This window comes from Centroberyx affinis, unplaced genomic scaffold, assembly GCF_046629955.1.
Source record: "Centroberyx affinis isolate AG114_WGS23_722 - 3 ecotype Tasmania unplaced genomic scaffold, CSIRO-AGI_Caff_v1 ptg001997l_1, whole genome shotgun sequence".
Classification (NCBI taxonomy): Eukaryota; Metazoa; Chordata; class Actinopteri; order Beryciformes; family Berycidae; genus Centroberyx; species Centroberyx affinis.
The window spans coordinates 1-115,000 of record NW_027280341.1 but is presented as its reverse complement, the minus strand read 5'-3'; the positions used below and the strand labels follow the sequence as shown (position 1 = coordinate 115,000).

Genomic DNA, 115,000 nt, shown 5'->3' with positions numbered 1-115,000 from the left:
AGCCTAATAGAGACTTAGCCTATTTGATATTTGTGTAGTTAACTTCTAAAATATATTATAGGAAAACTATTGTTTTTTGGGGATTTTTTTTTTTTTTTGGAAAGGGAAGAAGTATTTCCACTTTTTCCTGTTTTTTTGTTGTTGTTTTTTTTACTTTCCAAACTTCCACACCTCCGCGCCTCCTCCCGGGGAGAGACAGCCAGCCCTCCCCGCCTCCCCTGCACCATGAAGCGGCCGTGTGAGGAGAGCAGCTCGGAGGAGAGCGACGTGGAGGAAACCATCGATGTGGGCAGTGAGAACATCTATCCAGGGTGAGCTGGGAACCAAATGATCCCGTTAGAGAGAAACTGAGAGTGAAAAAGGGCTGACCTGGGGCCTGAGGCTTATCATTTCATATTTCTAAAACGCTAAATTATCTTCTTATTTTATCAACCAAGGAGTAAAAGTTACCTTCTATCCTTTAAAAACCTAGTCTACCATTATTTGGTTGAATAGTTTAATGTCAGTCATTTAGTCAACCAAGGACCAAAGCTAAACACTATCCTAATTTAAATAAAATACTATAAGAAAGCACAATAGATCCACCTGATATCCATCTACCATTCAATATGAGGCTTCAAAAGTGTTCTCGATCCAAGGGCTAAAGTTCCTGAAAATCCTTTTTAAAAGTAGATATATTTTAAATAAAACACTCAAATAAAGCACTAGGCTATAGATCTATTTACCTGGGGTTCATCATTCCATATTTCTAAAATCTAAACAATCTAGCCTGTGAAAGTGTTTTCATTTGTCAAACAAGGGGTTCGATACCATCCTGCTATTTAAAAAGTAGCCTACTATTATTTAGATAAAACACCATAATTAAACATTATAGATCCATTTACCTGAAGATCAACATTCAATATCTGTAAAATCTTAAGGATCCAGTCTGTAAAAGTGTTACAGACTGGACCATCCTTTAAAAAATCCCCAAATTAGTCCTTAATCATGCTATCAATATTTTGTGATTGAAGGATAGCTTTTTTTTTTTTTTTTTTTGGCAACACAACTCTACAAGGCCAGATGGGTGGAATTTGCCTCACAGGACAAAATGAAGAAAGTTTAGAGAATCACAAGAAAGTATTTGAAAGTCAATTAAGTAGACTTCTGTGGCACTGACAAGTTACCTGTCATGATGTGAAAGGTCCTGATGTGGTTAACCCCGCCCACCTGGTGCTCCAAGTATGGTAAAATAAATGCCAAGAATTACTTCCAAATGCTTTTTGACTCAGGTCTGATGGTAAATGTCTGTAGTAGTGGACTGGCTATAGGCTAGAAGGCTAGAATGGAAAACTTGACAGAAATTATCAGTCGGTTGACAGAAACAACAAATAAAACTAATTCAACTTCCATAGTGTTGATGCATTTAATAGCTATGTAATGGGGATCCACCATCAGACACACTGATATATATCATTACAGTAATCTGATGTTCAGTGCATTCCAGGAGTTATTTAACGATAAAGTGTTGTAATTTACTTTTTTCGGTGAACCCACTTTCCCTCAACCTGCCTCGTCTACTTCTACTGCAGTTAGTGATTTCCTACGTTTCCCAGAATGCCTTTCGACAACCCCCAGAGAAAGGGGGGGTTCTCTGTGCTGCATAGATGTAGTTGGAGAGAGTAGTAGTCACAGTGTAAAGAGTTTTTGTGGAGTGGAGAGAGAACAAGACTGTGGAGTCATTACAAAAAGTCGTTGAAGAGGCCGTTGATGGAAGCTGTGGCTGCATTGCATTCTGGTCTCTCTCTCCTGCTCCTGTGGGTGGAGAAACTGGTCTCTCTCCTCTTCTACGATGGATTTCTCCCTGTATGATTGTTGAACGTCTCTTGGTGCAAAATGGCAGCTCTAGAAAGAAGAAGCCCTCACTCTTTGATTCTGAGGGACTGACACCAAAACCTGATGTTTACCACTGTTGGTTTAGATCGCTTTTTAGAGTGGATTTTTCCTTTAACATCTTTGATTTGATGGACGCTTTTTTCCCCTAACAGTCATACATTTTAAGCACTGTTCATTTTCTGAGGCTGAATATTTTTTTTCAGTAGACAAGCAATTATTTTGGTCCCAAAAAGCACAAATTCAGCATAATTTTGCTAACTCAGGCCATTACTATCTTTGATTGAAAATACTGTATATCATTTCTATCTCTCCCTGCGGCTCTTATTTCTCTTATTTCCTATCCTATTACTTCTCCAGCAGTTTTCTAACATCCATGATAATTCTAGGGTCACAGAAAGATGTTGTTCAATCTATTATCAGGACACTGTGACTATTGGATGCTTGTAATGTTGATAAAATAGTATTATTTTTTAGTATTATAGTATTATATTTCACTGTTGTGTTCATTCTAAATTGCTCTGGATTGCTGTGTCCGACAAATCAAGGCAATTTGGCTATAATGCATGCTTATATGTAACTATTGGAAAAAATATGACATTTCAAACTTCTTTCCTTTTCTGTGTAATGAGTTCATGGTAATTTTTTTTCCCTCTCCAGGCACATGAAGGGATCCTTTATAAGATGTGGATCACCGACCACAACCACTCAAGTTATGGCGAGGAAAAAACGCAGAGGGGTAAATATATTACGTCTAATAGTGTCAGTATTAGTATTGATATCAGTATTTTGTCTTAAGATTTACAGGCCGCCAGTGGCCTCGTTCAGGGAGAATTTAAGGTTTTATTGTCTTCCTTTATTTGTCAGATTATCGAGAAGAGACGCAGAGACAGAATCAACAACAGCCTGTCAGAGTTACGGAGACTCGTCCCCACGGCGTTTGAGAAGCAGGTGAGAATCTGTTCCTTTCTACAGAACGCAATACCAAACATTACAAAACTCCAGACTCAAAAAACATGGGGTTCATCAGGGTTCTTCTAAGATCCAAATGGAACCAATAAGCAACTCAGGGCTCCTCAGCAGAAATAATATCCCTTAAATCAGTATTTCTGAAGTTGAGAACCACATGGCTTTAAAGGTTCCTCAAAGAACCCCCTGATTTTACAGGTCAGGGTTCCTGAACCCTTAACAGAGTTCCACAAGGAACCTTCTGGGGTTCCCCTATGGTTGCAATCAGAAGAGTCCCTGATGGTTTCACAAAGCTGTTTTAATTTTCAGAGACATCCGGTCCAGGTGGATCACTGGTTTCAAATACGACAGATTCCTCTTTTGATATCCGTGGTATTTTGGAACTAATCCTTTAGGTCGGTGGTGTCCAATCAGGTTTCCATTCAAATCAAACACTAAACCAACTGATATCATTCATTAATTCCCATCTCTCTGGTTGAAGGTGTGTTGAGCTCTTGGACCTTCATGGCACATGGTTTGACACCACTGCTATAATGTTTTCTATTGGACTATTGGAGTAGCGCCCCGGCCTGACCTTTGACCTGTTCTATCAGGGTTCAGCTAAACTGGAGAAGGCGGAGATTCTCCAGATGACGGTGGACCATCTGAAGATGCTGCAGGCCACCGGAGGGAAAGGTAAGAACTGGTATCACATCGACTGAATGGAAACCAGACGAGGGTTGGAAATTAAGAGTTTATTTCCAAAGTGCTATATATTCATTTTGGAAAGAAAATCACTATATGAGGTTCATCATTCTTTATTTGTAAAGTATACTGTGGCTGATCTAGTGGGTGAAGGTGTTATTTTACCAGCCAAGGACTTAAGTTACCTAGCATCCTTTAGAAAGTATCATCATTTTGTGCTATTGGTCATTTTGCAAGCGTATGTGACATATTTTTCCAAATGGAGGACATCTGAGTGAGAAAAAAAATCTATAACATATTTAGCCTATTTAGATACCAGATTGGTCCGGCTTTGCCAAATAGAATAATACAGTGAGTGGCAGAAAGGTTAGACAATCAGAGGAAAGTTTTTTATTTTCAACCTGGGACTTACTTTTCTCGTGCTCAAAATTTTGCCACTTACTTCACTATAGAGCTTTAACTGCCTCTGAGTCACAAAGAACGCTGCTTTCCAATTCTCACACACACACACACACACACACACACACACACACACACACACAGAGCTCCAGCAGCCAAACCCAAAAAGTGATTAAAACACACATCAGCCACTGGATAACCAGGCAGGCAACTAGTTAGTTACTCAGATAGTCAGTCAGTCAGCCAGCCAGTCAGTCAGTCAGTCAGTCAGTCAGTCAGCAACTATCCAGGCAGACAAATAGTTAGTCAGCCGGTCAGCCAGTGAGACAATCAGTCAGCCAGTCAGTGTACTGGTCAGCTAGTAAGTCAAACAATCAGTCAGCCAGTCAGTCAGCAACTAACCAGGCAGACAGCTAGTTTGTCAGTCAGTCAGTCAGTGCCAGATTAAAGGAGTGGGGGGGGCAGTAGTCCATGGGAAAGTGCTGCAGGGATAAAAGCACCACTTGACCCTGAGCCGTGCTGTTTGCTTTCATAAAGCCGGTGGGGGGGGTTAGAGGGGGTGAGGGGTGGGGGGGTTAGGGGGGTTCGGGGGGGGGGGCGTTCACAGGCCGGCTCTCTGCAGCGTTTGTTTGGGTTTACCACCGGCAGCGTGTAAAGAGGGCTGCACAGCGGAGACAGAGCAAACATACAATCAGCTCAGCAGATAGCTGGCTCTCCCAGGGTCACAGAGCTGTGGCTGACTGTGTGTGTGTGTGTGAGAGAGAGAGAGAGAGAGAGAGGGAGAGAGAGACAGACAGACAGAGAGAGTTGTAGTGGAGGGTAAATTCATAGTATACTCGCATCACATCATCAAGTAGTATCAAAATGATCTAAGTTATATGACGATATAGAGAAAAACGCCTAAATTAATGTCTTTCTGAAAGTATAATTGAATTGGATGTCATAGTTTACCTCCTTTTTATTGCAACAAATCCTAACATTTTGTGGAATAAGCACAAGTGTTTTGGACACAAATAATGTGACGACTATGTTCTTCCACCATGAAAGGATTATGTGACGAAAGTACAAATTGGACACGGCACATGTTCGTCACATGAAAAGGTCAGTTAATGGTTCAGTTTAGGCAAGTGAAATAACTTTGGTTGAGGTTAAGGTTAAGGTTTTGGCCATGGTTCAATAAGAAAAACCATTTCTGAAAAGTTTGTTCACAGTAGAAAACGTCTTTGCATGAATTGGGAGTTGAACCCGGGTCGTTGAAGGTAAATTCACACCCCCGACCTCCACACCCTTATATTTTATGTCAAACTACTTCTTCTTCTTCTTCTAGTTGTGTCTTCTCCATGTAATCCTTTTGTGGCGGGGAAACATATTTCTTTTCATACACAATGCACATTATTTGCATTTTAAGACATTGTGTTCTTTGTGAAACTTCATGAGATTCACCACTTGGGAGAAAAAGAGAAGGACGGTTTCCCCCTTTTCTCTCTGTCTCTCTGTCTCTGTCACCCATACAGTCCCATCCAAAACATGTATTTTTAAATCTAAACATCATATTTTGTATTTTTCTCAGCCTGTCATTATGTAAGCTATGTTGAGTTTTACATATTTGGCAGGACACCCAGACACTCTCTCTCTGTCTTTAGGTTATTTTGACGCCCATGCGCTGGCCCTGGACTTCCTGTCTCTGGGTTTCAGGGAGTGTGTGACGGAGGTTTCCCGCTACCTGAGCGCCGTGGAGGGCCTGGACTCCGGCGACCCGCTCCGCTCGCGCCTCCTGTCCCACCTCGCCTCCTGCTCCTCGCAGCGCGACGCCGCCGCCCTCACCGTGGCGTCCCATCAGCCCCATCACCACCACCACCACCACCACCACCCCGCCCCGCCCCACCCCTTCCACCCGCACCACTGGGCGGCCGCGGTCGCCACGGCGGCGTTTCGCCCTCTGCCGGCCGCCGCGTTCGGACTGAGCGGGCTTCCTGTTTCCTCTGACGCCACCGGTGGCGGCGGTGGAGGAGGAGGAGGAGGAGGAGGTGGAGCCCCCCAGAGGCTGGCGGAGCTGTCGCAGCGCAGCGTGGCCGCCTCCTTTTCCTCCCACACAGACTCCGCCTCCTCCTCCTCTCCTTCCTCCTCCTCCTCCTCCTCCTCCTCCCTCGTCATGCCCTGCGCCCCGACTCCTCTCTCCGCCTCCCTCCTCTCCCTCTCGGCGTCGGTGCAGTCGTTTCCCATCGCCCTCCACGCCGGTTTCCCCATCCTCCCCCCCTCCTCCTTCACCTCCTCCGCCGCCAGCCCTCCCATCTCTTCCTCCTCCTCTTCCTCCTCCTCCTCTTCCTCCCATACTCCTCAGAGCAGCAGCAGTAAACCCTACAGGCCGTGGGGAACTGAGGTTGGAGCTTTCTGACTGATGGCATTTTACCGACTGTTTTTGTTGGCTGGTGTGATTAACCTCTTAGTTTGTAATCTACTGACTGGTTTTACCGACTATTCCTAACCACCTGGTTTAACAGAATATTTTTATTACCAGTTAACGATTGAAGTGGGAATCTTCTGACCATCGTGTTTTGCTGACTGGTTTTAACGCCTGACCTAAACAACTAGTTCTATTAACTGGTTAACCTTTGAGGTGGGAGTCTTCTGAATGACTGGTTTTTCACTGTTTTCCACCTGCTGATTTAACTGACTTACTGGTTTCACTGACTGGATTGACTGCTCGCTCTGAGGCTTCTGTCGAGGGTTTGCCCAAAGAACGGATGAATGGAGTTTAATTCATTGCATTTCCTCTCTTATTGATATTTACGTATTCCCTTTAACAAAGTCTATCAAGTCAAACTGAAGAGTTTCGTTCCCAAACAAAATTTCATCTGAAATGATTGCTGCCATGAAAGTAAAACCTTCATTAACTATTTTGAAGAACCTTTGCCTGTCGAACATTTTTGAGGATGAAATCATCTCCACTGTTAAACTACTGAGTGATAAAGTTCAAACAGTGTTTTCTAAAGATGGATATCAAGCGTTTTGGAATGAAACCCTTCAATTCCAGTGTTTGTACACTCTAAAAACCAGGGGTTCATCACGTCCTTCTAAGATCCAGAAGGAGCCAACAAACATCTCAAGGTTCCTCAGTAGCAAAAATATCCTGAAGAGTTCCTCGAAGAACCTCCATATTCAGAAGTTCATGAAAGTACAATCAGAGTTCATGAACTCTTTATGATGGGGTTCCTCAAGGAGCCTTCCTGGGGTTCCATTTGTTTTTACATTTTAGGTATTTAGCTGATGCTTTGATTTCTAGATCACCAACATTACAAGCAACCAACTGTAAAGAGGTCAAGTGTCATCATAGCTGACAATCGAAGGGACAAAATATTCCAGTGCCCCAAGAATGATCGTACATGTTAGAGAAATGCTAAATGAATGCTAGTTGGTTCCCCTGTGGTTGCAATCTGAAGAACCCCTGAGGGTTCCTTAAAGCCCTTTTACTTTGTAGAGTGTACTCTGGTACTGCAGATGACAGTGAAGGAAACTTGTACTGGTATCCACTGGTATGGGACTCAAATGGTATGATGGGATTGAATCCTGGGGATTGGATCTCCACAGAACTGCCCAAGAGAAACACCCAAAAGAGTCTTCGTTAAGGGAACCATGAGGCCCTTTGGCATCTCAAGACATTTATTTTTACTTTTGATACATATCATGTTTTAAAATGTTTGGATTAACCCCTCAAACACCAGCACTCACCTTGAAGATACTGATCACGTGACAAATACTGATGAACCAAAGGTTGCTCCTGAGATAATCAATCTGCCGATGGAGAGTGCTGCTGTAACCCATCCACTAACAAGAACGCCTGTAAATATGTAAATGTACTGAGAGGAATTAAGAGGTTGAGAACAAGCCCTGAGACTACAGTTGGTGTCAATTAATCTTAACTTCAAATCCATGTAAAATGTTAGTGGAATTTGCAACTCAATTACAGACGTCTGTATCTGTTGGAAGAGATTTTACCAAGAGTTACGAGAGACACGGCACCTTGTTGGAAACAAAGAGAACGACTGTAGTGGTATCGTCTCTTCCTTCTCGACAAAACAAAGAAAATGGTTTGGTATTCAATGAAATGATCTTTTACAGCAGTGATTCTCAACCTTTGTCATATCAAGGACCCCTAATTTAGTCCACATTAGAGCCACGGACCCCCATTTGATGAGATTCTGTCTCTCGGACCCAAATCTGAGAACAGTTTTATTGTTAGATATGATTTTGTCCAGAATTTCATGACTATCTGTATTGTAGAGAGGGAGATAACAGAGAAACTATGATCAAAATGTCATTCTTCTACATTCTCTCATTGTGTTAACTTCTTGTAAATGAAATAATGTTAAAGTTTAACAATTCATCAATTTGCTGGGGGACCCCCTGGAACCCCCTCAAGGACCCCGTGGTGGTCCCCAGACCTCATGTTGAGAACCACTGTTTCACGGCATAATTTTAACACCCTACTGTAGCAAAATGACATATCGCCTTTGTTTTGTCTGGAAGAAAGAGGTGAAAACGTTATGGTTGTTTGTCTCACTCAAAACAAAATTTTGTGAACTCTGAAACACTGATCGTGATTTATGTGAAGATTACGTTCCTCCACCATGAAAGGATTATGTGATAACAGAAGGAATTGGATATGGCATTTTCACCTGTTCATCATGTGAAAAGCTTAGCTAATGGTTAAGTTTAACCTCAGTCAAGCTTATGGTTAGGTTTAGGTAACTAAGGGTTAGGGTTAGGGTTAAACAACAAACACTTTTGCTGAAAATGAAAACTTCACTCACAGCAGAAATATTCTTCACATGAGTTATGAGCGTTATTGAAGTCTCCTCCACACCCCGACTTTCCACCTCACTGTTTCCATGTCAAACTACGTCCTGTTTCTCACCGTTTCTCCTCATAATCCTTTCCTGGTGGGAAAATGTATTTCTCTCACTTTTCGGAGCACATTATTTCCATTTTAAGACATCGTGATCACTTCACAAAATTTCATGAGACCAGACGGAAACGGTGGCGGGTTTCTCATAACCATTGCGAACCTCGCTCTCTCAGTTTCCATGACATCCCTCTAATACATCACATTGGGAGCTTTTTTTTTTGGTATTTTTCCAATTTTGAGCTGAGAATACACTGATCCAAAATTTGCTTCAGACCCAAAGCATTACAGATTCACAGTTGTATGTCGAGACTATCACAAATTGGGATGATGATAATTAAAACAACAATGGTGATGATAACAAGGGCGGTGATGATAACAGTGATGAAGATGAAAATGACGATGACGATCATAATGTATTTCAGTAACTTACAGACTGACTGAAACTCAAGAATACATTATCATATTAGACCCTTCTCCACTTTTTCCATTACTAGTTAATTCCACTGAATTTACCACCAAAACAAAATCTCTGTGATTCCCTGTGTGCCTTTTTACGAATAAAGATGACTTAACACATCGCTGCTGTCATAGAAAAAACTGAAACTACACTGCTTTTGGTGTTTTTCTTTTTGCAATGCAATTTCAATCATTAACATGGGTGTACATGGATTTATTTGATTGGTGGGTTAATTTACACTCTGGAAAAGATCAAAATTGCCCTCGAGCAAGGCAGTGAACACTGTTGGCTTTCTAGCTGGGAAACTATTCAAGTTACCAGAGGTGGAAAGTAACTAAGTACATTTACTCGAATACTGTACAATTTTGAGGTACTTGTACTTTACTTGAGTGTTACCATTTTATGCTACTTTATACTTCTACTCCACTACAATTCAGAGGGAAATATTGTACTTTTTACTCCACTACCTTTATTTGATAACTTAAGTTACTAGTTACTTTGCAGATTCAGATTATTAATACAAAATATAATCAACTAATAAATTGTGATGTATTATTATAGATTACTGTAAGCTACCCAGCAGTATATAAAGTAGTGGAAATCAGCCCCACCTTTTCCAGCTGCAAAATTAAAGTGATGCTTATACATTAATGCATCAATAATTATAATTCAATAATATAATATATACTGTATTATTCTGAAATGGGCCATTCTGCATAATGAGTACTTTTACTTTTGTTGCTTTAAGTACATTTTGATGCTAATACTTTTGTACTTTTACTTAAGTAACCTTTTGAATGCAGGACTTTTACTTGTAACAGAGTATTTTTATACTGTGGTATTTCTACTTTTACTTAAGTAAAAGATCTGAGTACTTCTTCCACCACTGCAAGTTACAGAACAGAATTTGGAAAAAACAACGTGCTTCACTTGAAATTCTTTAGACTTTTGAGGCCGGCTAATGGTATCTACAAGGAACCAGTAATCAGACTGCATTACCAAGCTGGAATAGTGAGTTACTGAATTGACCAGGACACACACACACACACACACACACACACACACAATGATAATCCACTCCTTCTTGCTCTCTGCCTTCATCTTGCAGTCTGTAGGAGTGATTTACACGCTGAAATCACTGCTGCACCCGTTAAATCCTCCAAGAGAAGAAAACAGCGTCATTTCCAGCTGAATGGGGGATTACAGGGTGACAGGCCTGGGAACGGCTCCTGAGGCCGTAAATCCGCCCCGGTCAGCCCCGGTCAGCCGACACGGTTCTCACGCCGGACCGCCGCTTTGAAGTGACCGGCGTAAATTAGGTGACCGGCGGGGATGTGAGCCGGTCAATAGACACAAACAGAGGGGGAACGACAGAACCGGAAAGAAGTGGAAGACAGACGCCATGAGGAGACGCCACATTAACTCATGTTACACTCAGAGTTATTATCAGAGAGGCTTATTGCTTTTAGAAAACTGTTGTGTTTAAAAAGAAATAACTTGTTTAATAGCTGTTTAATAGCTAGCAGTTAAATAATAATGATGATAAAGTGGTATTCCTCCACCAATAAATACAGTTCTTGAACAGTAGCTAAACAAAGTAGTTGCTAAGCCACACATAGTACCGGTATGAGTCGGGATTTTTTGGTTATTTATCATTCAGTATCTCTAAAATATAGAGGATCTAGCCTGTAAGTGTTAGCATTTTGTTGCCAACCAAGGACTTAAGCTACCTACTATCCTTTAAAAACTACTAGCATTTAATTTTGTGCTACCAATCATTACCAAAGAGTAAATCTCACATTTTTCTTTTTTTTTTTTTTTTAAATAGTGGATACCTAATTTTGGAGCCAACTTCAAAATCTTTGTAGAGATATGAGGAGGATATCTCTAACAACTTTAACGAAGAATGCCCTAAGAATACTTTTAAAAGTGCTTTATTTTTTAATTAAAAACATGCTGTCTACTAGTATTTTTTTAATGCTTTGAAATCAGGCAAGTTGCTCTGGTATGAATGTCATTCTGTTAATAAAACCGATTCTAGGAATATCTGCATTTATCTCACTTTATCTTCCCAACACAACCTCTCCTCCTTTCATCTTTCATAAGAGGTTATGTGTGTTTTTTCTTTCCATTGCAAAAGTACTGTGTTGTACCTGCACTGTATGAGTATAATATTGTGCTGTGTGGTTCCAGCATGGCTACAACACAACTAAACACTGTGACTGAACATTTGCGCGATGGAAAACACATGATGGTTCAAAGCCTTTTGTGAGAATTCTCATCTCATAAATCTCATAAAATCTCAATATTCATAACATTAGAATGTGGATATGTGGATGCAGACTGAAAGAAATGACATAATTTCATTTTAATTGAAATATCATATTTTTCAACAGTAAACAAAACAATTGTGTTATGAATCACTGGAATACAACTTGTGAAAACATGGGAACATGATGGACTGTCACTCAACACAGTGTATGCTAAAGTGTTAGCATGTAGCACCAGAGCCGACGATCTACCGGGGACACGTGGATGATTCTGGTGTCTATGTTCTCATCACTTAACAGGTAAGTTGACCAACGGGATGATCTACCAAAAAACTTCTTCTTTTTGATTTTCAGTGGAAATGAGGAGCTGTTATATGTCCCTGATGCTTCAGACAGGCTGTAGTTCAACAGTCATGATGAAGCCCACTGGACTCAGACCTTAAACCAGAACCAATTTCAACCTGGACTTCATTTTCCCACCATTATCCATCATACTGATCAATTCTGACCAAAATCTCATCAATTGCTTCACTATAAAACTTCTTGTGTCTTTCTTGCCAGGACTCTCCAGTACAGTCCCAAACCCCAAAACCACCCAGAGCCTGTTTCAACACTCTCATTCTGTATAATGAGACATTTATATTCGATTTTCAGCTCATTCATGACTTGGCAACTTTCACTTTTTACTCCACACTACTTTACACAGCAGTGCATGGAGACAGCATCAAAACTGAAAAGAGAAAGGAATGAGTTTAGACCATTTTCTTTTACATCTTTTTACCAACATGTCTCATTATGGAGTAAGCGATCAATCTGATGAAAAATACTTGCTTTGGGTGTTTTTAGGGTTGATTTTTGTCCATTGGTCCTGTAGGACTACATTACAAACATAAATGGATCTACGGTGAAGCAATTGACGAGATCAGAGTTATCAGAATTGTCAGAATTTATGGGAAAAGACGGGAAAAGATGGGGAAACAGGGTCCAGGTTGGAAATGGCCACACTTATGCTCTAAAAACTCTGAGACCAGACAAATTTTTCGGCAACTTAACATGGCAACATGTTGGCCAACAGCAGCTGAGGTGAAACAGAAGGCAGAATGTACAATGGAGTTTATCTGGGCAAAGTAAACTATGTAAACACGGCAAGAGAAGTGAAGCATCTGTTTGGGAAAATGTGTCCCTGTCCTAAGTTGACATCAAGTCGACCATGTTGTTCGGACTTAAAATCTCAATCCAGTAGCCGTCCGGATCCTGTATGAAAGCCAGATCCTTCATTTTACCTGCATGGAGGGGAAAAAGAAGAGATTAGTAGAACACACACACACGCACACACACACACACACACACACTGCCCACCAAAATTTCTAACATGAAGGTGGTGCTGGCCTCTACTTGGCCCTGAGCTCCACCTCATGGTGGAAACGTATATTGGCCAACAGCATGTGTGTGTGTTTTAGAGAGGTTTGTTAAAAAAAAAAAACACAACTTCCATGACTGTAACAGAGGTGTGACCAAGTCAACTCTGCTCAAGTCCCAAGTCAAGTCTTGAGGCACAAGTCTCAAGTCAAGTAAGTAAAGTAGATTACCAAGTCAAGTCAAGTTCATGTCATTAAAGTCAAGTCTCAAGTCTAAATGTAGAACAGCAAGTCACCTCAGAACAAATCAAGAGTCCAGTATCAATTTAATATCTTCAAGAAAACTAAATATCTAGGACTTTTCAATGCAATATGGTTTTAATAGGATAAAAACTTGGTAAGAGCATCATGAGTTTGATTTCTATAATCAGTTTCAACTTCAATAAATTCAATCATTCCATACAAATTCAGAAAACAGAATTTAAATTCAGTCGTCTGCTGGAACAAATCTCATCACTTTCAATCTGAGTCATTTACACAAACACAAGATCTCAAGTCAAGACTTTAGAAACCTTTTCAAATCATCAAAGTCAGAGTCAAGTCCCAAGTCACCAGAACCCAAGTCAAGTCAAGTCTCAAGTCTTCTCTTCATGCATCAAGTCAAGTCTCAAGCAATTAAAACTGTGACTCGAGTCTGAGTCGAGTCCAAGTCCCCACCTCTGCTCTGTAAAGATTAAATATGACAAGGTTCCTACAAATTTCCCATTTCAAAATTCCAGACTTTTTCCAGACCTTAATTTCCTGACTGGATTTGAGGATTTTGTTCAGTGTTCAGTTTGTTGTCTGCTGACTGACAACCAGCTTATATCACTTTACAGATGAAGATTACTTTTCACAACAGAAAATAGCACTATATGTGAAATGACAGTGAGTCATCACATGTACGGGAACGAGCAAAAGATGTTTTGCTCCCACACTCTTCCAGAGTTCTTTTTCAGACAATTCCCACACATTTCAAGACCTGGAAATGATCAAATTGATTTTCCAGAGCAGCAGGAACCCTGAGTCTGTCTTTCTTCTCTCTGATGACATCACATGTCAGAAGACAGCGAGGCACCAACCTTGATCGGGTTTCTTGACAAACGTCACTCCTTGTTCTTCCAATAATTTGCAGGCGGCTTTAACGTCAGGAACAGCAATGCCAATATGACCTGCACCAAGGAGGAGAGAGCAGGCAGTGTTACACCCAGAAAACACACACACACACACACACATACACACACACACACAACATACTGTATGTATTGTAGGTGTCCGGTCCACATGAGCAAACATCACCAAACATCTTCCTGAACAAATCAAGGATAACAGTAGTACATTGTAATTCAATACTATCGTTTATCGTCTTTCAGTGGAATCATGTGGTGATGATGTGGTGACACACAGTTCTGCTCTCTGGACTGATGAGAAACAAGCACATTTCATTAAAAAAATCTGACTAAATGAGTTACGAAAGGAATTCGAAAAATTTAAATGAATGATCTGAATGTGGGTTCTTACCAAATCCTCGTGGTTCGGAGTTCCCGTTGTGGTAAGACAGGCTTTCATCTGAGTCTGATCCCCAGTTACTGAGAGAGAGAGAGAGAGAGAGAGAGAGAGAGAGAGAGAGAGAGAGAGAGAGAGAGAGGGTGGGAGAGAGAGTGAGAGAGAGAGAGGGTGGGAGAGAGGGAGAGAGATGAGAGAGAGAGAGAGGGTGGGAGAGAGGGAGAGAGAGAGAGGGTGGGAGAGAGACAGAGGGGGGAGAGAGAGAAAGAGAGGGGGGGCAGAGAGAGGGAGAGAGAGAGAGGGAGAGGGGGGGGAGACGGGGGGGAGAGAGAGAGCGAGAGGGTGGGAGAGAGGAGAGAGAGAGGGGGAGAGAGAGGGAGAGAGAGAGAGAGAGAGAGGGGGGGGGCAAGAGAGAGGGAGAGAGAGAGAGGGAGAGAGAGAGGGAGAGAGAGAGAAGAGAGAGAGAGAGGGGGGGAGGGAGAGAAACAGAGAGAGGGAGAGAGAGGAAGAGAGAGCGAGAGAGAGAAAAATGTGATATTAGATGATTAATGTAGGATTAGATGTTAATATAAATAAGTGTCAGATACTGTAAATATATAGACTGCATGTTATTCCATTCTACAAATGTGATTATAATACAAAATTTTACTGTGAAAATTACAGTAAAATTATTTAAATCTGAATAACATTTCAAGACCGTAAAATTACACTAACTCATTCATTTACAGTGTAGTTATCCTGTTATGCAGTGTGTGTGTGTGTGTGCGTGTGTGTGTGTGTGTGTGTGTGTGTGTGTGTGTGTGTGTGTGTGTGTGTGTGTGTGTGTGCTGGTGATGCGTACTGTGTGAGCTCGATGGTCGCTCGGCGGGAGAAGGTCCAGGCCGTCCGCTCCCTGATGTCCTCCGGGATCTCCGACTTGTCCTCGTACCCCAGGAAGTAGAGGGTGAAACGCATGGAGGGGAAGTCGATCTTCTGGAGCAACCTGCGAGGGACGGACGCCACAAACGCAAGGGATTATGGGTAGAAGGAGACGGATGCGGGTTCCTCATGCTCGGAAAGCCTAGCAGAACTAAATGAAGTCTGGACTGATGCTCATATTCAGCTGTTTCTTCATGTGTTCTTTAACTGGTATGAAGACCACAGAAGAAGAGACAGACTACAGTTACAGGAACTGGAGTCAGGTTTGTGTTGATTCCCTTGGCAGGATGACAGGTGAAAACTCTGTCCAATAAACAAGCTGCTAGTGAGTCATGTGACTTTTGTTTACAAACCCTCTGGTTCTGTTGTAATTGGGCGGTGAGAAAATAAAAATGGAGCAAATACAAAATTGCAACAAAGTTAAATTCTCAGCTATGGATCAGACCAAAGAAAACCAACTGGAGGTGTCATCTAGTCTTGTCTAGTGTAGTCTTGTCTAGTCTAGTGTAGTCTAGTCTAGTCTAGTTTAGTCTAGTTTAGTCTAGTCTAGTCTAGTTTAATCTAGTCTAGTCTAGTCCAGTCTAGTCTAGTTTAGTCTAGTCTAGTTTATTCTAGTTTTGTTTAGTCTAGTCTAGTTTAATCTAGTCTAGTCTAGTCTTGTCTAGTCTAGTCTAGTCTAGTTTAGTCTAGTCCAGTCTAGTCTAGTCCAGTCTAGTCTTGTCTAATCTAGTCTAGTTCAGTCTAGTCTTGTCTAGTCTAGTCCAGTCTAGTCTAGTCTAGTCCAGTCTAGTTTAATCTAGTCTAGTTTAGTCTAGTCTTGTCTAGTCTAGTCTAGTTTAATCTAGTCTAGTCTAGTCAGTCTAGTCTTGTCTAATCTAGTCTAGTTCAGTCTAGTCTTGTCTAGTCTAGTCCAGTCTAGTCTAGTCCAGTCTAGTTTAATCTAGTCTAGTTAGTCTAGTCCAGTCTAGTTTAGTCTAGTCTAGTCCAGTCTAGTTTAATCTAGTCTAGTTTAGTCTAGTCTTGTCTAGTCTAGTCCAGTCTAGTTTAATCTAGTCTAGTCTAGTCAGTCTAGTCTAGTCTAGTCTAGTCTAGTTTAGTCTAGTCTTGTTTATTTATATCGGCCTTTATCACAGTTAAGTCTCGAAGGGCTTTACATACCATTATATACCATGATACATCATACATATACATACTACATATACAGTATATACACATTATATACAGTATATACTAGGTCATATACAGTACATACTTCATATAGATTGTTTACTACACCATATACAGTACATACTACACATCATGTAAAGCTGTGTATTCCCTGAGCCACACTGCAGGTTTAGAGGTTCAGGTTTACAGCAGGACTCACGTCATTCCCAAGATTCTGGTGTAGAAGTCCAGAGATTTGGCCGGGTTTTTGACTCTCAACATGGTCTGCTGCATCATGTAGTCCTACAGAGAGAGAGAGAGAGGGAGGGAGAGAGAGAGAGAGAGAGAGAGTTCATAAAGAAATTAAAACCAGATATATCTGTAACTGTCTTAATTTTACAACCAATAAACCAATAAAGAAACAAAACCAGCAAATCAGCCTATTTCTGATTGAACACAGTGAAAACAAAAGACCTCTAATAACTGTATTTAGGACATTTAACAAACCTTTAAGGCCATAAATTTAGACCATTTATTTTAACAAATTTTAAGGCTTTTTCCAGACTTTTTAAAGACCTATTGATGCCTTAAAATAAACCCTAAACCTAGGAGTTAAAAAGCTCTGGAAAGAAATTCTAATCCAGCAGAAACGCTTGTCTGAATAGAAGACCACAATTTGGAAATGATCTGGTACATTTTTTTTTCAATAAGACATGAGATTGAAGATGAGATGCTAAATTTCTCCAAATCAGACATGTGGATTTCCCAAAGTCAAGAAGAACTCACACTGATAAAAAAAGAAAGAAATCCAAAAACAGGCCAACGGATGCAAAAAAAAGTACTGACATATATTACATAAAGTGACAAAAAAAAAGGTTTCAGTCTGCAAAAAATAAAGAAGTGCAGAACAGGAAACTTTTCACAGTGGTTTTTTCAAAGTGCAGTTTTTGCTTTTGCTCTTTTTGTTTTCACACTTTTTTTTCCACTTTTGCATCTCATGTAAATAAAAGTCAGAAAGCTCGGAATTTCTAGTTTCCAGCGATACCAAGCATGTTATTGTAGACTGAAGAGAAAATTAACCCCGATCTTTTGATCACAACTTGCTCTTATATTTACGAAGTTTATATTTGTAAGACTTAATTGTTAAAATACTTAGTAATAAGACATAGTTTGGTCAACATACAGTTGGTTTACAGATTCTGAAAGCTGAAGACCCCATGTTTTCAAAACAGTATAACATTCATATCTTCTATTAATAGACCATCTTCTGTCGCGATTTTTCTTAACTGTGGGGGTGGGGTGGACCCGGTACCGGGTCCGTCGGGCTAAACAGGTTAAGTCAGAATTCTGAGAATAAATCAGAATTCGAAAAGATGTTTGTGTCTCAACATCTTTCAGTCTCAAAAAAAAACCCCTAACATTATCATGTGGTATCAGTGCTGAATCAAAAACGGTCTTATACAACCTCTGTCTTTGAATGTGGCAGAGCGGAGGTGCATGTATGTGTAATATTGTTGTATTAATATCAGAATTCTGACTTTAAACTCAGATTTCTGACTTAAAACTCAGAACTCAAATACATTTCTCACATGTGGCCCTAATCCTCTTCCGTACAAGCATTTAAGCGGAAGCCTTTAGATCAAAATGGCTTTAGGAGAATGAGAAACACAGAACATTCAGTCACATGTGTAGAAACCGACTATTAAAGGATCGTTGGCGTGTTAAAAGTACAGCAGCTCCAGGTCTGAGCTGCTCACAGAGCCGGTCTGCAGGCCGCTGCAGGACTCTGCTGCAACTGGTTAGACCGCATTACAACACTGCAGGGTTTGGAGAGGGAGAGGCTGGAGAGCAGAGACACACAGACACACACACAGACAGACAGACAGACAGACACACAGACAGACAGAGAAACCTCCATGAAAACCTGTCAGGGTCCTGGTTTCAGGGTGGGTTACCTTGGTGATGGGGTCTCCCTCCTTGCAGGCCTCGGACACCGCCTGGTCGGTCAGTCCCTTCTCTGCCATGTTCACCGCTCCACCGCTCAGCCTTCAGTCTGAACCACAGCAGAGCACACCGGCTGCTGGAATGAACACACACACACACACACACACACACACACACACACACTCTCCCTCCCCCTTACCTGCTGCTGCCTTCAAGTGCTCCTCGTAAACTCCTACTTATCTGATGTAATCGCTTGTCGATGCATTCAAGGGCTTTTGGTTGGAAATAATAACAACATGGAATGTAATGGAAATGTAATTGATGTCTTGACTATTGGTTTATTTCACACACTCTCTTCATGCTCTAATCCATACTTTTTCACACTTTCATTCATACATTTCTACATAGTAGGCCTCTACTTTAGTGTTGAAATGTCAGCTGAGTATGCTTACATCAGCTTTTACTCTACTCTTATTTATATTCTATTTTTCATTGATGTTTCCTCTTGCTATTTGTTTCTGTAACGACTTTTCCAACAGAGTTCATTAAAGGTTCACCTGATCTTAAAGTATTAGCAATAAGTCGTACGCATCACTTTTACCATCAGTTGCTGACACCTTTTCCATGCTCTCCGTCCCCTAAACCAGTGGTTCTCAATGTGGGGTCCGGGGACCAACGGGGGTCCTTGAGGGGGTTCCAGGGGGTCCCCAGCAAATTGATGAAAAGTTACACTTCAGCATTATTTCATTTACAAGAAGTTAACACAGTTAGAGAATGTAGAAGAATGACTGTTCTGATCATAGTTTCTCTGTTATCTCTCTACCTACAACACAGATAGTCATGGAATTCTGGACAAAATCATATCTGACAATAAAAATATTCTCAGATTTGGGTCCGAGAGACAAAATCTCATCAAATGGGGGTCTGTGGCTCTAATGTGGACTAAATTAGGGGTCCTTGATATGAAAAAGGTTGAGAATCACTGCCCTAAACGTCACATCTCGGAAACTTGGGAAAATTCAAAACATCAGAAAATTCAGACGTTTCGTCGTTTTATTTTACCACTTTTTTTGGTTGGTTATTTGTGCTCATACTCATAATAATACATGTAAATTAGACATTTCTGACAGCACTTGAAGGCAGCGTGACTTCCCGCCCGGGGCTCCTGGTTTTATTGGGAGAGTTTTGCGCTCCTGTCCGGGGCGCGGCCGCAGGGTCTGCTGCTGCTTCAGTCACAAACATCCTAAAAACAAGTCGAGCGCACAGGAGAGACGTGAAAAAGAGGCAAATATGACAGTAAAGTGGAAGTCAAACCGCTCTGAACGAGTCACGCTGCGTTGCCGTCAGCGTCACATCAGCTGATCAATATCAGTTTACGTGGAAATGAGATTGAATTCCTTTCTCTTTAATAATAACAATAACATATGTAATTTAATATCTTAAAAGAAAACTAAATATCTAGGGCTTTTCAATGCAATATGGTTTTAATAGGATAAAAACTTGGTAAGAGCATCATGAGTTTGATTTCTATAATCAGTTTCAACTTCAATAAATTCAATCATTCCATACAAATTCAGAAAACAGAATTTAAATTCAGTCGTCTGCTGGAACAAATCTCATCACTTTCAATCTAAGTCATTTACACAAACACAAGATCTCAAGTCAAGACTTTAGAAACCTTTTCAAGTCATCAGAACCCAAGTCAAGTCAAGTCTCGAGTCTTCTCTTCATGCGCATGTTTAAATAGTCACCAGCATACACGTATAGGACCCCAAAATTGTTTACATTCTATTTTATTGCTTTATGGTTTTCATTTCTCATTTTATATTCTATTTCAGCATCAAGTTTCATCTTCAGCCACTGAGAATTAAACATCTGCGATTTTCGAGCTTGCATGCTTCCCCTGAACGCAAACATTCCTGATGTGCCATAGTGGAGCCTGGGGGGGCGGGGGGGGGTGAGACTGTCTGGGGAGACCTGGATGCTCACGACACCGTTCAGGTAGAAATATGCAGGAGGAGACAGCAGCTGCAGGTCTGGACAAGAGACAAGAAGACAAGAGAGGAGAGAGGGAGGAGGAGGAGCGGAGAGGTTTCACTGTGACACACCCTGAAGACACACTGTTCACACATAATGTGAATAAAGTTTTGTAGAAAAAAAAAAAAAACATACACTTGTGAGTGAAGATTTGTGAACAGCAAGATTTGAGATTTGTTTGCTGTTCACAAATCTTTAATCACAAGTGTATGATTTTATTTTTCTTTACCCCTTAACAAAACTTTATTGTGAATCTCTATTTGGGCAATATTCACTCCAAACTGCTGACAGGTGTGGTGCTGAGTCTGGGTTTTAGGCTTAATAATAATAATAATGATAATAATAAACTATTTATATAGCAGCTTTCCAAAACAAAGTTTACAAAGTGCTTTACAAAATAAAAGAAGCAGTACACACAGAAAGGGTAAAAGGAAATCAGTTAAAAACAAGTTAAAAACAAGGCAAAAGCAGTGGTGGAAGAAGTACTGAGATCTTTTACTTCAGTAAAAGTAGCAATACAACAATGTAAAGATACTCCATTACAAGTAAAAGTCCTGCATTCAAAATCTTACTTAAGTAAAAGTACATAAGTATTGGCAGCAAAATGTACTTAGAGTATCAAAGTAAACGGACTCATTATGCAAACTGTCCCCATTTAGACAGTTATATTTTTCATAAATTATTGGAATATTAATACTGATTTATTGACATACATGTACATGTAAGCAGCATTTTAAAGTTGTCAACGTGAAGCTAATCTTAACAATTTAGCTATACTTTTGGGTAGTCTAATCTATAACAATGCTATTTTATAGTTATTTTATAAAGATGATCAAATGTTTTAAATATAAAATATTGATCTGAAAAGTAACTAGTAACTATAGCTGTGAAATAAATGTAAAAAGTACAATATTTCCCTCTAAAATGTAGTGGAGTATAAGTACAAAGTAGCATAAAATGGAAATACTCAAGTAAAGTACAAGTACCTCAAAACTGTACTTCAGTACAGCACTTGAGTAAATGTACTTAGTTACTTTCCACCACTGGGCAAAAAGAAATAAGAATAGAAACACAGAGGAAAAGTAAAAGAATCACAAGAAGGCTCGTCTGTAAAAATGAGTTTAAAGGAGAGACTTAAAAGATACAGACTAGTCAGATACACACATACCAGTCTGCAAACACACATGTATATATTTTATACACACACACGTTAGGTATGTTTTTGTGTGTTTTACATGGTGAACACATTGTGGAGATTTTTCTACAAATATATGACACAAATTGCATAGCAAATCTATATAGAATATTATAGTATAGTGATACCATTGGAGATGGAAAAAAAGAAAAACAGATAAACATTTAAGTTTTATATGCTGATTTCCTTGTATGTTGAGTCAGATGATGTCAGTATTATCCACCAAGACTCATTTCAACAAGTCAACAAGCTTCTGTAGCACAAAGAGACAAACCAACAAAGAGACAAACCAACAAGAGACAAACCAACAAGAGACAAACCAACAAAGAGACAAACCAACAAGAGACAAACCAACAAAGAGACAAACCAACAAAGAGACAAACCAACAAGAGACAAACCAACAAGAGACAAACCAACAAAGAGACAAACCAACAAGAGACAAACCAACAAAGAGACAAACCAACAAAGAGACAAACCAACAAAGGGACAAACCAACAAAGGGACAAACCAACAAGAGACAAACCAACAAGAGACAAACCAACAGAGACAAACCAACAGAGACAAACCAACAAGAGACAAACCAACAAGAGACAAACCAACAAAGAGACAAACCAACAAAGAGACAAACTAACAAGAGACAAACCAACAAGAGACAAACCAACAGAGACAAACCAACAAGAGACAAACCAACAAGAGACAAACCAACAAAGGGACAAACCAACAAAGAGACAAACCAACAAGAGACAAACCAACAAGAGACAAACCAACAAAGGGACAAACCAACAAAGAGACAAACCAACAAGAGACAAACCAACAAGAGACAAACCAACAAGAGACAAACCAACAAAGGGACAAACCAACAAAGAGACAAACCAACAAGAGACAAACCAACAAGAGACAAACCAACAAAGGGACAAACCAACAAAGAGACAAACCAACAAGAGACAAACCAACAAGAGACAAACCAACAGAGACAAACCAACAAGAGACAAACCAACAAGAGACAAACCAACAAGAGACAAACCAACAAAGGGACAAACCAACAAAGAGACAAACCAACAAAGAGACAAACCAACAAGAGACAAACCAACAAAGAGACAAACCAACAAAGAGACAAACCAACAAAGGGACAAACCAACAAAGGGACAAACCAACAAAGAGACAAACCAACAAAGAGACAAACCAACAAGAGACAAACCAACAAAGAGACAAACCAACAAAGGGACAAACCAACAAAGGGACAAACCACGACAGTTTGTAACACAAACCTTTTATTCTTTACAAAAGAAAAAAATGGATATCACTCGTTAGAAGTGTCACAATTTGGGAGCAAACATTAAAATAAAATAGGAAAAACAACAGCACAAAACTGAATAATAATCTAAATTTTTTGTATGTACAAATGAAGACCAACTGTCAAAAAGCCTCCTCTGGTGACTTCATCACACCGTTAAAATCTGAAAATTAAACTGACGGCTCTCTATCAGTTTAAATGAGGATCAGCAGGGAAATCAGGCCAGGGAATTAAATCTGGATCAGTTTCAACGAGCGGGAACCATTTGAAGGGTTTCATTACAAAATGCTATATACAGTGTCTAGATCAGTGGTTCTCAACGTGGGGTCCGGGGACCACCAGGGGTCCTTGAGGGGCTTCCAGGGGGTCCCCAGCAAATTGATGAATTGTTAAACTTCAGCATTATTTAATTTACAAGAAGTTAACACATTTAGAGAATGTAGAAGAATGACTGTTTTGATCATAGTTTCTCTGTTATCTCTCTACCTACAATACAGTCAGTCATGGGATTCTGGACAAAATCATATCTGACAATAAAAATATTCTCAGATTTGGGTCCGAGAGACAAAATCTCATCAAATGGGGGTCTGTGGCTCTAATGTGGACTAAATTAGGGGTCTTTAATATGAAAAAGGTTGAGAATCACTGGTCTAGATTCCCGCTCTGTCGACAATTTGACTGCAAGGTTTGTTTTAAAAAAATTAAAATCGTTGGTTCATGGAGGACTGAAGAGGAGGAAGAGGGAGGAGCCAGGAGGTGTTCTCATCTCCTGGCTGACTTGAGGTTCTCCAGCAGCAGAACCACCAGGCGGTTCTTGAGCGTCAGCAGCTTGTTGCTGTAGTTCTGCTGCAGGACGGAGGTCAGCGAGCGGCGGAGCCCGGTCAGGCCGGGCGGAGAGCCGCAGGCCGGCACGTTCAGCAGCGTGTGGAACAACTCCTGCCACAGGTCGCTGTGCGGGTTTCTGTTGATCAGGGTTCAGAAAAGACAGGCAGAAGCTCTCGTTAGGTGTTCTGCATGATGTCATTGTCTCAGGCTGGTGGCCCCAAAAGTAGAGCTGCAACGATTAATCGATTAATCGATTAGTTGTCAACTATTAAATTAATCGCCATCTATTTTGATAATCGATTAATCGGTTTGAGTTTTAAATTTTTTAAGAAAAATAAGTCAAAATTCTCTGATTCCAGCTTCTTAAATGTGAATATTTTCTGGTTTCTTTCCTCCTCTATGACAGTAAACTGAATATCTTTGGGTTGTGGACAAAACAAGACATTTGAGGACGTCATCTTGGGCTTTGGGAAACACTGATCCACATTTTTCACCATTTTCTGACATTTTATAGACCAAACAACTAATCGATTAATCGAGAAAATAATCGTCAGATTAATCGACAATGAAAATAATCGTTAGTTGCAGCCTTACCAAAAAAGCAGCAAAACATAACTGTTTGAATTCTGAGGACTTAAATAGCCAGGAATCATGTAACATGCACGATTAATATATAAAAAAAAAAAGAAAAAAAAAAAAGGAAAATTGCAATATGAACTACTTCCAAACTGCAACAGGCTCAAGAAGAACAAAACTGTCCCAACTTTGTCTTTAAACCAAGGTGCGTGAACTGGAAATAACTAGAAAAGGAATAAATTCAACTACTCTTGGAGGCCGATGGATACTCTTCAAGAAAAACTTTTATTAATGCAATAATGCACTGGCTTTTATTGCATTGTTAATAATAATAATAATAATAATAATGATTGCAATAGGCTGAAATTATTTTATAAGAGGGCTGGCTGCTCAAAATGGATTCCTAAACATGATGTTCTGGTGCTGAACCCAATTTCTGGTCTATAAATTAAATTCCACATTGGGAGACAGTTAAAAAAAAACAAAAAAAACAGTAACTCTATTCAGACAGAAAATAAATATGTAAGGAACATCTCAGTTTTCTATTAAAAATGTTTCTTTGCTGAAAAATCTGAAATATTGACCGTAATATTCTGCAAAATAATCACAATATGATTGCAGCACAGTATTTTTAAGATGAGGTTTTCAGAATGAAAAGGAAGTGGAGCTGACTGCAGGTCGCCCAGAACAGGTTTGGCAGTGAATAATTTATTGGCCTAAATAAATAAATATGTAAATGCTCTACCAAAGACAAATATGAATTTTTGAGCTTGCCACAGTCAGATATCTGTGGAGGAATTACCTTCTGAACACAGCGTCTGTCTTCCACACGCCGTCCTCCTTCCTGACCTGCATGTACGTCCCAAACAGCAGGCAGTACACCGTCCCTGCTACTCCGAAGTAATCCGTCTGAAACATCAACCAGGACAGATCCAGTCAGCATGCTGCCACACCCCCATAACACACAGTCATATCTTTTCATTCACTCATTAAAAACATCCGCCTAAAAATGTTTTAAACACATTTAACTCCTGTATTTTCCTACTTTATTCCCTTTTTCACAGTGTTTTCATTCATGTCTGAATGTATTGTTCATCTTACTGGATGTTTTATTGCCTGTAAAGCACTTTGTCTCCATTTTTAAGAGAGCTGTACAAAATAATCTTATTCTTACTAATACTACTGCTACTACTATGACTACTACAACTACTACTGCATCCCCCACCCAACAATGGCATTAATTATTCATGCATTTTTATACATTTTCATGCAATTATTAATATTAAATTTCTACATATCATTAAGGCTGGGTATTGGCAAGGACCTCACGATACGATTGTATCACGATACATTGCGTTACGATACATATTGCGATACATTGCAATACTCTACATAATTTACTGAAAATTTAAAAATAGAGCTGAAAATACAACTTGCTGTGTACCACCTGGGTAGTCTAATATGTACATCACATTATATTGATGACTCAGCGGACAAATTGAGTCAAAACTATTTAATTCAAAGGGATTTGAGGGAAATTTTAAATCTGTTTAAAACATGAATAATATTTTTTAATGTATTGATACGAGGGGCTGGAAAATCGATACAGTATCATGGAAAAAAATATTGCAATACTCAGCTTTTTTGCACAGCCCTACATATCATAATGTAAAAATTATAGCAGTTGAAGTTACAATAAAGACATCTGTACCTGATAGTTCCACGGTCGGCCGCTGAGCATCTCGGTGCACTGGAAGCCGGAGGTCTGACACCTGGCGGTGAAAGCAGTGCCTTCTGGGAAAAGCTCCATGTCGATGCTCTGGCCCAGGTCGATGAGCGCCAGGCCGTGCTGCAGGTTCTCCGGGTCAAAACTCTTGTTCTCCAGGAACCTGAAACGCCACGAACGAGTGAAGCGGTCTTAGTTACTGATGATGAGCTTCATGCTTCCAGTCCTGCTCACTTCTTTTGGTTTGGCGATTATGAAAAAGAGTTGAGGTGTGTTTCAGAAAAATGTGTTTCTTTGCAGCCCACCTTATCTGTAAAAGCTGGGGGAAAGTCAGCTGTGTGTGCTTCATACCAGAGTGTGTTAAGAAGTACGGGTGTGTGGCACTGAACTGCAGTGTGATGGATGTGTGTGTCTTGGAAAAGAGTAAATTCCAGCAAAACTAAGGACAAATATTTATTAGTAGGGTTCAGGGTTGTCTTGAGTGTCTTCTGAAGATGTAAAAATATTGTCACAATCATCATCAGTTCTCTGCTATATGCTGGATATTCATATGCAGAACACATTTCCCCACATTTATTTATAAAATCAGTTGTACGCATTTTCCTTTTCAAAATTTTTCGTTTAATTTCCTTTTCAAAACTTTTTCTAGACCTTAATTTCTAGACTATATCTTAAGATTTTGGTTGGTGTTCCGTATGATGTACACTGATAGTGGCAGGGAAATAAAAAAAGATTTTTCTTCATAACAATATCACAATACATGAAATGACAGCGAGTCTTAACTACGTAATGCGTGTAGTTGTGTGTGTGTTGAGACTGAGCAAAAGTATTTCTTTTCCCCAGACCTTTTTGTGCAACTTAAACTTAGCAAAATTCATTTTTGATACAATTTCAGACCAACTGACCAATGAAACAATTTTGTCTTCTCAGTGACATGAAATGATAAAATTCATGTTATCTGGAGGGATTTTGCCTCCTTACCTGTGACTAGTTCAGGGTGCAGCAGAGAGAGCTTATAACTTCGGTTTTGTGTCCCTTAAATTGGCTTAAAGGTGAGATTTACAGCACTTTGTCTTTCAGAAAGGTAATAAATGTAGTTATTAAGAGATTTTTACCTCTCTCCCAGCAGGAAGTTGTCAGGCTTGATGTCGGCGTGGACGATGTGGATGCTGTGCAGCTGCTCCACCATGTGCAGAATACAGACGGTGAAGTACATGGCGAGCGGCTGGGGCATCACCTTGTCGCTCAGCTTCCTGTACATGTTCACTGCGTTCTGGTGGGCGGAGTCACAGCATGTCAGTCAGATACAGCTGGACTGGCTTTGTAGGAGCTTTAAAAGGCAGCGTGAATCGTATTTTCTGTTTGTACAGCAGTCAAATCTGTTGTTACGGTCAAGATGTGACTATATGTAATGAAAGTCAGTGTGTTATCGATATTTCTAAATACATTCTAGAAACACCCGTCATTGCTGAAGTTAGTGCTGCACAATTAATTGTGTATAATCTTATGAGATGATTTTAGTTTCCACAAATATTAAATAGTCTAGTATATAAATAGCCAAGATGTTGATGGCAAAGGTGCTGTAATATAATTTAGTTCCTCAAATCATCTTGATTAACAATTGTGATCACACATCATGGAATTAGCATTTTAGCCATAATTGTACAGCCTTAACTGAAGGCATGTGGGGTGTATTATGCTTATAAAAAATGAAATTTCTGTTGTTTCAGTGAGCTGCTTCTTGCTTTTATTTGGGACACTATAGCTGGTTTCAAATATGTTTAGTTTAGTGTAATTTAGTTATTTGCACAGTAAGAAGTGAAATGATAAAAAAACAAAACAAAAACAGAAGACAAAAAATGGCCAATTTTTCCAGGCATGATAAAAAAAATAATAAAATAAAACAACCCCCCGAAAAAAATCACCATATTATGATTTACCATGAGATCTGAACTGTGAAGTCATTCTGTAGCAGGTAGCTCTTAATGGTAATTTAATTTTATTGTGATACATTCAGGACTTAACAGACATAACAGTCTGAAGTGATCAGTACCGATGTGAACCTACCAGCAGAGTGCCACAGCTGTGAAGCTCGCCCAGCAACACGCTGCCGTTGTGGAAGAGGTGAGCGGAGTGGATGTTGTTGTAAAGATGGCGGACGGCGGGCTGCAGCCGAGCGTCCAGCTGAGTGTTGATGTAAAACTCCCAGGGATTGGCTGGCTTCTGAACCTACGATGACGAGACGACAGAGAAAACACAGTGACATATAGGAACTCAGAACAGGGGCAGGAAACTAGCTTTTTTTGTCTACAGTGGCAGGTAAATCCCTATAATGCACCTGATATTTCTGCTATTTTACCAGACAACCTGATTTTTAGACTCAGACTATGAACCATTACCTGCCAAAGTGTCTGGTAGAGTAGACTAACACACCAGCCAAACAAAACTTTTGTTTGGTGGCTACTGTTAAACACTAGGGATGCACAGATATGTTTTTTTTTTTTAGTCTGATATCGATATCTATTTTCCCACCCTTATTGGCTGATAATGATATGCATTTTTTGTAAGAATCTTAGTACAAATGCAGGAGCAAAACAGGTTCAGCTTTTCAGACAAGCCTATCTTCAGATAATTGTTTTTTAACCCTCCTATTATGTTAACATTAACAGACATCTTTTATGTTTGTTTGTATGTATGTTCAAATTGACCCGAGCAATTTAAACCTACAAAAAAATGATTGTAATTGAAAGTGCCACCCAAGTTTACACTTCAGAACATCAGCAAGTAACACATAGCAGTTAGTCAATAACGTAAAAAACACCAATTAGTCAGCAAAATATAAGGCTTTTGTGTTTTTGTAAACAACACCGTTGTACACAGAATGTGTACAGGACCTTCAAAATGAGTATCAAGCTGAAAAAATAATGTTAATCTTTTTTTTAGAAACGTTAAATGTTGAATGGGTTCAAATTGACCGCAGACATAATAGGAGGGTTAAACAAAATACCATGTTAGTTTTATTCTGTTACCAATTTGACAGTTGTATTGGTCACAAAAATGCTAATTCCACAATTGGCCACATATCAGCAGTAAAAATAATATTGGACCGATACTGATATTGCTTTTAAAAGCTGATATCAGGCAGATACCAATAGTCTGCTGATATATCGATGCATCCTGATTAAATTCAAAGCTTTAAATCTGAGCCAGCCAATATTCTCGTCTTACCTTTAAAACCACCTTCTCTGAGGTCATGGGGTCAGTGGCCTGGTAGACCGTGGCGAAGGCTCCTTCTCCCAGGATGCAGTCGACTCGTAAAGACGCCTTTCCTGTCAGAAGTCAGGCAGTTTCAACTTAACACACGTCCCAAAAACACCTTACAGTCTTACAGTTCCATGAGTGCAAACATAAGGTGTGGGAGGCCCCAGTGAGAATTGAACCCCAAACCCCTGGCAGTGTTGGTGCCACGCTCAACACACCGAGACACAGGACCCGCACATTCATGTTGAAGCACTTGGTGACAAATCTGTTTGTTTAAAGTGCTTCATGGATGCAATTTCACTTGACACACAGGTCACTGAGCAACACGTTATCACACAAAGAATGACGTTTTGACATCACAGAAAATTTAAGAAAAATCTTGAAAAAAACTTGAATTTGGAATTGACTTTTTCAAAAAAATCACAACAAAATTATGTCTCAGCTCATGAAAGGGGATAGGAAATGAAACAGGACATTTTGCACTTCTGAATTCCATGCTTTTTATAAATTTAAATTCTAGGAAGATTTGGTTGGAGTTAAACATGACGTAATGCGTATAGTGGCTTGGCAACAGTTGAGAGTGAAGACGTTTTTTCACACCATAAATTTCACTATATGAGAAATGGCAGCGGGTCTGAACAACATAAAATGTGTAGCCATATGTGTATTAGGGCTTAACAGAAATATATATATATTTTTAGAAAAGAACAAAGAAATACAGCAAGAGTCAGAAAGAAGACAGAATTTAGAAAAAAGTTCCCTCTAAAGCAGTGATTCTCAACCTTTTTCATGTCAAGGACCCCTAATTTAGTCCACATTAGAGCCACGGACCCCCATTTGGACAGTCCACCATTGAGATTTTGTCTCTCGGACCCAAATCTGAGAATATTTTTATTGTTAGATATGATTTTCTCCATGACTATCTGTATTGTAGGTAGAGAGATAACAGTGAAACTTGCAAATTTCTTGCAAAAAGTTTAACGATTCATCAATTTGCTGGGGACCTTCTGGTGCCGCCTCAAGGACCCCTGGTGGTCCCCGGACCCCACGTTGAGAACCACTGCTCTAAAGGCTGCAACAACAGATGCGAAAAAAAAAAAATCTCTCCTTACCCATGGTGATGGTGGTCTTGGGGGCGATGCTGGGGACTTTACACTGCCAGGTGATGCAGCGTGGGTGAGAGGTGAGAGGGGGGGTCAGTCTAGAAAGCAGACCGGCTATCAGCTCAGCGTCCCAGGGATCTGAGACCAGCTGGGCAGCGGCTGGCCTGGACTCTGCTGGACTCATGGACACGTCTCCGCTCACCTTCATCCCTCTGTCTGGACTCATCGCTTCGTCCACGGCGTCAAACTCCGGCCGCTGCCCCGGGCTCATGGGAACGTCAGAACAGAACGGCGCCTGTTCTGCTCTCATGGAGACTTCCAGGCTCTTGTGGGGAAACGCATCCGCTCTCTCGGCCCGACGCGGACTCATGAAGGCGTCCAGGTCCGGCTCGGCCACGACTTCGGGGCTTCCCATCGCCATCCAGTCCGGTCTGGGAGCGCACTCCGGGCTCATGGGAACGTCAAACAGGGGCTTCGGGGCGGGTTCGTCGAAATCGTTGTGGACGCTAAACGTTTGGCTTTTGGGTTTGACTGAGCTTTCGGGTTTCTGTGGGAGGGGAGAGGCCGGTTTGGGAGGCTGCTCCGGGCTCATGTACACGTCCCAGCTGGGTCCTGTGGCGGTCCTGGGGGCGGAGGGTTCGGTGTAGACCAGCGTCTGGTCTCTGAAGGACAGCGTGGCGGGAGGCGGAGGCTGCACCACGGTGATGGAGGAGGCTACCAGGCTGTGCTGCGCTGTGGCGAGACCTTCACCGACGATGGTGCCTTGCTCAGCGGAGCCCTGGAGTCTCAACCGGCCCAAGACTGTTTCAGAGAGCTTCTCATCAGATGGGCTCTGCTCCATGATCGGGCTGAGGAGTGGGGAGAACAACAAATGAGAGAACAACTCTGATGTCAATCTGATGTCAATAAAGATTGGATTTTATGAGATGTATGTCATTGTATGTCTACACTTTAGGGCTGACCTGAATGTCATTTTACAGGCTTAAATACTTGTGATTTCCGAACAAATCTTCTCATACTTGTTCAAAATAATGATGTTAAACCATTCGAATCCTACATGTAGGTTTGAATGTCAGCCTAACTAACAAATATCCAAATAGTTGGGGCCAGCCCTAACACATTTAGCATAAAAATGGCTGTGATAAGCCTCCTGTGGCTGTATTTATTTAAATCTGCATCAGCATTACTCTGTCCTCTACCTCTCCATCTCTTTACACTGTGGCTGGATTGCTTCCACACTACACAGAATTCCCATCACAATGTGAGCCTGACCACTTCCATCTCTGGTTTTGGACATCCAATTTTTGTACACCAGACCCGTTACTTTATGCATCCTGGCATGTTCAGATAATAAAACTGACACTAGGACAACTATAGCAGTAGCCACAGACTGATTAGCACCACTCTGACTGCAGTAAATAGTAAAACCTGAGAAGTGAGTGGGGACAGATTTGTTACCTGAGTTTTTTGGGTTGTCGTACGATGTAAGGGTTGTCCTCAGCAACACCAAAAGCTGTAGCACAGCCGTTCTCTGGAGACAGAAAAAATAAACAATGAATAAAGACTTTCAATCCAAAATAAGATAAACAATTTGAAAAAACTACTTTTTAAAGGCTAGTTCACAGATTTGAATCTGAATTATCTATGTTTTACAGATATTGAATGATGAACTTATCTGCCTCAATGGATATATAACACTTGCAGGTGGATAGGGAGGAGCTGCAACTGCTTAGGAAATACTTTGATGTAAATTGATTTTCCAGTGCCAGACACAGCACAAGAAAGTCTTAAAAACCTTTCCATATCGGAAAAAATTTGCAGCCTTTTGCGAGTTGTAAATTGCACTTGTGGAGTCCTAAAAAAAATAGAAGCAGAAGGAAGTTGAATGCAGTTGGCTGTGCAGAGCGAGCCAGTAGCTACCTTGGTCCTGGTAGGAGTCGGCGAAGTAAGGAGCTTTGTGTGTGAAGGGAGTGGAGACCATGTGGGCCGACATGGCGAAGTCTGTGGTGCTGTTGGGGCAGGCGGCCAGCGAGTGGAGCGAGTTGTAGCGAGCGCCCCACATGGTGCTTTCATCTGGCATCAGCTCCAGAGGAGTCTCCTGATCAGCAACACACAGAGTCAACACACACACACACACAGCACAATGCAGAGTAACACTGAATAGAGGTGAGAGCAAGTCAACTTTGCTCGAGTCCCAGGTCAGCCTCAAGTCTCAAGTCACATCCCGAGTCTAAATGTAGATTACCAAGTGAAGTCCATGTCATTAATGTCAAGTCTCAAGTCTAAATGTAGAACAGCAAGTCAAGTCGGAACAAATCAAGAGTCCAGTATCAATTTAATATCTTAAAGAAAACTAAATATCTAGGACTTTTCAATGCAATATGGTTTTAATAGGATAAAAACTTGGTAAGAGCATCATGAGTTTGATTTCTATAATCAGTTTCAGCTTCAATAAATTCAATCATTCCATACAAATTCAGAAAACAGAATTTAAATTCAGTCGTCTGCTGGAACAAATCTCATCACTTTCAATCGAAGTCATTTACACAAACACAAGATCTCAAGTCAAGACTTTAGAAACCTTTTCAAGTCATCAAAGTACAAGTCAGAGTCAAGTCCCAAGTCACCAGAACCCAAGTCAAGTCAAGTCTTCATGCATTTGTGACTCGAGTCCCCACCTCTGATACGTAGACAGCCACCAAAAACAGCCACCTACTCTTACAAATAAATGACTGCTAAATTAAAGTAAAGGACATTATTGGTTACTACTATTTATTTACTAGTTATAAATCCTGTTAAGACCCTTTGTATACAAAATCAAATTGGTGGTGATAGCGATCATGATAAAGATGATATAAATGACTTGTCTTAAGCTGCTTGCCTAAAACTCTGCATCGACACCGATTATCAAAATTATAATCGATTGATTTTCTGGCGATCGGCTAATCGATTAATGGTTTCAGCACCACTGTACTTACATTAGGCTTGTCTGCTTTAGACACAGGGATTACAGCCAGAGCCCTGACTGGTTTGGCCATCTCAGCCACAGGGGAAGCAACAGCAGCAGCAGCACTGGACAGACTAAGACAAATACAAAACAACAGGGATATTATTAGTCCAAATGCAATGTGACTTCACTCGATTTCATCATATAGTCATCACAAAGAATATGAAAAATCAACAAACTTCTGTGCATTCCTATCATGGATAATAACAGAACTGTGGCCATCTGGTGGGCATTTTTATCAAAATATTATTTTAAACATGGGTGATTCCAGTGAGATTAGGGGCAGTTAGGGGTTCTACCTATTTAACTGCACAGGACCACACAGAGAAAAGAATCAGATGATGAAATAATATTAAAAATTCATTTTGATAATCACAGAGAAAATCACTGCAACCTATCAAGATCAATGGTTCATAAAATACACCATTTCTCAATTCCTCTTTCGAAACCTTAAATTCCTGGTTGGACTTGATGTGAAGATTTTCGCGGTGTTGAACATGATGTATGATGACAGTGGCACAAATATCATTGACTCTTCGCAACAAATATCACAATATGTGAAACGACAGTGGGTCTTCAACGGCATAAAATGTGTAGTCATAATTGAACTGGGACTAAACAAAAGCTTTTACTTCCCTTCCTATACTTTTCCGGACTTTTGTTCAATTCCAAAACTTTTAAATACTTGGAAATTAGGCAATTAATTTTCCCCAAATTTGCCAGATCTGTGTAGGAACCCTGGAAAAGGAGATCTGGTAATGATTACATCAGAGGAAAACTTGGAGGAAATTGATGTGTTGTAGCAGCAAAGAATAAACTATGAAAAATATGTATAATATAAAAATATCTGAGAATATATGCAGCCTAAAAAAATAGAAATATATATAAGAGATGAGGAAATAGGAGAAAATATGTACATTTACAGCATATATTCAGGAGCTAGAATGGACTGGAATCCATGTTTACCTGCCGTTTTCCTTGTTGTTGTCGTCGTCCTGGAAGATGGTGAATGGGACTGTAGAGGCAGGAGGTTTGGTGAATGAAGAGGCTCCTGCTTCACATGATGGAAAGACACAGAGGAGTGAGATGAACAGGACGGGAAACAGCATTAAGACCAAGACAGTCTATTTATTTAAGAACTGTAGTTTGTCACACATCTTATCACTCATAGAACAACTCAAGTTTAAGGGGTTTTTTTTCTCTCTCTGTTGCACACAGGGCGGTGTTGGTGGGGGAAAATACATGTATATACTGGTGTGCATGTATTTCTATTTTAGAAATGCTTCAATTAAAATATTAGAAAAGGAAACCTGGTGTTCACTCCAATGCTTCAATTGCATTATGAAAAATTAAAAACAATATTAAAACAAACTGATCAATTAGTGATGATTAAGTGAGCAGCAAACCTGCAGTTTTAAAATGGACATTGTTTTCCTACAACAATTTGTAAAAAGTAACTTAACTGATTCAGTCAGCAATAATTAAACATATGTAAACCTTACAAAAAGGTACTAGCTCAAAGCATTACATTTATTTTCAAGGCAAAGCTTAAAGCTTCAAATGACAACAGCTCAGTGTGTCTATAGTACATTTTCGACGACTTTTTCTAGCCTTAGACCCTTTCCACTTTCTACTTAGCGTTACAGAACAGAGAACTCACAAAGCACCTTAATGCAATATTAATTGATCCCAACTTTGCCCAGAAGCATCCGAAAGGGATAACAGCCGTTTACCGTTTCTCGGGCAGCCAGAGTCAAACTCCTTCTCGGCAGCGTGGTGCATCGATGTGTTGTTGAACGGGTCTTCCAGGAGAGTCGGGGCCTGGAACATGTCCATGATCACATCTGGACGGGACAAAGCCAACAGTAGATTACAGCATTAGGTGACAACCTTGGTTCTGGTCCTCAGACCAGGGCCTTCTGGTCCGTACCTCAGTTCAAACTTAAAATCCAGAGGAGACTGTGTATTTGCCGTGATTAACATTGGCTGTGTGTTGTGGAGTTTCTGCCAAGTGTTTCAGAATTATTATAAAGACAATTCAAGTCGCACACTCTTATTTTCTCTTTTAGTTTTGTACTTTATTTATCCCACCAAACGTTTTTGGCTAAATGGCCTTCGTCAGTGACCCTAAAAGAAAAGAGAAGACGGTGCGAATTGAATTTTCTTTATAAGTGCAAGTACTATAAAAGCCTTGTGTCTATTCTGCTGCACCTTGCTGGGTGTGCGTTCTTTCTGCTGAAATTTAAAAGTGTTTCAGAGTGACACATATGTACTGTGGTCCTGACCAAAGTCTGTGGCAAGAAGTTCTGCATTGTTGTGGATGAAACCAATGACAACCGGGATTCCAGAAAAAATAAAACCGAAAAATAAACAAAAAAACATGACCAAGAAAATTTGAGGAAAGAAGTGGATTTTAGAGGGCCCTAGATACAAGATGAATACAATTAACTCCCTGATAGGCTAGAAAACCAGCAGTATTCTGTGTCCCTGACATATCGCCGAATGTCAAGAAGTTGTTGTAAATCTGTGCTCACCCAGTGCCTCACGTGTGTTGACAGTGGGTGACGGCAGCACCCTTGACGGTGTGGCGTAAACCAATCCCAGTGAATTGTTAGGAGTGATGTGAGACAGGTTAGCTGTGCCGCCCTGTGACACTGAGAGAGAGAGAGAGAGAGAGAGAGAGAGAGAGACAGAGAGAGACAGAGAGAGAGAGAGACAGAGAGAGAGAGAGTGTGAAAACATCCACCAGAATGTGTGTCTTTATAGGGCTGTGGTTGTGTAGTGGTTGCTTACCATCTAATTTCTCCTCAGGCTCTGGAGGCTCGCTGTCAGGTACGTCCCTGGAAAAAAGAAAAAGCAAGTAATCCTTATTCAAAAACCATTCCTAATCTATTGGAGGAAGGCGTCCAGACGAAGTACAATGAAAAAACAAAGAGCAGGCAGCGTTTCTCGTAGATGAGATGAAACGTTAAGGAGGTTTTCTCCTAGACCCGTTCCAGGATCAGCTCCAGTAGAAGTTGCAGTTTAAGAATGGCTCTTATTTGAATATTAAGATCATGATATATAATATATAATTTGGACGCAGACTCCAAACTGGCCAGAAGAAGTCCTTTGCTTATTCACAACTTTATCTTCACTGGAAGAAGAGCAGAAGGACAAACATATGCGGCTACATCCATTTTGCTGGATAGTTCAGGCCAACTAAAAATAACTGACTAAATTTATGAAACACACACACAGCATCATGCAATCATGTCACACATCATGTGATAGGTATCCCCATCTTACTTTAAATTTCTTCACCATTTTGGGGCATTTTTTTAACCGTTATTTATCTCAAAGAGGATAATGTTATTATTTAGTGCCACATACATTCAAACACAGCGGGGGTCAAAAAGTTGACTAAAACCTAAATACACCTAATAACGAGGGCGGTCCGTGTGTATGCTCCCCTGGACTGAGTTAAGCTTTCAAGTTGTAGCAACAAGACATCATCCCATTCTTCCGATATGATCTGGGCATGACTGCTGTACAAAATAGGAGGAAACACTGAAAGCATGTGAGCAGATTTAGAGGCGACTCACTGATCTGGGGTGACGTGTTGCCGGGAGCCGGCGGCCGGCCAGTTCAGCAAACTGTCGGGTTGAACACGATCTCCCAGGCAGAGAACATCGTTATTCACACCGGAGACGTAGGCAGGAGTCTGGAGGGTCGAGTACGCCTGCTCAAACGCCACCGGCCGCTGAAGTGGCTGAGGATGAACCAGCGAGGTCGGGACAGAAGACGCTTGGGCGGCGAACACCGAAGCCGCCGCCAACTCGGACGAACAAACGCTCCTGTCCGCCGGGACTGAAGGATGATGGGATATCTGGGAGCTGAGAGTGTGTGCGGAAGCGGCCCTCGCGCGGTTCTCCTGCTCCTGAGGTTCGGGCACGGCGGCGGCCTCTTGGATGAAGGTCGGCTCGGAGTGCAGTCTGAGGCCCAGAGAGCGCCTGCTGCTGGGGCGGCTCGAGGGGCGAGGACGCCCAAAGGACTGCTGGGTAAGACTGGGATTGAGACTGGCTGCCATTTCTGCTCCGGATACCTGAAACATAGAAAGCAGCAGGATCTAGTTCACTGATTCTCAACCTTTTTCATATCAAGGACCCCTAATTTAGTCCACATTAGAGCCACAGACCCCCATCTGATGAGATTTTGTCTCTCGGACCCAAATCTGAGAATATTTTTATTGTCAGATATGATTTTGTCCAGAGTCCCATGACTGTCTGTATTGTAGGTAGAGAGATAACAGAGAAACTATGATCTTCTACATTTCTAATTGTGTTCACTTCTTATAAATGAAATAATGGTGAAGTTCAATTCATCAGTTTGCTGGGGACCCCCTGGAACCCCCTCAAGGACCCCTGGTGGTCCCCGGACCCCACACTGAGAACCAATGATCTAGTTTAACATCACACCTGCTGCTGCTTTCAAAATGTGTCCAACAATAACAAAAACAACAAAATGTACCAGTTTGCACTATGGGATGTCAGTCAAAAGCAATTCCAAACTTCCAACTTGCTGCCATGGTGATTTTGACAAAACGTTTGCGCATTCTATGTACACCAATAGAATAAAAGCAGATCTGTAAACAGCACTGTGTGACTGTTTAATTTCATTTCTATTCAATTTAAAATGTGTAATAGGTTACAGTTTGTATGAATTATTCCCAAGCAGAAAATTTGAATAGCTCATCCCAAAGTTTGATGGTCCATGATTTTCTCCTGGACTTCAAACTGGAGAGGAAAATAATAAAATATAGAATTATAATAATCTAATATGTAATAATATACTGTATATTGCTTATTCACAACTTTATCGCCGCAGTATGAATGCAGCAATGTGTCATTTGGCAGACGCTTTTATTTTGGTGTATTTTTGAGTTGTTGTCGTCTCACCTGCTGTGCGGCAGGGTGGCTGTCTGAACTCCCACAGGCTCCCAGATCCTGATTCAGATCCCGGTTCAGCTCCTCCAGCATCCGCTTCATGCTCAGGATGTCTTCCTGCTGCTCCCTCACCATCTTCTGGTGGGTTTCTGGTTAATGACAGAAACAAAGGGATGTTACAACTAAAAATACCTGACTAAATTCATAAAAAACACACACACACACACACACACGGCATTAAACACGTCATCTGAGTCTAGCTATCCCCGTCTTACTTTAAACAGGGTTCCTACACATTTTCAGTTAAAAAATTCCATACTTTTTCCAGACCTTGATTTGTATTGAAGATTTTGTCTGGTGTTCAATATGATTTACGCAGACAGACATCTTGCCCCTGCTAACTAGGTCATATCACTGTATAGATGGAGATTGTTCTTCACAGAGACAAATATCAGAATATGTGATATGATTGGCAGGGTTCCTACACGGTTTCCATTTTAAAATTCCATATTTTTCCCAGACCCTATGTTCTTGACCGGATTTGATTTTGGTCTGTATTTGATATAATGCATGCTGACAGCGGCTGGGTAATAAGAGCGTCCCTCTATCTGAACATTATTCTTCACATCAACAAAAACTGTGGACTCAAAGTGGCTCTACAACAACATAAAAGCTAGAATTATGTGTGTATCGGACCTGAACCGCAACATTTTCCATACTTTTCCAGACATTTTTTTCAAATTCCCAAACTATTCAAGACCTGGAAATGATCTTTATAAAACCATCGGCTTACCGAATTCTCTGCGCTCCTTCTCCTGCTTGAGCTTGAGGAAGTATCGGGCCGCTCTGACCTCCTCGAAGCACAGTTCAGATCCTTCACACTCGAGGTCTTCCTTGCTGTACATCGATATGGACTGAGCGCCGGCGGCCGGGCCTTGAGCGGAGAGAAACACCCCCGAATTCTCAGAGCGAGAGATTCTGTGGACGAGACGCTTGGGTCAAATAACATAACATAAAACGCCAAATCAAATGGTATTTTTTTTTTATTTTGAGTGGTCATTTTTGCTTTATTTGATAGTTGACAGTAGTGATTGGACGATATATTGAAATTCAGTATATCACAGTACAAAAATGTGACAATACGTGTTGTGGGACAGAGAAATGAATCACGATATTAGCTCCATGTTATTCTGCTGTAGTAATCTCAAATGAGATGCTTGACCATCAGAGTTTCACAAGCTCTCCATCTAAATTATATTATTGTCACTTTGTAATGACATTTTTAAATTGTTGTTTCTAGCAGCCAATGCCATCGCTAGTACAGTTTGTGGCTCAGAAATAAACACAATTCTGCAGTCAGACTTTTATTTATTACATCATATCGTGGTTGTATTGAATCGTGAACCACATATCGTGTATCCAATCATATCGTGAGATCCGCACCAAATCAAATGCCATTTGAAGAAAACGAATGGAAACAACAAAAAGTAACTTACATACTGATGGTTTTATGTGCAGGAAGTTGGGACAGACAGTCCATGGATCCCTGTAACAGAGAGAAATGGGGATTTGTGGGCTTGGACAGCAGTTGTGGAGTCATTACATGATTACTATGGATATCTCTCTCTCTCTCTCTAACACACACACACACACACACACTAGGCACCTTGATTGGAGCGTCAGGCTCTCTGTGCGACGACATCTGATTGACCAAATGGGAGTTCTGAAGAGGGTTGCGACTACCTGCTTTGGAAGACAAAAGTTTACCGTTAGCAGTGGACATGAGATAGAGAACAAATCGAAATTTTGTAACTGGAAAAAACAAATGTGACAGAATTCTTTGCCTCTGACCTGATACTGCCGTCTGACTTCTGGAGGTTCTCGTTTGAAACTGCCTGCAAGTCAGAATTTAGTTTAGTACAATGAAAAGTATTGTGTTTGTCTTGGTGATGAATGGCAAGTAAGAGAGTTGAATGTACCTGAAATGTCAGCTTGATTACTATTAGTTTAATAGAGTTAAGTCCAGCTGCTGACAGATGAATCTTTAAAAGTCCATTTAGGAACGTAGAAGCTCGGGTTAGACCGATTTTGGCATTTCATTAAATATCGGCCAATCAGTGACGTCCACTGCTGATATGATGGAGATTCCTCCCTGACATCAGCTACAGAAAAACATTCTGTAAAACCTGACCTTTTTTTTTTGCTCATTTGATTAATTTAATTAATTGCATGATAATGTAGAATATTTACCTCAATATATCATTCTCAAATCAATTTTGATTGCAAGGCAAGGCAAGTTTATTTATATAGCACATTTCAGCATCGAGACAAAGTGAAAAAGATAAAATTTATATAAAAGAACAAGCAAAATGCATTGCATTAAAAGAATCAAATCAAGTAAAATAGAAAGATATTTTTACCCCCTAAAGGAAACACAGAATCAAGCGGCGTTACTTCTTGGTATTGAGTAGTCACTCTCACACTGGTGACACTGTCAACCAGTATACAATTAAGTGTGCATAGAAGTATAATGGCTGTAGAAAAATGAGACCATCGCACTGAAATTTTGTTTATTCTATGTGTTTACTGTGTGGATTAACCCTAGTTGAAACACAGCCATAAATTCAGGTTGATGTCTGTGCATTTTTTAAATATTATCATGGGTTTTGAATGGGTGTCACGGGTCATGGGATTTGCTCTACTGACGAAGAACCAAGGAAATCAGCCAAACTGGAGTCACAAGGTGTATTTTCTCCTCTACAGCAGCTCCATGTTATTTATACAGCGAAGGGAGTCACCTGTATTCTTGCAGCACGGTGTCAGTCGGCTGGGCTTGGTTCTCCACGGCTCTCTGGTACACGGCGTCAGCCTGGTCGTTCATCCCCCGCTGTTCAAACTGCTGGGCCCAGGCCACATAGAGCGCTGCGGTCCTGGTGCCGATGCCCTTACCGTGGATGTAACTGTACAGAGCGATGGGCTCGGCGTAATAACTTGCCTGCAGCAAAGAGGTAAAATTAATTAACATCCTTGTGAGATTCTGTCAGGCTGAATAACATGAATTGATTCAGAGGTTAAAGGCGGTTATGTGATCAAAACCATGATGAACAGTGTTTCTTGTATTCAAAATTGCCATCATTGCTTGAGAAAAAGTGAAATTAACAGTATAATTTAGTCTAATTTCCATAAGACAAGTTTAGACACACCACATTTTTCTTTATTTTTACCATTTTCCACATTTTAGAATAATAGTAAAGACATCAAAACTATGAAATAACACAAATGGAATTATGCAGCGACCAAAATAGTGTTAAACAAATCAAAACGATCTTATATTTTAGATTCTTTAAAGTAGCCGCCCTTTGCCTCAATGGAAAGGCAAAGGCTTTGGAAAGAACTTCATAGATTAGGCATCAGCTGAGGAGCAGACACTAAAATTACCCACAAGCACCGCTGCTGTATAACCATTTACCAAGCAAATCAGTTTGGGAAACATTTGAAGCAGACTTACACATTTGATGCAGTAGTTCACATATCTGATGTCGTTTGCGTATTGCTCGACTTGCAGAAATCTCTGTACAAGTCGGTCCAACACCACCGACATCCCGCTGGCATCGTCCGCAGGTAGTTTTTTCTCCAGGTGCTCAACAAACCTAGGACAATGTAAAGTGTCTGTTAGCTGGTTATTTAGTACTCTCAGTTGTCAGTCATGTGTACGCTCTGTTATTCAGGTCAAATTAGTTATAGTTCTTTTCGCAAAACAAGTCAAGCTCACAGAGATTGACAGAGCAACAACTGACAAACGAATGGAAACAAGGCAAAAACATCATGACAACATGAAACTTGAATCATCCTTGTGGGGAAATTGGGTAAAAGTAGGTAAGAAACACTCCAAATTTAGGCCCATATGCCATGTACCTGATCACTATAAACAGGATAGTAAGGTCTGTTTTCATTACACACACACACACACACACACACACTCAGACCAGAGGGCATCCACTTCTTAACTAACAAACTTGACCTCTCTTACAGTCAAATTTGATTACTAGCCAGGATATCTGCAGGTTTCAGATTCAGAAAACCAAATTCAAGACTTTTAAGAATGTTGTAATGCTACCTGGAATTGAATTTAAGACTAAAGACAATAAATAAAGCTGGCAGAACCACACTTTTACAACTGAACACAGCTAATGAAAGGTGGGAAGCTATGAACGGGTCAGTATAAGAAAAAGGACAACGGGAAATTTAACTGGGAAGGCACATGAAGTTCAACTGTGTTTAGTAAAGCAGATAGGACGCATAACCAACCCTGTAGTGAACATGCAGCACCTGTCATCCCATGGTGAAAAAAATAAGACCTCTAATCGCTGCATTTAAAACATTTTAATACTCCTTAAATGTAGATTATTTACTTTCAGACTTTTCAAGGATCCACTCAGGACCCTGTCCAGCTCAGTAAAGTCCACTTCAGCTATCTTGGAAAATCTTGTTCTATAATTTTTGGTTCTATTTAGTGAAACCCTGCTCTTTGGACTGCAAGGTGATGTTGTGTATACCTTTTAGACTAACACAACCTCGTACGATTCGGTTTGAGCTCAATATTGAGACAGTTGGAGCAATAACAGCTTGACAGATGACAATTTCGAACAAGAAACAGAAATTAAGCCTCTGTTGTAACCTGCTCCGTAACTAACGAAGACCAAAGTTATATAGAAGGAGATATTGAAGAAATATGGGACTGGTACTGGCAGCGAACTTTGTTTCAGATGTAGCATTAAAAAAAAAAAAAAGACTAGGCGGAAACCCAAACTTCTCTACCGACCTGTCCCATGGATCCAGCGGGTCGTCTCCTGAATATGAGCTCAAACTGTTTTCAAAACTCCTGAAAGAGTAAATGAACATGTAAGTCAAGGCAGGCAAATTTAAAGAGTGTAGGTGGCTACCATTTTTAATAACAGTTGTATCTTCTTTGAGACACTGAATTCACGTTAGCCGCGTGGCTAGGAGTTCAGCTAACCGTTAACCCTACGCTAACGTCAGCTAATTTTCAAGCAACACGGACTTACTGTAAATGCAAGGGAATATCCATTTTGCAAACAATGAAGTCGACTCATGTGTTGTTTCCTATCTAGCTGACTAGTTGGTAAACGTTACCAGTTTCGCTAGGTTAGCTAACTTTAACCAGCATCAGTTTTGTTTCTCCGCTGCGAGCTGCTGCGGTCTGTGCCTACTACGTTTGAAATTTCGCGCTCAGCCAATAGCAACGCGAGTCCCGTGCGTTCCATGGCGTCCTATTGGAAGACAAGCGCCAATCAGAGTGTGTATCGGCTCCATTCATAATGATGCATTCAGGTGATATGGGAATGGGAATAATCGCGAAAACTGCCAAACAATTTCGGAGCGTTCACACGTTCAAACCTATGGTTCCGAATCGACGGAAGCCGCCAAAAGCCACGATTTAAGTTTTCTGTAGACTTTGGTTACCCGTGATAACTAATCTCAGCTTTTTTCAGCTCAGGTTTTTTTTCTTCAAATATTGGAGTTCATGTTTCACAGAAAACTCCATCATGTACACAGCTGTGTCCTGCAAGAGTTGTGCTCACCAATTTACTTATGTAACAATAGTTCATTTTGTTCATTTTGTCAGAAATGTATACATACACTTGACTCTAGATATTTAATTGAGTGTGTATTTTCAAATAGTTTTTATGACCTGAAAACTGACGCGAACGGTTTTTCAAATATTGCTATTCCTATCAACCATTTTACAATAACATGTGAACGCATCACGGAATCATGAACCCAGACAGTGGGTGCGCTTTATTTACAGGTCGGGTGAGCCGATTACACAAATTCCAGTGACTCGAGTGACATCCGTTACAAAATAAAAATAAAAAATATAGTCATTTTACAGCGATAGGAGAAAAATACCATGGTCATTATTGACTCGTTTATGAGCATTTCACTGAGATCCTGCTTTGTTAAACTTAGTTAGAAATGTAATGGTGACACGATTACCAAAGATATTAGGCTATATGAAAGGTTATTCTCTCAGATATGCAACAGAAAGAAGGTTCATGCTTCCTAAAGCGAAAACAAGTGTTGTAAAGAAAACTGTCATGTACAGAGCCATAGTCAGGTGGAATTCATTGCCAGTGCATATTTTTCAAGAGAATACTAAAGAGAGCTGTGCAGAATAAAAGTACAGGAAAGAAACTGTCTGTTCTCATGTTGACCTGTCAGCTCATCCTCTGATAAGGTTCTGCGGTTTCAATTGACTGTTAAAGACACTTTTTAAATCAGTCTAATCGCTGTCTATATATGTAACAAGAATGTGGTACACACCTCTTCCATGGTGTATAATGACTAGAAAAGGCTACATTTTCTGAAGAAAATGTAAGTGTGCAGCAGTCACTTTGACTTGGTGTTTGCAGCAGTAGCGTGGTCACAGAGGGCCAAATAGAGAGATACAGTAGAGAGCTGTGTGTGTATCTTAGAGAAAATACACTGTAGATCAAGGGTACTCAAACTTTTTTTAATAAAGGTCCATTTGCCAGTAAAACACACCAACACCAACGTCCATAACTTGTCCATAACATAACTTAGTGATTCTCAACCCTTTTCATATCAAGGACCCTAATTTAGTCCACATTAGGGCCACGGACCCCCATTTGATGAGATTTTGTCTCTTGGACACAAATCTGAGAATATTTGTATTGTCAGATATGATTTTGTCCAGAATCCCCTGACTGTCTGTATCGCAGGTAAAGAGATAACAGAGAAACTATCATCAACATAGTAATTCTTCTACATTCTCTAATTGTGTTAACTTCTTGTAAATGAACTAATGGTGAAGCTTAACAATTCATCAATTTGCTGGAACCCCCTCAAGGACCCCTGGTGGTCCCCGGACCCCACGTCCCCTATGATGTCTCACACTCCTTTGGCAGGATGCTGGAGGAGTCGAATGGCTGTTGAGTGTGAGAACACTTTGCATGTTGGTAACACCTTGGAGCAGACAATGGACAGCAAAAAAAAAAAAAGAATTTCCCTTTTCTAAAGTCTAGTCTTTATAACACATTGAAACACATGACATTTATGGCACTACATTTATGAATGTACTGTTTAGGATGAAAGTTGGATATGACATATACCTTCATTTTACCTTCAAGGAAATTACAGGTACCAGCTTTTCTGCTGTATCTTTTCTGTGTGTCCTGGAGACCTAGAGAAGGTATGATGTGTAGTTTTGGTTGTTTTATGATTCTGAATGGCATAAATCTGAGATGTGCTGTTATTTACATTTTTTGATTTTTGTTTTTTTAAATTATGTTTAATCTTTGGCTCACTGTGTCAGAGGGTAAATTATGTTTCTTCACTGTTTCCTCAGAAAGTATGAAGTCATGTTTGCACATAGCTGTTTTCATGGCCTTCAGTAGATGAGGGGGGTCTGGGCAGAAGAAGAGGTTTGCCCCCTCAAAGCAAAGGTGATCGATGTGTGCCCTGTCCATGGACTGAACTGGCCTCAGACCTGCCTCCTTCCACATGGCCTGGTTGGAGGAGTCCATGTCTGAGCACTGGAGCATGGATAGAGGTATGAGCTTTGGACAGATAGGGTAAAGACAGTAGTATGATTGTCACACACTTATTGAACTGATGTGTGTGTGAAGTTGATATTTCCACATACCACTGCTACCACCTGAATGCCTCGCTCTGCACAGGCCACAATCACAGATTTGACAAAGGCCCACAGATCACTTCCTGACACTGATTTTTTCTAAATTCTTTTATAGTTTCCTTGGATTGGTTGAAACTGACCATCATGGAAGTGCTGAAGCTGCTTTGCAAAATAAACTGTCCCAGTCCTGCTACAATAAAGTTGATCACCAACAATCACAAAAAATAATTATCCATGGTAACCACTAAAATGTTTTTTTTTTTACAAAAATACATGAACAGGAACAACATATTAGTCACCTCTGTCAAAACCTGAAGTTCTCTGTTCTTTTTAAGTCATGCAGTGCCGTATTTGTGGTGCCACATCATTGTTTAGTTCATGATCATGTTGTAATATTAGTTTTAGCTTTGCCTCCCCTTTCCCCATGTTCCCCTATGGGAGAGGAACTGGAATTACATAAATGTTCACTTGGAGGATCTGTCTTTTTTTGTTTCATGTCAGAAAATAAACGGACGTCAGCTCCAAAGATATCCTGAGATTGGGTCCTTCTTTCACTCTTCACACAATGCAGTACTTCACCAGTTATCCTACATTGTGTGTGTATGGTACTCAATAGTGAGTTTATAGCGACCTTGTTGTACTTTATTGTATTTTATATCCTATTGTATCACTATAATATTGTTATAGCAATCTATATGGACTCAGAGTGTGTCTGCATTTTCTTTATCTCCTATGGTATCTCATATTCTTAGGGGTTTAAAGCTGCTGTGATATTTGCATTGTGTCCAAAAACCTATTGTAGGATTGCTATAGTTAATTTATAGTTGCTAAGCAATCTGTCATCAAGGGGCAAAAATACTGTAATCATGAACATAGCAAGAGTATTTATTAAACCCTAATCACTAAAATGTTTGTTAATCGTTGTGGGGGTCAGGTCTAAGGGATTTTTTACGGTCTATGGTGTAAAGCTAGTATTTTAAATAGAAACTAATTCAATATTAATTTGACAAAATTTAACAGCAGCTTTCTCCATGAGTCTACTTGTGTTTTTGAATCTTTGATCATGTTTCTCTGGCACCAGAGTTAACAATAAATAAATAACTAACAGTAAAATCGAAACAGACCAAAGTCTGCCCCCCAATAGTACAGTTCTATAAAATTCATGCTATTCCTAAGGCACTTTTTTATTGGCAAAAATATTGCTATTTATAGTCAGTACTTGTTTTCTCTTTATTATACATTTCATTGTTTGTGCTCAGCAAGTGTTATTGATGTTTAACTGTTTATGTAGGCAGACATGGTTGCCTTTTAAAAAGTAAATAAATCAAAGCAGGAGTGAGAGGCCCAGACCAGGGATTTCCTCCTGCTCCTCCTCCCCCATCATCATCATCTGTACAATATCTGATTGTGTATATAATGTGTGTATAATGTATGTAATGTGTAGTAACTCTAACTCATGTATATAGCCTAATGTAACCTGTCACACCCAACTCCATATTTACTCCAGCATCTTAACACTCTGCACCATTGCACTATTGTCCTAGGGTTGTTTACATATGTGTGTATATATGTATATATATATATATATATGTGTGTGTGTGTGTGTGTACTTCCCTATGCACATTTGTCCATAGTAGTTAAATGTTTAGGTTTACCTCTGTTCATCTTGTTGTCCTGTTTTTAGCTGTATATTTATTCTGTGTAAGTACATTGAGAGCAACGAAAAACCGGAGTCAGATTCCTTGTACGTGTACATACTTGGCCAATAAAGCTGATTCTGATTCTGAAATGTGTCAAAATATCAAAATTACACGAAATATTTACATGGCTAGTTATGGACATGTCTACTATATTGAAAAAAGTCAATTTAATCCTCATTAGTAGAAAAATTGCTCCTCAAGTCTGCAGAAAGCAGCTTCAGTCTCTGTCATCGTCCGCTCAGGTTTTCACCTGGCGGCTGCTTAGTTTTCCAGCAGTCCTCAGGTAAAACATCCATGGTGAAAACTGAGCAGCCCGTGAGGAGCTCTTCAAGAAACCCCTTACATGCGGCCGAGAACTCGCGACGTTACGTAGCCGCCATTTTGTTTCACCCGGGAGTAAAGAAACCAGCCGAACCAACACCGGCGTGAATATTTTTCTTTCTTTGAAGCACCTTTAACACGGCGAATCGGCATCGTGCACCCAAGTGAAGATTCGCATGGTACGTACCCGCCGAGATGACCACCGATTAGTCAACATAATGCTGTTTGGTGTTGCTCCGTTAGTGCGCGATGCTAACAAATGTTGGGGAGTATGCGCGGCCGGCTAATGCTGGCTACACTGTTAGCAAGGTAGCAGCCAGGTCGCTCGGCTAGCCGGCATTTTGAGAATAGGCCCACTTATAATTGAAGGTTGGCTAAACAATTGTGGCATGCCGACGTCCAGGAAGAGAAATGCCAGCTAGCCAAAATCATTTGCATGTGGCATTTCCTTAACGTTGCACTAGTTAAGTTTTAAGTCAACGCTTCCACGCGCCGGGCGAAGACTTGGGCCTGGTATCCACACAAGCTAGCTAGCTAACATTATGTCTATAGGCGTGGTGGATGTGTATGGAAACTAGCTAGCGTTGGGCATGGATTTTGTACAGTGCCAGGTTAGCTCCAACTGTAATCACTTATCAACTTTATAGCAAACGTGAAAACTGTTAAAACGCGCCGACAAATTGTGTTCGTACAGTTTACAGTTGGCTTTTAGCGTCAACGTTAGCCACTCAGCTAGCAAACCGTGTCCAGTCCTAAACAGTGGCGCCAATCCGTACCACTGAGTCGCTGGTAAACACACCCTCTCTTCTCACTGAAGTGTTGTTGTTAACTCTAGCTCTAATCTCATCTGCACAGATGTCTGGAGACATGGCCACAGATCATGTAAACGGGAATGGCACAGAAGAACCGATGGATACGACTGCCGAGGTCACCCACTCGGAACATTTCGAGACTTTATTGGAAGCGGGTTTACCACAGAAAGTTGCTGAAAAGTTAGATGAAATTTACGTAGCAGGTGAGTAAAGCTTTTGAAGTTTTCTTGCTCTGCCACTGTCTGGTCTGTCTTTACATGCTTAGATAGTAAACATGATCTTCAAGACTTACTTGACAACACACACATCCCTCCTCAACTTAATCTGATTTCCTCCTGTGGAAGGAAAAAGTGCAGTGTATGTCTCATAAACTCTGATGTCTCTTATTTCTTGGAATAGTGCTTCCTCGTATCATATGTTTCATTCTAGGGTCACAAGGATGTTTTGTGTGATAGTGTTGCTGATCTTGGAATTGAATCTTATGCTACTGTTGCATGCCTTGTAAGTGGCTTTGAAGCATCAGGGAGATAGGCTACTTGTAGATGTATATACTGTAGATGAAGGCCTATTTTAAGTGATTGATTGGAGCATCAGGGTGGCAAAGCAGACAGGCAGAGGACCTGGGTTCAAGCCCCTGTGTTGGCAAACATCTTCCCTGTTGTAGCATTCTTTGGCAAAACACTGAGTCTCTACCAGCTCTGCTGTAGGTGTCCTAACATTCCCCTCTGTTACCATCTGTCTCTTCTCAGTGACACAGACTACTCTCCTTATTTTACGTGTTTTGTTATTGTACATGCCAATTGTGTCAGGCCCAGTCCAAGTACTGTCATGCTGTTCAAGTATTCAATAGGTGAAAAGATGGGTGTAGCCATATAGGGTTCAAGGAAGGCAGTTTGAGGCCAGCTGGTATCATGGCATACAGAGATAATAGAGCAGCTGTCTGGCTGGTGAATTGAACCCGTCCAACAGGACCCGAAGTGGGTGTACGTTTTGTTTGTCTAAGCCGAAGCATTTTTTTAAGATGTTAAGAAGTTTTTAAGAAGTGTGTTGTGCTAATTTTCAGTTGTCTCAAAGGTTCTCGTCAGTGCCGCTGTGCTGCGTTATTCATTTACAACACTTAAATATTTGATAGAAAAAAATGAGTTGAGTGTCAGCTTTGTCAGTTAATGTCGTCAACCTGTCCCTAAACCCTGGGGAGTTATTTTGTGTTGAAACTTGGCATGTGGTGGTGCTGTGCGAAACCTCAGTATAAACAGGGCTTCACGCCTTCAGCCACTCTGTTTTATACTGGCTCTTTCTGGTACAGGCCAATATTCGTTCTTACTAAGCCTCTTTAGGGACATGCTTGGTTTCTGTATGTGATCTATTGCAGTGTGGGTTAGAGTGAAAAAAGCACTAGTTGCTTTTCTTTGACTGTTATTTACCTAATGAAAGTGTAGAGGAGGCTGTTATGTTCTTGGGTATCTTGTAGTCAAGTGGTGCAAAAATAAGAATTGCAAAGTTTGAATGGGATTTGAAAAATTCAAATGCACTGATAATTAGTTTTTTCCCTCCCTTATATTTTGTGATTGCTTCAAGGCTGCATGAATCACATCATCATGTCTTCTGTCTCACTGCTTTTACCTGCTTATTAGTACTAGCATTTTTTTTTTTGAACCGCACATTAACATTTTGTCGTATTCCTGTCCAGGCCTGGTAGCGCACAGTGACCTAGATGAAAGGGCGATTGAAGCTTTGAAAGAATTCAACGAGGAGGGAGCGCTGCAAGTCCTGGTCCAGTTCAAAGAAAGTGATCTGTCACATGTGCAAGTAAGTTCACAACGGTGCTGCCTTTTTGATAATAGTTTAATCACATGCCTGGCTTTGGCGTCAATGAAGGAATCTGACGGGTTAGTTTTCAAAACACTGCACATTTTTGGTTTAAAAAAAGTTCTTTATTCAATGTTTTGGACTCTGTAAATGTGTTATGAAGATTGTGGATGATAATTTGAAGAGTATTCTTCTGAGATGCCATATATCCAATTATATATTCATAATTACCTTACATTCATCATTCGGCTTCTCTGTCTGAAACACAGAGGATCTCATCTGTAAAAGTGTTTTCATTTTGTCAAACGAGGACTTAGTTGCCTACTGTCTTTCAAAAGTGTTAGAATTTGTTTTAAGTTTTTTGCCATCTGTCATTTGTTTTTCAAATCCTGGATATCTAATTTTGGAACAAAACTGTTAATATCTTTTCACCTCAATTCTGCAAAAGGAACATTGCCAACTTTACACATTTTAAACACTGTAGGCCTGTCCTGTATTTGTCAGCCTAGTACTTTAGTCACCAACTATCCTCCAGAAAAGGATGATCATTTGTTTTCAGTTTGTGCTATTTGTTTAGGTGTCACTTTTTTCCCAAATGGTGGATATCTCGCGTTGAAATAAAACTCATCTTCTCTCTTCCAGAACAAAAGTGCCTTTCTCTGTGGAGTAATGAAGACTTACAGACAGAGGGAGAAACAAGGGACTAAAGTTTCAGATTCCACTAAAGGACCAGACGAGGCTAAAATCAAAGAACTCCTGGACAGAACCAACTACACACTTGACGTAACAACAGGCCAGCGCAAGTATGGCGGCCCCCCGCCCGAGTCGGTGTACTCCGGCGTCCAGCCCACTGTTGGAACAGAGGTACTGTCCTTCACTTTGGCTTACCAAGAGCAAACTTTACTGTCAGACAGGATAGGAAACGAGCTCAGTGTTTTCTAATGACCGCTGTTAGCTATGCTCTTGTATTTCCTTTAGGCTTTTGTCTGATCAATGGCTGAAGTTCATCGCCTCGAGCCTGTTCATAGCCTGTAGCATAGTCACTCCCTCTTTTTATCAAGTGAGAAAAGTCAAAGGAATGATTTTGTTGTTTGTTTTGATGAAATTATCGTAATTTTATTTAGGTTTTTGGAAACATTTCTTGTTTTTGAACCTGTTCCCTCTCTGAGAAGGTGGGATGTTTCTGTTATTGTTCTTAATATTGATGTTGTTTTCTAGATATTTGTTGGGAAGATTCCTCGCGATTTGTTTGAGGACGAGCTGGTCCCCCTCTTCGAGAAGGCGGGGCCTATCTGGGACCTGAGGCTAATGATGGACCCTCTGAGCGGCCTGAACAGGGGCTACGCCTTCGTCACTTTCTGCACTAAAGAAGCTGCCCAGGAGGCCGTGAAGTTGGTAAGTTTCTCACGGCTGTCACACACCTTCCTGGTAATGTTAATAGACCGAGTTGGAAAACCATAAACAAGAATGGAGGAAAGTCAGGATGCTAGTTTCTGTGCAGCAGACAGGGCTAGTATGTCCCACAATTTCCAGCTCACTTTCATTTTACCAGCCAACTAGACTTTTAAAATAGGACTCTAAATAATGGTGTAATAAGAGTAAACTAATGGAACAGCCATGACGGCGATTTACTAGCATCTGATAATTTCCCACCCTGTTTTGTAAGAAGTGACTTTTCAGGTATTGGAGTTGCGTCACACTGTACTCTCTGTCTCTAAACCTTGTTAGAGGTGGTTGAGCTTTGCATTTGTTGTTTCCTCAACCATTGTGTTGTTACTTCATACGTACTTGATAACCTTTTTATTTATTTATTTCCACAGTGCAATAATCATGAGATTCGCCCTGGCAAGCACATCGGGGTGTGCATATCCGTCGCTAATAACAGGCTATTCGTTGGCTCCATTCCCAAAAGTAAAACAAAGGAGCAGATTGTTGAAGAGTTTGCTAAAGTCACAGGTAAGCACCCTTCTCTTCTGGTGTGTGAGATGAGTCACAGCCGGAACAGTTGCAATCTTGGAAAACACTCCTCACAACTCACTCTTATTGATTTTGGTTTTGTGTAAATGTTTCTGCTTCCTCGTTATTCTGCTCATTGACTGTGAAGCACTTAAACTTTGCTTTTAATCGTGCTGGATGAAGTTTATTCTTGTGTGTAAATTCTCACCGAACATCTTCCTTTTCATCCTAACCACACAGAGGGCCTCAGTGATGTCATACTCTACCACCAACCGGACGACAAGAAGAAGAACCGAGGCTTTTGCTTCCTGGAGTACGAAGATCACAAAACGGCAGCTCAGGCCCGCCGCCGGCTAATGAGCGGCAAGGTGAAGGTCTGGGGCAACGTGGTGACGGTGGAGTGGGCCGACCCCATTGAGGACCCCGACCCCGAGGTCATGGCCAAGGTAAACCTCAACAGTCCAGAGTTACAGCTTTTATTTTGAAACGACAAGCTGAGTTTAATTTGTGGCACCTTCTTATAAATAGTGAAAATGGCACAATTATGACTAAAATGATTGCTAGACATGAATAGGATTATTGATTATGGTTAATGTTTTGTGAGTTTAAGGAACATTATTTCACTAAACTTCTGGCTTCCTTCTTCAACATTTTGACTATCAACTACAGTGGTGTTCTTGATAAAACAGAATGTTTCAGAGTTGCCAATATCCTGATTATTAATTGTTGAAACTAAAATTGCTACATGATTATACAAGATTACTTTGAAAAAGATAGGGATAGCACAAGAAGTCTGGGAAGTCCCAATACATGACTACACAGTTTGTTTAGGTGTAGACTGTCGTTTCACATAGTGGTGTTTGTTGTTGTTAAACCATGGAGTGTACCATGTAGATAATTATCATATCAACAAACTGCAACCAGAATCTTTATATATAATCAAGAAATTAGGCTCCTGTGGACCTTCGAAATGGAAAATGTGTATCAACAGTGGAAGTGTTGGCGCTGATATCTTGAGGAGGAATCTTCAAGTTATTGTACCTGAAATAAACTTGCAGGAGGTGAAACTGACCTGAGATATTTAACCTCTCTTTTCACTGCCCACCCTGCAGGTGAAGGTTTTATTTGTGCGAAACCTTGCCAATGGTGTTACAGAAGAAATCCTGGAGAAAACCTTCAGTCAGTTTGGCAAACTGGAGCGAGTTAAGAAGCTGAAAGACTACGCCTTCATTCACTTTGACGAGAGAGACGGTGCAGTCAAGGTAATTGCCTTTCAGCAGCCAGTATGTTTGTGAATGTTGTCGATCAATAACATCATAACTCAACTGTGTTAGAGATTTTATTATTTAGGTGTTAAGTGTCATGCACACTTGTTTACCAGCCCAAGACATCAGATACAAAGCACATCTATATCACTTTACAATTTGTGTATAACATTTGTAAATGTTTATTTCGGCATACTAAGCATGTTGTCTGGGTTTACATATAGTTTGCCATGCAGAATCCACCTTTTCTGATTATTAATTCAAGTTGTTTGTAATGGTTTAATGAAAAGGAATTTGTGGATGTGGTTGCAAATGTGCATGATCTTCTGCTTTCCTCAGGCATTGGAAGAAATGAATGGTAAGGAGCTAGAGGGAGAACACATCGAGATTGTTTTCGCCAAGCCACCGGATCAGAAGAGGAAGGAGCGCAAGGCCCAGAGACAAGCAGCCAAAACACAAATGTAAGAAGCGTCTATGATCCGGGCTTCTAAAGGCAAATTTATGGTTTCTGCGGTGTGCCCGGTGTTCCCGGTGTTCCCTGCAGACCGTTCTCTCCGCAGAGCCACAGCATTTCATGGTAAACGCGGTAGCAGCGCGGTGTTCGCGGAGAGCGCAGAATCTCTGGTTGTCAGCTGTCACTTGGCTTGATTAGACTTACTTCCCTGGTAACCAACTAACATAGCAACCATTAACCAATCATAGCCTCTGAACTGACCGCGGCGTTTGCAGAGGCCTCCGCAGAGTTTCATTTTTTTGAGAGGAGAGCGGAGCTCGGTGCGGACCCTCCACAGACCCCCTGCAGAGCTCCGCACTCGCCGCACAGACGCTCCGCACCGCGAACACCGGGCACACCGCAGAAACCATAAATTTGCCTTTAGTGATACAAAGGGTTATCTGATGTTCATTGCTTAATATTTAAAAACCACTAAAGATTACATCCTTTAAAATGACGGCATTTTAATTAATGGCTAATATAATATCCAACTTGAGTTTTACTTGAATCATTTTGTCAGAATAGTTGTCACATTTTTCCAGAGGTGGATGTTTTGTATTAAAATGAATCTCTTGAAGACCTTGTACTCCCAGTTCTTAGACGTTGTCTTGCCTCCTTGTTGTCTCCTCAGGTATGACGACTATTACTACTACGCCCCTCCGCCCCACATGCCCCCTCCTAACAGAGGCCGGGGCAGAGGCGGAGGCCGGGGCGGCTACTCCTACCCCCCTGACTACTACGGCTACGAGGATTACTACGACTACTACGGCTATGACTATCACAACTACCGCGGAGGCTACGACGACCCGTACTACGGCTACGACGACTTCCAGGCCCCGAGCCGGGGGCGGGGCGGCGGCAGGGGCTCCCGGGGCGGCTCCTCCCCGGCCAGAGGACGCGGCGGCGCCGGAGCACCCAGGGGCAGGGCCGGCTTCTCCCAGCGGGGCGGGCCCGGACCGGGCCGAGGCGGGCGGGGCGCCAGAGGAGGCGTGCAGCCGAGAGGGCGAGGAGGGGTACGTGGTGCGCGGGGTGGCCGCGGTGGAAATGTAGGAGGAAAGCGCAAAGCTGATGGGTACAACCAGCCAGATTCCAAGCGTCGCCAGACCAATAATCAGAACTGGGGCTCTCAACCCATTGCTCAGCAACCGCTCCAAGGTGGTGATCATTCTGGTAACTATTCCGGTTACAAATCTGACAACCAGGAATTTTATCAGGATTCTTTTGGGCAACAGTGGAAGTAGAACAGTAGGGCTTTGATAACAAAATCCGTGTTTTTTTTTTTTTTTTCTCTTTATTTAGAGACTTGATCTGATTGGCCCTAAATCACATACGGTTGCCTGCTTCTTTTTTTTTTTCCTCAAAATTGGTGACATCTGGCAAGGTATCTTTTTGTACATATTTTAATAATCCGCTTGGACTCAAACAGTAGTCACACTCCCACCTGCTTCTGGCGAACTGGTTTTATTTTCTTTTATTTCTATATTATTTTATTTTTTTTAAAAGCTGGTCGTTTAAAGAGTTTCCATAACCAAGTTTGAAAAATTTTTTTAGATTGCAATCATGTGCTCGAGCTGTCTATTTGGCTATAGCTTTATGTATGTTTTTAGAAATTCTGGTTTCCATGTTTTAAGTAGCTAACAGCAACAAAGCTTATGTCTCCTAAACATGTATTTAAAACAAATGAAACTACAATTTGTATTGTCACAAAGTAATGCGTGTCTTGTTATTGAAAAAAAAAGGACCACCGCAGTCCTATTTTTTGGCTTTACATTTTGGCTTGTATTCTTTGCTGTTTGTCTGCTTTAATAAACATACACGCACACGTGTACAAAACCTCAAATTGTGTTGCAAATTCATGTTTCGGCAAATTCTCTCTTCAAATTGCCTTCAAATTTAAGGCTCCTTGTGGAAGAAAATGGACCAAAGGTTTGCCAATGTTGGCCACATGCTACAATGTCACCTTGCATGCCATCAAATTCCAAATCACCTACTTCTCTAGTTGGCATCTCAAGTGCTCTGTATGTGTAGTGACATACTTCATCCTTATGAGTTCCTCTCATGTCAGAAAACATACTGATTAATAAGATGGTTCACAAATTGGTGTTCTAAATTCACTAATTGTTAATGCAGTGGAAAGAGTAACTCGCACCGCCACCTCCAAGTCTGTTATTCAAGTCCCTTTTGCTCCTGGGGGGAGGGGGAGAAAAAAAAAAGCACAATTTGATCATTACTTTTTGAAAGTGAAGCTTTTCCTTGTCCCAGAAGGATCTACCTAGCCGTTGAAGGCCTGGATACTAATCTTGCATGTTTATCTTTGGAAAGTTTAATATTGTGCTCTTGTGCAATGGTGGGAAATAATAACCGGCATGCATGACTTTGCTTGTAGTGCTTTTTGTTTAATTTTTTTTTGCTTTTATAGAAATAATGGCTGCTCTTAACCCCGCCCCTCCCACCCCCCCCTCCCCGAAGCTTGTCCACGTCCAACCACTGCACCCTCAAACCACGTTTTTTAATTTTTTTTTTAAATTAAAACCCCAATCGTAATTCTTGTCCTCCTTTAAGGCATTGCCATGTGCATGTTAACTAAGCGTGGAAGTCTTTCGAGAATGCTTGAATAAGTTTGGCTTCTAACTTAACGCAGAATTCATTTCTTTTTTTTTTTATTAAACAGCTTTTCCTCGACAGTAACTTGTCTTATCGTGTGTGTGTGTGTGTGTGAGAGAGCGAGAAAGAGAGAGAGAACAGTAGATGTGTGTGTAGATGTAATGCGATCCTGTTTTCCATTCTCTAATTGCTTCCTTTTGTTACCTGACTAGCAGGGAAAAGGGGTCGAGGCCGGTCCTGACGTGTCGCTATGAAGACTGACCAGTGTATGGCGTCACACACTGCAGGCTGCCAATGGATGGGATGGTAAGGTCGACTGACTCAGTGGTCCAATGGTTTTCCAGCCTTACAGGAGCAGATCTCCCAAAAAAAAAACTGCCACGTTCGAAGATAATCAGAAGAGCAAAACTTGAGCTTTGCTTGCTTCAGAGTCAAGATTTTTTTTTTTATATATACATTTCTAAGCCCCACACCCCCCCACCCACCCACCACCTCTTCCTCCTCTGTGCCCCGCCCCCTTTCTTCCTCAATAATGCCATTTTTTTTTTTGAGACTTGCTGAGTAAGAGTTCATGGTGGGCATCCCTCTGGAAATGTCTTTGCACTTTTATTTTTTTTGTCTAAGTTTGGAGTGGCTCAGTGGAGCTTGATGCTAATGTGTTTTATTTTATTTGTTTTTTTTGTTTTTTTTTGTTTGTTTTGGGTTCTTTAACTGCAGCTTTACGACGGACTAGACATGATAATCGATGTGATAATCTCGGATAGGATCGGTGTTTTTTTTTTTTTTTTTTTTTTTTTTTTTTATGAGAATGTTAGCGGCGTCGAGGCGAGATCGCCCCGCCGCTGCAGGTCGGGCATTCCAGGAAAATGGTTCTTTTGAGAACTTGAGCTACCAAGGGTTGGTTAACTACCTCAGTTTCGAGGACTCGCCCGCCCTGTCCCAAACTGTACTTAAGGAAACTGAGGCAGGGTTCGACCCACCCCCCACCCCCAAACCCCCCCCCCCCCCCCTCCCCCTCCCCCGCCTCAGAAATATGCACAAGCAACGACGACTGAGCACTTGATGAATTTTAGCTGTTGAGTGAGACTCGGTGTGCAGCCACACTGGGCATGTTAGCTAATCCTCCTGAAATGAGCCTGAACAAGCATTGCTGTCTTTATAAATGAACTGTGTGATGATGTAGTTGCCGGATTGTACAGTAGCTAGGAAAAACTGTTCATGTTCTTTTCTTTTTTCTTTTTTTGTTCTTTGTGTTTTTGTAAAATGTTGAACGCCAGGAAACAGCCGCCTCTACAGAGGAACCACAGTCTTCCTTTTCCTTCCTCGATGGGGCAACGAGTCTTAATTTTTGTGTTGCGTTTTCCTTCTTTGACGAGGAAAACGGTCTTAACTTTGTGTTGCGGTTGTTCCCATCAGTGGAAGGATGTGTGCTCACTGACATCCAACGAAGCTGCCTTTTATAGGGTTCCTATGCAGGTCTGGAAGAGTAGAGAGAAAGTGAGTTTGATCACTTCCAGCTCCTGAAAAGTTTAGGAATTGCACAAAAACACTATGGAAGAAGTCCAAAAAGCAGGACTACAGATTTCATGTATTGTATGCGGTTGTAGGTCAGCTGTCCTGTCACATATTTGTGGTTGTGACGAATTATCCTCTAGTGAAAATGGTCTAGTTAACAGTCTTGTTGCTCTTCCACTAACATCATACATAATACCTGAACGCTAATGAGCAAATTCTTCAAAGATAGTTAAGAATTTAAAGGAAAAATCCACCCTAAAACACTTAAACACTGTTAAAAAAAACAAACATGGGTGATGTACCTTGCATTTCCGGGCCTATTTTGTTTGCTGTATGTTCCTTATTCCCCATGAGTTTTGAATTTGGCCTTGCGGTATGAAAGCTTGATTTACCTATAAACTACTTTGTAACCCTCTGAAGTTCAAAAACAAATCATGGAAATCACCAAAACTGGAGTCGAGTGGGGAGAGAGTGATGCAAGCTGCTGCCCTTTAGTAATACATCGCCAGTGGGAATTATTGCACATTTTTATTGCCATTTAAAATTTTGCGTGTGCAAGACACTCTGGGTTTCCCCCGCAGCACTTTACAGCCAGACCTTATTTTCTGGCTTTTAACCAAAATCCCGTTCAAATCGTAATCACTTTTCAGCCGGGGGACCCATGGCTCAAAATTGCTAACTCACTTTTAGGTTTTAGGACTCGAAACTTGGACCGCTCTGTGTTAAAAATAATAATAATACATTTAATTTGTAATGCACTTTTCATTAGAAGCAAATCTCCAAAAGTGCTACAGAGTAAAAGAAAAAAGTAGAAGTAGACGAGGCAGGTTGAGGGAAAGTGGGTTCACCAAAAAAGTAAATTACAGCACTTTATCACAAAATAACTCCTGGAATGCGTTGAACATCACAGACTGATCAATCAGTCAATCAAACTTTATTTATATAGCACTTTTCAAACAAATCAAATGTAATTCAAAGTGCTTTACAAGTGATTGACAAAACGTAGGATGTTAAAAATGGATTTAGAGACTAAAACTGATGATAGATAAATTAGAGACTAAAACTGATGATAGATAACTGACTAAATAGCTGAGGGTGGATTTCTCATGAAAATGTGTAGGAACCCGGCCTTTTGGTCACATTGACATGGGACAAGTTGTCTTGAACCTGCATCATGTTTAGCATGTCAGCCACAGCTGGACATCTCAAGTTCTAAAGGGTTTCTGCAGCTAGTTCTCCTTTTTCCTACTCGGACTGTAAAAAAAAAGAACCAGAACACAGTTTTTTTTTTTGGTTAACTTTTTGTACTTTTCACTCCCTCTCAGTCTGTATCATCACAATTATTTGAAAAGATGTTACTGGTCAAAACATTTCTTTTTTTTGTTGTTGTGGCTAACAAGTGTGTTTGCATTCTTGCAAATAAATTGTTTTATACTGTACAGTGAGGTGAGTTAAACTTATTTTTCTAATAAAGTTATTGACTTGGATCTGGGTTGTGTGCTTGATTTTAAAGTGAATTGTTTTTTTGTAAATATGTATGATTTGGGTCGCAGACACAGCTTTTACGCAGTCTGTAGATGTCATATTAACTTAAATATTAACCTTAAAAGGTCTTAAATAAAGATAAATATAGCCGGTAAGTCTTAAATACAGTTTCAGAGGTGTTTTTAATGTTTCTTATACTTCCAGGTGTATTTTTGCAGCAAAACAAATAGTCTCAAATCTTCTATCTGGCATTAAAACTCTTAAAATTGATCTTGTGGAAACTTGTAGACACCCTTTGTCAATTTAGACAGCAAATAATGATATATGTAGTGATGGTCTGATTTCTATTTTGATCTAGATACCTGTAGTACCCACACATGGTATGGTTTATCATTTCATAAAACAGCTAATTTGGGGTTACTCTTATTAATTCGACCATTACTAAAAATAATAAAATAAAATACACATGTACTGCTGTTATTCCACTCAATACAGCTTTATTGACGTTGTGGTAATTTGTTTTAAATCTCACAGCTGTCAATGTAGGTCTGTTATCTACACTTGAATTTATGACTGGTCCTTTACTTTAACGTTAAAGGGGAATCCCGTTCGATTTATCACACAGTTTGTCCCCACATCTAGAAACCATATAACGAGGCATCAGACGTGTCATAGGAACGTATAAAATAATTTACTTAAATGCAATTGTGTAAGAAACGGGGCACTGGGTGAAAATCTTAACTTTTGAAGGCCGCGGCACCGCCTTTTCACGTCTAGCCCCGCTCACTCGGCACACGCCGAGCTATGAATTCAAGAAACCCACGGACCTCTCTAACGGACGTGACGTTCGTTGGATTAGAAAACATTCCATCTGTCAAGGAAGACGGTCGGGAGTTTTAAAAAATGGAAAAGATGGAGTAAAAACTTTTAATGTGAAGAAAGTAACTTGAATTTCGGTTTAGTCTGGTTTTTAACCGAAGACTAAGCGCGTGGATAAAATGAATCTTTTTATATGAAGAGCTGCGTCGATAGCTTTGTCGCTGTAAGTTGTATCGTTATATTCTGCCATCAAAATAACTTAGCTAACGTTTAAGTATCTCGGGTTAGCTTGCTTCGGCATCGTCCTAACTGTATTTTTAAACGGTTAGCCCTACTCTTGTCCCGTATCACACATCATTTACAGTGACCAGGACTAAAAACTTTCCTTTACAGCGTTAACCTGTCTTAGGAAATGTGTTTTCATGTCGGCTTCCTGTCAACAGGTCCCATTGACAGGATGGCAGGCATTCAGACGTATTTGGAGAATCTGAAGCAGGGGCTGAAGATTGACGCCCTGAGAGAAGTCGGCCGTCAGTATCCAGTCTTCTGCTTCCTGCTGCTGTCCATGGTCTCCTTCACTGTCCTGCTCAACAGGTAAATAATGAAGTGTCTTGTTCCCTGGAATGGAGATTCATGTGAGATTATGTGTGTGTGTGTGTGTCATGTGATGTCTGGAGGAGTCTGACCTACTGCTGCTGCTGCCTTCACCAGGACAGAGCTGTTTAGTTTATGGATTTGTACCTTTATTTGATGTTTTAAAAGGCAGTTATCTGCATAGAGGAGGTAAAGCAGGTTTAAAACGACAAATCGAGCTTGGTTTATATCATGTAAAAGTGTGATGTAGCTGTGATGCTTGAGTTTAATTCCAGCTTTGGTTCCACATTCATCCTTGGTTTGGGACAAGTTACAATTATAGTGCTAAAATATATATATCTAAGTACAGTAGTTTTTGATCTAGACCAGTGGTTCTCAAACTTTTTGAACCAAGTACTACCTCTGATCAAAGCAAACCATCCAAGTACTAATGAGCGGTATGAGCGCATATGCATGCAAAAGAGATGGACATCTCAATGGGACTCACCTGGTTAAGTTGAGGAGAAAAATAAAATGTGTCATTCGCGTAGGCAGTGCCAACATAAGTATGTGGTGGTATGCAGACTGAAAGAGTAAAATTGAAAATATGAATGAATTTTAAGTCTATTCAAAATTTTTTATTATGCTGGTAAATCACAAATTAAGAAATTATAAAGACTGTAATGGTTTCAGAGGGTTTTTCACCAGAGTCATCTGGCGTACCACCTGGCAGAGTTCCACGTACCACTGATGGTACCCATACCACAGTTTGAGAGAACCACTGATCTAGACCATATATTTTATTGTGTGTATAGAGAAAAAACAGTGAAATCAGCCTTTACTCTGTTTTCACAAATAGATAAAAAGTTTCACAAATCTGAAAAAGGGTCTTAAACAATCTTTAGGCTCTCACTGACAATTTCGCAGAGGTTGGACCAGTCTAAATACAGTAGTTTTTTATCTAGACCATATCTTTTATTGTGTCTATGGAGAAAAAACAGTGAAACCAGCCTTTACTCTGTTTTCACAAATAGATAAAAAGTTTCACAAATCTGGAAAGGGGTTTAAAACAATCTTTAGGCTCTCGCTGACAATTTAGCCCAGGTTGGACCAGTCTAAGTACAGTAGTTTTTTTTTATCTAGACGTAGTCTTGTGAAATCCTCTGTTTGAATTGGAATGTCAAACGAATATCAAATATCATGCTATCTTTACCGTGGTCTAAAATATCATTTTTTTTTTTAATCAAACTTGAAACTATTCTGCATATTTGGGCCACACTTGTTTTGTTGGGAAAATTGGTCCCAGATACACCTGTAGTGCAGGGTACAAAATAATTTTTTATAAATTTACATAAAAGCTTTGTTCTGCACGTTAGGATTAGACATTTTTTTGTCTGGTCTCAGATACACTTGAGGTGCAGGGTGCAGTGCTAAAATGTCTTTATCTCTGTTTTATACAGCAAACCTTTGAATACGTTATCAATAAAAAAAAACACATCAGGACTAGACTTTTTTAGTCTTTTAGAGGGTATTTTGACTCAGATATGCCTGGGTACAGTTCTAAAATTTATTTCTTTTGTACCAACTTCTTGGATACTAAATTATAGTAAGAAACATTTATTCTACACACGAGATGTAGACTTCTTCATCTTTAATAGGGGAATTTGGCTCAGTGTTTTAACTCGACCTTTACTCCAGCAGTCGTGGTAACTGCTGCTGACTGAATACGGAGGAAACACTGACTGTTCCCTCCCTCCTCTCTCCTGTCACATGCAAAATATGCACACTTTGATTTTTCAATTTCTTTGTTATTTCACCTACATGACTTTTAATACTATGAAATGATTTCACTACAGGTATATCCACATTCTGATGGTCTTCTGGTCTTTCCTGGCCGGCATCATTACTTTCTATTGCTCTCTTGGACCAGAGTCCCTTCTCCCAAATATCCTCTTCTCTATAAAGCCAAGGAACAAAGTAAGTCAGAAGCAACCGCATACAAAAATACCAGTAAATAAATAAGATAATTGAGTAACAGCTGCCTGGTATGTCTTTTGTCTTCAATAAGTTAATGTTCCAGGAATTGAGAAGAAGTCTGTTTTGGGGCTGATGATCATGTATTTTTTAACTGTTGTCATGGGTTTTAACTGGGGTTTATGAGCCCAGGGTTCACTGAACTTGGTTTACCTTTTAAGTGCCTCAGAAACATTCAGTTCAAAAGCATAAAAACATGAAAATCGCCAAATTGATGATTTTCATTCACATACATGTGTGTTTTTAAATTTATCAGATGAATAAATAAAGGATTACAGAACAGCAGAGTCACTCCCAATCTTCTCTCATCGGCTGAAAACATTTCATTAAGTATCTCACATCACCTTCTCCCATGTCTCTCTCTACTTGTTCTAATTTGCTTTCATAGTAAAAAAAATGTGTTCTACCATCAGCGGCATAGCTGGGATTTTATCACTAAGTGGCCAAATAGAATTTGTAGGCGACCTGCAATAAACTTAAAAATGTACGCCATAAGATTGAATTAGGTTGATTTTTCACCACTGAATTTCACCATTGAGTGAACAGTGGATTTCCTCAGTGTGATAGCATTGTAGTTTGACTCTGACACATTAATAGCCAAATCACATATATTTTGCAATTCCACATAGATTTATTATTTAACATTGGGTCACAGACGAGGTCTACCTGCTAGTGTTGAACATCAAAGCACTGTATAGGTCATCTAGCAATTAATATCAACTCAAGTCTGTCAGACTTCTTTTAATATTGCAGGCAACATGTTCCCTCTGTTCCCTGTGCTTCCTACGCCCCTAGGCACAAATTAAATTTTCATAGCCTAAGTTTTGGGTGGCATAAAGAAAAACTATCTGTTCCGGCCTTTTGCCTTCAGTACAGCCTGAATTTTTCAAGGCCTGGATTCAATAAGGCACTGAAACGTTCCACAGGGATCTTGATCCATGCTGACTCGATGGCATCATGCAGTTTCTGCAGATTTTTTTCAGTGGCAGTTGTGTATCCTGAGATGCTCTTTTCTGCACATTGCTGTTTACGGCTGTTTTTGAGATGCTGGAACTGCTGTGTCTGGGATCAACCATCATATTGCGTTCAAAGTCACTTAAATCAACGTCTTGCCCATTCCAACATTTAGCTGAGAACTAACTTTACCTCAACCCTGTCTGCAGGCTTTATACCTCTGCTTTATTTACTGTATATGTGACATACTGTAGGGAGGAGTGAGCTGCTTGTGTAAATGACGAGGTGTAGCTGAAGTGGCCACTGAGTATACAGCTGGTGGTAGTATCACACACTATACAATGAGTGTGGGTGTGATGAAGATGATTGATGTAAAGTGTTTTTTTTCTCCCAACAGCAGCAGGAGCAGCAGGAGTTGTTTCCTCTGGGCCACAGCTGCGCGGTGTGTGGGAAGGTCAAGTGCAAACGTCACCGGTATGTAAAACCCACAGGAGATTCACCAGTGGATGAACTCATAATGTAATGATAATGGATGGACAGGGAGTATGTAAATGCATTTCTGTTCTATTTCTGTTGGGCCTTAATGGAACCAGCAGTGCGTGTTGATTGCTTTGTTCCTTTCATTTCACAACACTTTGTAATTTAAGGAAAAATGCCATACTACTATTTTATGTTTATTACTATTAAGTCAAAATCTGTAGACTCCCGCACACTGTCTTCTCTTACAAGAGCTTTATTCAAAGACACAAAGGTCACATGACTGAAACTTTAAATAAAGATCTTGTAAGTGAAGATAGTTCGCGGGAGTTTACAGATTTAGATTTTATCTTATCCCCTCTGACGCACATACAGGTGTGCAAAGATTATCTTTTTAGATTATTATAAATCAAAAATGGAATACTATATGTGTTACTCCTCAAGTAGGTCATATAGCAATGTTTGGTACCTCAGGTTGTCTTCTTGTGAACTTGTCACTACTTGTCAGTGGTACAGTCAGCATCTCTTCCCTTTTAACCAAACTTTAATATTAGTGTTTATGTCCCTGCTGTCTGAATTCAGGACTGGGTTTTGCCAGGCTGTTCCTGTGGTTTTGTGTGGACCCACTAGTTTGCCACCTAGTGGATATTGTTAAGCAGTGCTGCACAGGGCAGGAAACTAACTTTTTCATTCACCAGCCACAGTGAATGATGGTATGATGTCACCATAACTTCAGCCAGATATGACTTTTAGACTCCAAATTAACCTCCAGTTCACGGCCAGCGTTCACCAGTATTTCCCACCTTAGTGCTGCTTATGGTGAATGTATGTTTCAATTGTTGCAAGCTGGAATACATTCAAGAGTCATACTTACATATGTTTTATTTTCTACAGGCCAACGCTGCTCCTTGAAAACTATCAGCCATGGTTGGACTTGAAAGTTTACTCAAAAGTGGACGCTTCAATAGCCGAGGTACTGTAATGGATTTTTAAATCTAAATACTTATTCTGACAGAAAGATTATAAAACATACGATTGACTATTATAGAGTTTATAAGCTATTTTGTGCCCTTTACTTACAAAATAGTTTTAGATTATCTAATCATCTGTTTGTTTTTGTTTTTTTCAAACATATAACAATGAACATCAGGTCATTTTTCTTTCCAAAATAGATACAGTATATAACATTTTGAGATGAAACCCTTCATTTATATGACTATCATCGATTAAGTTTACAGATTCTTACAGATTTCTCTCTTTTGACCTGTTGTAATTTTCTGTTGTCTTCGACCTGTAGGTGTTCGAGTTGGTTCTGGAGAACTTTGTGTATCCCTGGTACAGGTGAGGAGAAATACAAGTGTTTTAAAGGATTTGAGTGAGTATTGTTTTGAAATTTTTTTTTTTAACTCTTCCTGTGGTTTGCAGGGACATCACAGATGACGAGGCGTGCGTGGATGAGCTGAGGATGACCTTTCGCTTCTTTGCGTCGGTGCTCGTCCGCCGAGCTCAGAAGGTGACGGCTGAATAACTCAGATGTATTTTACCCCAAACTTTTGCATGTTCTGCTTTAAAAACACTCTATAATTAAACCTGACTTGACTTGACTTTTCTTGAGAAAGGCCTGCAGACCCAGACATCAACTCACAAGTCCAACTTCCCTGTGTTCATTGTTGATGGGCCTTTTTTGGAGGAGTTGTGCTCTTCACTAATTTTCTCCAACTTGTATGCAGATTGATGTCCCCACCGTATTTGCTGACAAAGTGATGAAAGCTGCCATGAAGCATATTGAAGTTATCGCAAAAGCTCGACTAAAAGGTTTGCATCTCTGGCAATTAACAAGGCATATCATAAGACTTAACATTCTCTTCAAAATGATATACTAGGTTCCCATGGTGAGGGAATTTGGAAATTGTGTTTTCCAGGACTGGAATAGTAATTGAAAACAGTGCACATCCAAAAATGCTTTGATCAAGATGTTTGACATCAGACTTTGCTACCAGCAGGCCTACTCAGAAGTAGTAGTTCACATCAAAGTAATAATGACACATTTCCTGATGGCATAAAGTGTGTTTTACCTACCCAAAACAAGATCTGGAACATTTAAAATTGACTCCACAACAAAAAAAACAACATGTTAACATTGACACATTGACAAATATTGATGATGCAAATTGTGCTGTATGTCATTAGGTTTAGCCTTAGAAAAGGCAAGGGATTTGATTGCCACAAATGTGTAGGAACCCTCTGTGTATGGTCCTCATGTTATTATCCCATACTCATGCTGTGCGTCTGTTTTGTGTATTTACATTAGGACAGATACAGACACATTGAAAGACATATCAAATGTATGGTATCACAATTGTACTGTAGTCAGGGTGGGATATTTACACCAAGCCATCAAATGCTGGTCAGATTTGACTGTAGTAGCATCATTTGAATGAGTTACTCTATTCTTACAACGTACTTGTCTGGTAAAATAGTGACTGGTGAGGCCGGTGGTCCTGATACTGTGTGTGTGTTTGTCTCCAGTGAAGAACTTGGAGGGCTTACAGCAGGCGGCGCTGGATGAATACGGCCCCGACCTGCACATCGCCCTGCGCAGCCGCAAGGACGAGCTGCTCTACCTGAGGAAGCTGACGGAGATGCTGTTCACCTTCGTCATGCCTCCGAAAGCAACAGACTGCAGGTAGGCACACCGAACCAACCTGTAGACCCACTGGGTTAAGTTCATTTTAAATTCAGGAGTACTAATCACTTTCCAAGTACGATAAATCTACGCCGGGAAAGAAATTCACTTTTTTTTTTGTCCAAAGGTCTCAGTGGCTGGTAAATTCCAAAATGTGCCAACCAATTTTACTGTTTTACCAGCCAACTAAGGTTTAGAATTGAATAGGATCGCAGAGTAATGGTTGTCCACTTGCCAAAATGTCTGGTAGAGGAGACAAACTTACCACAGACAGACAGAATTTCATGTACAATGCAAAGAGACAAGGGCAGGACATAAGATAGACAGAAGACTATGGTTATGTCTCTACATATTAAGTGTGCATATCTCTCTACATATACACATTCAGTAAACCTACATATAGCTACAGTATGTTCATGATTTTATTTTTGTATGTCAAAAATTGACAGACATAACCTGAGGACATTGTAATCCCCAGCCTATTAAGAAATAATAGAGCGCTCTGTCAGTAGTAAATGAACAGCAGTTTCTGTTTATATTTATATTTATTTAAACTGATCAAATTGAAAGTGAATTGCTCCCAGTCCTGCTGCCCTTGGTGCTAGTAAAGAACTGACTCAGATTACAGTTTACACATTTCAGCATGATTTTTGAGATTTCATCCCTCTATGTCCACACCTGAAAATGGCTTCATTTACATAAATCTGTGTCTTACATATTCCCACTCTCCCTCTCATCTCTTTGCATTGTAATTGCATTGTGTCCAGACTACATAGAATTTCGATCACAATGCAAGCCTGTATATCTGGTTTTGAAGATTTGATAGCAGTGTGAGCAGCATCAGATTTTTGTGCCTCCCGTCCTGATCAGATACTAAAAGTTGTACCCGGCGGTTGTGTGTTATCTGTGCTCAGATCTCTGGCTCTGTTGCTGCGGGAAGTGATGGCTGGGTCTGTCATCCTGCCAACCATGGACTTCATGGCTGATCCTGTAAGTATGTTTTTGTGTATTTTAACTGCTTGCTGCTTAACAAATGGCCTCATTGGAAATAACAAAGATTTATGTGCTCTCTACTACTCTAGGACAATATTACTGTACATCTAGTCGTGTGCACGAGTTCTACAAGAAGACAATGATATGAATCAGCAGGTCATACTGTGTTTGAATACTGTAAAATTTGCAGTTGGTGGCCAGTACATTTATTTTGCTTCAACAAAATGATCAGCCATTTATTAGAGACGGGCTATTATTGAAGACAGGCCTATTATTTCATCTGGCCGTTAAAGCTGAGATGCTACAGTTTAATAATACCTGCTATGAACCCAACCTATGGTAATAATATTCTGTGTGTTTCTGTAGAAAGTCTTATTTAAACTTTAAGTCTTGTTTGGAATGCTTACATGGATACAGGATACATTGATAAAATCATGCCAGCAGGATTTTACACAGAAACTATAACATGAAAAAATATTATAGTCAAGATTTCCCAGTCTGTGATTGGGCATTGATGCACTAATTTAAAGTTTTACAGCGTTTGGATTGAAGGCAACTAACTCAGGTGCTACAGATAACATGCTCTCTCTTCCTTTCTGTTTCAGGATACTGTGAACCTCATGGTGCTCATATTTGTTGATGACACTCCAGTAAGTGAAAAAAACATTTAAACTGGGAAGCTGATATGATTACCTTACTTGTTAATAATTGAATAGTTAATTTCCAAAACGCCTTATATCAAATGTGGAAAAAATCCCTACCTGGAGTTCATATAGACGGTCATTTTGGTTACGAAAGACTTACCTGCTATGCATTGAAAAGCTCTATGGTTGGTTTTAATTTGAGGTTTTCAAGAATACGTGTCACTTTTTTACCAAACTGTGGATATCTCTTTTAGGAACAGAACACTTCAGTTGAATTAAACAAACTGAATTAAATTTGTCAAGCTGCACCACAAGTTACATATCTTAAATTCAGCTGAATGAATGGAGTTATCCATTGTTTTTTTTGTTTTTTTAAATAATCCCGTTACTCTTGGTAAATCTTGTGTGTATTGTCTCTCCAGCCAGAGCCAGCCACAGAGCCTCCATCTGCCCTGGTTCCATTTTTACAGAAATATGCTGATTTTAGCAACAAGAAGCCATCTGTAAGTAGCCTTGGAAACGCACACACACACACACACACACACACACAAACGTTATTTACTACTCTATTCTTTTGACATATTTCTGCTGTGAAAAATGAATTAAAATAAGGGAGAGGGAAATATTTCATGCACTGTTCACTGCAGTTCCAGAACCAGTTGTCCTATCTGTCCATCTATGTGTGTATCTATTTTTTTAGTACAGGATAAGCAACGTGGAGCATTCTTGAAACATTTCCTTTAAATCTGCACCATATTTACTGAACATGATACTAAGCGTCTGCCTCTCTGGTTGTCCAGGTGTTGAAGTTGGACCTGAAGGAGATCAGGGAGCAGCAGGATCTCCTCTTCCGCTTCATGAACTTCCTGAAGCAGGAGGGCGCCGTGCACGTGCTGCAGTTCTGCCTCGCCGTGGGTAAGAACCAAGAACCACCCGCCATACCTTTTATTAAAGAACTGGAGGGATATAAGGCATAAGGACAGTCGTCTTATCATCTGCCATGATTACATTGGAGGGGTGGGAGGGCTGATCCATCAGTCTCCTTCTATTCACTTGTTTTGACATTTGCTCGTAGATTGTTTTAGTAACACAAACATTTCTTGGACGCAGAAATAATCTGATTGGTTGAGTTAAACTTCAATGGGTGGAGCCAAAGAATCACTTTCTCTGGCTTAGTAACATTAGACTGAAGCCCAGTGAAAAAGACAAGGGGGGTTATTGATGAGTTGACGAAGTATTGACAAATGCTCACCATTGCATTCTGTCAGAATTTCACTTATTTGTCCAAAGGGTGTGCTACAGTTAGAGGTCAAAATTTAAAAAAATCAGTAAGAAGTCATATACACCTTAACTTTAAATGACATGAAATTTGGACCATATATCTATCCTTACCCTCCAGGATCGTCAATGTACGCCATATTGGATATTCCACTAGTTTGAGTTTGTTGAAAAACAGTACTCCCCTTTCCCCCCCAAGGCTTTTATTTACTGGCTGGCCCAAAGGGGGACTGCATCATTTGTTGGTTTCGATTTGATTCGATTTACTGTCGCCTTCTTTTAGATGGCAGCACTCTACAGCTACTTGGGGGAGCATTAGCTGTGGCTCTACAATTATTGGAAACTTGTTTAAAGTGCAGGAGTCTTTGCAGTGAAATATGTTAAACCTATAACCACTGATGTAGCGGAGCGTATACGCAGGCATACGGTGTACACCCACCAAGGCATGACCACTGCTTACTGCCGTTTTAAATGCCACTATTGAAAATCCTTTTGGAGTGCAAAGGTGACGTATTTAGCTCTCAAAAATGGAAATGGTGCAACAGCAAACATTTCACACCGTAAAATTAATACACCTCACCGTTTCCATGTCGTGCTGACCATATGAAACCTCTTCATTGTTTCCCCTTTAGAGGAGTTCAACGACAAGATCCTGAGTCCAGAGCTGAGCGACTCGGAGCTGCAGCGTTTACACGGAGAGGTGCTGCACATCTACGAGACCTACTGCCTGGAGGAGAGCATCGACAAGATCAGCTTCGACCCGTTCATCGTGGAGGAGATAAAGAACAGTAAGAGACCAATTATGCTAACACATCCTTATCTCACAGCCAGCGCTGTTCTCGCCAATTACAGGCTTTGAAATAGTGCAGCTGTGGAGTAATAACTTCATACGTCCAATTTCTGTGTTTTTCATTTTTCACTTGACCTCATTAATCAGAATCTCTTTAATCAGTTTGAGGACCAAATATATGATTTGCTCCTGGGCCTGTTCCAGGATCAGATTCAGCAGTCGTTGAAGTTTAAGACTCTTATTTAGAGCTTTATTTCATAATTTATGGATAAAGTATTGTAATTTTTTTTTGTACATCAGATATACCTAACAGTAATTTCTTTACTTGAATTGAAAGTTTTTGTTCCTTAATGCCTGAAGTATTTTTTTTTTTAATTGGTTCAAAGCTTGTGAACCCCTGAAGTCTGAAAGTAATAATAATAAACTGTTTATGGTGCTAAATTTATAGTAATAAACTATTTATAGTATAGTACTATTCATAATGCTTTGTGTACCACTTTCCTGTCTCTCTCTACTGTGAGCTATCGAATAAAGGAAAACATGCCAAAAAGCGCTTAAAAAAACAAACAAACACAAAACAAATAAAATAAAATAGCCATTTTATGCCTTTTTTTTTTTTTGAAGATGTTAAAGCTTTCCCAGCAGCACCAGTAAACACCTGTCTTCCCTCTCAGTTGCCAAGGGTCCGTACACCGGTGTGGTGAAGCTGCAGACGATGCGCTGTCTGTTTGAGGCGTACGAACACGTCCTGTCTCTACTGGAGAGAGTCTTCACCCCCATGTTCTGCCACAGCGATGAGGTAAGACCTGTTTTTAGGCTAGTTTTTCCCCACAGCGCTACCAATACAGCACCCTGGACACTAACTGTGCGTTCACACTTCGACCGGGGAAACTCTGCCGATGTGTGGATGCTCAAAAAAGCTTGTCGGACGAGAAAAGTTGGTCACGACTGAACTTTTAACGGTGATCAGCGGTCAACAGCCAATCAGATTTACGCACTTCATTGTTTCTCTTTCAGTGTGACTTATTTATAAGAACAGTAGTTCTGCCTGGCAAGTGTAAAATAGGGGAGAAGTTGATTACAGCCGAATGTACAGTAAGAGGCAAATTCAGGTCAGTTAGATAGGGTGAGACACTCACTCCTCTATACCTGTATATTGTCAAACTACATCACTCCTCTATACCTGGACACTATCAAACTACATCAATTATCAATCAATTTATTTTCTACAAATCATCTCTGTTCCTTATTGAGCAGTATCCACTTAATAAGGGAGTGAAAGTTTGAACACTGTGAAATTTTAACCTTAACTATGAATCCTCACACCTCAGCTTGAAACTCCTACAGTCCTCCTTCTGTAATGTTTTGTATGGATACTATTAGAAATACATTTCTACCAAAAGTTTGGAGCTTGTGGTCACAATTTACAACTGTGTCTGGTATGGATTATGGCTTATATTTTCACTTTTACAGTGTGTTTTAGAAATAATTTTAGCTGGTTAGCTGTAGCTTGCAAAACCACAAATGCACCATGTGACTGTAGATAATCTGTACTTGTTGTCTATGTGAACATGATTACCAACATAACAGAATTACATTTTAGCTATTTAGCTGATTCTCCACACTGTGACTTAGAATGAGAGAGCAGGGAGGAGTTCAGTGTTTTGCTCATGGACAAATGGCAGTTGATGGATAGATTGGCTGTTCCGGGTATCGAACCTGGGACTTTCAGGTTACACAACAGACTCTGTCTCTACTAGGCCAACCTCCCACCCTGTGATAATGAGGGTTATTCACAGGGTTTACCTCAATGTGTTGAATTTTAGTCGATTTCCTTCACCAGACATTTGTCACATTGTTGTCATTCGGCTTCCCTAAAATGAATTATAAGCATTAATTAGCTGCAAATTTGAGCATTGTAAAGAAAACTAAAATTGAAAATGTCATGGTGGAATTATGTGGAAAGGTGTAAAGAAATTAGGGTACTTTTGAAGGATAATTTAGGACCTTGGCTGACAAAATAAATACCAACTTTATGGAGAGTATCCTTTGTATTTTAGAGATACTGAATAGTGAACTTCAGGTAGTGACAGGTAGAATTTTGGTGTAGAACTTCTCATATGCAGCACTGCAGGATGCCTTAATAATATCCTTCAGTTTCATTCTTCTGTGTTCAGCACTTCAAATCATCCATATTTCATCAGTCATAAGTACATAATTTAACTTCAATGCCTCTGGTCTTGTGTTCAGTACTTTAGACACCTGCTGAGGGGAGTGGAGTCTCCAACCAGGAACTCAAGGATCAACAGGTTTGTGACATATTTTAGTTTTTGAGTATGACTTCAGTTTATTTTTCACACAGTAATGATAGAATACATAACAAGAGAGAAAAGATGATATAAAGATGCCGCAAGGGGCTTATGAAAACAGCTGAAAATAAATCAAGATGATTAAAAAAACAACTGAATTGTATGAACATCACTAAGAAAGTGCAACAAAAATGGAGTCAAAGAGTTTATTCTTAATGGATATCAGTCCAAATGACATCCACATTACATTACTACAGTCAACAGCAAGTGTTTGAATGATGAAGTAAACCTGCTCTTCTTACCTGTTGTCACTGCTTCAACACTGATTTATACAGTATATGTCAGGTGTATATGGCCAAAATGTACCACAATAATAGTTTTATTTTTGTTCATATAACACAATATTTGATGTAATTTGGTCTTATACGTACCAACCCGTGGACTGACTTAGGTTTATCATTCATTCAGACTGATTATTTTTCATAATGTGGTTAAAAATAAGTGAATAATATCTGTTGAAAAAGAAATACACAATATACTGAAAAAATACTGATTGATTACTGTACAATAAAAAGCCTTTGTGTACACTGTTAGCTGTAAGTACTAGCCAGAATATGCCTCCCACAACTGCAAGTTTCTCTCCTATCCCTTTAAAGGTCAGTTTTACAACCAGCTGTCATGTTTAGTTACCCAGCAGCCTAAAACTCCTTGTGCGTATTATTCCAGAAATAGCCTCAATTTGGAAGAAATGAGGTAAGTAGGTTTTTGCTGGCATGTCACCTGGCTGCCCAGAGTCTGCTGCATGCAAGATCCGCAACCATATGTGCATGTAGGTGCATCACTGCAAGCTATGCAGCAAATCAAATGTTGCTTGAGTAAGTAAAATATGTTTACCAATAAATTTTTAACAGTAACCAAATGATTCTTTTTAAGCTTTTGAGGTGCAGCGGCACCGTTGGGCTTGTGTCTTTGTATACATTTTATGCTAATGCTTGCATTTGATTTTAACCTCATATTTTAGATTATGGATAAATTCACTAAAGTAATCTATGAACTTAATGGACCTCGACTGAAGACCAGCAGGACTTGCGATAACATTGACCCCCCCACCGCCTACACACACACACACACACACTACTACTGTCCCCTTGACACAAACAATAAACTCACATTTTCACTACAGAGACAAGCAAGCTAGCTAATTAGAGCAGAGATCCAACAAAAACATCCGGTGAAGCGGCAATATATCACCTTGCAGAATACTGGAATAATAATACTGCTTTGCCTTTTGCTTTTATGGCTTGAAAACAAGACTTTTCGGCCTCTGTAGCTGAAATGTCCTCTGACCCAGTCGCTCATAGCATATCATAGAGGCTGGTTTCCCGACGCTGTGTGTACTGATGTAGCTGTCATAGAAGTTCCTCTTTTTGCTGCATGCCTGCTGCACTGCTGCTGCATTGTGCGAAGAGGATTTGGTTAGGAAAATTCCGAACATTTTCTAGACTATTTCAGCTGTCAGGTGACGCAAAGAATGATCTGGCAAGTAAAAGTGAGTGGGAGAATAGGCTGCATTTACATAACGCTGTAGGCCTTTAGGTGATGCTGTTATGATCCTGAAAGAGAAGTGCTAGGAAAAGAAGTAAAGCTGATGGGAGAGATAGAAGGGATTTTTTGAGAACAGCTGGAGCGAATAGAGAGAGGATGTGATTTAGTGGACAGTGCAGTATTAATGTAGGATAGATGCATAATGGGGGGGGGGGGGGGGGGGGATTTTTACAACTATATGTACCAGCGTATTTCTTTGTTCACCGTAGAAACACGTCAAAACGAGGGGAGTCGTTCGGGATCAGCAGAATTGGGAGCAAAATCAAGGGAGTGTTCAAGAGCACGACCATGGAGGGAGCCATACTGCCGCCCAGCGCCATGAACGACGTCGACGAGGATTTGGTGAGTGTTTCTTGTAACCATTAAAAAAAAAAAACTGAATCACCACCTGTTGTCCATACAGTCATTCTCATGCGGGGTTTACGCAGGTGGAGGAGGCGATGGTGGTGGTGGAGGACGACTCCCCCGCCGAGCCGGCCAGCACCCCCGGCACCCTGAGGAACCTGTCCGCCTGGGGCATCACCATCCCCTACATCGACTTCTACGACGACGAGGTCAAGAGGGAGCGGGTCCCCGTCTTCTGCATCGACGTGGAACGCAACGACAGGAAGGAAGGTGAGTGAGCAGGGAGGGAAAACACAAGGCTGCATCCCTGGACACATCTGGTGTGTTAGTAATGTGAGCGTAGATTTACATTGATGTTGTGCTGCATTCATTTCATATGGGAAAGACAGTAAATATGAGCTTGCTATCATGTGAGCTTTCAGGTGGAAAATACAAATAGAAAATACTGTTCACTCAGCTTTTCAGGTGGTAAATACTACTAGAAAATACTGTTCACATCAGCTTTCAGGTAGTAAATACGAGTAGAAAATACTTTTCGTATCAGCTTTCAGGTGGTAAATACTACTAGAAAATACTGTTCATATGAGCTTTCAGGTGGAAAATACGACTAGAAAATACTGTTCACATGAGCTTTCAGGTGGTAAATACTACTAGAAAATACTTTTCATATCAGCTTTCAGGTGGTAAATACTACTAGAAAATGCTTTTCATATCAGCTTTCAGGTGGTAAATACGAGTAGAAAATACTTTTCAAATCAGCTTTCAGGTGGTAAATACTACTAGAAAATACTGTTCACTCAGCTTTCAGGTGGTAAATACTACTAGAAAATACTTTTCATAGCAGCTTTCAGGTGGTAAATACTACTAGAAAATACTTTTCATATCAGCTTTCAGGTGGTAAATACTACTAGAAAATACTTTTCATATCAGCTTTCAGGTGGTAAATACTACTAGAAAATACTTTTCATATCAGCTTTCAGGTGGTAAATACTACTAGAAAATACTTTTCACATCAGCTTTCAGGTGGTAAATACTACTAGAAAATACTTTTCATATCAGCTTTCAGGTGGTAAATACTATTAGAAAATACTTTTCATATCAGCTTTAAGGTGGTAAATACTACTAGAAAATACTTTTCACATCAGCTTTCAGGTGGTAAATACTATTAGAAAATACTTTTCACATCAGCTTTCAGGTGGTAAATACTACTAGAAAATACTTTTCATATCAGCTTTCAGGTGGTAAATACTATTAGAAAATACTTTTCACATCAGCTTTCAGGTGGTAAATACTACTCGGGAACGCAGGGTTTTGTGTTGGAGGGTGATTTCTCTGACTTTATTTCAAACTGAAATGAAGTCAGAGAAATCAATAGAGTGAGTCAATAGAGTGCAAACCCCTGAACAATTCTCCAACTTGCAAAGCTGCAGCTTCCATAACAGTTTATGTTTCTTTATCGTTTGTCATCTGGGTTTGATTTTCCAACAAAATAGCACATGAATGCTATATTTAGCGTCCTGGATGTTGGACATTCCCACCAGCGCTAGAACGCAGCATAAATGCTAATCGTCTAATGGCGGAAAACCCAGGTCTGCATCCTCACCAGAATCTAATCAACTGATCCATGGGCAAAGGATCCACCAAAGTACATCCAAATCCATTCATTATTTTTTAGATATATTGCTAACAAACAGACAAAACAGGCAATTAGAGCAACCCAAGTAAACAGAAAACTTCAATCACAGCGTCTTGACAAGTTCAAGCTAGTTTAACGGCTTCAAATGAGTTGGCGTTTAAATGCATGAACACTTCCAAGTTGTTGCTTTGAACCATCGTAGTCGTACCTATGGTTATTCCCATATGACCTGAATACAGCATCAGATCCAGGGACGCAATAAATAATCCTCTATGTTCAAAACCACAAAGCTCTGACTTATTAACTTTCAAACTGAATAAATTGCTTTTGAAGCTGAGAAGAATGTGAGCATCCTTAATGAAAACATGATATTAATTTCAGCTCCCTATACACCAGAATGGTCATAGATGTTTTGATGAAGGGAAATGTGTTGAACCAGTTTTTATGTCATTCTGAGATCTTGTGTTCATTTTCTTCTCTTCTTGCAGTTGGTCATGAAACTGAAAAGTGGTCGGTCTTCAGAAGATACCTTGAGTTCTACGTACTAGAATCAAAACTCACTGAGTTCCATGGTAATGCGAAGCCTTTTCCTAACTTATTTGAATAAAAAAGCCAACTTTGTTTGGAAAAGTTTGCAAATGTTTAAAAAAATGGAAACCAATCTGTTGCGTCCTTATTTTGTCTTAATGAGCTACTTGTGAATTTTTAATTTCACCTCTTTTTGCAGGCTCATTTGCGGACGCACAGCTTCCATCCAAAAGAATCATTGGACCAAAGAACTATGAATTCCTTACATCAAAAAGGGAAGAATTTGAGGAATATTTAAAGGTATTTGCACTGGATAATAGTAGGTATATGTGTGGTGTCTACAAAATGTGTGAGTTTCTTGTTTTTTTGCACTGCACATCCCAGAGATCACCTGTCAATCAAACAGTGTGGGCGGAGCTCGGATTTTCTGTTGATGCAGTTTGAGTTTCTCTTTTCTTTGTCTGTTCAGCCATGGTGGCTATCGCTGCTCATGCTAACTACCCAGTTCTTCTTCTTCTTTTATTCCAAACAAACCGGAAATGTAAAACACATTCACTTTTCCCAGGAAAGAGCTACCAGACACCAGTGTTACCAGTGTTAAGAACAGACAATATAAAAGCTTTCATGAACTGGATATAGGTTGAATCACTACTGTGTTATAACAATTTATAACAATTTGCGATAACAAACAGATACAAAAAAAATACAAAAATTCAACAATTTCATGGATGATGGGAGAAAGCATGTCTGAGTTCTATATTCAGAATATTTGTGGTAGCTACCGAATGTACGGACCATCTGCATGTGTTTGTACTTGTGTGATAATTTAAGCTTTAAAGTCGCTCTGGATAAGAACATCAGCAAAATATCTGAAATGTAAATGTACTAACGTGTGTGTGTGTGTGTGTGTGTCCCTGTCCAGAGGCTCCTGCAGCATCCAGAGCTCAGTAACAGCCAGCTGCTCGCTGACTTCCTGTCTCCTCACAGTGTGGAGTCTCAGTTCCTGGACAAGATGCTGCCTGATGTCAATCTAGGTGCGTACCGATTGCTTGTACACTCTATACATTTGTCCTAATCATTATTTCATGATGACATGTATGTCTGTCTGTGTACGCTGTGTGAAATATGGCAATCGGAGTGCTCAAAAATTCCCCCCAAAACTTCTAAATTGAGTATGGCTGTATACAAAGCACATACTTAAATCATAAATATTCATCTTATCAAAGTCAGTGGATTGTAAGTATTTACAAGGTTGGCCAGAGTCAAACATGAATGTCAGTGCACTCCACACTAGGTGGCAGTGTGCATTTTCAGTTTGTGATTTCTCCATAGGAAAAAAAAAACTGCTCAGTTCATGAATGAACTTGCTCTGTCTATCATCTAATCCTTGCTTGCTGAATGAGAGTCTGCTCCCTCTGTCTTCTCACATCCCAAGAAGTAATATCACCAGTTTTGCTCTCGTAATCTCTTGTCAGACAGACTGTGATTTGTGAGGCCTGTTATTAGATAAGTTTTACTGCTTGGATGATTTGTAAACCAACCCCTTTTTCTTTTCCAGGAAAGATTTTCAAGTCTGTACCAGGGAAACTGATAAAAGAGGTGAGGCCCTCCTGGACTGAAATGTTGCTATAATACAAATGCTGCTAAAAGAATCCAGGAAATCTCATATACCTGGTGTTTCAAAAGTAGGCATTCATGTTTTATATACATTATTAATACTCACTGTATTATTAAATATTTTTCCTGTTTCCAGATACACCTATGTGGACTATTGACTATTGAATAATTGTTGAATTCAGTTATTTTGTTAAAATGACTAAATAAGTTAAAAATAACTACAATTATGCAGCTTTGTTTTTCATTATTATTGTTAGAAATTGTATAACTGCTTTTGAAACACACTGTATATTTAGTATCTCCTGGGTATGACAGGAGCAAGTGGTGTTGCAGTGGAAATGTAAATTTAGATGTTGGGCCTTACTTTTATGAATCAAGGCACAAGCACACAGGCACTGGTGCATATTTTTGGTAATTTCGTGACCAGTGGTTTTGGCTACACTGCAGCTGTGGTTGGATTAGGAGGAATAAACTATCAGTAGATGTGTTAGGGGCTGCCGTTGGTCATTGCCAATCAGATCGGCTCCTCTCCTTCCTTTTAAAAGCGGCTCCTCTCCTTCCTTTTAAAAAGAGTGTGTTCCCCGCCGCTCCCTGACAGTATCATAATAGATGAGGAGGAGGAGGATAAAAAAACTTCTCCCTAGAGGAAACTGATGTCCTTGTTCGGGAGCTACAGAGTCCCAAGCTGTAAATAAATGGCACCCCAAATCTACCAAAATGTCAGAACAAAAGCTCCATGCAAGAAATAGCTAGCGGCATACAGTTTTTCTCTATTGCACCTGTGCTACATGTTTTGGTGTGCAGATTCCCCGCTTTTTTGCAGTTACCCCAAATATACCACCAAGGAGATAATGTCCCTTTTAAAAGTTAAATTCCCGTTTTTGGAGATATTGAAATCCTCGCACTGTGCATAATGAGTCGCATCCACAGTTTTGTGTTGGAAGGCAATGATTCACACAGTCACCGCATGTGCAGATACAACTGACTTTGTAGGACAATAAAACATTGTACAAAGTCTGAAGTATCCTTGCGCAAGACACTGAATCCCTACCAGCTGCAGGGTCGCTGTTCTGTAGCTGAACCTGACCTTTGACCTTCCACCATGAGGATAAAGAGAGTATCACATTATTGGGGTTGGGACGCATCAGTTTGCTTTCTTTCTTTCTTTCTTTCTTTCTTCTGTCTTTCTCTCTCCCTTTCCCCCTTTATCTCTCTCTCTTTATTTCTCTCTTTACCTCTTTCTCTCTCTCTCTCTTTCTTTCTCTCAGCACTGCACATGTTTCTTGGATTTCCTCTCTCCCAGGTTCCCACATGACACCCCCATATCCCCATTATCACCCCTCCTCTTACATCCAGTGTTTTTCTACGTCAGCACTCACCCTAGTTGAACAGGATGAGGATATTATACAATACACAATGTACAACTGGCTGTGCTGACCTCTGACCTCTGACCTCTGACCTCTGCCTTCCAGAAAGGACAGAACCTGGAGCCGTTCATCCAGTCCTTCTTCAATTCCTGCGAGTCGCCCAAACCCAAACCCAGCCGCCCGGAGCTGACCATCCTCAGCCCGACTGCCGAGAACAACAAGAAGGTACCAGACAATTCACTAGACACTCACTTTTCACTAGATTAGCTTGGTGCGTAGGAGAGAATAGGAGCTTCAAATGATGGTTGGTTACCTGCCAGAGTGTCTTATATTGCCACTCAAACACACACACAGATATAGCATGTTGAATGTATAAAATAAGAGTGATATGCAGCATCTGAAATTAACATCCACTAAGCGGCAAATGCCAGTCAGATATTTCTCTGGCGGGTAAATCATCACAACAATTTTTGAGACATTAATATTTTGAATGCCTCGGTTATATTCAGTCTTTTGTCTTTGCCTGTTCCAAACTTTGTCCCTGCTGGCCACCGTACACAGTCTCTGACCATGAGCCAATCAAACCTAATCAGATCAAATCAAAGCAAAACAAAACAAAACAATGGCTCTGTATCAAACAGGCTCCACAGAATGGAACCAAGAAGAAAAACAGAGTGCTACAAAAATGGTGGAAAGCATCAAAAAACCTTCAAAAGAAGGTGCTCTTTGCTTTTTAGTATGTAACTGAATGAAAACAAAAGTCCAAGGCACTCTTCTAACAAAAACTTTAAAAAGCATTATGTTTTTGAACATGAATTGTTTGAAGCGCCCTGATGAAGGCCAATGCCAAAACATGCTAGAGTGTTGTAAATGTTTGTAAAAGTGTCTAGCTGAGCCATAAAATAAAGGCTTTTTAAAGTTTTCAAAGAAGAGAGCCTTGGACTTTTGTTTCATTCAGGCTCCATAGCATGTGTGAGGCCACCAAAAAGAAAAAAACGAAGTGGAAAAAAAGATCCATTGTGTCAGTGAATGAGTGAAGTTTTATATCAAAACTCCAAATCTGCTGTCAGTGTCAGTATATTCCATATCTTGTCAGTATTTTTCAGCACCAGTGTCACCAAGACAGATTCCTGTATATTTGATTTCACACTGTGTTTGAAGAGTTGTTTTTTTCTGTCTGGATCTGTACCGTCACCCTATAGAATTCCACTCAATCCCATCTTATCAGGTTTGAGGGAAAAGGATGTTTTGACTTCCTCTGTCCTCCTCGTGTCAGGAGGATATGTCATGTACTGTATGTTAGTACAATAAATCCTCATGTTTTTATGCCTCCGCACCGGCGACAGCTGTGGCCGGAGGCATTATGTTTTCGGGTTGTCCGTACGTCCGTCCCATTCTCGTGAACGTGATATCTCAGGAACGCCTTGAGGGAATTTCCTCAAATTTGGCACAAACGTCCACTTGGACTCAAGCATGAAGTGATTAGAATTTGGTGGTCAAAGGTCAAGGTCAAGGTCACTGTGATCTCACGTCCGTCCCATTCTCATGAACGCGATATCTCAGGAACGCCTGGAAGGAATTTCATTACATCTGGCACAAACGTCCACTTGGACTCAAGGATGAACTGATTAGAATTTGGTGGTCAAAGGTCAAGGTCACTGTGACCTCACAAAAGACTTTTTTCATTACATCTGGCACAAACGTCCACTTGGACTCAAGGATGAACTGATTAGAATTTGGTGGTCAAAGGTCAAGGTCACTGTGACCTCACAAAATACTTTTTTGGCCAACTCAAGAATTCATACGCTAATTATGACAAAATTTCACACAAATGTCTAATAGGATAAAATGATGACGTGATGACATTTTATATCCAAAAGTTCAAAGGTCAACTTCACTGTGACATCATAATGTTTTGCTTACCACTGTAGCTGAGAAAACGATCTTGGGTCATTTTACGAAAATGGTGGAAGTGCTGTCACTTACTTTTGCAGACACCAAAATCCTTTAAGTTGACCTAATAATCACATGAATTATATATGTTCCACAAATAAAGACTGTCCTTGCAATGATAAAACAAAGTTTATTGGCGGAGACATACAACTGCTACTTCTAGTTCTCCATGGACAGGAAACTACCATTGTTGTCAACACACCACAGTGGCTTGTAAATCCCACATTCAACAACCACTTTCACTATGATGCCAACTATTTTTTATAATAGAATTAGTCTTGTAATTATGGTTGGTTAGCTGCCAAAGTTTGTAGAGTAGACAAACTTGCCAGCTACAGTTTTCCAGCATTTGGCTTGTGGCTGATATTGTTGGAACACTGTCAAGTAAAATCGTGTTTCACAATTCTCTACTGTGGGGAAAAGTTACCAAATATATTCAGGCTTTAGGGGTAACCCTGCGATATCAGTCCCAACACTGTTTTGATGAGTTTGGGGATGATCACCTTGTGACCTTGCCTTTTCGACTCCATAAACTCGCTGGGAAAGTGAATGAGTAATGCTCTCCTCTCCCTGATTAATTAGCGTCAAAGTACCCTTGATACCCAACTCCTTCAACAGTTATTGTTGAAGTGCCCTTGAGCAAGGCACTCAAGCCCCAACTGCTGCTCAGTGGCAAACAAAAGACTATGGTTGCACCAGGGTGTGAATTTATATAACTGTATGAACGTGAACAAATCGGTGCTGGAAAAGCGCACATAGATATAAAAACTGCTGCCCTAAATTCATCAGTCTATATTTAATAAACCCAATTGATTCTGCCATCTAAAGCATGACTGTTTTGTGAGCGAATAGCTTAAATGTTCAGTGCAATAAGAATTGTATTTCTTAATTTCATGGTATAATTTAACCAAGGACCTGTTAGTGTAAAGTAACCCAAATTAATAGAACTGTGAGCGCTGTGAAAATTTGACTAACACCCTTTGAAAAACCCTTCCCCGGGTTGTCAACACAATCAAACAAATTCTGATCTACTTCTTCGTGTAAATCACCTACACCCAGGTTTTAATGAATGCTCTGATTGGTCGACAGTATGCATAGTTAATCGGATGACCCGCAGTCTGTCAGAGAGTACATCCAACATTCCACATTTGTTCCCCAAAGATAGAAATATTGTCTAACTTCAGTGGAAGGTTCGGCTCTCACTCAGTCCTACAGGCTTTGCACCATCTAAACATCAAAAACAGGGAAACAATGATGCTCATTGTGTTAGAAATCAACATCAAACAAATCATTGCACTGGATCTTTAAGATAATTCATACCTTTAATAGTGACTTATAACCTTTTCATGTCAGCAATCATTTTATGGATGTTTTGGATTGAAACTATTCAGTTGCACAATTCAAATTGAATTCCAAGATTCCTGTATTCTGTGATATTTAATTTTTCTGAGAGCATAACTATAAATCTCTCTTTAATCTGCAGCTCTTCAATAACCTGTTCAAGAACAACGCTAACCTGTCGGAGAGCTCAGAGAGGAGACACAACGAGAACTACTTCATGGAAATGATGAGTCTTAACGGCATGTACGACTACATGACGTATGTCGGTAAGTAGCGGTGACAATGCCAAGAGATCCTCTAGGAAGGGATTATTATTAAACTATACTGCAATATGATGCAGTATGGTGGTGTTAGAACTCTTCAGCCTAACTAGATTTCTTGTAAGGGACTTGTCGCTTTTTGCCCTGTCCTTTTTGTCCAGTATCCCAAAATAGTCCAATAGGGATCCAGTTTTGCACTTGAAATTCATATATTGTTAGGTCAGTGGTTCGCGGGGTCCGGGGACCACCAGGGGTCCTTCAGGGTGTTCCAGGGGGTCCCCAGTAAATTGATGAATTGTTAAACTTCAGCATTATGTCATTTACAAGAAGTTAACACAGTTAGAGAATGTAGAGGAATGACTGTTTTGATCATAGTTTCTCTGTTATCTCTCTACCTACAATATAGATAGTTAAGGAATTCTGGACAAAATCATATCTAACAATACAAATAGTCTCAGATTTGGGTTTGAGAGACAGAATCTCATCAAATGGGGGTCCGTGGCCCTAATGTGGACTAAATTAGGGGTCCTTGATATGAAAAAGGTTGAGAATCACTGTGTTAGGTGTTTTTATTGTGAGCACACTATGGTGAATTCCTAGCTGCTTGTAACATGTTCATGGGCGACTGTTGATTCAGATACAGACACAAGCTTCGTTTTTCAAGAGCGCTAGCTATTTGTCCAGAGTTCAAGCAGCCTCGGTCTCACTGGTGTTTTGACCGACAGGCCGAGTGGTTTTCCACATGCCGGACTGGCTGCATCACATCATGGCCGCCGGGAGAATCCTCTTCAAGAACACGTTTGAAGCCTACATGGACCAGTACATGCAGTCCAAACTGGACCAGATCCTTCAGGAGCACCGCATGGTCTCCCTCATCACCCAGCTCAGAGGTAGGAAGGGTGTGTGTGGGTGGGTTTGTGTGTGTGTGTGTGTGTGTGTGTGTGTGTGTGCTCCCTCTTGTACTTGGATTTGAAGATTTCCAAAGCTTCCTTGATTGCAAGTAAAGGAAGTTGGTTCCAAAGATAGGGATCTCGGTAGGAAAACATGTTTGTCTTCGCCTTCTTCTGCTCCACCTCCCTGTTTCCTTCCCCTGACTCCACCAAGGCTTTGTCTGCTTCTCCCAGTCATCACAAGACATTCAGGCTCATAATTTACCCTTTGCTGCTGTGAAAGCCAGGACATTTCGCTTTTTTGTCAGGGTTATTGTAGTTGGGTTATAGCCAGGGTGGGACATTAACATCACCAGCCACCTGCTAAATGCTGGTTAATTTCGGCTGTGATTAGTCAACTCTGTCAGCTACTTTGGCAGGTAACCGTGCATCATTTGGATGTCCTAATCTATTCTAAAAACCAAGTTGGCTGGTAAAATAGTGAAAGTGGCTGGTGGATTCTGAGATGTACCAGCCAAAAAAAAGTTTCCTGTCCTGGTTATGGTATTCATGTGTGACAGCTCACAAACAGTATACTTGAGTACCTCTAATAACATTTAAATATTAATATTAATGTAAATTAGGGCTGAACAATTAATACAAATTTTTATCGAAATCGCAATATGGCCTACTGCAATTTTCAAATTGCAGGAGGCGCAATATTTGTTAAAGGTGAAATGTGTCAAAATACCATTTTAAATGAAATATTGTGGTGCTGTAGAGATGTCCTGGCCTACACATCATATTCTACAGACTTAAGAAAACATCTTTGTTTGGTACAGATCCCCGCAAAAATCACACCATAATCATTTTAATATGATACATAATATATTTTCAATGAAAATGAGAATAATGATGTAAAAATTATCATTCCCTCTAATATCGTAAATCATATCGCAATTGCAATATCAGTCAAAATAATCGCAATTAGATATTTTTTCAAAATCGTTCAGCCCGACTGTCTGCTCCTCCTTTCCATGGGTGAAAGACGGGGAGAGAGAGAGAGAGAAGGAAAGAGGCAGCAGCGGTAACTAGGAGGAATAAAATAAAAGTTATGAAGAGACTGACATATGATGGTTTTTCTCTCTACCTGCGTTCTTTATATTGTCGTTTCCGCCTGCAGATGCTGTGTTCTGTGAGACCTGCGAGGAGCGAACGACAGAGGACAAACAAATCAGAGCCAAGCAGACGTTTGAGGAGATGATGAAGTATTTACCAGGTCAGTTTCAACACCGACCATCTCATCATCCATGACCTTGTTTATGTCGTAGTAGTAGTACTTTATTAATGCCACTGTGAGAAATTTCTTTATCACAGAAACATCGCAAGCAGTGCTCGTACCAAGCATAAATGCGGAATACAAAAAAACACATAGGGCACATGCATATTCACAACCGTCCATGTTGATACGAAGCGGACGGATCAAGCAAAAATTCATTACGATCATTCCACAGTTTCTCGGAACAAATGAGCATTTGAACCTCTCTGTAGACTTGACTTTTATTTCCCCAGAAACCCTAAATCCTTTTATTATTATTGCTAGCGCAGTGCCCGTTTGCACCGCTGCTGCACAGAGCGCTGTTCGCTTGTTTATTCAAAGTTTATTAATATTGAACGTGTCGCGTATCCAAATTGCACCAAATCCGACACTGCACTTCCTTGGGTCCCCAGCAATATACCCGCCACGTGTGAAGTCGATCGGACGAACGGTTCTCGAGATATGCGACAGACACACACACACACAGACAGAGATTCCTTTCTTTATAGTATGATTATTATTATTATTATTATTATTATTATCAGTCTTATTAAATCAGACTAGCTCACTGAGAACACACTCTGATATAACCAGGCTAGTCGGCTAAGAACTCCAGGACAAGATACTTTTTTTTATGGATCCCAAAACTCATCAGACGCTTTCACTGTTAGCCATTTTGTGTTTTTCTGAATAAAAGAGAAACTCCAGATGAGGGTTGGTAACTTATCAAATTAGCTGACAGTACAAACTGATTTACCAACCACAGATAAACTTCCTCTAGCATTTATGCAAGATGTGTGCTCCTGTTTCTCATCTAAATTGTGTTTTTTGTTTATTTATTTTTTGTACATATTTTTTTACTAATTTTGTATTTTCTACTGTATGCTTTATTTTGTCGCCTCTGCTGCCATTTCATGGCCAGGTCTCCCCTGTTTAATTGAAATAACTAAAGGGAGCTACAGTGTGCGGACCTTCCTCTTTCTTTCATGCTGTCTTCTATTGGTCCAGCACCTCCTTGAAGGTTTTTGGATGTGTGCGACTACTTCACAGTATTTATCAGATCTCCCTTGGACAAGATTGGGAGATTATTCCTCTTTTCACTTCCCCCAGCTTAGATTCCCCCAGCTGGTCTGCGGATTCAAACCTGCGTCTTTGTGGTCCCCATTTCACCACTTGTCCTTTCAGAAATACACTTCCAGTTTCTAGTATCTTGTGTGCATGATAAACATTTTCTTTCCAAGCAAGTGAAAAACAATCCTTTATACAGAACTAAAAGATAAGTTTCTGTACAGCATGTGAGTGAACAAAGTCCCTGTAATCACAGTAAAGAATGTCCTGAAGGATACTATGGCTTTTATACAACTGCTACCAATATATGTGTACTGACGAAAACGTTTCCTCCAAAGTAGTGCACGTAAATAAGAATATAAACCAGGAGAAAACAAGAAAGATCGCTACAAGAGTTGGAATAACAACCAGTTTAGTTCAGTTAGTTGCTTGCTTGGCTAAACTCCCTGTTATATAAAGTATGAATAAAAATATTTGTCTGAATATCAGTATGAAGACAGATTATTGGAAAAAGAGCTTGCAGGCTCAGCAACTCCTCTAGAAAATGAAAAGGTTAAAGCTGCAATACGCAACTTTCCTCTGTTAGTCCCGCCCTCCTCCTCCCCTTCAGTTGGTCAAGTCCCTGCCCCAGACACCTGTCAGTCACCTTGATGATGTCATGTCTCCTGAGGCTGAGGTCACCGGCAGCGCAAAGCCTCCACCGCCGATGCTCACCGTGTTTCTGAATTTAGTTTAGCTTCGCTGTCGTTTCTTTTCTTCCTGCTTTCCTCCATTGTTGTTGTTGTTGTTGTTGCTGGGACCGCAGGCCACACCCACAAGACACACCCACAGGAAATGGTTTACACCCCAAAACGTCCCAACATCACCGAATAGCCATTTTCAGGCAAACTGGGAGATTTAGGCACGAACACACACTGATAAAGTAGAATATATCCTATTTATTGTTATTTTAATTTCCAAAAAGTTGCATATTGCAGCTTTAAACGCAGCATATGGTATCCAAGTCAATCGGATCAATTCTTGATTATTTAGGTCGTTTCCTCACTGCTCCTTGTCTCTGTGACTCTGTTTTAACTGACTGTTTTATTGTTTTTATGATGTATTTAACGGTTTTATTTTGTTTCATTTTATTGTCTTTCATAATGTTTTATTGCTCTGTTACTACTCCTTATTTGCTGCTGTCTTGGCTGGGTCTGCCTCGCAATACACTGGGATGTTGGTGTGCATCCAAACACACCTAATCAGTCACTGAGTTGTAATAATATCCTGTAAGCCGCTCCTTCCTCATTGTCCTCAGCTAAGTGCCGGCTGTACCCAAACACACCCTGCCAAGGATTCAGACAGATGCTACGAGAGATGAATTGGCTCATAGAGGAAATATATTGTGCTGACATGTTCACCAAACTGAAGAGGTTGCTAAGTGTGTGTGTGTGTGTGTGTGTGTGTGTCATTTCAGACTTTGTGGGGAAGTGCATTGGTGAAGAGGCTAAATATGAGGGCATCCGGCTTCTCTTCGATGGTTTCCAGCAGCCTCTTCTCAACAAGCAGGTAAACCCCAAACCAGAGGACTGTATCTAATAGGCTTGGGCCGATATTTGATAATATTGCGATATTTCATAAAAATCACAATCTTTTCCGCGGTATTGAATATTGAATAGCCTTGAACTTTGATGTAATTTAGAAGCAAAAAAAAAAACAAAAAAAACAAACAAACCTCAGAGGGACCAAAAAAAGATCCCCCATGCTGTAAAGTAAAGTGAAATATACCTGTGTGTATGTATATAGAGCACATTTCATGCTCAAGCAGCTCAGTGTGCTTCACAGTAATGTAATAAAAAATAATAGTAATAAGAGCAAGTAATAAAATAGCATTAGAAGGAATAAAAACACACAAGATAAACCAGAAGGGCCCTTGGAGAGCGCAGAACTCCGCCATGGTTTGTGCTATTATTGCTTGTTCGTGAGTCGGATCCGGATCCGCTCCAAAATGTAATGGGTTCTTCCTTGGCCCATGCTACACCCTTCCACCAAGTTTCATGAAAATCGGGCCAGTAGTTTTGTAAACAACACAGCAATAAGAGCAATAAAATATGAATAAAAACAATGATAAATGCTGTTTTAGAGGCTTTTCCATCCTGCCAAGAATACAATTTTGGAGAGAAACACTGAATACTTTTTTGTGGAATTTATCAATTTCATTAAAAAAAATATTGAATACCAGCACAAAATATCAGCTTTTGGCATCTTCAATCAAAAAAGCAGGTTGTCGGCCTTCATCTGTCAAACTGTAGTGGATATAAACTCCTCAAACACATGGACTGTATGGGGCAGAGGGGAATCGAACCCACGGCCTTTTGGCTTCACGCCGGCCTCTCTGACCGTTAGCGGTGAGTTGAACTTGGTGCTGTGATGTCACGTGTCTCCTCAGGTGACCTACGTCCTGCTGGACATCGCCATGCAGGAGCTGTTTCCTGAACTCGGCAAGGTAAACAACTGACAGAGGGGGGGAATGTATAGGAATAACACAGGAAAGACGTGGCTTGGTGTGTGTTATGTTCGGTGACATATGGGAGTGTGTGTGTTTAGTCTGCTGCAGATGTGTATATATATATGTGTGTGTGTGTGTGTGTGTGTTCATGCTTATTCTGGTGTAGGATTTTGTTCATGCGCTGGAATCATACTCGCTCATTTACAGATTTTACACACACATGGATAAAATCGATTTTTAAGTTTATTACTAAAACCATCTATACTATAACTACAAAAAGTTCTGAATGGACGTGTTTGTGCATGTGCGTTTATGTAAATCAAGTTGAATTTTATTTATATATCACAATTCATATAACAACGTAATCCAGAGTGCTTTACAAAACAAGGTTAAAACCAGTTCAGGCTCATGAAAAAGAAAGCTGAGAAGAACAGGAGACGTAATATTTAAATAGTGTATAAATATGGTTAAAAACGAGTTATTCAGCTTATGCATGTGAGCTTATGTGTGTGTGTATATGATGTGCATATTTAGATTGGGAGGTGTGTGTGTGTTGGTGAGTGTGTGTGTGTATATTGGGGGAGGGAGTGAGTGTTGCATGATAGTTTCTAGACATCAGTACTCAGCACTAAAATAGATTTTAATTGAGTTTTATCCCTGACAGCGTCCTGATGACTAGAACAGGCTTAGTGGGGAATTGTTCCTCTGCTCACATGTCGATTCATTACAGATAAACCAGAACACACTCTGTACCGTCCCATGATGCATCAGTGGCGACAACGTGCACAGTAGATCATTGAATAAGAGGAGATTGTGGGAGTTGTTGTAAAATGTATAATAGAGCAGTTTTGTCTCCTATAAGTAATTAGGTACTGAACAGATGAGATTTGTAGAAAAGGGTTTTCTCAAGTGCTCAAGTCCCAAGTCAGTCTTAAGTCTTGAGGCACAAGTCTCAAGTCAAGTCCCAAGTCTAAATGTAGATTACCAAGTCAAGTCCAAGTCAAGTCCATGTCATTAATGTCAAGTCTCAAGTCTAAATGTAGAACAGCAAGTGAAGTCAGAACAAATCAAGAGTCCAGTATCAATTTAATATCTTAAAGAAAACTAAGTATCTAGGACTTTTCAGTGCAATATGGATTTAATAGGATAAAAAAGTAAAGTCTCAAGCAATTAAGAACTGTGACTAGAGTCCAAGTCATGTGACTCGAGTCCCCACCTCTGAGTTTGATAGAGAAATAGTGAATCATCTCACCGTGACTGACCTGAATTTGTCTCTTTTGGACCACAACACAGTGCAAAATAAAATAAAATAAATGAAACTAAATAGAGCGGAAAACTCCCCCATGGAAGCTCCTGTAACTGCTGCTGTAAAGATGAATGACCTAATTCAGTTCAGTTACTCAACCCAAAACCTCAGAACCACTCGACTTTATCCTAAGCATTACTCTGCTTGGATCCTTGTTTAGCAAACACAACTGAAAGAGGTTTGAGTTCACATTGTTTACAGGAAGGGCTGACTGACTGCATCTTTTTCAGTTTCTGTCCAAATATTTAGGCATCTGCAGTAGATGCAATACAGTGGGAAGAAGAATACTTACTATTTTTTTTTATCACACTTTTATTTGTTACAAATTCTGTCTCCACTCAGCTATTCTTTTAAGTTTCATTTGTGTTAAATGTGCATAATCATGTGAACTTACTTGTTGAACATCTTTAACTGTAACTTACATATATATGAATTCATCATCCTGTAAATAAGCTTTGCCTCAGTATTTCAGTGTATTTCTCTCAGCCTTTGATCCTGAGGGTTTGGGATCATGGAGTTTGTACTGTTTGTTTGCTCTCACCGACTCCTGGCCGTGAAGCAAATTGCCCCTCAGTCGAGATTACAAATATTTAACATGAACTGTCACTGCCACACTTTTCCACTGCACAGCACTTTCAGCGTGCCTCCGGTTCGGTGCAGGAACCTACTTCTTGGCTCTGCGGAACACAGCGGCTGGTGAATGCCAAAATTCAGCACTTTACCAGCCAAGTCGTGTCTTAGAAAAGGATAATGCCTCCAAACAGTGGCTGGTTTCCTGCCAAAGTGGCTGGCTGAGTTAGCAGACAGAGAAAATCTACCTGCATATGACCAGGTGCTCATTTCCCACCCAGGTGCTGGTCTAAACGGGCCAAGCCCAAAAAAGTATGCTTCTTTTTTGTACAGTAGTGGAGTCATTGCTGTTAAATTTCCCAGGACCAGAGTGTGACTTGAATTTAAACCTGGCTTTTGAATGCGCAAGGAAGGAACATTTTTACATTTTTACAATTCTAGTACAAAATCCTCAACAGTCAAGAAACCAGTGTGAGGCGGTGGTGCGTTCCCAACAGGAAGCAGCAGCACAAAACACTCAGATGGGACAAAACCAGCAGAGTCTGAGGAAGATTCTGGAAACTGTCGGCTGTGTTTGGGCTCTAAATGCACTTTAAATCAACTGGAGCCCTTTTGTTTTTCTCTCCCTGCATGTGCTTCCCCACTTGAACGTCTTGCACTTGGTCACATTTTAAATTACCAAAATTAAAAATCGTCTGCAGGTGAAAAACAGGAGTGAACAAACAGCACAAATGTAAAGCTATGAGGCCAGATGGTTGATGGGTAATGTGTTTTCTCCACAGCAGGGACCGAAGGAGCCGTGAACCGAGTAAACCAGAGGATGTACACTATATACCAGCTGTCTCTTATCCCGGCTTATGGAAGTGCAATACTTAACAAATTCCACTGTCTCTGGGACTATCTCAGCATTCCAATGTATATTACTGACTAATAAAGATGTATATTTATTGAGTTTACTGCAGTTGTCTGGTGTCTGTTGCGCTTTCTTTCAAAATGAATGATTTAAAGTTGAAGAGTTCAATTCCAGAACATAATACATCTGCTTTGGAATATCCAAAATCCCAAGTTAATCATTGAATATTGCTATCAATCATTTGTGATCACACCAAACTCTCCAATTGTTCACTGATGACATACTCTTAACATTTTAACATGTTGGGGTCAAAACAGTTCAACTAAGTTACAGAGTTACATGGCACTCGGTATTCAAAATTATCTCTGTCTCTATCTGTTTAGTCTGTGTAATCTGTCTCACGTTGAGGAACAATTTTGAGATCACACCTTGCCAAAAAAAAAGTGCCACCTGAAATTCATCAGTCAATATTACAAAAACACAGATGATCGCATCCTCAGAAACGACTACTTTGTCAGCCAAGGACTTCAATTGTCTCGTAACTTTAATGCAAACTCATAATGAGCTTTATTTTCCCCACGTCTGTTAAGCGAAACGGTGGATCTCTCACTTTGAAACGCAACTCTTTGATCACTTCCATTTCTTCTGGGTTTGTCTGGTGGGAAGCAGATGTGGGTTAGGACAGCGTCACACACTTCCTCCTCTCCCACATCCAGAAACCCGTTCATAGACACAGTGCAGAGTGCGTCATACTTTGAATTTCACTTCATATTTAAAAATTGAAAATACAGCTCTGCTTTTCAGAATATAAGTTTGAGCGACGCTGACGTGACATTGGTTATTAAAGTGGATTGTTGGTAAGTTAACTATCTTACGTTCGCTAACAAGTCAGTGAGATTTCTCATTACTTTTGCACCCTGGACTGACAGTCAATACAGAGCAAACTATCCTGAGAGCCACATGAACACAACTCATCTGTTTTATAGAGAGGAACTGGCTCAGTAATGTCAGCTTAGTAGCAGCCTAATGTTAGGACAGCATGGTAGCTTTTAAACACATTTTAACATTCAGGTTATCTTACAAGAATATAACTAGATAATTACTGATAAGTTACTGACCAGTGACAAAATACTGGCCACATTATAAGTTAAAGTTTCCCCCTCTTCTACCATGAGCCACTGTCAGCCCCTCTCTCCTTACAGCCTGGATCCACATTTTTCTTCTCAACGGCTCCCTTGTTTTACTCAGGACCACAAAAAACTGTAATTCACGGTTTTTAAGTTTGTTGACTGTGAAGCCCACCACACAACAGCTTGTAGGCATGCTTAATTTGGGGAATAATGACAATGATGTGCATTCAGTCACACAAGGTGGATGGAAAGCGGTGCAGTGGTTTCCCCCACGATGGGCGTGGCCTATTTTATGCACTGTCTCTATGGGTACTTTACATGCTGCATTCAGGCTATGACAGATTTACCGAAAACACAAGCTGCCGACTGTGAGAAACTTTGGAATTTGTTGAAAGCGTGGATCCTGATACTGATATTTTTAATTGGCTAGCAAGCTATAAGAGAATGGCAGTAAGGAGTTTAAAGAGCGCTTGTCAAGATCCATGTTTCCGTTTGCAGATTATCCACCCACTTGTTTTCAAAAACGCTTCCGTTTTGCATTCTAATCGCACAAAGAATGACGAAATCCAGATTCAAATTTCATCTGTTTCTATCTGGCTGCTGCCTTGAGGTGGAAAAAAAAAAGTAAAAATCGACCCGCGTCCTGCGTATGACCCGCACTGATTTCCATGTATCATAAAGCTGCCAAGTCGGTGCTGTGCTAATCTCTTCGCAGCGCTCCAAATAAAGCCGAGGAGGAGGAGGAGGAGGAGCGCAGGGGGAATACTTTCCATTAAGTGTGGGTGTTTGGGGGCATTTGGCAACACTTCTCTGTGCTGCCGGTGCCAGCTGTGTCGGAGCCCAATGGAGCGACTAATCAGCCGTTCATTAGAAAAAAAAAAGGCAGTGTTGTTTGGGAGATCCATGACACAGAGAAGGCCTTGTTCCCTGGGCTCAGAGAGCTTTACCCAGCGGCTCTGTTAACCCTGCTGAGGATAGAAAACTCTCCCACTCCCACTCAGATGGATGCTAAGGCGGAATTCTGCTCTTCAAGTGTTAACTAAACACTGTTGATATCAGTTTCTATTCCGTCTGACGTGAAGTGAAGGATATGGGGATTCCTTCATACTACAACCAATAATGTGATGCTTAATTGATCCCTGCTGGGAAACTCTCTTTTCTCTTGTCCCTCTCCACAGGGAGGTCAGAGGTCAGGCTCAGCTACAGCACAGCAGCCCTGCAACTGGTAGGATTCAATGTTTTGCTCGAGGGCACTTCAGCAGGGCAGATAATTGCCAACATGGGGATTTGAACTCAGGCCGCCCTGCTGTCTATAGCAATTTTCTTAATGGAATAAATGGAATTCAAGTTTTTGGGAGATTAGCCCATTGGACAACTAAGCCATTAAGGGATGAGAAGATAAGAGACCAAAATCATCCATGTGTCCACAGTAGATTGTTTACTCCAATGCTCCATGCCAACACTTCAGTATACACTATGTTGAGTGATAAGAGACTCCATGCTAACACATTAGCGTAAACTGTGTTGAGTGATAGTCTACCAGCATGATCTCCGGAGTGAGCAAATGAGAACCTGTAACAGCTGTAAAGCTAAATGGTAAATAATCTCAAACGATAATGGCCAAGTCGGGCAGTTTTGAGCAGCAGATTTTACACAAAATATTCAAAAATTAGTACTAGTTTGAACTAGCAGGGACTACTTTCCCTGTTTCTGTAGTAAGTGAATGTGGTGGGCGATGGGAGACTGTACAGATAAAAATCATTGCACAGTGGATGAGTAAATGAGCTATATTGAGTTAATGATATTTCATTTTTAAAACTGAGGAATCTACAGGCCATATAATACCATATAAATACCAAAAAACAAACAAACATAAAAAAACCATATACCATATAAAACAACTTTTTATTACTAAAAGGTAAGTCTAATTAGTTTGGATAATCCTAGTTGCCTACTATCACTCAACATAGTGTATGCTAAAGTGTTAGCATGGAGCACCAAAGCGAATTAACTACCATAGAAAGACATGGATAATTTTGGCATCTTTGTTCTCATCACTTAACAGGCCAGTTGACCAATCTCCCAAAAACTTGGTATAATCAGAGTAAATTTCTGCAAAATTAAAGGAACAACGGGAAGACTGAAGACCACATTCAAGTTTTCTTGTCAGTGTGGTGTAAAAGGAGCCAGAAATGGTGTAGTTAATTCATCAGTTTATCATTAAAAAAGTGACAATGTTCAGTTTTTTCATAAACGGCATTATAATGAATGATGCTTTATGTTATCTATAACATAGGCTACATGAACACTTTTTGAAAAATTATCCTCTTACCAAATAATATTTGTATTTGACCTTTTAGCAAAACGTTTGGTGTCCATCTCTCCATGTAGCAAAAGCTTATCTGGAGACACGATTCATCATCAAAAATTGTTGCATAATTTGTATTTTTCAGTGTGGAATAAATTCCAAAATATGATGTCCACCATTTGAAAATAATGACACCGGCTCCTACAAAATGATTGCTGGCATCAAGGTAAAGAACATTATGGATCACTAGTATATGTTAAGATATTGAAGAGCTTATAAACTAGTTTCGTTTTTACAGATAGATAAAGATCAACATTTTTTTTGTTGTTCTTAAATATTTACAAATGAATTCAAGAAATGTTTTCATTGTCACAGAAAGCACCTTTAACATTATGGATAGAAACCCTTCATCTGCTCTCTGTGAGCTGCAGCGCTGGACCCGCTCAGCATCGTGAGGAACCCCAGTGTTTAAAGTAAGACAAGAGTATTTACATTGAAATTCAGCAGACTCCCATTACCACTCGGCTTGATTTACAGTTGGTCAGAACGACCTGGATAAATATTTATTATTAAGGTTTTTGTGTATCATAAAGATACTCAAACCGGGGTTAAATAGTTCAAGTTTATAATTCAATATCTTTAAAATAAAGTCTGTAATTTTGTCAGTCAACGACATAGGCTACCTTCTATCCTTTAAAAAAAAGTAGCATTATTTGTGTTCATTTTGGAGGAATTGGTCATTTTGTAGGTGTCACACTTTTCAAATGGTGGATTTCTCATTTTGGAGCAGAACTCTTCAAAGACTTCATGGTTTGTTTTTGTCTCTTCAGGTGCCAGATGGGTGGGGTTTGCCACATATACAACTGTGCCAAGTTTAGACAACGTCAGGGAAGTATTTGAAAAGATAATTCAGCATACTTTTCTGCGATTGACAAATTACCCGACACCATCTGAACTGTCCTGATGTGGTAAACTCCACCCATCTGATGCTACAGATAAATTAAACAAACATTAAGATTTCTTCACAACTACTGTGTGGGTCAGGTCTGTTTAACCTGTTCTGAGTAAGCTTCAACAGGAGTGCCTGTGTCTTATCAGTCAACCGCAATTCACTCCCAATTCACACATGTTTTGTACTTGCAACACCATCCAAGCCGAGCTTTAGCGTCTGTAGATATCATTTCCCTTTACTGTCTACCTTATGCTTTGAAACAATGGTAGAATAGAGTCTAAAGTCAAAGCACATTTTCATAAAGGAGGATGTTTTAGCTCTGTATATCCACCGGAGCTGTTTGTTTTTCAAGTTTAACGGCAACGAAAACAAAACGCCTTTCTGTCGTGTTGTGTTCCTGAGTGAATTTGGCCTTAAACGCTCCCACACAGAGTCCAGAGCAGCCCCAGTAAAACCAGCAGGACCGGTGGAGCAGAGCATCCCTGCAGTCCACAGGCTGAGTTGAAGATCTTGACGCGTCCTTCAACAGATGGATAGACCTTCTTCTTCTCTGTGATGTATTTAGCCACAACAGAAATGTCCAAATCCCCTAGAGAGAGGGAAAAAAATACCAAAAGAACTTAAGTGTTTGGTTCCAAAATCAAATCTTTACCATTTGAAAAAAGTGACACATACTCTTACAAAACAGATAGCAAAAAGTTATCTGTTTTTGGTTGACCAAATGCTGGTCACAAACTGGATCCTTCAGATTTTTAAAACATTTAATGATAAAATTCAGATTTCATAATCATAAAATCATAAACATCATATTTTGTGTCGAAAATGTTCCATACAAGCAAAACTACTACAACCTTTATAATTTGTAATTTGTAGAGCTGCAAAATAGAAACTGAATTTTGACCAAAATATTAGATGGAACCTTAAAATGACAAGATCACAATTTGAATTTTAAAGAAAGTTCACTTCCTGAACTGAAGGTAAACTGAACCCAACCTGCTAGACAGGTCTCAAGTTTCTCTGCTGAATCCATGCCTGATATATGAAGCATTTCTTAAACTTCCCATAGAGCAAAACTAACAAAACCAGCAGTCTTAAGACTCACCGCTGTCGTGTTTGAGCTTCTCCGCTTTGATCATGGAGTAACCGTCTCCTCCGTCCGCCAGGTAGGAAGGCAGCACCACCTTGTAAACCTTCTCGTCCTCAACGGGTTCGTAGTGAGGAACCCGGCAGTCCGTACAGAGGGTGCTGAGGCTCTTCAGCCGCTGCCACGGCTCCTTGGACATGTCAAACTCCACATGAAATCCTGTTGGAGGACATGGAAACATCGCAGCTTCAGCCCTGGTGAACAGCGTTTTATTAATGTCAAAGTAATGTCATTAGTTTGCTTAGTATCTCGTAGTAGTGACTTTCAAATAGTCTAAACTCTTGGAGTCACTGTATCGTATCACTTCCCACTCGTCTGGCATTCCCAAGCAGGTTTGGCATTATTTGGAGCCTGGTATCCTGAAATTTCGTGAAATGAGCAAGATGTCTTCAAATTCACATACCTGCTCTGTGCACGAAGAGTCAAGAAAATGTGTTTTCCCACTGCGAGAAGATTATGTGAGGGAGACACGACTAGAAACCTTTAACTCCTGACTGAAGTTTAAGTTTTTAGCAAAGGTTTTTTTAATTTAACCATGACCTAAACCTTACCCTAACCTTAACCAAAGTTGTTTTATTTGCTTAAACGTAACTGTTAGCTAATGTTTTAACATGATGAAAAGGAGAAAATGTGTCCAGTCCATGTTATTGTCACATAATCCTTTCATGGTGAAGGAATGTAATCATCACAAATTCTGTGTCCAAAATTGTTGTTTCAATTTTGTGCTCATGTCACGACATTTTGAGACTGTGTTTATTTTCCGACATTCTTTCACCCAAGTCTGCTCCCTATAAATGTGAGATGTTATATCCTAATGACAATATACAGGTGGAAATAGGTGTGAAATCCTGATACCGGACACTTGTAGGAATTCTCCGGTGTTCTGGCCGTATCTCTTCACCGAGTGTTCGAAAGCCTTCCTGAGCGTGGAGCCCTTCAGCTGCACCAGGTCGAAGGTTCCTCCGAAGGGCAAGACGGCGATCAGGTCCTCCATGGTGATCGAACCTGAACGACAAGTCAACCACAAGGTTTGCCACAAAGTGCTTTACAGAAACCCAAAGGACATACATTTGTGCTGGTTGGAGTTGAGTCAGACAAACATTGCAGAGCTGCTCTAGAGGCAGAAATAATGTCATTGGTTGAGTTAAACCTCAGTGGGCGGAGCCAAAGTTAGCTAATTGGCAAACTTGAATGGCAAAGTCTGGTCAAAATGTTAGTTAAAAAAAATAAAATTGACTTTTTTTTCATCCACTTATGTGGCATCATGATGTTGAAGGTCAGCAGCTAACTAACTAGCTTACCTAGATAGCTATAGGCTAGTATGGCTAGTTTGAACTTGGAAGGCCAGCTAGCTAACTAGCTAACCTAGGTAACTCTTCACAGGGCTTCAGTGTAATTTGGCTGCATCTGCTTCCAGAGCAGCTCTGTCTCTGAGAAATGTTTGTATAACTAAAACTACAACCTGTTAAATGTGTGCCTTTGACTGTGGTGTGAATGTGTATCTGTAACTGGGTGTAGCTGTGTGCGTGTGTGTGTGTGTGTGTGTGTGTGTGGGGTAGGGACTGTCCAACTCGACAGCTATGATAACCAACACGTCAAGTCAAATTGTATTCATAAAATGCTTTAAACAAACAGACTGATCATGAAGTGCTTTAGAGAAAACAAAGAACACGCTGGTCCTGCAGCTCTGTGTGTTGAGCAAGACACCAACACTGTCAAAGTTAGGGGATTGATTCCTGAAACTCTCATGGCACTCATGGTGCTCATGGTTTGAATGAAAGTGTCCAACAAATGGCAGATGTAAATACAGATAAATAATAAGAGATGATAAAACAAGGGATACTAAGAACAAAAGAGGACATGATAAACTGAAAAAAATGTGTGTGTGTGTGTGTGTGTGTGTGTGTACTTATCTTACTCTGTCTGTCTTCACCATAATCTAAAATTGGCCTGTTGTGGTTTGAAGTGTCAAACGGCTGTAATTGCTGCACAGCAACAGGTCATCTCACTATCTATAGATGCATACAGACCATCAATGTACTTGCACAGTCGAGCTAACAGACTGGTGAATCTACTATTCTCAGAAAGCCAAATTTAAGACTTTTTAAGACCTTTTCAGTGATCACTGGAATTAAATTTAAGTCCAATTAAACAACCATTGAATTGAAGAAATGAGAAGCTGGCACAAACAGCCAATTGAACAGCCAGTTGAACATCACTAATCAAAGCTCTAAAACTAATAAATGGGAAGAATGAGGAAAAGGAAATTAATTGCTTCTGAGCCTAATGACCATCTGGGTTCATTAAAGCAGATGTGAAAACAAAACAGCGAACTGGAAGAGCAAGTAATTGAATAAAACATGAGAAAATAAAAACGACACTACCACTGATCCCATTCACAGCTTTTGGTGAAACTACATAATTCATGACATTTGCCTTATTTTCTCTGCCAAAATTAAACTTAATTAAAAGCTAAAACCAGTTATAACATAGCGAAATAATAAGACCTAAAAGCTATATTTAAACATTTAGATAATTTAAGACTTTTTCAGACTCCATGGCACATGATTGGACGCCACTGATCTAAAGGACATGGTTTGGATGGGAATCTACAAGCAGTGGGGTCAAAGTGTGCAACACTAACACACTATGGGCGTTGGTGCCTTGCTGAAGGGAACTTCATCAGTAGTTGTTGAGAAAAAATACTTACTCAATCACTTTCTCAACCTAGATTTTTACTCTTTTTCTTCTGACTAGCCCTGCCTTTCTCTGTGTACCTACTGCTGTGTTATACCTTTACTTCCATAGAAGTAAAATCACCAACGCACCGTTCCTGCTCTGCTCGTCTATAGATGCGCGGATGCCGCCTCCATTCAAGAGGCAGGAGCTGACGTGGTTCCACTGCAGCTCATCGGCAAATTTGATGGTGTTCTGAACCTGAATGGTAGAGAGAGACAGCAGGATCTGGTCAGTTACACACAGTTTTTAATCTTCTACACACCAAACGTGACTTTAACTCACTCTCTGACCCTTTAAACAGTACTTTATCATAGGGCACTGCAATGCTAATGATCCATGAGAAGAGAGTAAAATACGCACCATGGCATCACAGATCAGATTTCCCAGGTTGCATTCGCGGAATCGGCACTCTTCGAACGTCCCGTTGAGGTAGACCAGAGTCGTCCCAACATACTGAGAGGAGTAGTTGGCCAGGCTCTTCTTCCATTCCTCCACTTCGGCAAGGATAGCTGGATCTAGAGAGAATCAGTCAATTTTAGAAAGACTTTAAGTAATAATCCACAACATTTTCATATAAATAAATGTCCGTTTTGACGCTCTCGCCAATTGATATCACACAACACTTTCAAGTAGATTCAACCTATATCCATTACATTTGCTGTTCTACACACCAGGTGTCTGGTAGCTGTTTCCCAGGAGAGTTTTAGTGTCCTTTTGTCTAAATGCAGTTTCAGATGTTTTTCCTACCCTGACAAGAATCAAATTCGGGAAACGGTGAGTACAGGTGCTTCTTTGGAACTGGATTGAAGCTTTCTATCGGCTTCAATCCAGAAATATCGGTTCAAACCCCACAACGGCCAACATGTGTCCATCATCAGCCATGTGTCCTGGCGAAATGTCCATTAGCAAGACACCGAATCCCAACCTGCTGCTTTCAGTGCAACTCACTCGCAATGCCTAAATGTGCCTAAATGGGGATAGAGGTAGTCTAGAAGTTAGAGAGGGCAGGCTTGTGACCAGAAGGTTGGCGGTTTAAAGCTCTGCACCATCTTGAAAAATCTGGGTGGGGAGAGCAAATTACAAATGTTCTTCCGTCCAAAAACAGCTGCCATTGTAGTGCGAAAGACTCAGAAAAACATTTCAGCCCATAAGAGAACGGAAAGGAAACAAATCAAGACAAAGAACAAAGAGGTAAATCAGCCAACAGAAATCAAATCACATCAAAAACAAAAAAAAATAAACAAAATGCACAATATGTGATGGAAATTACGTATTAAAACACTAAAACAGCACTGATGCCAATGAAGCTAAAAGATAAAGTGTCATTGCCCTTTTCGCTCCTCACCCTGTGGGACGGAGCTGTCCAGCAGGATGGGGTTGCCTGTTGACTTTAGCACGTTGCCAGCGTCGTCAAAGGTCACCTTGAGATAACCCAGATATTTTCCAAAGGCATAGGCCTGCACGACCGGAACGACCCGCCCGTCTGCCGACTTCACCATGAAGGGATAAGGTCCTGCAGGGACTTCAGAGGAGGGAGGCGAACCTGGCCGGAGAGAGTGGAAAGAGAGATGAGAGGTGAGAAATCAACCTGTGTTCAGAATACTTTTTGTAGTTGCTGTGGAAAAACAAACAGATCATGTAACCACAATTTGGGCGTTTCTCCCTGTGTTTCAGAAAGTCTCCGGCCTCAGACTGTAATGATTCACTCATTACTCAATTCCCTCCTTTATGTAAGCAGGAAATCTCATTTAGATCAATATCTCCTTTTCAAGAGAGGCCTGCTAACAACAATACAGTTATTAAAAAAAAGACGTACAAGTACAGTTCATTCACACATTGCCACACAGTAGACAAGCAGGTGGACCGCCTCCACACTTCACCACAATATGCTTTAGATGAAACTTATGTCCTATTTGTACAAGTATTATGTAGGGACCTCCTGTAATCAATGAATGACCCTCAAGCTCTGAGTTTTGTGAAACGCCTTCGCGTGGAATAATGAAATAAGCCAAAATCACTGGTGTCCCAGCATCCGTATGGAGTCCAGATTTTACAATTTGTCACTTTATGATTTAGCAAAAAGGTGACAGCAGAGTTTGCGCCAAAACCTTCCTCTATAGATTCCTCTACTGCCTCCATTTTTCATGATAGTGCGTCTAGAAGAAAAATAAATTGCGTCATAAATATACTGTACATCACGGCTGTAATTACTGCATTCAAATTTTTACTTATATATGGCAGATTTGCACAGTATTAAAATCACAAACAATCTCCACAATTAGTACAAATCACTGGACGTCCCAGGCAATATTACACCCAAGCGAATAGGGTTATTTTAGCAATTTTTCTTCTCAAATTGGATGGATGCAACCGTTCTCCAAGCATTGTTTTTGAGACGTTTACTCCTGTCGTCTTTCAAATCAAAGTTCTAGAAAGATGGGAACCTTTGAATGGCTGTTATCAGCTCCTCCATTTTGTGCTTGCCAGGCAGAACTATTGTTCACAGAACTAAATCACATCAGTAGGGAAACGAGTAAGCACAAAAGTCTGATTGGCTGTTGACGGACGATGACCGCGAAAAGTTCACCTGTGGGTTATTGAGCGTCCACACATCACCCGAGTTTCCCCGGTCGCTCAGCTCTACAGGACAGGAATGGACTTCCAGTGACTTGTTGATCGTGTTGCTCTCAGTGTGAACGCACGGTTAGTTTTTGCACATGGATTTCATCCAAGAACATTGTTTCAAAGAATGTTGTGTTCTTTGCTCTCTGATACACTTGGTTGCAATATGCACAGCACAAGGTCAAGGTGTCACTTTTTTCTTTTTTTTTATTTAGCACAAAAGAGTAATTCAAACAAAATATCCATAATGTATACCAACGAGAGCAAAAACACAAGTCATAAAAAAAAAAAACATGTGCAAGAAAGACCAAAGTGTCTTCCTTAATGAAACAAACATGTTAAATAAATGGGGGGGAAAGTAGAAGATAAGTAAAAGAATATGAAAAGAAACAGAAAAAGAAAAGGAAAACAAAAGCTAAGGAATAAAGTTGATTGCAAACTTTGTCTCCTCTGAAGTGAAGACTAAACCGAGTCACTTGAAGGGAGATCTTGAACACATCATTTAGTCTCAGCTTCAAGACAACAACTCACTTCCTCGCCAAAGAATGACTTGGCTCAGCCAGAACCCACAGCAAGACTCACAACTGTACAGCTGTCAACATTACCATTCATTCTGTTGATGACCAACACCGTGCCAAGTCCTTTGGATCTGTTGAGTCATCGGTGAGGTTTTGGTGGAAATATACGACATAGCTGGCAGTTTTGCAGCGTCTATGCACTTCTCACAGACTGCCACACTGCATGTGCTTTGTTTCGGAAAAAAAACGTCTTTATTTTCCCGGAGTTTTTATGGTGCTGAGGTCCAGACCAACAGCACGCTTCTTCAGCCCGGCCAGAAACTACTCCTTGCTGTTTATATTTAACACTGCAGCATTATTTATACCGTCCAACAGCGTGTTTACTCTGGGGCAAACGGCTAGTAAAACATGCGGTTCAAAGACTCAGTTTCCTCCCTTCCAAAAGCAAGGACACAGCTGAGCAAACTCAGTGGTTCGAGGAGGTTAGAGGATCAAGAACAAAATGCACTGACAAGATCCAGCAGCATGCAAAGAGTCTCATTCCAGTGAGATGTTTCTGACATTTTAAAACATGACACCTACTCTGATGAAAATTAACTCATGGATTAGATGATATAATCAAGTTCTACTTAATAAAAATACTGAGCAAAGAACATCAGATGACAATATTGTTCCCAAAGTGGACATATATTGTATATTTAGCAGAAACCCTTCAGTTCATTATTATTATTATTAGTAGTAGTAGTAGTAAGAGAGAGATAAACAGAGATAAAAGACCGACAAAGGATAGATCAATAAAACAGAAATACAGATGAGGTAAAACTACTAAAATAAAATAAGGTAAAATGAATATATCCAGCCATAGGGATAGAACAAATGGAATAAATAAACAGACAAACAATGCAACAGGGATGAAAATGAATGAAAGATTACAAAAGGTTTAACAATAAAATTTGAGTTTTTCAGGCAAGTCGTTCCAAAGCCTATGAGAGTCCAGACAGCAAACTTCTGGTCACCTTTAGTCTTTAGCCTGGACTCAGGAACAGTCAGGAACAGGTTCCTGCCTGAGGAGCTCAGGCTGCAACTAGGGGCCAGGCCATGTAAAGCCTTAAAAAGGAAATGAAATAAAAGCATCTATAATCCTCTCTGTATCACTGAAATTTAGGACGGATCTGCAGTAAACATGCAGACTTGAATGAGTGCTTTTACGTATATGAAGTGAAGGTAAAACAGCTTTGTTTACCTATTGTCCTACTGTCAAGCACCAAAACCACCTTTTTAAATAAAGTAAAACCTCGGTTGGAGCGTGTTGGACATGTATTTGGGGATAAAACATTTTCAATGTTCCTGAGATGGAAAAAGCAGTGACTGGACAAGCTTTTCGGTATGTTGCTTGAAATTAGGATTATTCACCTCCATACTTGTATAGAGCAGTGTAGTAGTAGTGCCAGTAGTATTATTCACCTCCATATCTAAAGAAATGTAGTAGCCTCCATACCTGTATAGTAGGGATGGGACGATATATCGAAATTCAATATATTGCAATACAAAAATGTGACAATACGTATTGTGGGGCAGAAAAAATAATGGTAACATCAGCTCCATGTTATTCTGCTGTAGTAATCACTAATGAGATGCTTGACCATCACAGTTTCACAAGCTCTCCATCCAAATTATATTATTGTCACTTTGTAATGACATTTTTAAATTGTTGTTTACATTCCAGCAGCCAATGGCATCGCTACAAAGATTTGTGTCTGAGAAATAAACAGAATTCTGCACAGTCAGACTTTGTTGTCACTGAACTTTTATTTATTACATCGAACCGTGGTTGTATTGAATCCTGAACCACATATCGTGTATCAACTTGTATCGTGAGATAAGCAGATCGTCCCATCCCGAGGAATCTAGTAGTAGCACCAGTAGTATTATTCCCCTCCCTACCTGTATAGAGGAACGTGTTGGTGTGTCCTCCGATCACGACGTCGACCCCCCGGACCCTCCTGGCGATCTCCTGGTCCATGGTGAAGCCGGAGTGACCGAGGGCGACGATCTTATTGACGCCCAGCGTGAGCAGTTTGTCCACCTGCAGCTGCACGGCCCCCACCTCGTCCTCGAACCGCAGCTTTGGTCCTGCAAAACACCAAACGGGTTAGAGGGATTTTTTTTTCAATACTGACAAATACTGATGTCTGAACTTGGAATTAACAGCCGGGTTACAATTTACAATTTCACATTTGGCAGACGCTTTTATCCAAAGCGACTTACACATGAGATTTTCATACAACACAAGCAAGGTTCTAGTTAGGAGAGAACAACGAGAGTAAGTGCTATAAAGCTAAGTTCTGGTCCAAGAGGACATAGGTGCTACAAGGCAGTGCTATGAGGCTAATTTTTATTTTATTTTATTTTTTTGGTTTGGTTACCCCGGCCATTAGGTGAGAAGGTATTCACTAAAGAGCTGGGTCTTTAGCCTTTTCTTAAGGATTGAGAGGGACTCTGCGGATCGAACGGAGTTTGGTAACTCGTTCCACCACCGGGGAACCACAGAAGAAGAAGAGTCTGGCTAGAGACTTAGGGCCTTGTTGTGGTGGCAGCATCAGGCGCCGCTCCTTGGCAGAGCGTAGTGAGCGGGAGGGAGCGTAGACCTGAATGAGGGAGTTCAGGTTCAGGTCGGAGCCGTTTTGGTTATTGTTTTGTAGGCGAGCATCAAGGACTTGAACTTGATGCGGGCAGCAACTGGGAGCCAGTGGAGGGAGATGAACAGCAGAGTGGCATGTGCTCTGTTGGGCCGGCTGAAGACCAGACACGCCGCCGCGTTCTGGATCATCTGCAGAGGTTTGAGCTACATGCCGGGAGCCCTGCCAGGAAGGAGTTGCAGTAGTCAAGGCGTGACATTACAAGCGCCTGTACCAGGAGTTGTGCTGCATGTTCAGACAGGTAGGGTCTGATCTTCCTGATATTGTACAGAGCAAATCGGCATGACCGAGCAACAGAAGCCACATGCTCCTTGAAGGTTAGTTGGTCATCAATCATGACACCCAAGTTTCTGGCAGACTTTGTGGGCATGAGCTGAGTTAGGGTTAGGAGTTGATTCGAGTTGGATACTGATCTGTTGTTGTACAGAGGGACTGGCTGGGATGACAAGGAGCTCAGTCTTTGACAAGTTAAGCTGAAGGTGGCGTTCCTTCATCCAAGCCGAGATATCGGCGAGGCATGCCGATATCCGCGCCGAGACTGTGGGGTCGTCTGGCGGGAACGATAGGAGGAGCTGGGTATCGTCAGCATATGAATGGTAGTGAGGTGGTGTATATTGAAAAGAGAAGGGGTCCAAGCACTGACCCTTGAGGTTCCCCTGTGGACAAGCAGTGGGATTTAGACACTTCCCCTCTCCAAGACACTCTGAAGGATCTCCCTGAGAGGTAGGACTCAAACCAGCAGAGAGCAGATCCTGAGAAGCCGAGCTCGGCGAGTGTGGAGAGGAGGATTTGGTGGTTAACCGTGTCAAAGGCGGCCGATAGGTCAAGTAGCAGTAGGACAGAGGACTGACCGGCAGCTCTAGCTGATCGCAGTGTTTCCACTACAGACAAGAGCGCGGTCTCGGTAGAGTGTCCGCGTTTGAAGCCAGACTGGTTAGGACCATACAGGCGGTTCTCAGAAAGGAATTCAGAGACTTGATTAAAGACCGCACGCTCAAGGGTTTCCATCCGAGTATTTTTATGCGAATTATGACGCATCGAATTAGAAAAGATGAATGGAAATGTCAGATTTCTCTAAAATGTCTTCAGTTTTGTAAAGACGTTTTTAAGTTTTTAAACGTTATTTCTCAATAAACAAATTAAATAATAATAATAATCATTTGTAATGCACTTTTTATTACAATTAAATATCAGAAGTGCTACAGAATAAATAAATGCACAAAAACAGGTAAAACAAACCAACAACAACAAAGATCCATTAAAAGCAACACAAAGGAAAGGCCTGGATAAAATGGAAAGTTGTTTGACAAACACATGAAAACAAAGAAATAGAAACTTTACGGAGTTATGAAACTATGCAATAAATAGAGAGGTTTGCTGAATAAACTCTGATGTAGGCTTGGCATAACCATCCCAACACATTGTTCTCTTTGCACAACAGTCGAAAAGTTGCTTTGGACTTTCTGGAATGTTGTCGGTGATGTGTTTCTGTATCTTAGGTGAAAGTTCAAACTGACGACTGAAGACTGACCTGTTGCCACACCCTCTTCACACCTGTTCACCTGTTCCCATTAAAGGTCCATATTCTGCACTCTCCAGTGTTTTATTTTGTGTCTTGAGGTCCATTCGAAGCTGTGTGTGTGGTGTCATGAACCAAAAACACTCTCAATCCATTTCTCCACGTTCATTTTCCAGCATCTCTCTGAGCCTTACCAAGAACAGGCTGTTTCTGTCGCTGTGTCTTTAAGGCTCATTAATATTTACGACCCCTCTGTTCTGATTGGCTAACCGGCGGCTACAGGTAGGGAAAACTCTCAGGTTAATAAACAATGACAACCGCTCAACCGCTTTGAAAAAAACACTTTGTTCGTCTATTATTTCTTACAGAAATGATAATGAGCGAACCTTTGTGACGCCACAAAGTTACAGAAGTCCAAACGGCTCGTTTAGAGGCTCGCTTTTCTAATATGGATTGTGTGGATTTAGTTGGCGACCGTGCGTTTTGATACTTTCACCATGTTTAGATAGACCATCCAACTCCTTTATCATCACAGAGGCAAGGGGAGTCCTGCTTTACACCATATGGGACCTTTAACGTACTTCTCATAACCAATGGGAAGCCTCTCATGTTTTTTGTACGGATGCTTAGCCAAACCATTAGCTCCTACAGATCCCTAGAACCCTATTCCTGGGTATTAATTTGGACGATATTAAAATGCAAGCCTCTCTCCATGGAGGGAGCAAGGAGAAACTTGCTCGCATCCAAGATATTGCAAAATCCTCCTACGGTTATTCCTACTGTATGCACCTTTATTATATTTTGCATGGATTATCTTAAATTCAAACCGCCCTATATTCACAGCATGGTGGAGGGCGTTAAGTTTCTTGCTGGATGCATTGATTCACTTGTTATTCTCTAATCCAGCCATTAAATTGCTGCTCAAAGGCATTAAAAAGTGTGTTTCTCTGACTCTGATAATTATGCTCTGCAAGCTGATGACTCTTAAGAAAAGGCTGCTTTTCTCCTCTCTCTCCTTTTTTCTCCTTGTACTTTTGCACTTTGGTGAGTTTACAACAAATTTCTCTCATTTTACCCCCTCCTTTGATCTTGGTTTTTCCGATTTGAGATTGCCTGCATCAATTTTCCTTTTTGCTCCAATGATTCTCTGTTAAAATATCTCTCTTAGATCAGCTAATCACCATAATTCTCCTCTCTTCCTCTCTTAACTGATTGTGGGTAAATTCCTTCTTTCCCTTTGAAGATGTCTTTGCTTGACGGGGTCGATGCCAAAAATGTTTCTAATTTTGTGTGACCAAGTCAACTTTGTTTCACTCCCAAATCAGTCTCAAGTCTTGAGGCACAAGTCCAAGTCAAGTCCATGTCATTAATGTCAAGTCTCAAGTCTAAATGTAGAACAGCAAGTCAAGTCAGAACAAAGAGTCCAGTATCAATTTAATATCTTAAAGAAAACTAAATATCTAGGACTTTTCAATGCAATATGGTTTTAATAGGATAAAAACTTGGTAAGAGCATCATGAGTCTGATTTCTATAATCAGTTTCAACTTCAACAAATTCAATCATTCCATACAAATTCAGAAAACAGAATTTAAATTCAGTCGTCTGCTGGAACAAATCTCATCACTTTCAATCTAAGTCATTTACACAAACACAAGATCTCAAGTCAAGACTTTAGAAACCTTTTCAAGTCATCAGAGTACAAGTCAGAGTCGAGTCCCAAGTCACCAGAACCCAAGTCAAGTCAAGTCTCAAGTCTTCTCTTCATGCATCAAGTCAAGTCTCAAGCTATTAAAATTGTGGCTCGAGTCCAAGACATGTGACTCGAGTCTGACTTGAATTCATTCATTCTAATGATTTACGTCTCCTGGTTGAACTACTTTCAGGAAGCCAATTTATTCACTTCAACCTAATTTGCATTTCAAAGGTTTGCTTAAAATTAGCTTGACAGTTTGGTGGAAAAACAGCCTTTTCTATAAAGCTGTAAGCCATGAAAGGGAGAAAGAGTAAATCAGATCATATGTTGTAATATTCATAATCTGGAGGCCTTTAGATTAGACAAGCATGACAAGACATGAGAAAGACAGAGAGAGAGAAAGAGATAGATAGAGAAAGAGAGAGAGAGAGAGAGAACACATAAGGCAGACAGAAAGAAAGCCCATTCAGTTTCACTTACCAGGTTGCGACAGCGCAGGAGTCTCCTGTGACGTGTATCCCACCACTCCCACTCTCTCGCTGCCCACATTCAATATCTTATACGGTGAATAATATTTTCCGAACGTCGGGGCCAGAGTGTTGTCCGGCTTGATGTTGGCGCTGAGCACGGAGCATCTGATCTCCTGCAGGAACGGCTTGATGAGGCCGTCCACGCCGTTGTCAAACTCGTGATTCCCCAACGCCTGAAACACACAGACAGAGACGAAGAACTGACTGACTGAGATATCCACCATCTGATGAAAGGGGGGGACACATGCTTTGAATTCAAAAATATCAAATACCATTCAAAGGATCGGAGGTAGCTCAAGTCCTTGGTTAACAAAATAACACATTTATATACAGAATGGATCCTCCAGATTTTGAAGATACTGCATGATAAAACTTCAGATAATGATTTACTTTCCAAAATGGGTTTCTACCTTTTTTTTTTTTGCAAAAACAGCTCTGTCTTTGTTGGATGGAAAGATACAAACACACTGGCATTTTGACAAGTCATCTACCATTTATGAGACAATAAAAAAACAAGTTTTAGTCAATAGACCTTCCTTCCTCTTTTTGGGGTTGGCTTAAATTTCCATCATCTGATAGAAGTGTGCTTACTTTTTCCCAGTATGAGGCACCAAAGAAAACTTTTTGCTTTCCACATAACTGAGTGACTAACCCTGACTCAATATCATGTTTGCTGATAGTTGCTGGGTAATCATGTTATTATTATTTTTTCAGACCTGCATGGGAACACTGTCAAAACTTGCCAAGCTTATCATCCTGATTTTAATTCAACACAACAAAAACCTTGTTCTGATCATTTTATCTGAACTCTGCAGTGTTTCCTCCTTCAGTTCAGTCGGTTTGTCCAGGTGAGAACGATGACCTTTGAACTCTGGTGGCACAGAGAGTCTCAGTCTTCTAACAAGAGAACTGCGGTGCGGTTCAGGAAACCACCCATGTAACACAAGGGATTATGGGTAGAAGGAGACGGATGCGGTTCCTCATGCTTGTAAAGCCTAGCATGAGAACAAAATGAAGTCTGGACTTGATGCTCATATTCAGCTGTTTCTGCATGTGTTCTTACCTGGTGTGAACACCACAGAAGAAGAGCCAGACAAGTCCACCATGCTGAGATAAAGTTATACAGCTCAGGTTTGTTAGTGTGTCAAGTCACATTTTTCACATGGTGATAAGTCATTTTGTGGTAAAACTCTTCAACAGATAACAACACGGCATTCAGTCTCAATTATTCCATTCAAGATTGGAAATCCAAAACCGTTTCCCTAAAAAAAAAATGTCCCAGAGGGCAAATCAATGAGCTGATCCATTATCCATTTCCCTCTGACTCACTCCTATTAGACTAATTAAAACCAACTGAGGCCTTGAGACCCAAGACTATAAATTACATGTCATTGGCTATTGGATTGATTCATCCACATTTAACACTAAAACCTCTTTTTTTTCTTCAACAGGTTTGGTAATGTTTGATTTCTCTAAGGCAAAAGTATGAACTCAAACCCTCATATAGATTTCTTAATAAAAAAACCCCCAATATAATTTTCCTTTAATATTACTATAGAGACATACAGTGTGTCTGCAGTAGTCAAAAGTGAGTTTATAGTTATCTTATTGTACCTTACTGTATGTTCTAATCTCCTATGGTATCACTATAATATTTCTATAAAGCTCCTAAAAAGACTTATGGATCCGCTGTAATATTTGTACAGTATCCTCCTAAGATTTATTACAGGGTTACTTTACTTCTTTTTCGTGTTAGAGCAAAAGGTTGGACAACAAGTGAACAAACTTATATCCAAAGATATAAAGAACATTATATTTCCCTCTTACCGTCTTAATCCTTTGTGTACCTTCATGACAAAGAACTATAGCACTCTTATAATCATCTCAGAGAGATATTATACAAATATCACAACAAAATGTTGAAGTATCATAGGAATGTGATAGTGATAAAAAATACTATAAAGCACAATAAGGCCAGTATAAATTGTGTACCACAGACACACTATAGGCTCCTGTAGAAATATTATAGTGATACTATAGGAATTAAAAATACCATAAAGTACAAAAAGCTCAGTATAAACTCATTATTGAGTATCAGCAACACACTATAAGTCATTATAGGAATATTATAGTGATACTATAGGAAATAAAATACCATAAAGTACAATAATGTCACACTATAAACTCACTACTGAGTATCAGAGACACACTATAGGGAACACTGTAGTGATTTTCCATTAGGGTAGTGAAGTTGCAATAAGCAGCAATGACTATTTCTACCATTCTCTGCTGTTTTAAACAGGAATAAACTAACAGCTGATCCATAAATCATGGGGACTGCGCTGCTGGTAAACAAACGCTACTTACCACAAATTAAAGAGCAATTTAACTTCAACTTTAAACTTTATTGTCCAGAGGGAAGTCTGGTTCGCAGCCCGGGTTTAAAATCCTCATGAGAACATAAAACAACATGTAGGCTAGTAAAGACATCAGACACTGAAACCAACAAATAACTCAAAACCACAAATCGTCACTCCTGCCATGCTGAAGCGTTAGAAGCATATGATTAAGTCCCAATCCAATTACAGCTGATTTCGGCCTCTTACCATGGCATCATAATCCAGTTTATTCATAAAATGCGCGGCCTCGGCGCCCTTGTACAGATTAAACCACACGGTTCCCTGGAACTGGTCCCCGGCGTCCAGCAGCAGCACGTTCCGCTCCGCGCTCCGGATCTGCTTGATCTTCGCGGCCCGCCTCGCCACGCCGGCGAAGCAGTCGCCCTTGGTGCATTTCCCGGAGTGCTTGTTGGTCTCCTCCACCCGGGCGTGCACGTCGTTGGTGTGCAGCAGGACCAGGTCCCAGGCCGCCGCGCGGAGGATGGAGAAGTCCAGCAGGACGCAGAGGCAGAGGAGGCAGAGCCGCGGCAGGACGCTCCGGCCCGGGCGCAGCGCTCCCATCTCCCCACGGTGCGCACAACACTGGAGCTGGAAACCTCAGAGACGGAGGCTGCTGGAGGAGGTGATGAGCTGCTTCTCCTTACATGACCCGCCGGGATCCGTTCCTTTTCCTTCTCTCTTCCCTTTTTAAAAAAAAATCATTTTTATGTCTTCTCTAGGATCCAGAATGGCACTATTTTACTAAAACTACATGCTGGAAGCTGTGCGTATGAAGGATGACGCACACTCTCATCGCCACTGTAGAAAAGGAGAGTCTGTGTGTGAAAGAGACAGAGAGAGAGAGAGAGAGAGAGAGAGAGAGAGAGGCGCCTCTGAAAGTGTGGAGGAGTAAACCAGAGATGGATGGCTGGTTGAGGTATTTTCCTCACATGCCCCTTTCTTGTGTTTACTCCCCTTTATTTATGTCTTTTTCCACATTTACAATGACACCATTCTACTCAAAGTACACGCTGGAGGCGCGTGTACAGAGGATTTCGACGCACAGAGAAAGAGAGGGAGAGAGAGAGGGAAGGAGGGAGAGAGAGAGAGAGAGAGAGAGAGAGAGAGAGGGGCAGTTTAAACATGGAAATGCCTGAAAATCTGGAGGTGGAACCAGAAATAGCTGTTGTGTTTTCCTTTCTTTGCCCTTTTCCCTTTCTTCTCTTTTTGTGCCTTTATAGCAACATTATTCTAATAAAAACGACAAAATTAAAATGCCATCTTATTCTGAAGACTGTGTATGGAGAGGGAGAGAGAGAGAGAGAGAGAGAGAGAGAGAGAGAGAGAGAGCAGTCTGGAGACAGGAGCAGAAATAGCTGCTGAGTTATGACCACATCACCACAGAGATGGTGTATGTATATTACTAATTCTTACAAAGAAACCCAGATGCAACACACACACACACACACACACACTATGGTTGCTGTTCTTTACTTCCATGCCAATGAAGCAGGTTGAAATGACATTGAAAGAGAGAGAAATGAAGTGAAATTGAGACGAAGAGGGAGAAAGAAAACAGCTTCTCAGCTCCATCAGACACAGAAAAGATGAAAACTGTATCAGGAGAGGAACGCCACACAGCTGACATAGTTGCAAAGTTTGTATATCAGAGTCACAAACTCCCTGAACATGAACTGAATCTGTGTGTTATTATGTCTTGGTATATTGTTTTATCACAGTATATATTGTATTTAGTACATGCATGTGATGTATGTGTGTATATCTGATATCCATGCTTGACATCATGAGTGTTTTGGCAACACAACACACTTGTCATGCTAATGAAGCCGTTCTGACTGGCAGACAAAGAGAGAAAGTATGGTGGAGTGTGAACCCAACACACACACACACACACACACACTCATTCATTCATTCCAATAAAGCGTGCTGAATTTTACTGAGAAAGAAAGAAAGAAAGACAGAAAGAAGAGAGAGATAGCAGGAGAAAGAGACAGAAAGTAAGAAAGGGAG

General features: G+C 40.4%; 6 protein-coding genes and 1 long non-coding RNA gene across 10 annotated transcripts; 4 read left to right on the top strand and 3 right to left on the bottom strand.

The window, feature by feature from the left end:
- The first annotated feature begins 225 nt into the window (after positions 1-225).
- On the top strand, positions 226-6,319 carry hey2 (hes-related family bHLH transcription factor with YRPW motif 2). Its single transcript, XM_071530896.1, has 6 exons — positions 226-311; positions 2,533-2,611; positions 2,740-2,823; positions 3,435-3,516; positions 5,568-5,836; positions 5,978-6,319. The coding sequence occupies exons 1-6, from the start codon at positions 226-228 to the stop codon at positions 6,317-6,319; spliced, it is 942 nt and encodes a 313-aa protein (XP_071386997.1).
- A 5,321-nt stretch (positions 6,320-11,640) lies between these two features.
- On the bottom strand, positions 11,641-18,612 carry LOC139653885 (lactoylglutathione lyase-like). Its single transcript, XM_071530893.1, has 6 exons — positions 18,480-18,612; positions 16,745-16,827; positions 15,302-15,442; positions 14,476-14,543; positions 14,037-14,126; positions 11,641-12,840 (listed from the first exon to the last, which is right to left on the bottom strand). The coding sequence occupies exons 1-6, from the start codon at positions 18,546-18,548 to the stop codon at positions 12,746-12,748; spliced, it is 546 nt and encodes a 181-aa protein (XP_071386994.1). The 5' UTR covers positions 18,549-18,612; the 3' UTR covers positions 11,641-12,745.
- A 4,420-nt stretch (positions 18,613-23,032) lies between these two features.
- bub1 (BUB1 mitotic checkpoint serine/threonine kinase) lies at positions 23,033-43,614 on the bottom strand. The gene is made up of 24 exons (XM_071530887.1): positions 43,484-43,614; positions 43,240-43,299; positions 41,926-42,067; positions 41,216-41,412; positions 40,269-40,312; positions 40,084-40,163; positions 39,934-39,963; positions 39,211-39,409; positions 38,430-38,566; positions 37,077-37,576; positions 36,286-36,332; positions 36,027-36,146; positions 35,238-35,336; positions 34,459-34,546; positions 33,464-33,557; positions 32,406-32,583; positions 31,944-32,016; positions 30,495-31,333; positions 29,350-29,450; positions 28,189-28,350; positions 27,237-27,394; positions 26,107-26,284; positions 25,198-25,304; positions 23,033-23,955 (listed from the first exon to the last, which is right to left on the bottom strand). The coding sequence occupies exons 1-24, from the start codon at positions 43,504-43,506 to the stop codon at positions 23,757-23,759; spliced, it is 3,855 nt and encodes a 1,284-aa protein (XP_071386988.1). The 5' UTR covers positions 43,507-43,614; the 3' UTR covers positions 23,033-23,756.
- Positions 43,615-48,174: 4,560 nt separating this feature from the next.
- LOC139653884 (heterogeneous nuclear ribonucleoprotein Q) lies at positions 48,175-60,015 on the top strand. Of its 2 annotated transcripts, XM_071530892.1 has the most exons (11): positions 48,175-48,295; positions 48,972-49,131; positions 50,619-50,737; positions 51,380-51,601; positions 51,956-52,132; positions 52,558-52,693; positions 52,934-53,139; positions 53,806-53,955; positions 54,298-54,419; positions 55,083-55,464; positions 57,271-60,015. In XM_071530892.1, exons 1-11 carry the CDS (start codon positions 48,293-48,295, stop codon positions 57,307-57,309), a joined length of 1,716 nt encoding a protein of 571 aa, XP_071386993.1. In that variant the 5' UTR covers positions 48,175-48,292; the 3' UTR covers positions 57,310-60,015. The 2 variants fall into 2 exon arrangements, with proteins under 2 accessions (XP_071386993.1, XP_071386991.1); XM_071530890.1 differs by lacking the exon at positions 57,271-60,015 and having other exon boundaries at positions 55,083-55,806.
- Positions 60,016-60,931: 916 nt separating this feature from the next.
- Positions 60,932-92,839, top strand: LOC139653883 (sorting nexin-14-like). 2 transcript variants are annotated; one of them, XM_071530888.1, is made up of 30 exons: positions 60,932-61,097; positions 61,318-61,468; positions 63,304-63,424; positions 64,833-64,909; positions 65,807-65,885; positions 66,210-66,253; positions 66,338-66,425; positions 66,643-66,727; positions 67,442-67,598; positions 68,513-68,588; positions 69,197-69,241; positions 69,658-69,738; positions 70,036-70,150; positions 71,146-71,301; positions 71,978-72,102; positions 73,554-73,612; positions 74,339-74,365; positions 75,427-75,559; positions 75,646-75,832; positions 77,687-77,770; positions 77,926-78,026; positions 78,649-78,760; positions 79,285-79,325; positions 80,816-80,935; positions 84,147-84,270; positions 84,990-85,154; positions 86,317-86,412; positions 88,976-89,067; positions 89,948-90,004; positions 92,666-92,839. In XM_071530888.1, exons 2-30 carry the CDS (start codon positions 61,332-61,334, stop codon positions 92,684-92,686), a joined length of 2,805 nt encoding a protein of 934 aa, XP_071386989.1. In that variant the 5' UTR covers positions 60,932-61,097; positions 61,318-61,331; the 3' UTR covers positions 92,687-92,839. The 2 variants fall into 2 exon arrangements, with proteins under 2 accessions (XP_071386989.1, XP_071386990.1); XM_071530889.1 differs by lacking the exon at positions 74,339-74,365.
- A 4,106-nt stretch (positions 92,840-96,945) lies between these two features.
- Positions 96,946-113,682, bottom strand: LOC139653886 (snake venom 5'-nucleotidase-like). 2 transcript variants are annotated; one of them, XM_071530894.1, is made up of 9 exons: positions 113,198-113,682; positions 110,542-110,764; positions 106,094-106,282; positions 102,355-102,552; positions 101,370-101,524; positions 101,099-101,207; positions 99,126-99,275; positions 98,229-98,429; positions 96,946-97,715 (listed from the first exon to the last, which is right to left on the bottom strand). In XM_071530894.1, exons 1-9 carry the CDS (start codon positions 113,549-113,551, stop codon positions 97,540-97,542), a joined length of 1,755 nt encoding a protein of 584 aa, XP_071386995.1. In that variant the 5' UTR covers positions 113,552-113,682; the 3' UTR covers positions 96,946-97,539. The 2 variants fall into 2 exon arrangements, with proteins under 2 accessions (XP_071386995.1, XP_071386996.1); XM_071530895.1 differs by lacking the exon at positions 99,126-99,275.
- Positions 99,251-102,577, top strand: LOC139653887 (uncharacterized). The gene is made up of 3 exons (XR_011696010.1): positions 99,251-99,298; positions 101,123-101,237; positions 102,459-102,577. It is a non-coding gene; the product is annotated as an uncharacterized lncRNA (long non-coding RNA).
- Positions 113,683-115,000: the final 1,318 nt, after the last annotated feature.

Bases quoted from the DNA above. Each gene is read 5' to 3' on its own strand.
- hey2 (XM_071530896.1), top strand. From the start codon at position 226: ATGAAGCGGCCGTGTGAGGAGAGCAGCTCGGAGGAGAGCGACGTGGAG. The intron at 312-2,532 runs GTGAGCTGGGAA...TTCCCTCTCCAG, and splicing joins AGTGAGAACATCTATCCAGG to GCACATGAAGGGATCCTTTA. The intron at 2,824-3,434 runs GTGAGAATCTGT...CTGTTCTATCAG, and splicing joins CCACGGCGTTTGAGAAGCAG to GGTTCAGCTAAACTGGAGAA.
- LOC139653885 (XM_071530893.1), bottom strand. From the start codon at position 18,548: ATGGCAGAGAAGGGACTGACCGACCAGGCGGTGTCCGAGGCCTGCAAG. The intron at 15,443-16,744 runs GTGAGTCCTGCT...CGTCCCTCGCAG, and splicing joins ACCAGAATCTTGGGAATGAC to GTTGCTCCAGAAGATCGACT. The intron at 14,127-14,475 runs GTAAGAACCCAC...TCCTTGGTGCAG, and splicing joins CTCCGAACCACGAGGATTTG to GTCATATTGGCATTGCTGTT.
- bub1 (XM_071530887.1), bottom strand. From the start codon at position 43,506: ATGGATATTCCCTTGCATTTACA. The intron at 40,313-41,215 runs GTGACTCCCTTC...TCTGACTTGCAG, and splicing joins ACCGTGCTGCAAGAATACAG to GCAGTTTCAAACGAGAACCT. The intron at 33,558-34,458 runs GTAAACATGGAT...TAGTCTGTCCAG, and splicing joins AACAACAAGGAAAACGGCAG to TGCTGCTGCTGCTGTTGCTT.
- LOC139653884 (XM_071530890.1), top strand. The intron at 50,738-51,379 runs GTAAGTTCACAA...TCTCTCTTCCAG, and splicing joins GTGATCTGTCACATGTGCAA to AACAAAAGTGCCTTTCTCTG. The intron at 52,133-52,557 runs GTAAGTTTCTCA...TTATTTCCACAG, and splicing joins CCCAGGAGGCCGTGAAGTTG to TGCAATAATCATGAGATTCG.
- LOC139653883 (XM_071530888.1), top strand. From the start codon at position 61,332: ATGGCAGGCATTCAGACGTATTTGGAGAATCTGAAGCAGGGGCTGAAG. The intron at 85,155-86,316 runs GTAGGAAGGGTG...TTCCGCCTGCAG, and splicing joins CCTCATCACCCAGCTCAGAG to ATGCTGTGTTCTGTGAGACC. The intron at 86,413-88,975 runs GTCAGTTTCAAC...GTGTCATTTCAG, and splicing joins GATGATGAAGTATTTACCAG to ACTTTGTGGGGAAGTGCATT.
- LOC139653886 (XM_071530894.1), bottom strand. From the start codon at position 113,551: ATGGGAGCGCTGCGCCCGGGCCGGAGCGTCCTGCCGCGGCTCTGCCTC. The intron at 98,430-99,125 runs GTATCAGGATTT...GTCCTCCAACAG, and splicing joins AGAATTCCTACAAGTGTCCG to GATTTCATGTGGAGTTTGAC. The intron at 97,716-98,228 runs GTGAGTCTTAAG...CCCTCTCTCTAG, and splicing joins GAAGCTCAAACACGACAGCG to GGGATTTGGACATTTCTGTT.